At 43.7% G+C, this 144179-nt stretch overlaps 2 protein-coding genes and 1 long non-coding RNA gene across 19 annotated transcripts in view; 2 read left to right on the top strand and 1 right to left on the bottom strand.

Annotated features, from left to right (window-relative positions):
- LOC106504551 (uncharacterized) overlaps window positions 1–4362 on the top strand; it is a 6564-nt gene extending 2202 nt beyond the window's left edge. The window contains exons 2-4 of one of the 2 annotated variants that reach the window (XR_014809338.1): window positions 1953–2101; window positions 2264–2450; window positions 4092–4228. This is a non-coding gene — a long non-coding RNA (uncharacterized LOC106504551). Of the gene's footprint in view, window positions 1–1952; window positions 2102–2263; window positions 2451–4091 lie in introns of both variants that reach the window. The other variant, XR_001298113.3, reaches the window with a different exon arrangement.
- Window positions 4363–31652: 27290 nt separating this feature from the next.
- VRK1 (VRK serine/threonine kinase 1) lies at window positions 31653–114108 on the bottom strand. 16 transcript variants are annotated; one of them, XR_014809025.1, is made up of 15 exons: window positions 114041–114108; window positions 107553–107663; window positions 79232–79396; window positions 74613–74668; window positions 66384–66453; window positions 65380–65467; window positions 61187–61295; window positions 60978–61070; window positions 58776–58908; window positions 57857–57977; window positions 57357–57415; window positions 55946–56054; window positions 53077–53255; window positions 36698–36788; window positions 31653–31854 (listed from the first exon to the last, which is right to left on the bottom strand). XR_014809025.1 is itself a non-coding variant. In XM_084966438.1 (14 exons), exons 2-14 carry the CDS (start codon window positions 107629–107631, stop codon window positions 31823–31825), a joined length of 1275 nt encoding a protein of 424 aa, XP_084822564.1. In that variant the 5' UTR covers window positions 107632–107663; window positions 114041–114108; the 3' UTR covers window positions 31653–31822.
- LOC146401910 (uncharacterized) lies at window positions 111949–115759 on the top strand. The gene is made up of 4 exons (XM_084970576.1): window positions 111949–111963; window positions 113305–113558; window positions 113720–114164; window positions 115512–115759. The coding sequence occupies exons 1-4, from the start codon at window positions 111949–111951 to the stop codon at window positions 115650–115652; spliced, it is 855 nt and encodes a 284-aa protein (XP_084826702.1). The 3' UTR covers window positions 115653–115759.
- Window positions 115760–144179: the final 28420 nt, after the last annotated feature.

The raw sequence follows: 144179 nt of genomic DNA, 5'->3' as shown, positions 1-144179 counted from the left end.
ACAGGTGTATTCCTGGGGGCCATTATAGACCCTCGAAGATCCCTGCAAGCTCCTTCCCCCCTCTTCAGGAGGGTGCAGACACAGTGCGACAAGGTCTGACGGGCTCAGAGGTAATGGCCCAGGCCCTATGTAGCAGACTGAATTTTAACCCCCCCGCCAAGCCAAGTCCTGATGCCCAGAATCTGTGAACAGGCCCTAACTTAGAAGTAGGGGTCTTCACAGCTGGAAGTGTGTTGAGACTCTCAATGTGAGCTCATCCTGGGTTTAGTGTGGACCCTAAATCCATCACTGGTGTCCGTATTTGAGAAAGACAGAGGGAGACTGGAGGCCCAGAGAGGCCCAGGGGAGACACAATTGGAGGACAGAGATTGGAGCGATGCCGCCACAAGCCAAGTCATGCTGGGCGCCTCCACTCCCCAAGGGCCCTCTGAGGCAGCGCAGCCCTGATGACCCCTTGATGGAGCCACTTCTGGCCCCAGACCTGGGAGAAAACAAATTCCCATTGTTTTAAGCCACCCCATTGTTGGTAACCTGTGTGGCAGCCCCAGGAAATTAACCTTGGCCAGTGCAGGGGGTCTGCCAACAGTGGACCTACCCGCCATCCAGAAGGGGGAGACAGGGCTTTGTTCAGAATTCAGGATGAGGCCATCGCATAGTAACTACCAGCAAACCAACCAACTGTGTCATGTACCATTAACAATTCTGACCTTGGCATAGTGACCTTGGCATTAGTGGCCTCCTGATGTGAGCTCACATTATTATTATTATTACTATTACTACTACTATTGCACAGCCTTCCTAGGCATATAAAAAGACAAAGAGCAGCAGGGAGGAGCCCTGTGCTGGTTCCCATTTCACCTCCACTGTTCTGTGCAGTGTGGTCATGGATCTGTCATTTCCCCCGCTGGCTGCCCATTGGCCCATGTATTGATGGCTTTGCAGAGAAATAATTTAGCAATTAAACCCTTAAAATCCATCTGCACAAGACCCTAGTATATGTTTGTAAGCCACAGACCACTCTGAGTCACATCACCATGGTGACGGCATCTCATCCTGGGGGAGGTGGGCGTGGTTCCTGGATGTATCAGTCAGCTAGGGCTGCTGTAACAAAGTACCACTCACTGAAGAGCTTAAACAGCCAAAACACATCATCTCACAGCTCTGGAGATCGGATGTCAGAGACCAAGGTGTCAGCAGCATTGGTTCTGTCCGAGGATGTGAGGGAAAAATCTGTCCTGCTTTTCTCCCAGCTTCTGGAAGCCTCAGGTCTGGTTCATAAATGGTTTTCTATGTCTCCATGCCGTTTTCCTTCTGTGGGTGTCTCTGCGTCCAAATTTCCCCTTTATATTAGGATTAGGGGACCCCCCCCAATGACATCATTTTAAGTCAATTGCCTCTATAATGAGTTTCTCCGAAAAGGTTTGCACTCTGAGACCTGGGGGAGGGGGTGGGTCAGGACATCAGTATCTCTTCTGGGGGCACACAGTTCAACCCGTGACACTGGAACAGCAACAGCAACAAGCTGGAGGGCATGGATCCTTCCAGGGAACAGCCAACATTATCACGGGGGAGGTGGGGGCCAGGGTAAAGAAGACTCAAGGGTGGCATTTGTCACATTGTCCTGATGAGAGGTCAAGTGCACAGCTGCACTGCCTGGCTTCATCCTTTACCCACGAACCCAGGCAATTTTCCTAAACCCTAGGAGCCCCAGTTCCTTTTTCTGCCATGAAAGAACTAAAGTTGTGGTCCCCATCCTAAAGGGAGGCTGTGAAAATCAAGAAGATGCGTCTAAACGCCCATTGCAGTGGGGCACCCTGGATGACCTGGAGCTGTTATTACTGTTTGTGTCCCCAGTTTCTGGCACATGCTAGGTGTTCCATTCGTGTGTAGGGAATAAGTGCAAGTGTCAGAATATAGAAATGTAAACCGACACGTTGGCATGATTTTTATAGGCTTAGAGACGACCGATCAGCTTCCTTGCAGATGGAATTAACCAACGTGGCTGGTGAATTGCAAAGATCGCCAGCGCTGGTGTGGGTTTTCACCAGGGACGTCTTCCGTAGGAGAAGGCGGCTCCAGATTTCTCCCACCGTGGAGACTGGTAAATGTTTTACACTTATTTACAAGGCAGAGCAATTATGTATAATTATTCCATAATGCAAACACATTATGAATACTTACAGCACCCCTTCCCCCCCTCCTCCTAAGGAATCTGGCTGAACTGTGTGTGGAAGAGATTTTGTGTAATTGAAATTTGGAACAGGTGTAGGAAGGAGAAAGCACCGTCCGGATGGAGCTGAAGGAAGCTGCAGTAAGGTCCTTTGTTAAAATTGGAAAGCAGTCCTGGGAAGGACGGGGGAAGGACTCTGCCGTGGAAGAAACCAGCAGAGGATCAAACACGATGGGCGGAGAAATGGAGCCCTCCATTGAAGAGGTCCCCACACCCCCAGGTACAGCACCGCCACTCCTAAAGTATCTCCATTCGCTCCCTGCTCCCTGGCCTGCCTTCCCGACTAGAAGGGGAGAATCTGGGGTCTTGCTCACCAGTGGGTCCTTGTAGTCTCAGTACCCCCAGGAGGGCAAGGCACACAGTAGGCACTCAATAAATGCCTGTTAAATAAGCGAGCGAGAAGTTCCCACTGTGGCTCAGCAGGTTAAGAACCCAACATAATTTCCATGAGGATACAGGTTTGATCTCTGGCCTCACTCGGTGGGTTAAGGATCTCGAGATGCTGTGAGCTGCTACACTGCAGATGCAGCTCAGATCCCATGTTGCTGTGGCTGTGGCTGTGGCATAAGGCCTCAGCTGCAGGTCTGATTTGACCCCTAGCCTGGGAACTTCCATATGCCACGGGTGTAGCTGAAAAAAAAAAAAAAATCGAGTGAATCAAAGAATACATCACTCCCTGAAGGGAAGGAACAGGGGCAAGGAATCCACATTAAGCGTGCACTTACTATGTGGCACAGTCACACCATCGTGTCCACTCTCATGACCCCTCTTGGGGGTGTGGGGGTTGACTCCCAGTGCCCAGGCGAGGCACGTGGGGCTCAGAACACTAAGATCACACAGGTACAAAGCTGTGGAGATGAGAGTCTCGCACAGGCCTGGGTTCTGTCCGCTGCCCCCCACCTGTCTCCTACATCGACACCTTGATAAAGGGGGCACGCTGTGTGGGTACCCAGAGCATCAGAAATCCCACACCTGTACAGCAGCGCCCTGATCAAAGGGGCCGGCAGACACAAAGCTCTTTTCATAAAAGGAAAGGGGATCCGAGTAGCCAGGGAGGCCATTCATCCGGGGAGCTCATTTTTCCGACAGCTGAGTGGGAACGTGAACTAATTGACCTAATTGAGCCTGAACTTTGACTTGGCCTAATTCTATGTGAGCGACCATAGTTTGCCATCTGTCCTGGGTCTGGTCCTCGGAGGACCTCCAGGGGCAGATCTCATCTCCCCTCGCTTGGCCTTGACATTCAAACCCTGTCTGTTCTCACTTAAGAAACAATAACACCATTCATGCCCCAGCCCTCACGGCTGGCTGGACAGTCGCCTGCCCTCCATCTGAGAGTCGGGTAAGGACGGTCACTTTAAAGTGAGTGAAGCCAATAAAAGCCCTCATAGACAGAGAACATTTTAATTAGGATGCGACAGAGGAAACCCATGCACCTTCGCCCTAAGTGTCAACTGGAGAAGCCCCATGGACAGAACATAGACTTGGGAGTCAAGGCTGTGATGGACCCCAGCTCTCTCTGTCCCGGCTGTGTGATCTTGGACAAGATACCTTACTTCTCTGTTCAGCAGCCTTAGCTATAAAAATAGCCCCTTCCCCATGGAGTTACAGAAGATTTAATTTAATGGGATAATGTATGTAAATCACCTCGGATCTGACACAGAATGAGCTTCTTACACAGTAGGTATTATTGTTAGCAGATGACTTAAGCTCTTAGCAAATGTGTCTTAAGCCAAAGAAGTCTCGGGAACACGCAGCAAATCTTTGTTGAAATAAGCTCTTTGCAGAACTCATACAGAAAGTCAGTTCATCATATGGTTATAAGAAAACTTCGAAGTCATTTGATCTGTTCACTTTACAGATGGAGAAACCAGGAGCCAGAAAAAAGGGCGGACCAAGGCCACCCAGTGGGACAATGGCAGAGCCAAGAATGGAACCCCAATCCCTGAGGTCTCCCTCTTTGCTTCCCCAGCTCTATGCATTGTGTATCAGTCACTGCTGCTGCATAACAAATATTCCTCCAAAGGCAGTGACTTAAAACAACCGCCAGCATTGAAACTGACACAGCACTGTAAACCAACTACACTTTAATACAAAAATTTTAAAAGATGAAATAAAACAACCACCACCACCATCATGTTCTTACCTGTATTCATTTGCTAGGCAGCCAGAACCAAATACCACAGACTGGGGGCCTTAGACAACAGTAATTTATTTTCCCATAGTTCTGGAGGCTGGAAGTCCAAGCTCAAGGTGTCAGAAGGTTTGGTTTGTCCTGGGGCCTCTCTGCTGGACTTGCAGACAGCCACCCCCTCACTGTGTCCCCCGATGGCCTTCCCCCTGTGCACCTACATCCCTGGTGTCTCTTCCTCTTCTTTTTAGGGCACCTGTCTGGCTGGAACGAGGGCCCCACCTTATGGCTTCATTTAACCCTGCTCGCTTCTTTAAAGTTCTCATCTCCAAATACGGAAGATTAGGGGTTAGAGCTGCAGCACCTGAGTTTGCAGGAGGGGGGCATGATTGAGCCCGCGGCAGGATCTCTCGCTGCTTCTGCAGGTCAGTTTGGGGGGCTCAGCAGTCTGCTAAGGGTTGCAGTCAGAGGGTGGCTGGGATGGAACAGCAGCCGGAGGGGGGCGGACAGAGCCTCTGGGGACGGGCAGGCATTTCTTTCTCTTATAGGCCCGGGGCTTTCCTGGATGGTCTTTCCATGAGGACTCGTTCGGCTTCCCCAGGCAGTGGGGCTGCTTCCCCAGCAGCGCAAGAATCCAACCCAAGTCATCTGCCGACAAGTGGGCAGAGGGACCATCAGGCGGGCATCACCCCTGCCTTCTTACGCTGGTCTCAAGGCACACGCTGTCCCGGATTGGAGAGTGTCCCCCAAATGCCTGTACACCCAGAACCTCCGCATTCCCTCTCTTTGGACGTAGGGTCTCTGCAGAGGCAATCAGTTAAAATGAGGTCCTGCGGAGGAGGGCGGGCCCTCGGTCCCATACGACGGTGTCCCTACAAGGACAAGGCGTCAGGCCCAGACCCAGAGCAGATCCAAAGGAAGGAGGCCCCCCCGGGATTAGAGCGGAAAATCCAAGAAGAGGCAGGAGCTGAGACTCAAGCCAGTTTTATTGACCAACAGACCGGCCAGGAGCTCTGAGAGGGAACTCAGGCTCCCCACTGCTGAGGGAGCAGTTAGTCAGGTAGGAAACGGGGTAGTTCCTATGTTAGCACAGGTTTGTTCTTGGGCTAAGTCGGCGTTCAAGGGTTAGGGGGAGCCGTCTCCTTGGGAGGCTGGGTAAGGGTTTGGGGTAGGGGGTGGGGGAAGTTGTAAAGACACATCCCAGGATAAATGACTGTTGAACTGGTCTCCAAAGCAGCTCATTGTTGAGGGTGGGATCAGCCTTCTAGACTCCAGGTCTCATCAGAGTCACGTCCCATTCCCCACCTACGGCTGGGAAGACAGACGCAGAGACCACAGCAGGTGCAGCCGCAAGGAATGCCGAGGACCAGCGGCCACCGCCCAAAACTACGGAGAGGCAGGAGGAGTCCCCCTAGGGCCTTTGGAGGGAGCACAGCCCTGCCGACCCCTGTGAACTGCGGGCTTCGTGGATAAACACAGGAGCATAGATTCCCATGGTTTTTTGTTTTTTGTTTTTGTCTTTTTGCTGTTTCTTGGGCGGCTCCCGCAGCATATGGAGGTTCCCAGGCTAGGGGGTGAATCAGAGCTGTAGCAACCGGCCTATGCCACAGCCACAGCAACGAAGGATCCGAGCCGCGTCTGCAACCTACACCACAGCTCAGGGCAATGCCGGATCCTTAACCCACTGAGCAAGGGCAGGGACTGAACCCTCAACCTCATGGTTCCTAGTCAGATTCGTTAACCACAGCACCACGACGGGAACTCTTAAATTCCCATGGTTTTAAGTCACCCAGTTTGGGGACTTGTCATGGCAGCCCCAGAAAACGAAGGCACAGGCCCACTCCGTTTCAAAGGGAAGATTCCAGTCTGCAGGGAAAGTGGCAAAGTTCTAGAAGAGCACAGGAGATCTCGCGGGGACCACCTGGGAGCACTACCTTCTGCCATAAACTCTGCGCCAATTGCAAGGGGGACCTTAAGTCCCAGGCCTCCAGAAACCTCCCGAGCCCAGCCAAGCTCTCTGGTGTGGACGGACCACCTCCATCCTGGGGAGCTCCCGACGATACCTGACCTGGGGCAGGAGGGGAGGCTGGCGGGGGTGCGTGGAGAAGCTGGGTGGGGGGCGGGGGGATGGCCTCTGGACCAGCAGGAAGCAAAGTAGACTCAAGTGCCCCCTCCCGTAAGAAGCAGCACAAGGATGGAGGAAGTCAGTCTGCTCACACCCCACGTTTCTGTAACGGCTCCTCTCCAAGCTCAGCAGCGCCCCGACCCAAGCCAAAAGGCCAGACGTCACGTCCACCTGCCCCACAATATCCCTTCATCCCCCTGAAGCTGTTTTCCTCCTATTTAACCCCCCCCCTGCTTTGGGCCACTGTAATATGCAGTACAATGTATTTTTTTCTGGGAAGAACAGCTTTTTTCTCAGTCTGACAAAGCACCTTCCACTTAAACTCACCCTTAACCACAGTTTCACTTCGAGTCAGTATTATGTAGAGTGTTATTCATTACTTTTTATTATTTCCAGCAATATGTTTTCTATCAATGCGCATCTTTTGTAACTTTTTTAAAAACACGATTGAATTCTTCTCTCCTGCCGTATTGCTGGAGAACATGCATGTCTTTGACTTCTTGGGGAAAAAAAGCAAAATGGAATTGAATCAAGGCTCTTTTTCCTGGGCCCGTCCTCGGGATTTACCGAGACCCCCCCCCCCCCCCGGCCCGCTTCCTCCACCTGCCTAACAAAAACAGATGCTGTGGGGCCACAGGGCAGGGCGCATCTTCCTGGTTGTCCCACGCTTTGGGCCACGCAAGCACGAGTCTGAGAGGAATTTGCTGGCTCTGGACACACACCCCCATCGGAGGACCGGCCTGCTCTGGTCAAGGGAGCAGTTACAAGCCTTGACAAGCGTAAGCAGGGGGCGAGGGGGACTGATGCCCAAGAGATGGTTCTGATACAGGGGGGTGAGTATTAAATTATGTGCAAGTTCAAAGCCAGGGAGGCTTCTTGGAAGAAGTGATCTTTGAGCTGGTTGGAAAGAAGAGCGACGGCAGCTTGCTCACCAAGGGACATTGATGGAGCATGAACACCAAACTCAGAGGACTGGGCCAGGGTTGCCCTTGTACCACGGCCCTGAGGAGAGATACACAAGGACTCGCTTGGGTCTGTCTACCTTTAATTTTCTCTTTAGGGCCGCACCCGCAGCACATGGCAGTTCCTGGGCTAGGGGTCGAATAGGAGCTGCAGATGCCAACCTACAACACAGCCACAGCCACACTGGATCCCAGCTGCAGCTGTGACCTACACTGCAGCTCACGGCAACACCAGATCCTTAACCCACTGAGCAAGGCCAGGGATTGAACCCACATCCTCACGACACTATGTTAGAGTCTTAACCTACCGAGCCACAGAGGGAACTCTAGGTCTGTCTCCCTTTAAACCCTGGTCCTTCCTGCTATATCCCAATACCCTGCAGATATTCGAGGTAAAATAACCACTGTGGCACAGATACCATCAAAAGGGAAGCAGGCTGAGTGGGGGGAGATGGACTTCAAACATCTCCCTGTAACTGGAGTTCAAGGCAGAGGGGAGAGAGGGGGGTAGGGGGCAGGGGCCCTGTTCAAGTGCTGACAAGTCTATCCTGACCCCTGTACAGAAAATGCAGCCACACCCCCATCCTGGCAAGGCCATTCCATTTCCAGCCAAGGTTCAGGATAAATCCTAGCTCACACCTGCAATTGCTCACCAGTCAGGCAGCTTCACTTTGCTTTTGGCCGTTGTCTCCATCCAACACCATGAACATCTCATATTCATGTCACGGCTTGTGGTAGCTGCTTTCCTGAGGCACTGGACTGGTCCCCAGAGGGTCTGAGCAGGGCTGGGACATGCTCAGATCTGCAGGAGTGGGTGATGGCTAGGAGCCAAGCTGCCAGGGTGTGACTCCTATCTGCAATAAGCCAGCCCTGTAATTTTGCACAGGTCACTGAATCTTAGCTTCTTCAGGTGCAAAACTGGGATGAAAACAATACATCTTTCATAGTGTTTTGTGAGCAAGGAATGAGTTAATACACGTGAGGATCAAAGCACTGCCCAGCACTTAGTAAATGCTATAGAAGTGTTGGCCATGTATCAGTCAGTGTTTGCTGTGTAACAAATCCAAAAAGATTAGTGACTTCAAATGGCAAAATCATTTATTTAATGCATGATTCTGTCCTTTGGCAATTTGGATGGACCTCAACTACAAGGTTCTTCTGCTGACCTGGCTGGGCTCACTGGTGTGTGTGCTGGTGATCCGTGACCTCACTCCCATGTCTTTCACAAGGGGCCCTGGGCGTGTGTCTCTCTCATCTTCCCACAGGCTGTCTCAGGCTTTTTCACATAATTGCAGCCATGAGGTTCCCCAAAGCAGCAAGAGAATCAAGCCCGAAGCAAAGCACTTTCCAAGCCTCTGTTTGTATCATTTTGCTAATATCCTACTGGCCAAAGCATGTCCCATAGCCACCCCAGCTTCAAGGAGTAGAGAGAGACTTCACCTCTTGATGGAAAGGGAAGAATTTGTGGCTGTTTTTGCGATCGACCACTGCCCCTATTTTTTTCAGAAATGCCAAAGTCCTCTAAAGAGAACACAGAAAGCCTTTACCAAAGGCCAGATTTGATGGAAGCCCAGGAGTCCTTCTGGGCTTGAGAAGTGGGAAAGCAGCCTCCGCTACCTCTTAATCCTACTTCCCAAGCCTCCGTCATGAAAAACCAGTTATTCTGAGTGGCAAGTGTGCTAATGCCAGAACTTGATTTCTGCTCTGTCTCAAATGGTCCTAAACTTTGGGGGATCGGGATGGGGATGTGGGGTGGGGGTGGGGATGGAGGTGGGGAATAGGGGTGGAGCTGGGGCTCAGAGAGACCCCCTTTCAGGGGGTGGAGCCGCTGCACAGTCCGAGCTGTCAAAGCCCCCTCTCACTTAGTGCCTTCTCAAACAATAATTTGAAATCAACGAATTCTGCGCTAACATACTCCTCCCCCATGATTACTGAGCTCTAGACATGGAGAAACAGACATTTCTCAGCTGCGCCTCCATCAGCGATTGCCATTATTGCATAATTGGGGATATCCAAAGCAACAGAGGGCCTGGAGCTGCCAGGACCAAGCTCCCGCTCAAAGAACACCCTGAGTTCAGCAGCTGGGTGTCGGGAAATGTGGGTAATCGAGACTAAAGACTGTTCTTCGGAGCTTTCTAATTTTCTGCAGTTAGTTCCTTTCCATTCTGCAGTGGGGTCCTTCTGGTAATTGACTTTCAAATACTACTCATTACACACCGCACTTAAACGGGAGTGTTTCTGGCAGAGCTGAGAGGCACAACTGATCTAGAGGTGGGTTTCATTTGGGGAGCCAGCTCTGCATATCTGGGGCACCCTCCAACAGTGCTCAAGAAACATGAGCCCAAGAGATACCGTCACACAACCGTCTGTGTATAGAAGTCATGGCATCGAGTTCCTGCTGTGGCTCAGTGGGTTAAAACCCAACACAGTGTCTGTGAGGATGTGGATTAGATCCCTGGCCTCGCTCAGTGGGTTAAGGATCTGGCGTTGCCCCAAGCTGAGACATAGGGGCAGCTTGGATGCAGTGCTGCTGTGGCTGTGGTATAGGCTGGCAGCTGGAGCTCGGATTCAACCCCTAGTCCAGGAACTTTCATATGCCACAGGTACGGTCCTAAAAAGAAAAAAAAAAAAAAAGAAGTCATGGCATAATCTGCTGGGGTGGATTGCAGCCACGCACCTGATCACAGAATCCCCACATCTTTTCTCTCACTTTACAAGATCCAGTGAGTTTAGAAGGACAAATGATAAATGGAGGAAACGGAGGCTCATTGAAGTGGGACTAGCCCTTCCCCGTGCATTTTATTGCACATCTACTGTATGCCAAGCACTGGAAATACAGACATGGATAAGGTACAAGTTTCACAGCCTGGAGGCAGGGTGAGGAGAGACCCAGAAATCAAATCATAGTGATGCAGTGGAAAAGCCTGCATGACAGATATTTGTACAGATGCAAAGTGAGGCAGAGAGGGAAGTAACTGGTGGAAGAGATAAAAGTCAAATTGAATATTGAAGGATGTCTCGGACTGAGCCTGGTGGAGAGGGGGTTAAAGTACCCCCGCTGGAGCAGCAAACAAATGTGCTGCCTATTGCAGGGAAGGAGGAAATTCCAAGACTCGCATGCCAAGGGCATGCCAGGGTGGACTGACCTCAGGTCCCTGGATGACTTTCTCGTTTTGGTGGGCGTATGCACCTGACTGTTTTGCAAATATATACTTCCGAGCTTGCCCCCATGATGCCCCCATGGGAAGGCGCATGCTCACTCACTGGGGCTGTCATCACCCCAGTCTTGTTTAGATTCTTATTTTAGAATTGCCACTGGAGTCCATTTGTCAGCCACATGTCGGGTTTGCTTTTCTAGCAATACTATGTTTTTGATCGCAAGTGCTACATTCCTCAGCGCAACTATCCATTGTGGTGCGAGATTTGGCTCCAAAGAATTTGGAACTGTCTCCAGGCATTAACTCTAGCCTTGAAAGTTGAGGATGGCCTCTGCTCTGGGCATGCTCAAAGAAACATGCTCTTGTAGAAAGAGGCACCTCAGTTTGCTGCCTTTATCACCTCTGCCCGAGGAAAGGGCCTGCCATCTGATCAGCCAGCCAGCCGCCAGGACACTGATTAGGCTACTCTGCCCGGGGTGCCTGGCACCTGCAGCTCGGGAACCCTGAGTGTCCATATGGCACTGGTCCTTCATTTAGAGGGATTATTACAGCCCCACCCCCTGTCTCCACCCCTCACCTTGGAAGACCAGCCACTTAGTCACGCTTATCTAAAGAAGCTCACTTTCTTTCTTTTGTTTTTTAAGTCATATGAGTAATTTAATTACAATATGCAGTTCTTTTTTTATTAAAAAGTAAATTTATTATTTTAAAGAAGATTGGGGTTTTTTTATAGTTTAACTTTTTTTGTCTATTTTTTTTATTACTCAAATGAATTTATCACATCTGTAGTTGTGTAATGATCATAACAATCTGATTTCACAAGATTTCCATCCCACAGCCCAAGCACATTCCCTCCCACCCCCCAAACTGTCTCCTCCAGAGACCATAAGTTTCTCAATGCCTGTGAGTCAGCATCTGTTCTGCAAAGAAGTTCAGTCTGTCCTTTTTTCAGATTCCACATGTCAGTGAAAGCATTTGATGTTGGTGTCTCATTGGATGGCTGACTTCACTTAGCATGATAATTTCTAGGTCCATCCATGTTTGTAAAAAGGCTGGTATTTCGTTCTTTTTAATGGCTGCATAATATTCCATTGTGTATATGTACCACACCTTCTTGATCCACTCCTCTGTCGATGGGCATTTAGGTTGTTTACATGTCTTGGCTATTGTAAATAGCGCTGCAATGAACATCGGAGTACATGTGTCTTTGCGAGTCGTGGTTTTCTCTGGATAGATGCCCAGGAGTGGGATTGCTGGAGAAACAAGCTCACTTTCACTTCTGATTCTTGTAGTTCAAGATCAGCCAGTGGAGCCTAAGACTTCAAGATTTGGATTGGGGTTAACAGCAGGCTCTGCTTATCTTGATAAGACAAAATACTTACTAAGACACAAACAATATGGAATGTTTGTTTCTAAACGTCTGCAGAGTTGTGCTGTATAATGAAAGCCCCACCTTGAATGTGGACCATGCCAGGGAGGGTAGCAAGGCATTTTCCACTAAAACTGTTGGCAAAATCTTTTTCAAGGGTACACGATTCTGAATCCAGATAGATGAACCCACAGCCAGTTTCTAGACCAGCGTGCCAGTGACAAGATTCCTCTCTCTCTGTCATCAAGCATGGGGGCGCCTCCACCCATTCAGGCTGTAGTGCAAGCCCCCAGCCCAGAACCATCACCTCAAGGAGGACACTGCCGTGCTAGGACGCCCACCTCGGCTCTTGGAATTACATGCTGTGAACTATTGAAAATAAAACCACGGGACCACAGAGGGCATCTGACAGAAGGACTGGCATTTCCAGGCTGGGAATTCCAGATTGAGGTGCCTGGGTGGGGTCTGAGGTTCCCGCTCCTGAGGGCAACGGGGGCAGCTGGCTGCCCTGCTTTCCACGGATGCTGACGAGCTGGGTGACACCGTCACTCACCAAGAAAAGTTCACTTCCCAAAATACCACACGCTGCAGGTAAAGGAAAGAAAGGTCAGAACGGTTTTGGTGTGCCCGCGTTATAAACCATCTCGTACATAAAAATTGCCTAATTACTGGGAAGATATGGAAGAACACATATTATTCTGAGCAGCTGACCCTCAGGGCTGTGCAGGAGGGGAGTGCATCTCAGGATGCTTAGAACTTCAGACTCCCTCCGGCTGCAGAGAAAATACCAAAATTCTTTATGCCCCCACCCCCGCCGCATTGTTACATAGCAATCTCTGTACAAGTAGCATGAAAACATCATATACATATGAATCTTTTGTATTCATTTCATACTTAAATAATGTGACTAATCATTGCTCTTTACTCTTTGCTCTTGGATTTTCATCACGAAGATTCAAAAGGTATAAATTTCATCCATTAGGTTTGGAGGCATGCATAGCATGTTATTTGAATGAATTACATTTTGTTGACGTCGGGCTATTTCAATCGGATTTGAACTAAGAAGGGTGAACATGATGTCTGCCATCCCTTTTTATTTTGCTGGGATCCAAGCTCCCTGTACCCTAAACTCGGCAAATAGGGGCCCTTTATCATTCAATGGTCAAATAAATACCTGCTGAAGCAATACAATTCTTTTTTAAAAAAATAACTCCATGGGAGTTCCCACTGTGGCACAGCAGAAACGAGGCCAACTAGTATCCATGAGGATGCAGGTTCAATCACGGCCTTGCTTGGTGGGTTGGGGATCTGGCCTTGCTATGAGCTGTGGGGTAGGATGCAGACATGGCTTGGACCCTGCATGGCTGTGGCTATGGCATAGGCTGGCAGCTGCAGCTCCAATTCAACCTCTAGCCTGGGAACTTCCAAAGGCCATGGGTGTGGCCCTAAAAAAGCAAAAATAAATATATAAATACATAAAATAACTTCATCATTCATTGATCCCACCAAAAAGTCATTTATTCAGTGTCTCTGGTATTCTAGACATTGGGCATCAAGGATTAAGTCTTCAGATACGTCTCGCTGCAGTATTTTGGTGAGGTTTTTTTGGAAAAAGACAATATAATAATGGGTTCAGGGATGGCTTCGTGGAGGAAAGGAGGCCAGACTCTGAAAGAATTAAGAGGAATTAGGTGATTGCAAAAGGGCTTTGGGGGCAGCAGGAGTGCTCCGTATGCAAAGACACCGAGGTCTGATGGAGCAGCTCGTTTGAAGAAACTGCCAGCCCTTTAAGACGCGTGACATCCTCATGAACTGTGAGTGGCAAGCCCTTTATTTCCAATTAGCTTTTCTGCGCAATAAATAGAACTCCTCCTCGAGTCTTCCTTCCTTTTCCCCTAAGGGTATGATTGCGAATCAGTGTCAAAAGTCTGCACCATTTTTTAGGAAATAGCCACCATTAGAGAGGATACACATGCCCGGGTGGCGGAGATTCCTAGGGAGATGGACGGAGATTCCTAGGGAGATGGACGGAAGTTAGAGAAAGGAGGGAGGAGGCGCTTGGAAGATGGTCTGGTGGATCAGGGATCCAGGAGCCACAGGAAAAATGGCAGGTGCAAAATCAGCCATGAAAAGGGGCTGGGTTCTGCAGTCCCATCTCTCTGTATGCATCTGTGAATACACACATGCGCATGCACACACACGCACACGCACACGTCTAGGGGTCATCTGGGATGGCTCTTGGGTCACTTTTCAGGTGGAAGGTTGATCAGACCAGCAACAGTGACTGCGTGCCAGGGGAAGAAACCCCAGACATGCGGGCTCCTCTGGCAGAAAGGAGCCCTTGCAGAGAGGAGAGCAGAGGCTGAGCTGTACACGTGCCAGGAATCACCAAGCGTCTAGTCACAGAATCAAGGGCATCCCCCCAGATCCCACCTGTCCCCTCAGGAGCAAAAGTGTCTGCAGCTGACATGGAGAACAGACTTGTGGCTGCCAAGGTGGGGGTGGGGGGGTAGGGAGTGGGATGGGCTGAGAGTTTGAGGTTAGTAGATGCCAACTCTTACACGTAGAACAGATCAGCAATGAGGTCCTACTGCACAGCACAGGGAACTGTATCCAGTCTCTTGGGATAGAACACGATGGAAGATAATATGAGAAAAAGAATGTAGGTACATGTATGGCTGGGTCCCTGAGTTGTGCAGTGGAATTAGATGCAACGTTGTAAATCAACTATACTTTAATTTTAAAAAATTTGAAAAAAATGTCTGTGGCTGGTGGAGGGGGGGAGGAGAACACTTGCCCTCTGAGCACTTCCGGAAGTGTTAACCCTTTGTGAGGTCCCCCCATCCCACCCCCTAACACAGGTGGCACCATGCAAATACTGGCTTTCCATTCACTGGCACCTTGAGAGAACTTTGGACTATTTTCCTAATTTCTAACATTCCCATTTTCCCCCCAGAAAAGGGAAGTATACCAACCAGAACACTTCTGAAAAGTCGATCTAACCAAGGGAAATTCCTTTCAAATGCATCCATCATGCTGACACACCAGTTCTCCCATTCAACCCATCTCAGTTGCTGGTGAGTGCAGGTGAGGCTGGCTGCTGTGCGTATCCAGGGACAGAGGGAGGGCCTGGGTCCCGTGCAAAGAAACTCACCATCCCTGGTGGGGAGAAGAGACTTCACACAGGAAATAGCAGCCCAGTAGGGGGCAGCCACGAGCCTGAATGTGAGCTGAACGGAAGCCGCGTTCACCAGACCGTTCCTGATTGTTCATTGGACCACTGGTTCATCCATCTCTCCATTATCCGGTGTCTGCCAAGCACCTTCCACGTGCCATGAACCGTGGGGAATGCCAGGGAGAAGCAGAGGCAGAGGGCTTCTAGCCGATGAGGAGCAAGGTCTTACACCGAGAAGACCCTCAGCTCGGGGCTTGGGAGGGCTGTTTAACCTCCTCCCTCTGCCTCCCCGTTTCCTTCACTTCCCATCGTGAGCTCCTCTTCCCAGCTCTCATCCAGTCCTGTCGGGGCAGCAGCTGGGAATCGGCCCCCTGTGTGTGTGTCTGGGTGTGGGGGGAGATTTACACCAGGAAAACTGGCAAACTGCGGATCAGGACTCCTCCCTACTGGAAGCTGCCATTAAAGCTGTCCCTGCGGTGCACCGTCAGGTCCCAGATACTCAGCGAACTGCCTGCACCAAGACCCCATTCAGCTCAGGGTGCCCTTCCCGGAGACCTGGTTTGAGATGCCAGGTGACCTTAGGTGGGGCAGCTCTGCACACCAATCCGGTCTGGATCCTGGGATGCCAGGCCCGTCCCCTGATCACACTGAGTCTTCTTTCCACTTCTCAAATGCGAGGCTCAGCCTGGACGGGTGTGTTTGGGGCTGTTACGTGGAGCACATGATGCCCACGTGTCTGCAAGAGGGAGGAAAGGACAGCGAAGCCCTGCGCCTCCTGGGCCCCAAGCCCCAGGGTCCCTTCTATAAAATGGGGACCAGTCCCACCAGTTGTTACGAGGAACAGAGGCAGCCGGTGCCCAGTGTGGGCCATCTCTCTGCACATGAACAAAAAGCCTCCAAGCACTGGATCCTTTACTCTCCCAGAACCTAGTGGCCCAAAAAGAAGCCAAGCCCACAGCATGGAAATGGTAACCAACCAATCCAAATGCAAGATTTTATTATTTTTCTTTCCCTTTTAGGGCCACACCTGTGGCATATGGAAGTTCCCCAGCTAGGGGTCAAATTGGAGCTGCAGCTACAGGCCTACACCACAGCCACCGTAATACCAGGTTTGAGCTGTGTCTGGGACCTACACTGCAGCTTGGGGCAACACCGGATCCCTACCCCACTGAGCGAAACCAGGGATCAAACTGGAACCCTCACGAATACTTGTTGGTAGCCTCGTCTGCAACCTACACTGAAGTTTGCAGCAACACTGGATCCTTCACCCACTGAGCCACGACAAGAATTCCCAAGTGCAAGATTTTTGACTCACAGTTTTTCTTCGCTGTTGCTGCTGTAAACAAGACAGAGAATTCTAGAAGAGGATTTTAGTGGGCAAATATTTAAATTAAACCACCTCTTTAGAACCACTCCATTTTGCTTCCCACCATCTGGCAAATGGCTAGTGCCCTGGTAAGTTCCGCCTTGGATTTTGGCACCACACTGGCTTCATGGAAAGGATGAGTTTGGCCCCCATCTACCTGCGTCCAGCTCCAGTTGAGAGTTCATTGTGACCTTGGAGCATGTTTGCTGCTGTGGTTCTCCCCTTGGGGCGGGGCATGGAGAGGATTGCTAGGAACCCAATGCCTTTCTAGGAAGCAGATGAAGGCTGTTTGCCCCTCTCATTCTTCCATGCACCTGCTGATTCCCAAGTGATGTGCTCAGGAATATGGCCTGGGACAGCGCTTCCACGTGGCTCTCTGGCAATGCAATTTCCTGAGTCCTGGCTCACATTGCTTCAAAATTAGCAGCAGTCCCTTTTCAAGTGCAGTTTAGCATATAAAACACAGGACATTTGAACTTCAGAATCATGGATTTGGGATAAGCATATCCCAGGCAATAATGGGGAGGGTGTTTTGTTTTGTTTTTGTCTTTTTGTCAATTTAGGGCCGCACGGGTGGCATGTGGAAGTTCCCAGGCTAGGGGTCTAATTGGATCTGTAGCCAGCGGCCTACACCACAGCCACAACAACACCAGATCCAAGCCACATCTGCGACCTACACCACAGCTCATGGCAACACTGGATCCTTAACCCATGGAGCAAGGCCAGGGATTGAATCTGCATTCTCATGGATATGAGTCGGGTTCATTAACCACTGAGTCATGAGGGAACTCCTGGGGCGGTATTTATACGAAGAAGTTATGTGTTATCTGAAATTCAAATGTAACTGGGCATCGTATAATTTATCTGGTAGCCCTAAGGTTATTTTCAGAAATGAAAGAGAGAGAGAGGAGTCGGTGAGGTTGAACGTGATGGAGCTGCAGGTGGTTTTTGCATTCTGAGTACGGAAGATGGGTCCCTCGTACGTGGTGGCTGGTGGGGGACCACCCCTGAGAGCTTTCTCATGACATGAACTCAGAGCTTCCTGGCTTAGGAGCGTCCTGAATGCCAGAGGCTTTGCTGGAGTCATGGGGAGAAAGCGGAAAAAGGCCTGATGCGGTGCAGGGAGCTTAAAGGGAGATGGCGCAGTACAGGGAAGTGACTGACAGCTCTCTAGGCCCCGAGGGATCCAGCCGCCCTCAGGAGGCAGCCAACGCCTGACCTTTGGAAACTTCAGAGATTGTTCAAAATTATTGTTGTGGTATTCTTACATTAGAGCCCCCCCTTGTAATAATCATAAAAACAGTATTTTATTAATATTAATTTATTGAGTGCTTACTATGTGCCAGGCACTCTCCCATTCCATCTTCAGAGCAATCTTGTAACAAGGCTGCTATGATTTTCTAGGAATCTGATGCTTAGAAGAGGTCAAAGGACCTTAACTGAGTCACACAGTTAATGAGTGTGGACAATGGGACATGAGCCCACACTCGTCCGGCTCCCAAACCACCCTTTCTGCTGCCACCCCTGGCCCTCGCAGCCCCCCAGATATCTTCAACCCTGACTATATCAGCTAGTGTGGGCCAGGTCATACTGCAGTAACAAACACTTCTAAAACCTCACTAGCTTAAAAAAAAAAAAAAATCTCAGGGCTTGGAGTTGCTGATGTAGCTCAGGAGGTCAAGGACCTGACATTGTCTCTGCTAGGATGTGGGTCTGATCCCTAACGTCGCTCAGTAGGTTAAGGATCTGGTGTTGCTGCAAGCTGAGGAGTAGGTCACAGATGCAGCTTGGATCTAGTGCTGTTGCAGATACGCATAGGTTGCAGCTGCAGCTCCGATTTGACCCCTGGCCTGGAAGCTTCCATATGTGGCAGGTGCAGCCCTAAGAAGAAGAGAAAATCAGAGCGATTAGTTCCCACGTCCCGTGACCCAGGCTGTGGGAAAGAGACCTGAGAATCTTTGGTGATCCTGACCCCGGCGAACGGCTTTCACAGCTATGCAGCAGGAAGTAAAAACTAACAATTAGTTCTTGGTGTCAGATCATGACCTAAACGGTAACACTGGAAGGGATGAGACGGACAGGACCCTTCGTCTTGCTAAAATAAAAATTTTAAAATAAAATTTTCTTTCTCTTCACTGCTGGGAAAGTATATATACAATGAAGAAAGCAAGGAAGGAAGGTGGGAGAGAGGGACAAAAGGGACAGAAAACTTTAAAAAATGGGGACAAGAAAAAGATTTAGGTTAGCATCGTCTGCCTAAATATCCAAATCCAGAACATGGCGTCATATTGACATTTGAAGATTCGCCCATTTTGGGTGGCTGGCATTTTCTACTTTTTCCACGATTACTAAAAAATCGCAGTGTTTCTACTGCCACACATCTGCACACTCTAGGGTGCAGGGCGTCCGCCCTTAGATTCCTGGATTCATCTGCTGTGTATGGCTGTTCCTCCTGACTCCACACGTTTCCTGAGCTTTCAGCATCCCTTAAAGAAGGTTTTATTTTTGGGGTGTGTGGGGGTGGGGGCGGCCACACCTGCAGCATATGGAAGTTCCCAGGTTAGGGGTCAAACCAGAGCTGCAGCTGCTGGCCTACACCACAGTCACAGCAACGTGGGATCCGACACCCCAGCCCACAGCAACACTGGATCCTTATCCCACTGAGCCAAGCCAGGGACCAAACTCCTGTCCTCGTGGATACTAGTCGGATTCACTACTGCTGAACTACAATGGGGACTCTAAGAAGTATTTTAATAGCTCTGCTTATCCCTTCATCCGACAACATTTGCACAGTGCCTGGCAGACAGCAGGTACTCCATGACCTAGCAGAGCAGAGGAAGCCCCTGGAGGGCTCCCCTGAAAATCACAGCAACCCAGGTTTCTTGGGGAGCTGGAGACAGAGACACAGACCTGCAAACAAGGCAGTTTACGTGAACTCTAGCCTTCCTTCCCCACTCAAACCCTAAACGTTTTAAAATCATCTCTATAAGCAGTGAGATCCTGCTGTACAGCACTGGGACTATATTTAGTCACTTATGATAGAGCACGATAATGTGAGAAAAAGAATGATATATGTATATGTGTGTGTGACTGGGTCATCTTACTGTATAGTAGAAAATTGACAGAACACTGTAAACCAGCTATAATGGAAAAAATAAAAATCATTTAAAAAATAAAAAAATAAAGTCACCTCTAAAAAAATGTTTAAGGGTAAAATGAAGGAAATCTCTCAAAAACTTGAATGAAAAAACAGAGAACAGGAAAGAGTTTCAACAAGTACCTGCTCAGAGGTCCAAAACCAGAAACAAAGAAACGAGAGGGAAGGAAAGCATCAAAGGAGAAGGATTGTTTCTGGGAACTGAGAAACCAAGCCCTCTGGTCGGGAGGGGCTGTGGAGTTCAAGCCACAGCACGTGAAAGTCCGAACCAGCCTGCTGAGTGCTCACCACTGGCTCTCACTCTTGTTTTCCTACCATCTGTTCTCCAGAGCAGCTTGGGCGGTCTTTTAAAAGGGCAAAGTGGAGTCTATCACGCCTCTGTTCGTAACTTTCCAAAGGCTTTTCATTTTAAATAGAATAAAATCCAAACCCCTTTCCTGATCTGAACTAGCCCATTTCATTTTCCACTGCAGGGCTGCACCTGCAGCATATGGAGGTTCCCAGGCTAGGAGTCTAATTGGAGCTGCACCTGCCTGCCTACACCACAGCCACACCAGATCTGAGCCACGTCTGCAACCTACACCACAGCTCATGGCAATGTCAGATCCTTAACACTCTGAGCAGGGCCAGGGATCAAACATGCAACCTCATGGTTCCTAGTCGGATTCGTTTCCGCTGTGCCATGACGGGAACTCCCTTCCACTACTCCTTTTGTCCACCACTCTGCCCACACACACTGAGCTCAAAACCTTGACACTTGCTTCTGCCTCTGTTAGAACTGCCTTTTCCCTTCTTGCCCTCCGAGCCTCAGCTCTAATACTGCCCTATCCTGACTAATATAGTACTTGCTGCCCAACAGATGTTCTTCAAATTCATTTTTCTCTTCTATATTCTTCACTGTATTTTCATTACCTGAAATCACTGTAGTTATTTGTGTATTTCTTATCTTTCCTCCCCTACCAGAGTATAAGCCCTGTAAAAGTGAAAACCATATCTGTCTTATTCAGGCAGAATCTCCAGGGACAAAGTAAATACTTGATATTTCATGAATAACTGAGTTCCCAATACAGCAAATGACAAGAAACCTTGCCAAGGCATGAAATATTATTTATAACAGCAAGGATAAAGAGGAGATCCTAAGAGATTCAAAGAGAAAAGGGAATCAGAATGCACTGGACTTTCCCTCAGCAACTTTAAATGCAACGTTTTAAAAAAACGTTTAAAAAAATCTAAAGGAAAAGAATTTTCAAGCTAGGCTTCTATACCTAGCCAAACTATCAGTCAAGTGTGAAAATAAAGATACATTTTTCAGAAATATATAAGGACTAAAAAATTAATAATAACCTCCCATGCATGTTTTTAAAGAAGCTCCTGGAGGATGTACTAGTGCAAACAATCTGCACATATGCAGGTTGTGGCTATGGAAGGCTAACCACACCTATGCTACACCGGGTGTCATTTCTGGGGAGGGAAGCTAAGGCTATGAAAAAGGAAAAAAGGGAAGTTTCTTAATGTTTGTTTTTTTTTTATTTTTGAAAGTTTTATTGAAGTATTTTGATTTACAATGTTGTGATAATTTCTGCTGTACAACAAATTGATTCAGTTATGCAGGTACACACATCCATTCTCTTTCACATTCTTTTCCACAGAGATTGTAACAGAATATTGGGTAGAGTTCTCTGTGCTATACAGTAGGTCCCCATTGGCTAATCATACCATACACCCCAGTGTGCACATGACTATCCGAAATCCCCTGTTCATCCCTCTCCCACCCCTCCCCCCTCCCCTGTCCCCTTTGGTAACCAAAATTTTGTTTTCAAAGTCTGAGTCTGTTTCTACTCTGCAAATAAGTTCATTTATATCCTTTTAAAAAATCTTTTTAGATTCCACATATATGATATCATATATTTGTCTTTCTCTATTTTTAGTTTTTAAAGGAAAATCCATGCTGTTTTCCACAGTGGCTGCACCAATTTACATTCCCACCAACAGTGTAGGAGGGTACCCTTTTCCTTGAACACTCTGCAGTTTTTTGGTCATGGATTCTTTTAGGGTATTTTATTTTTTGTTTTTGTTTTTTGCTTTTTAGGGCCACACCTGAAGCATATGGATGATCCCAGGCAAGGGGTTGAATCCGAGGTGCAGCTGCCACCTACACCACAGACACAGACACATGGGATCCCAGCTGTGTCTGCAACCTACACCACAGCTCTTGGCCACACCAGATCCTTAACCCACTAAGTGAGGCCAGGAATCAAATCCACATCCTCATGGATACTAGTCGGGATTGTTTCCACTGAGCCACAACAGGAATTCTTCTTTCAGTTTTTAATGAAACAAAAACAGGATTTTTTTTTCTTTTTTTTTTTTTTTATGGTTGTACCCACAGCACATGGAGTTTCGGACCAGGGGTTGAATCCGAGCCACAGCTACCACTGAACCTCAGCCTGCATCCCCACAGCAACTTGACCCACTGCACCACAACAGGAAGGCCCTAAAACAAGATTTTCTATCCGGATTCCTTGGAAGTCCATAATCGTCAACTTAAGACTTTTTCACAATTTACCTTTTTTTCTTTTTTAGGCCTACACCTATGGCATACAGAAGTTCTGGGCTGGGGTCAAATCGGAGCTGCAGCTGCCAGCCTATTTATATGTTATATACAAAAGTATATATGTGTATTATATAATAAAATTATTAAAATATATATATTTTTGCTTTTTGGGACTGCGTCCAAGGCATATGGAAGTTCCCAGGCTACAGGCTGAATCAGAGCTGTGTCTATGCTTATACCACCCCTCAGGGCAACACCGGATCCTTAACCCACTGAGCTAGGAGGGCTAGGGATTGAACCAGCATCCTCTTGGATACGAGTTGGGTTCTTAACCCACTGAGCCACAATGGGAACTCCAGTTTTTAGCATATATATTTTACATGCAATGGGTTCCCAGATATGATGTGGTAAGCTATTTTTGAATTTTTCTTCTTTTTCCATCACGATCTCTGCATAGCTTTTTGGAGGGAGTATAGTCGACATCCAATATTGTGTAAGTAACAGGTATACAGTATAATAACTCGTTACCTTTATTCCTACTGATTTTATATCACATACCATACAGATATTACCTATGAGTTTGGGTCGGTGAGGTCTCACATACACTGCAGACACTCACTGAAAGCCCACAAAGGCCATCAGCAGCTAACAGCTCCCCTGACAAACCACAGCAGGGCTTTTCCTGCTATCAATCTTCAAGGAGAAACCACCAAAGCCTGACCTCTTAGAGGGTGTGCGACCCAATTTTCAAAGGCCAATTACTTACATATGCGTTTTTAATAGTATATTAATTTTACTGCATATAATCTAACACTGGATAAAACGGCCTCGTTGCTCTCTTCCATCAGCTCCTGGCAGAGGACAAAAACCGTCAGAGAGGCCCTCCAGCATCCCTGGTCATTTGCGAAGACAGGTGCAGCTCTTCACCTTTGTCAAGGATGCCAAACTCTCGCTGCTGCCACCTCAGCTGTCTAGCCAAAGGCTAGGGAAGCAAATCTAATCTAATCTTTTTTTTTTTTTTTTTTTTTTTTTTTGCGGCATACGGAAGTTCCCAGGCCAGGGGTCGAATTGAAGCTGTAGCCGCTGACCCACGCCACAGCCACAGCAACACAGCAATGCCAGGTCCTTAACCCACGGAGCAAGGGCAGGGATCATAGCTGCAACCTCACGGTTACTAGTGGGATTCGTTTCCACCACGTCACAATGGAAACTCCTTAGAGAAGCAAATCTTGATGAAAGATCTTCTGTGAACGTAGGCTACTAAACACACTTAAAATAAAAATATAATTATAAGGAATGCTTGAGTTTCACTAGAATTTGTCTGCCAGGTGGCCTGCGGTAGGAAGGACAGCACTGCCAAAGCTAAAGCTTGACAGCATTCTGAGGGTGCGACAGAAAGCACCCCGGGAATGGGCAGACACTGGCAAGTGGAATGTATTCAAACCTGCTTACTTTTAAAAAAATTAACATTAAACTCTAATTCCTAATATCTTCTGAAGTGGGAAAGAGAAAGACACCATTTGGTGCTTAAAAAAAACCTGTGTATTTTTGAAGCTGATAAACCATTTGTGTCAAAATAGGACATGGGCAAAAAGGCAGGACAGGCTTCGGATGCACTCAGCGGAGTCAGGGTGACAGGACCTATTTGCTTACTGGTTTCTCTCCACATCTTCATTCCCAGAGTCTTGAGGATGCAGAGATGAAATGTTAACTGAACGTGCCTATACTGGTCTAATTTCTTTTGACAGCCTGCTTCACAAATTATCAAAATTTTTGATATTAAGGATCTTTGAAAATGGAAAACAGACTCATGGTCCCAATATGGAGGGAGGGGCCCCTGATGTAGAAAATAGAATCGTGGGTAAATCAATCTGCAGAGGGTGGGGGGCGGGGGTCCGCATGAGAAATGGTCTGAATTTAAAAGACACGAACAATGGGGACTATCAGTTAGGCACGAGGCTCTGAGCCTATGTGCTGGCTCGTCTACAATTTTTTTTTTTTTTTTTTAATGTCTGGCAGAATGTTTTACAAACTAAACCCAGCAAGACTACAATTCTACCAGAAGGTGCCTCAGATGGTTTTGCTAATAATTTTGATCAGCTGAAATGGAGAAAAACATCGTTTCAATTATTCACTTTTCAAAACCCGTCAATTTTAAGTTGGAATATTAAATGCCCCTTTCTTCCTCCTTCCATCACCATCAACCAAATAAAACCAAACCCCAAAAGAACCCTCAGGAAAAGGGAAAGGGGATGGGGCAGTAGTGACATTTTCAAATATTATTAATGTACTGAAAAATCCTGGTCGATGTTAATTTCTTGCCACTGGGAAGTTGAGTCCAGCTTCCGTGTAACTTTGTTTGAGGGGAGCAAGTTCCTTTTGAGAACTCGGGGGAGGCTGGCACGGCTCCTGCTGCAAAGATGTAAGTGCAAACCACCATATATTGGCTTTTGTTTTAATAGCCTTTTAACCAACTTTGTTAATGGACTGAATGCAATTTAGATATGGAACTTGGCTAAAACGTAGCTTCAATTGGCTATTAAAATTTAAGAGCCAACTAAGATAGCTAATTACAAAAAAAGCTCCAGTGATAATGCTAAGCAGAATTAGTAATAGCAAATGACAGTCTGTCTAGTCTTATTCCCATAGGGAAAGAAACTCTTAACTGAGAAGTCAACCAGACAATGTGCAGCAAACCTAATTGCATTACTGGTGTTATGGCACACAGATCTGGCAGCTCCCTGGGACAAAACAGGCAGGAAAGTCTGTCAAACTCGAGGCAGAAGGCAACTGACCCGCTTTTCCATCCCTGTTCTAGCAGGCTCTGGGAAATTTTATTTTTATTCACAGTTGATGGCTAAGTGTTCTTTCCAGAGGAACCTTCCTGTAAAACCCTGGCACGGACCAAGGCGCAAGGACGAAAGGAAACCGGCTCCAACAAGCAGTTCAAAAGGAAAAAGATCCTTCACCGACAGCGAATGAGATCCTCCTAATGGATATTTAGGTCTGAAAAAGACAATAATAAATACCTGACTGCTAAATGTTGAGCTTGGGGGTGCGGGTGGGGGATGTTCTACTTCTCTGCTTCATTACAGATATACCCTCATTACGGCATCAGCTGAAGTGCGACCCGCTCTCCTGTGAAGATTTATCATGTGTGCTGGCCACTTTGAATCCGAGGTGCCGCCGTCTTTAACATTCCCTCGTCAAGTGTCTCCCTGCTGGGCCTGTAAATGTCAGTCCAGTTTTTTCACGGCTGTGCGCACAGATTAGAAACAGCGGGAGAGCCTGGGCGTAGGACTACAATACCAGTCAGGACACTTGTCTTCGTGGCACTGCTCAAGTGATTCCTGGAATGCAGGACCCTGCTGTTTTCTAATATTTACACACAACTGGAGTCATCAAGAGCAGTAAATGCAGTCTAAAGGCAGCTTGCTTCTTTTGTTAGGGACTTTACATTCAAACAGGGATATCAACAATAACACCAAAAATAAAAAAATAAAAAAAACCACCAAAAAACCAAAACCCCAAAAAGCCCTACCCCACCGTTTTAAAAAGTTTCATACTCCCCCCCTCCCAATTTTGCTGCTAAAAAACCTTCCAGGTAACACCAGGACTGTTCACTTAGCTGCCCCCTCCCTTTCCCAGCATCTTCTCTGTGCATCCCTCGGTTCACTGGGAACGGCAGGGGTTCCGGATTCTTGACCTCGGATTGTGTTTCTGCCAGCTGTGGTTTCTCTGACCTCTACAGGCACAGACAGGGCCTTGGAAACCATTTTCATATCGTTTCAGCCACCTTTGCTTTCTGAACTCTTCGCGTGACGTATCAAAGACCTAGGGCCAGAAGCACCTGAAATACAGACCACTTCTCTTCCGAAAGCCTAGTTTGGAACGTAAAAAAAAAGAAAAAAGAGGAGAAAAAAAAAAAAAAAAGCCAGGGGGAACCCACAGTGACCACATGTATACACTACGAAAGGTCTAAATGATTCTTCTTTAAATTACAAATTTTGGGGTAAAAAGCTTTTAAATATCTGCCAAGGATTTTTAGAGCAGAAATCAAAAGGGTGCTATATACCTTATTAAACGTATACAGTGATAGCTGTCATTCATTTCTCAATAAAACTGGGAAAAGAACTTCAGGGGGCTGGCTGCAGGTGGGGGGGGGGGAGGGGCTGTTATACGGGGTCCAGATCACCCACCTCTGCAACCAGCGTTAAGCAGATTAGGTCACACAACACATTTCCAGCTGGACTGACTCATGGGTTACTGTCAAATGAGCTAATGAAATAAATGAAGACAAAAGGACAAAGCTCTTTTTTGCAGGGGTGTGGGGGGGATTAAAATGCCTAGAACATAAAAATCTTAAGGATCTTACTGGCACATTTCTCTACCCAGAAAAGTTCAAGAAGTAAACTAATACTCTCCTGGCCAGGCAATCGAATAGAATCGACATGCACTTCCACCTGGAACTTTTCCCGGGATACTTGCCCCCCAAACCCGTCCCAGGGTTCAGGGTTCACAGACCCTTCAGCTGCTTTACTCTGACTGTGAAGTACGTATTTGGCCCCTGGGAGGAAGCTTTGAGCCATCTCCCCGCATCTGAGAATTATACCAAGAAGGCACACCACGAACTTCTGTACTATGACTTTTGTGTCAAGGTCAGAAAAAATTTTAAACACTTGTCATTTGTTAGTTATTAAGCAAACTGTAGCCCCAGGTGCTAAAAGGTGTTCATTTACATGACTGTGGCCACTTCTCACTTGCTTCTAAAAGATACAGGAACAAAAAAGACCACCCACAGAAAGATGGGGACATTGTGGCTACTGTGCCAGCTCCTCCCCGTGCAAAGGCTCCTTCCTGCCTCTGTCCTCCAGGCACAAAGACCATCTCCACAGATAACACAGACTCCCAACAAATACTGGACTTGACCACGTCAAAGAGAAGAAAGTTTTTCTAAGATTCTTTGCAGTGGTTCATAGATTAAAACTGTAATGTGCTCAATAGGGAAATTTTACAGGTAACTTCAGGACGAGCCAAAACTACAAAAATTCAAGACCCCTTCTTGCAAGTTGCAAGATGCTACTGCTATAATAAAACTCACCAACATATGAATGACACATCCTTAGTACAGTGGAAAGAGTAAGCATTTCATTTGTAAAACAACACCCAATTGATAGAGTTGCCTAAACCATCTGGTCAGCAGTATACTGTATGGAATCACTAATATTGCCTGTGAGGCTGCATTTATCTAAAGACCCTTTTCCAATATAATTCTTCAGAGCATCTTACATACCTTATATCAGTAGAGTCTACTGAATGAGGGGTATATAGAATAACCTGTGGAACTTACAACTAGGAAAAAGTCTATAAGCATGAAACAGGATTAAAAAAAAAAAATAACAGCCAAAGGACAACAGTTTGATTTTTGTGGGGATGGTGAGATTGTAAATGAGTATTTTCTTTCATTTTGATTTCTGTTAATGTGGTTTGGGCAGTAAGTAAGAATTAATAAGTAAAATGGCACTAATTAAATCAGTGTGGTGCTGGCATAAGAACAGACAGACAGATCAATGAACCTGAACCGACAGTCAGAAACAGATCCTGGTATAAGAGCTTAATATGTGATAAAGCAGGCACCGCAAACCAGGGTGGAAAGGCAATGGGGAAGAGAATTCATTTAACAAATGGTACTGGAGCTACTGATTAGCTATTCGAGTAAAAGTCCATTGCAATGTTTACCTCATGACATACACACACCACATCGAATTTATGTGGATTAAACATTCAGAAGCATGAAAACAAAAAACCTAGAAAAAGCCATGGTAAATATTTCTGATTTCAGGATGGGAAATATTTTCAAACAATGGCAGAAATTACAATGACAGCGATCAAGAGATTAAAGCTGTTAACAATTAAATCAACAAAAAATAAACTGGAAAAAGCCAGGGAACCAACATGACTAAAGCTGAGATCATTACTATACTAACAGCACACACACACATACATCAAAAAGAAAACAGACTGATTAGTTTACAAATAAAAAACTGCTCAGGTTCACCTAGCAATGTAAAAAAACCTGCCTTATCAAATTACAAAAATGAGAAGTACTCAAGGATGACAAAATGTAAGCTGAGCACAGACTCACTGGGCAGAGTTAAGTGATGGAGTTTTGCAAAGCAAATTTCACAATAAGCATCAATAACCATCCATTCTCATAGTCTTTGACCCAATGGTTCCCTTTGGAAAATCTAAGGAAATATATGTACATGTGGACAAAGACTTCTGCCCAATTTTATTCAAGAATGTTGTTTATAATATTCCAATACTGAAAACAAACGTCCAATATTAGGGAAACAGTCATCAAAGGATCACAAATCCATAAGAAAAAACATCATGGAAACATAAAAACTCTATTGACAAAGTATCTGTAACAACATGGAATGTATTTAACATTACCTTTAAAAGGCATAATATAGAGATTTCTATAAAGTATGATATTTAAATATAAAAATGCATAGAGAAGGCTGGAAAAAAATGTGTCAAAATTAAACGTGCTTGCCCATGGGTGGTATTAATATGGCTAGTTTGTCTTTTGACCCTTTTCTGTATATTCTAAATTTCCCACAATAATCATGCACGGCAGAAATTAACACAATACTGTAAATCAACTGTACTTCAATAAAACTTTAAGATGTGAAAAAAAATTTTACAGTGATCAAGTCTTATTAATACACTTTGATAACCAGAATACAGAGCACTAAAAATAGAATTTCAAAGGGTAAACAAGCATACGCACATAAATACGTCTAATGTATTTATATTTCCACCACTAATTTATTGCTATGAACTTAGGTCGTGATGTGCACATTTTAGTAATTCAAAGAAATAACTGAGGTTTTGCTGTTCTGGCCTATTAGTGTTTGATCTCTCTTAAAAGATCACTATGGAGTTCCCGTCGCAGCTCAGTGGTTAATGAACCCGACTAGCATCCATGAGGTTTCGGGTTCGATCCCTGGCCTCACTCAGTGGGTTAAGGACCCGGCGTTGCCGTGAGCTGTGGTGTAGGCCAGCGGCTACAGCTCCAATTGGACCCCTAGTCTGGGAACCTCCATATGCCGAAGGAGCGGCCCTAAAAAAGGACAAAGGACAAAAGACAAAAAACAAAAAACAAAAGATTGTGGAAGAACACCTAGAAGCTACTTTACATCAGGTCTTAGATGGTTACCAGAGACCTACCAGCTGCTTTCTAGAAAATACAGAGGACATGTGCTTCTCTTGGGTGAAGGACAAGAGCCTGGCCCAAGCGTGGCCCACTGAGGACCTAAGAAAACGGCAGAGAAGGCGGGACACCACAGGGCTAGGAACACAGGTCAGCAGAGAAGCTGCACAGTGAAGGGAGAGGAAAGAAGGGCGAGATGCGCTGGATGCAGGGACCGGAATGATGACAAGGACAATACAAGATAAAGACAGAAAACACAGAACTGAAAACAGCAAGAGAAAACATAACTCCGAACAACATGGGGGTTATTTAAACACTTTTTTGGGGGGGGGGCGTTAAGAAAAAACAGAGCAAGGCAGGGAACAGAAGGACCAGCAGGACAAGGGGATGCAGCTGAGGAATCAAACTGGCTACTGCGGCTACTAGTTTTTCATTTCTGCAGCCCTGCCAATCGAGTAACATTCGAGAAAATGCCAGCACTTGTGAAAAACAATATGTGAGGAAATATTTGTTTTCTTAATATTTAACCAACAGGTTTTGCTATGTTTTTGTGTTTTGAAAAATAAAAAAGGCTAAGGCATATACACAAAAACACACCACACACATTTTATCCTATTTTAAGCGTCAATGTGTTTGAAACAGAACTTGGGAGTTGATTTAGGTGTTACAAATAAACTTGGGACCATAACACTGATGAGTACTGAAATCCAACATTCTACAGAAAACAGGAGGCGGCTCTGCCCAAAATCTAGGTTTCTATTCTGTAGAGACACAGAGCGCTGGAACTTTAGGAGGCTTCAACAGATTAACCTTCATTGGGAAGTCGGCAGGTCTGCTCTGCATGTTTCAGCATCTGACCACCGCAGTGGTAACTAAACACCCACTTCAGAGCCTAGAGTTCAAGTCTTTGTGTCGGTTCAGAGTTGCTCAAACTTGGTACAATCGTGACAGTTTTTGATCTGTCTACATCCACCTGTACTAGTATCTACTTAGTATTTTCTGAAAAATCAACTTGCTTTTCAAAAACAGAAATATCTACTTTAGGTTTGTCCTAAGCAGTAGACAAATTTCCAGTTTCGTGTGCTATTTACATTTAGAACGTACTCTGAATAAATGCTTAATTTTTTTTGTTTTGGTCTTTTTGCCTTTTCTAGAGCTGTACCTGTGGCATATGGAGGTTCCCAGGCTAGGGGTCTAATCAGAGCTGTAGCCACCAGCCTACACCACAGCCCACAGCAACAGGGGATCCGAGCCGCATCTGCAACCTAACCACAGCTCACGGCAACTCTGGATCCTTAACCCACTGAGCAAGGCCAGGGATCGAACCCACAACCTTATGGTTCCTAGTCGGATTCGTTAACCACTGAGCCATGACAGGAACTCCAATAAATGCTTAAATATTTACATAAAAGTGTATCTTGACACCATCTAAAAACACTGTAGAGGCTACAAGTAGTAAGGTACATTACTGTTAGAGGATACAATACAATTTCTCTAACAAAGTAAATCTGGAAATTCTTGTTTAAATTCCAAGCTTTTGTTCCCAAGGCAACTATAAAAAGTCCACATCTTAAAATTTCTAATCTCCAAAACTCTGAAGTATTTGGTTTATTGTAAGGATGTGATATAGTCCTAAAAAGAGAGAAACTCGTAAGGAAAATAAATCTCCTGTGAATAAACAATAAGCCATATATATTTGACAGGATTTCCTTAAAGGAAGCCAGTGTATATAAAATCTTTCATCATGCCACCACTTGATAACTGCTCGTTTTCTTATGACATAGCTTGCATATTTACATAAATTCTCACGTAATCATTCAAAAACCTATACCTCATCTCTCACAATATACTTACTACTCCATTTTTTTCCTTCATAATCCTTTCCTTTTTTGTACTGTTTGCTTCATACAGCAGGTGCTTAATAAATGCTTGCGGCCTTGAACAAAATCAACACAAACCAAATCTTGGGACCACAACAAATTGTGTGTTTGTATCAAGCACAACGAAGCCTTTATTTTGTATAGGCCCTTAAAGGTAAGGATTCTGTCAAACATTTTATATACTCTGGGAAACATACATGATTAGGAAGGTGCATATGCCACAGTAAGTTTTCTTACATGCCCTCCAGAACCTCAAACACACACAGCATGGGATAGCTTAAAGGGTATAAACTTAAGATGGTGAAATTTTATAAATTAGGCTTTAATAAATTGTATAAAGTCTTTATTTTAATAAAAAAATTTGTTTTTCAAAGACATAGGTACTTCATTGTTACCCCCCCAACAAGACTCACACGAAAATAAAACACTTAATACAGAAAAAGAGGAAAAAGTCAAATGAAAGAAAGAAAAGAACAACTGGTTCACAGTATTTGATTTACTTCTGGATTCTCTTTCTGGTTTTTGAACCTTGAAGAGAAAACAAAGAGATTTAAATCATTAATTTATAAAAGCAAAACAAACAGAAATAACAGTATTTCCAAATATAGTATTAATATTTTAAAATCTAATTGACTGTGATGATTTGTGGAGATGAAAGTCATACACAGAGTTATAAGTGTTAATACCCTGAAAATCTTAGGAAATTGTGTCAGTTTTTAGTATGTGGAAATTTGCTAACACAGCCTCCCTTCTAGTTTGAAGTTGTACTGGAACGCTTCCATTGGCAAAACGCATCCATTGACACTGGGACTCAAATATTTCTTCCTTAAATTTCCATTGTACAATTTAAAACAGTAACTCTCAATGTGAACTAGAGCAACAAGCTAGGTGCTCTTTGGGGAAAGCACTGAGGTTATGCGTATTACGAAAAGCAAGGAATTTTCTTCTGAATGTGTTGCTTTTTAAAGCCTGTTCCCTCTACTCTTAAGGCAGAACACTGGCTATTTCAAAAGGCAAAGTCTTTTCCACTAGGAATTAAATAGATCCCAATTGAGCAGCCTTCTAGAAAAGTATCACATCTGATACTGGCCTAAGTGCCTCATGACAGCTCCTCTCCAACTATTCCTGGGCTGGAAGAGACCAATCCCTCTTCACCGGCGGCTGGGGAGACTCGGTCCCCGACTACCCCCCCAGTCCACTTCCTCTAGCACAGCAGAGTCAGAAGGACAAGCTTAAGCGCGATCCGGCTGCCTGTGCTGGCAAATGAGGTGTCGCCCCTGCTGCCTCGGGCTCCCTCTGCCAAGAAAGAGCAGCGGCTCCAGGGTGAGGGCAGCGTGGAGCCCCCATTAATCGCTAAACAATAGAGACATCACTACTCCTTTTCTGAAACATACAAAACATTCTCTGAATCTAGGACAAAACATCTACCACACATCTAATCATAAACAATTCCTAAAGGCTTTCTGATCATAGGGTTGTTTAGCTACTTAATTGGAAGATCAGTTTGTTAGTTTTTTTTTCTAAGTCCTAGTTTGCATTCAACTGCCATACGTCTCAACTCATGCAAACTTCGAACTTAAGTGAATATCCTTTTTCTCTCCTGCTCACAGTGCGTAGCCTATACTACTGGTCGTTTAAAACTTTGGGGGTTTTTTCTTCAATTTTTTGGGATAGAGCCTTCTTTTAAAAACAGCTCATGATAGATTTTTAGGTTTTTATTTCAACAATTTTGAAATTAATTTTGCATAGAAAATGGAGGATGCTGTGATTCTCTGAGATTGGCATAACATGAAATCACAAAATCAAGGTGAAAAATCACTACTATACTACATCTCCCTTTCAACACATTTTGAATCTATGGTCACATTACAAAGGACACTAAAGTTAATGATTATCGCTATATTCTAGTAGTGTTATTCTTCTTAATGTTCTAATTTGATGTTTTACCCTGAGAGGAACCACCATTGCTACTTATCCTCATTCATCGAGATTTAAAGTTTTTCACTGCCACTAAAAATGCCATCACCACCTGGAATTTATTATATAATCAGTATTATGCAACTCAGAGACTTTCCTGCAGGCACCAATTCAGTATTTTTCTTAATAATCGATTCTGACTGGTGCGGAAAATAATCTTCTCGTCTCTTTAAAATATATACCTGTTTTCCTAACACTTGACTACTGGTAAAAGGCCCAATCATAAGACTAATGTGTAAGATTTAATATTTGAAAAGCAAAACATACATAGTTGGGATACTCGTCTGTGATTTTATAATGCAGAAGAAAAAAAAAAAAGTGGGAAATTTCTTTGCAGGGTGCCTTAAAAATATCTCTTTCTTGACCAGACCATAGACGCTCGGGGTCAACGGACACCATGTTTTCCTCAAAGAATCCTCAAGAACGTCCCAAAAGCCCAGGCACTTCGAAACCACACCAACGAGAGTAGGCCGCTGAGAGCTATCCATTGCATGAACAGTAGGGACAAAGTAAACTGGCCATAAATACCACGGCTGTATTAACTAATTTTCAGTACAATTCTGAAATATGGGCATGGTTTTGAAATGCCAGAATATGTGTGGTTTTTAAAGGTTTATCATTTTGTGGGGAAAAAATTACTTGCAGCAAATTACCAAATTTTCTCAATTGGTAAAAATTATGCCTTGCATAAAAATAAAAGGATTAAGAGGCCTCTGTTCTTCTTGAAAACTAGCCCGTCACCCCCTCTCTTTCTTTGAGGAAACCCACACAATACACATTTTGAAAGCTTTCAGAATGTGTTCTTACACAATAGACCCCCAGCTAGTCCAAATGAGTTTAGGTGTATCAAGAAAATTATACACGTTTTTAAAATGGTCTAAATAGATATTAAAGGAAAGTTGCTCCCATTTTGCTAGGCACAGCATTCTGAAAGATCACACAGTGAGAAAAATCTCTTACCATATTGTAAACCATAAATTGTGTTTGAAAATAAAATTGTTAATGAAGAAACTGACATTTCTAAAGCAGCTGTTAGAGGTAACCATTCTTGAAACATGTTTCTGACACAAAATCTTAAAGCTCCAAAACACAGAATTCACTGAACTGTATTATATATCTCTTAAAAAAAATTAAACATAATCATGTGCCTTCTCCTTTAAGTTCTTTAAATTGATGAATACAAATACATACATTTTCATGAACCCTTGGATTGCTTTTTTTTTTCTTTGCTAGAAGCAATAATATTTTATCATCCCAGGTAATACTTCTCTCATTTATGAATACTTCGATAGTAAAATACCTTAACTAGCCTTATACTTTGGGCCGGTGGAGAATTAAAATGGGAAAATAAAATCATTTAATTAAAACAATGTGGTTTTATGAATAAAGAGACTATGATCATTCTTTATCTTCTTTAATATTAAAAAAAAATCTGGATTGTTCTCCTTAAATCAGTGATGGGGTCTACTCTTTTCTTTTGTCATTAATAAATAAAACAAAAATACAAATATATTTTCTCACAGGAAAGACTGTCAGGATAGGACCTTAAATTAAAACTTGAGGTATACAATTTTTTTTCATAATTACAATCAAATGTAAAATCATTGATGTATCACAGTGAACACCTCTGATGCTCATTAAGCAAAGTTCAGGCAACAGATGACCTCCGGGCAGAGAAGAGGCATGAGCCTTCCCCGTGCAAGAGGTGCGTTCACTCTGATCTACACGGTATCGCTCTTACTACAACAATGGAGGAGGCCCTTTGCTAAACTACAATTGCCTGTTTTCAAATTTAAGGGATTTTTTTTTTTTTTTTTGCTTTTTAGGGCCACACCCATGGCATATGGAAGTTCCCAGGTTAGGGGTCAAATTCGAGGTGCAGCCACCGGCCTACATACACCACAGCCACAGCCACGCCAGATCCAAGCCGCGTCTGCGACCTATGCCACAGCTCACAGCAATGCCGGATCCTTAACCCACTGAGCCACAGCGGGAACTCCAAGGGATTTTTTTAGGTAAGAGCATCACTCTATCTTTATAAAGGCTCCTTCATTTTGCTCCCACTCACTGTCAGCTGCTGCTGCCAGCCTCTGGCTGAGACCTGCTTCGGTGTCCTGCTCCTCGGGACTCCTCACTTCCTAATAACAAAATGAACAAGACAGGGAAGGAGGGGTGGGGGGACAAAAACAGGAGGGGATGGAAGACGGCAGCAGAAAAGTGAGAGGGGATTCCAACACCTTCGGCTTCAGAGTGAAGTCACACACGCCCTCGAGTATCCTCTCGAGTAAATTCAGAGAGCGAAAGATGTGCCGTCTACAGGGCACATCGGAGAAAATGTTCATAAAATCAGGGCCAAGAAGACTCCCCGTGAAAGGCAGTCTCTACCTTCCACAAACACGCACAGGGGCCGCTATCAAAGGGAAGGCACATCACTGGCCTGGTTCTACAGAGCACGCACACTGCAAGGACATTTTTACCAAAAACAAGCCTTTTCTACCAGAAATCAGATCAGGACCAACAACTAGTAAGTCAACAAAAGGCAGACAGGCAGGAGTGAAGTCTGGGGGCGGAGTGGCACTGCAGCCAGCACTGAACCTCTCTTCACTGAGCAAGCGAACCTCCTTTCAGGAGACCAGGAACACACCTTTCTTTCCTTTCTTTTCCCTTCTGTGCCCCACAGGTGCGGCCGCACACCGCGGACAGGCCCTTCATTAGTCAGACCACAGTCCACACGGCCGCGCCCTCTGCAGACGTGGTCTCTGCTCGTGTCACTTCTGGAACTACTCCACTCTGAAGTGCCTTCAGCTCCAGTCTAGGAGCCACTGAAGAAACAGCGTTCTGCCTTGCTTTTTTGCTTCAAGAGCTTTGAAAAGTGATGATTTGAGGCTTTTAATCCCTTGCATCCCAACTTGTTGAGAGAAAAGAAGAGCTGGCGGCTCCGTGAGGAACAACCAGGAGGCTCGGCTGAGTGGACTCCGGCTGCTGCGGGAAGCTGCGCACTAACCCCTGACCTCTGGCCTGCGCGGGCCCAGAGCTCTGTGGCCAAGTGCGGGGAGACGGACCGAGAGAGGCTGGGGAGGGAAGGGGTCTGATCTCTACGTCTGACCCTTTCACAACAGCTCTGTCACGCAAATGGTCTGTGTCTTGGGCTCCATGCCTGCAAAATGAGAGTAACTCCTGCTCCCGGCTTCATGGTTACTGTAAACATGGTCACAGGAAATCACAGTGTACACAGACAGACATTGTGATGCACACAGATAAGATCTTCTCCTACATGTTTTAATTATAAAATCTGACTGTTATAATCCAAATAGTTAACCCCTTACTTAGTGGGAGGAAATGAAATTTGTGTTTATATAAGAAAAAAGCTTATAGGCAAGACTACTCAACTTACGGGTTTGTGGGGCCTCTTCTGCCTGGGTTTCTGAGCAGTCCATGTCTTCAACGCTAGATCCTGCGCTTTCCTCAATTTCTTTCTTTCTCTTCTTATACATAAAAATTAAAAAAGAGAGAGCGAGAGATGTGGTATGAAGGTCAAATAATTAAATATACAAACTTCTCAGATACTAGTATATAGATGAGTCTGCGTGGGTGTGTCAAACCACACTGGAAGAATACACACACCTTCCTGGTGGGGGTCATCTGAGGAAAGGGGGGGAGGATGAAAGAAAATGGGACTGAGGGAAACTTCAACCACACGGTTAGTCTGGAAGTAAGCGTATGTGTCACACACCTCTTTTTATGCTTCGTGCAATTTATCATGGAAAGCCATGTTTAACCGTCAGGACTGATTATACGGAAACTCTCTTTGAAAGCAAAGTGTTCTACAAATGTGACATCATGACTTGCTCAGGCCAGTAATACTTACTTCCCCATTTTACACTATGGGTGTGGGGGGGGGGGGCAGGGGGGTGTTAAAATCTACTCGATACCTAGGAAAATATGCACGCCTGGCCTATATAATGTATCAGTGGTTATACCCTATAAACTGGTGGGAAAATTCTATGCTCATGAATCAATCACGACAAACTTCCAATAATTTTTTTTTAAGTTTAAAGGTTAAGAAGGCCATAAACCTTACTGTAAAGGAAGACTCTCCAAAGTGCCAAGCTCTTCCAACATCTCAAGTCAGGCTGGACTACCCACCACTCTCGCAGGTCTCTGCGATCTTCTGCTTGTCTCCTAGATGAGTGTTCCTTAGGGGTTAATGCCTATGCTCTGTCCCCATCCACTCCTCCCAAATGCTCAATTTCTGTTCATTACTTTCCATCCCTCAACATTTTCTAACTAGCTCAGTCCTGTGTGAAGTTTTAAAATACGTAACATCTCTACATGTAGGTATAGCTAGAAGAAGGACATTAGTAATAAGTTAAAAGCTTCGTGTTTTTCATATAACTTTATCCCATGTAGTCTCAAATTTAAATGTGTTAAAATCCACATTAGAACCTCTAGCTGTGCCTAGAATAAGTTCGTAGCATTTAGGAAATCATGGGACGCGCTCGAATTTCACAGATTCACAATGCACCGAATGTCCTCGTTTATACTTTCCTAACAATTAACATTAAGTTAAACCTCCTCCAAGAACTTTCCTCACCTCGGGCCATTTTGTGTATAGCTGTAAAAGAGCACAAGACCTGCTGACAGCACACGTTCTTTCTCCTAATGGCAACCATGGGTTCTGTGCCAAAGAGAACTACCTAGGAAAGCTCAACTCTATTCAAACCACATTATCTTAAAACCTCCAAATATGGTCAGAGCTGTTTTGAGCTATGTATGACAGTGAATCCCACTGTTGCAAAATATTCTCAAGGTGGCTGCAGAAAGATGAAAACTCAGAGATACCCACCACGTTCCTAAAGGAAATGCTTCACATATACAAAAATAACATCTTGACTGAGCTTTAGGAAACTTGAAAAGGCATTCATTTAGCAGATCCGTATATGGAGGTCGTGCTTCTCAAAAAGAGCTGTAAGAGTGGCTGTAACTTCACATAACTGAGGAGAGAAGGGGAGAGTGCCTTACATCTTTCTTTTCCAAAGGGTTGCTTCGTGATTACCATCTCAACCCTGCTGGGCTGAACAGATTGGTTCGATAATTACATACAATAACTGCAGTGGGCAGGTAACCCTCAGCTGGCACAGGGCAGCTCCCCTGTGAGAACTTCCATATGCAAACTGCACTGATGGAGTGCATTAGGTACATCCTTCCTGCCGGTGCACAGGCCTGATTAACGCCAGCCAAGACTCCAAGGTTAGCATGTCAGCAGATTTGTGATGCATTAGGCAGGAATAAACACAGACACTTTTGTTCCTTCGGACCAAAATTAAGGAGGAATATCTCAGTGCTATATTGCTTTCCGTACAGGAGAGAATGCATTTTCCAGTTTCAGGAGGGCAGACTTTTAAATGCTCATTATAAAGGGAGCTAGCCAATACATTCTACCCAAGAACCTAGTGCATTCATCTTGTTTTCAAGCTTATTTAATAAAAAGGAGCTTTCTTAATCTCCGTGCAGGTAAATTACATAGGAATGAAAATCAGACAGTATTCAGCCAACAAAAGAAACACCTGTGTTTTCAGCAGGATGCATTGGATAAATCACTGAATTTCAGTACTGCACACTTCAGCTGGGCATCTCTTGCCCAACTTTTCTGACAATGCATATTGTTTGGATAAAAGGGCCAATGGTCTACAAACTAAGACCAATTAACAGCAACAGCAACAACACCTCCAAGTGAAGAGTATCCAAGATGGTTGGTCATTTTGTAAGGCAGTAAGTAAAACTCCAAACAATCTGCTGCCAACATCTTTCTCCTGAAATCTCCAAACGCTTCATTTTGTCACTTGACAACATCTTAGGCTTTAGACACTGCATACTTTAGTTCTCTTTAAACAGAAAACGGCTTCACGAAATGTGCCAATCTCTGACTTTGTCACCTTCCATACCAGGTTTCGCAGGTGCCTTTATTTATAAATGAAATCAAAATATTGCACAACACGTAAGAATAACTCATAAACTTAAGATAGAGTTTTCTTCTAATTCAGCATGGCTAAAGTATCTTTTAAAATTAGGTTTATTTCAAAGGCCATTAGCGTGTGTTTTCCACACTTGTATTTTTGAAGCACTCAGATATGCTAGGCTAAAACTTAATTAGAAGCTCTCAATTCCAATTTAGGAACAGAAATACAGATCAGCTAGATGCATCTGGACCAATAATTTACTAACAATCTAAACCCTGATTGGAAACCAGTTAGAGACGTAAAGCTGTTTTAATGGAAAAGAGAATAAAAGTCTTCAGAGACAAAACCCAAAGACCAGTTCTTTGCATCCCGACACAAGTGGGAAAAGATTACCTCTAAATCGTCCATCTGAGGGAAGCCAATGAATGAGACTTACGGTGACGGCAAAGAAGATGAGGACTCGGGGCCGTTGCTGGGTGTTTTCCCCCTTCCCACAAGTTACAAATGTTTAATTACGGCCTGAGGTCTTTAAATGGTATTGCATGTGTATCAAAGACAAAGAACTCTAAACACAAACGTGAGACTGCGACAGGCAGTTAATCTTATTTTAGTTATTTAAGGCTACTTGAAATCATCATGCAAATGTATACACTTTACAAATTACTATTACATTCCTTAATAATAACCAAAAATAGAATACGTGTTATTCAGTTCTAACTAAAAAGACAGGACATATCTTCTATGATGGTAAAGCAAATACAGTATTTACAAAACCAGTGGATTTTAGTTCAAATTCACTGACTCAACAGAAAAAAACTGAGGCTGGGGGCAGAAGGCAGCTGGGGTCTGTCTGGTGTTTCTCAGCTGGTGGTGGCACACAGATGAGGACTCAGAGCTCCTGGGCCACAGGGCCACGCTGCTCCCACGTGCCTTGCCAGCGTGAGTTTCCGGGTGTCTTTCACTTTACCACATCCTTCGTAAGGAGCGCACACGTCCGGCCACGCGCCTCGGCCAAGCCCGCATTCCCCCCCCCCCCCACTCTGGACACGCACGCAGGGCGAGGACGGGGTCGTCCTCTCTGCTACTGCGAATTTCATATACACGTAAACACCCAGGGGTCTGCACCTGTTTAGCAACTCGGCAACGTCACCTCAAGCCCCTGAAAAAACTGTAATGTTTCCATGGATATTAAGGACTTACAGAAATGTTTGGAGGAAAAGCAGGAAAAGGTCAGACATAATTGGAAAGAGAAGAGATGAAAAGATTGGAAGTGGGTTAGGAAATGAGTGACTTAAATAAGAGACAGATGAATTTGAAGAATAGTCAAAAAAATTCTGTTAGAACATGTGAAAGTGATTCATTATTTTAAACAAGTTTCCATGGTAAAGGCTATGATAAAAATAACACACACTACAATTCCCTTCCAGGGTAACCCTGATTCTACCTAAACAGGAGTAGGAATCCCATCGTGTATCTTCTAAGCACCTGCTGTGTGCCTGACACTGTTACGGGCTTCATTCTCAGGTGAAAGACCAACACAAATCATTAAAGCAAAAGCGCTAATTCTAGCTTTTATAAAGACACACAAGTTGGAATTCCCATCGTGGCTCGGTGTAAACGAATCTGACTAGCATCCATGAGGACACAGGTGGATCCCTGGCCCCACTCAATGGGTTAAGGATCTGGCATTGCCGTGAGCTGTGGTGTAGGTCACAGATGCAGCTCAGATCTGGCATTGCTGTGGCTGTGGTGCAGGTCGGTGGCTACAGTTCTGATTCGACCCCTAGCCTGGGAACCTCCATATGCCATGGGCACGGCCATAAAAAGCCAAAAAAAAAAAGAAAAGAAAAATCCCACACGAGTTAAATTTCTAACACTGTTTGTATTTATGTAAGCTTTATAGGAAATCATTTTAGAGTTCTGTAAATGAGTCTTCTTGAGGAAGTGTCCCATGTACTCCCACATTCATGGAATTTCACTCTATGAAGTATCAAACCATCTGTAAATACAACACATGCATGAGTGCATGACTAAATCTTAATTTTGCTTTTTGTTTAAATTGAGATATCTCTCCTGTCCACACTTTTAGTTACCTATTCTGGAGGTAGGAAGAGAACATACAACGCAAGTGATTCTGTTAATTATTAACAGCTCTGGGGGTTTAGCCAAAAAAGCATGGTGAAATACATGACTAACAAAATCTGGAATATCTACGTCCTTCACTAGCTCAGGCTATCCCACTCTTATGCCATGAAAAATGAAGCATTTGCTGCAATTATTGGAAAATGGTGCACCAAGGATTACGACTGACTCATATGTGCCAAAAAAATACCAGTACGTTTGTAGACTGTCAGAATAAGTAAATGAAAAAACCTGTATCAAGGTAGCAACCAGAATTGATTGCTTGCCCCATGGGTAATACATGTTTTAGCAAAAGCACTGCTTTCACAAAGAAGGTCATTTGTCTACTGGCTTATTTGCAGCACACGTGTGCCCCTTCTGAAGTGGGGTCTGCTTTAGAGCCTTATCGTCACCCATCCTCCTAGAAAAGCCACTCAGCTACCGAGCAGCAAAACAAGCTGAACCGTGATCACGTGGTCTTCAGGAGTACTACACGCCTGAGAACTTGTTCTCACTGAATTTTCGTGTAATCATGGCAAGGAGAGCCTGGAAAGGTCTCTCAATAGCGCTTCTGTTGAAAACAATAAATCCATCTTCCAAAAGGCTGGCAACAACGGCCTTTCATGACTCTCCTGTCATTCATCTCAATCTCACAAGGACCACGGAACTCCAACCTGATCAAACTTGTAGTCACTTAACAACTGAGAAACACTTTCAGAGATTCCATAAACGAAAGTCTAAAGACTAACATGTCGGTGTACCGTCTTCTGCGTTGGAATTAGCATGACACCTCTTCATTCATGTCTTCCTCTGAGGCTTCCTGTGCCAATGACGTCAAAATCTTTAACACAAAATCTTTAACAAAGTTACGGTATTTCAAGGGCAACTTATGAGAAGAGGCAAATGGGCAGCTAGGTAAATGCTTCCATTTTCTTTGTCTTTAATATTTTACACCTAAACTCGCTAGATTTTTAAGTGCCTTGAGCTTCTCTAAGGAAAAAAGCTATATAAATGCCTAATAACCATTAACAGTTGCATGGCCCTGGACAGGTCATCGAACCTCTTCTAAATTCCATGTTCATCACTGGTAAGCAGATGTATGTCGTATCGGTGCTATAAAGTGTACATAAAATAATGTGAAAGCACTGACAAACCACAGAGTACTGCATAAATGTTCAATGATAACCTCAAGTTTAAAAGGTTGATATCCTATTACCAATACCAAGCACCATCAAACCCCCAAGGTTATTTTCAAACTAAGAATTAAAGCATAAGACTCTGAAGCTATAAGAGTTAACTGCAAATTAAAGAGGTCAGTATTTATAAAGATGTATATCTCAATGAAAACCAAACCCTTTGTATGTACTGGTGGGGAATTAAATGATCTCAAGCCACACATGAACACGTTCCTTACAAAATAAACCAGGCTACATCAGAGTTCCTTTTCAACAGCAGATGCCTGACCTCCCCTCGGTAAAGACTATGTCCACAAAATACTTAATTCCTAAATATGCAAGTAGAAAACGGGGAACAAAGTATTCTGCACTCAGAGTCCTCTGCTGCGTCAACTACCTACGGCCCTTCAGCATCAATCAACAGCTGCAAGGGAAAAAGTTAACTTCAAACTCATTTTATTTATTTATTTATTTTTTGGTCTTTCTGTCTTTCCAAGGGCCACACCTGCGGCATATGGAGGTTCCCAGGCTAGGGGTCGAATCGGAGCTGTAGCCGCCAGGCTATGCCAGAGCCACAGCAACGCCAGATCCAAGCCACGTCTGTGACCTACACCACAGCTCACAGCAACGCTGGATCCTTAACCCACTGAGCGAGGCCAGGGATTGAACCCGAAACCTCACGGTTCCCAGTCGGATTGGTTAACCACTGAGCCATGACCGGAACTCCTGATTTATCTATTTTTAATATAAGTTATGGTGCTGCATTTGGAACCTTTATTTCAAAGTAATTACCATTCTGTATTTGTTGCAAAATCAACTATCACCAATTCTCCATCATTTACTAGTCAAAATAATCTATTTAAATACACAGAGTCATCCAGAGAATCTAAGGCGGTCTTCATTCACATCGGCCAATACAGCAACTGAACTTTTAAGGGTTTATGATTAGTTCAAAAGGGGTTAAAAGATTCAAATGAAAGCACTGTTATTTACTTGACATCAAGAGACCAGAAAGACTTGAGAAAATTTAAATAATCAGTGAATTAATAATAATATTGTAGTTAGCATTTATTGTTACATGTTTAGCACTGTTCTAAGCACTTTATAAATCTCATTTAATCCACACAAGACATGACTTAGATAGATAACATGATTATTTCCACAGAAAGACAGCTTAAAAATTCATCCCTAATTAAAAAGAAATTCATACAAATGTTTAATATATTTCCTAAAAACTAGTCATGACATCAAAGAAAAATGGAATCTTGGACTAATACTGTGTCCTTTGAGATCTAAGTTTTGAACGCATGTTATAAGCACATCTTTTTGTTATGCCAAAAAGTAAATTCCCCTGGGTACCATTCAAGACATTTATATGATGCCAAATTCCCTTAATAAAGATCAGAACATGGTACGTGCAAATAATTGCCTACATATACGAACTGGTCATGTGGCTGATAAGTGCTATTACCGAAAGTCTTTTAGACTTAAATGCCCAAGACCTGCTTTGTCTATTTGCAAAAGGGCTGTTTCTCACACAGAAGCCAGAATTCCACGATACACAAATTTTGGTTTGCCATGCGTCTCAACTATGTCTGCACAACACAATCACCCAGGAAGCCCTTTAAAAATCCTGAGGCCCAGGCCCACTCCTATAGTTTTCGATTTAATTGGCCTAGGTTGCAACCCAAACAGTGGGCTTTTAAAAGCTCCCAGGTGATTTTAGAATGTAGCCAGGGATGCTCCCCACCCTACCTTTCACCTGCATTAGAAGCACTTGAGGCGCTATGGGTACAGTACCCTCCCTCCCAGACCACAGTGGGGAAGCACAGATTCCTGACACCCAAAAAGCAAGCTGTCTGGCCCAAGCCATCTGGCCCATCCTCTGAAATTACAGAAAGCAAACATCTGTAATGAAAACTATATTAAACTAGCACATTAATAGGCATTCCAACTTCGGTGGAGGAAATGTACTATTAAAATTCATCAATCAACAAAAAATATGGATAGATTGGATTTCCTGCTGTGGTGTAGCAGGTTAAGGATCTGGCATTGCCGTAGCTGTGGTGTAAATCCCAGCTGCTGCTTAGATTCGATCTCTGGCCCAGGAACTTCCATATGCTGTGGACACAGCTGAAAAAGGAAGGAAAAAAAAAATGTATAGCAAAGATTGCCAAAATGTAAGCAAAATCAAAGAACCAAAAAAGAAAGGTTCTAAACTCAAACAGAAGAAGTAATCTCTTTCCCAAAGCAGTTAACAGGGAAAAATATTATAATTACCATCCCCTAAAAAATTTAAGAGGCTATCACATCAATCAAATAAGCTGATATAGAAATAAAATAACATCTCCTTTAAAATGTGACTGAAAAATAGAATAGATGAAACTAGTGAGCTAGAAAACAGCCCACAAATCTGCCCAGAACGGAGTCAAGGACAGAGAAAGAAAATCTGGTAGAAGAGCTAAGAGATACTAGATTGTTATATTCCCAGATTCGCAGAGTAGGAGTTCCCAAGAGAAAGAACAGTGACAGACGGAAATGAAAGACATAAAGGATAAATTTTTCAAGACTTAAAAGATGGGCATTAAATCTTATGGCAAAAAGGGCCCACCAACTACTGAGAAGGGTGAATGAGGTTTGCCAAACAAAAAACAAAACCTCCATACGCATCTATTCTTATTGTGGGGAAAGTACAGAATTCCAAGCATAAAGAAAAAAGCAGGAAGTTTCAGGAGTGAAAAATATGTAAACCTGACAAGAAATAAAAACCAACAAAACTGGATGCTAGAAAGCAACAGAGCCATGTCTTCAAATGAAAAACTCTCCAGATGGCTAAATTACTCTTTAACTAGAGCAAAACACAGAAGCTTTGGGCTTCCCAGGATTCAAAAAGTTTACCATTCATAACCCTCTCGTAAGACAATGACTTGGGCATACTTTGAAAAGTGAACCTCAGAAGAAGATACGGACACAAGACAAAAGTGGTAACAACAACAACAACAAAATCAGACTCATTTTAACTCTAAAGAACTAATGATACACAGTCTACAAAACACAAAACACAAAGGGAACTAAACTCCCAGGTGACTGTAACAGGAGAGATGGTTCGTGAGGAGCTGAGAGGATAAAAGTAAGGCACACTTGGTTTATTCTTGGAGGGAAGGATGTAAACTCGAGTCAACCCTAAATGTTCACACACACAAACAAGTTAAAATGTGTTTAAATAAAAAATAAGGGTGGGACATTTGAGGGGTAATATTTTGCAACTTCCCTCCACCCAAAATCTGAAGAAATGAACCCAAATAACAATTGAGAAGATTTCAGCAGCACACAGTGGCAGAGCATCACAGCCTAACTTTTGCAGGGAGTCAGATGCTTGCAGGGGCAGCACGTGGTCTGGGCACCCCGGAACTGCACTGGGAAAAGACTGCGAGTGAACCTCAACCTGAAATTTTCACCAGTAACTTCCAATTTCTAAATTATAAGTAGGAAAATCGGAAGAGAAGAACCAAAAGCCCCTTGAAAAGAGGAGCCCTTCCCTGCTCCACAGTAATCCATCAAAAGCAGGACCTGCCCTTCTGTTTCTTCCCTGGCTGGCTAGCAAGAAGCCTGAAGAAAGAGGGCAAAGTCATCAAAATTATTCAGGACGAATTATCTTCAACACTAAACAAGGATTTACCAAAATAGATGACAACAAAAAAGAAGTAAAATACAGAGTAAAGCCAGAGAGAAGAGATCCCCAATGAAGTCTCTCTTTCACTGTGGATTAACTAAAAATGCATTAACAGATCAATGCATTTCACCAAATTTTTATCTTTTCTGGCTAGGAAGAGAAGGGAGTCAACTACCGGGGAAAGACAGATAATCTGGCCTATAGGACCAGCTGAGCTGTGGCTCTCCAGCTCCTCCAGTGTGCACCTGTAGAGCAAAGAAAATAAATCAGCAATACCACACCCTCAAACCCAAACTATGTGGAAAATCATACCATAAGATAGGAAAGCCAAGGATTCACAAATACAATAACCTGGTAAGTCCAGATAAAGCCATCCCCATTCGATATTAATAAGATCAAGAGAAAAAGCATGCCAAGAAAGAACACTCAGGGGCAAAAAAAGAAAATGAAATAATCACTGCAGGCAAAAATAGCTGGAGACTCTATTCCGGAAGAAAACATAGTCCTCCTCTAAAAAAGAAAACCGTGTAAAAAGCATGGGAGGCTTAAAAAATGATTTAAAAACTGAGGAAAGGAGAAATGGCAATTGTTTAAAAAACAAGAGATAATAAGGAAACTTCATAGCTAACAGAACGATAATCATTATAGAACGTATACATATACAAGAAACATCAAAAAACAGCAGAGAGAGCTGACAACTAAATGACATGAAGGAAAGGTGTGGGATACTCACAGAGGATAGAGAAGAAATAAACTAGGAATCAAACACTTAGACATGGAAGACGTGTCTAATCTCTACATAGAGACAACTACAAACATCACTGATATAAATGAAAGAACATCCAAATAAATACACGGGTATACCATACTCATAAAACAGCAAAGAATATTGTGAAGATGCAGTTTTTCCCAAAATGATGACCGACGCAATCTCAATCAAAATCCCAGAAGTATTCTTGTGGAAATGAGTAAGCTGATTCTAAAATTTACATGTAAAGTCAAAGGGCCCAAAATAGCAAAGACAATCTCAACTGGAGAACAAAATTGGAGGAGTTATACCAGCAAATACCATTATGAAGCTAGCTATTCAAACAGTGTGGCCCTGCCACAAATATAGATGTGCAGGCTACTGGCACAGAACACAGCATCCAGAAACAGACCCAAACGCATACGGCTACCTGAAAACCAGCTATATGCTCTGGGGATATTAAAGTCTTTTCAACAAATGGTTCAGATCAATGAGACAGCCACTGGGGGTGAGTAAACACTGACTCACACCATGCATGCAATTAAATTCTGTTAAGTCATAGACCCAAATGAAAAAGACAAAACTTCTTGACAGAAGATTGTCTTCAGGATCTTGAGGGAGACGAAATTCCCCTGAAAGAGCACACACAAAGCACTAGCCATAAGCAAAAAAACTGATAACTTAGGCTTCATTGTGAAGATGATAAAGGAAAAGATAAACTGCAGACTGTAAAAACTGTGTAATACATACACTGCATAAATACAAAGTACTTAACTCTGCAAATCAAAGGAAAGCAGAGACCTCAAGTTTTTAATGGACACGACTTGAAATACACCTTACCAAAAGAGGACAGTCAAGTCTGATGGTCGCATGAAAAGGTATTCAAAACCAACATTCCCAAGGAGATTCCATTTAAACTACAAAGAAATACTAGCAAACATTACCAAAACAGATAAAATTAAACAGAATGCAACAGCGAGTGCCAGTGAGCAACTGGAACTCTCCTAGAAGGCTGCTGGTGGGAGAGCAGAATGGGAAATGCAAGTGGCAGTATTTAATAAAGCTAAGCATATGTAAACCTTACACACCAGTCATTCTCCACATATATACTCAACTTGAAATAATTATATGCCTTCCCCAAAAGAAATGGTAAGAGTGCTCTTAACAGCATTATTGCAATCACCAAAAACTGGAAACAAGGTAAACATCCATCAAAAGCAGAAGGGATCAATGAATTATGACACAGTCATATAATGGAGTACCATACAGCAACAAAGACAAAAAACAAAAAACTTCTGTTACACGCAGCAGAATGGAAATTCAAATACACAAACGAATGGAAGACCCAAATGTGTACAAAACGTATGGCGCTATTACGCATTTTTTAAACAGCAAAACTAATTTATGGTATTAGAAGTCAAAGTATTGGAGTTCCTACTGTGGCTCAGTAGTAATGAACCCGACTAGTATTATGAGGAAGTGGGTTTGATCCCTGGCCTCGCTCAGTAGGTTAAGGATCCAGTGTTGCCGTGACTGGTGTAGGCCGGCAGCTGCAGCTCTGCTTTAACCCCTAGCCTGGCAACTTCCGTATGCCGTGGGTGTGGCCCTAAAAAGACCAAAAAAAGAAGTCTCATGCCCCCCTCATTAGTCGTTCTTTTTTTTTTTTTTTTTTCCTGTCTTTTTTTGCTATTTCTTGAGCCGCTCCCACGGCATATGGAGGTTCCCAGGCTAGGGCTCTAATTGGAGCTATAGCCACCAGCCTACCCCAGAGCCACAGCAACTCGGGATCCAAGCTGCGTCTGCAACCTACACCACAGCTCACGGCAACGCCGGATCCTTAACCCACTGAGCAAGGGCAGGGAACGAACCCGCAACCTCATGGTTCCTAGTCGGATTCGTTAACCACTGCACCACGACGGGTACTCCTCATTAGTCATTCTTAATGAGGGGGGCATGAGAGAGGCTTCTGGGGTTCTTGCAGTGATCCATATCTTGATTTGAGTGATGTTTAAACGCGTATGTTCACTTTGTAAAGTTCAAATCCCACACTTGTGCACTTTTCTGTACACGTTATTATCTCACTTTAAAAAGATACCTGACAAAGTCCAACCAATTAAGACAAGACTCCAAATAAAGAACTCAATAATGGGGTACCTAGGAAAAGGAACGGTTAGTAAACACTGAATTCACTTAAACACAGAACTATGGCTAAACCATCACTAGAAAACACAAAGAAATGTATCAGTTGCAACAACCTAAATTTGCACAATTAAAAGTTTCTCTCGATTATTCTATTACACAAAAAGCGTCAGACAGATCTTCCCCAAATTTAGATGGTACATTTGGGGCGATCTGACTTAAACGTTACGAAACTTTAATGTAAATTTAATACTGCATGAGGAGTGATCACCTCAAAGAGACAGAAGCTGTTCAGCAGAGCAGATGCAGGCCACTGATTTGCGCCGGAAGGGCTTTCTTTGCTCAGGCTCAACACTTTGTACCACGTTCTAGGCTGAAGGCCAGCAGGATTTATTTATTATTTATTTAACAGTGGTTAAGGATTTTTTTCAGAGAAACTCTGGACAGGCCAACTAGCATAATGCAACTTAATAAAACAAAAAGCTAGAAGATGGAAAGAAGGGTACGTGTACATCATTCATAGGGGGCCTGAAAATAGAAAAATAAAGTGCAAATGGCAGGGCCATGCTCTAGACTTACTCAGTGAGCCTCCAGGGGTGAGGCCCAAGAGAGTCTAACCAACAGCCCTTCTGTTGGCTTGGGTAAGCGGCTTAATCAAAACCTTATAAGGAAATAGCTAATGGAGGTACTAATGTCCTTTCAACTTGCTCAGTTCTTTCTAGTAAATTAAGCTGTTCTTAACCCAGATGGGATAGGGAGAAATTCTTTAAGGATGGAACTACACATTATTGATCTCTGTAGCCACCCGAGGGACCTCGCCCAGACCAGGTTCATAAATTACGACTTTATACGTAATTGTCAAGTGTTGATTTAAGGGTACACACTGGGTCCAATAACTGTCGGAACTATACCACCAGACTCTAAGTGTCTAGTTCTAATCAGCAATGAAAATCTTTGGCTGCCATGCTTTTTAAGATTGATATTGAGTATCTTTCTACTTCAGCATTGTGTCATCCCCAAATTCTATGCTTTCAATAATGCTCTTAGGTTACTGAGACTAAAAACATTTCCAAGTGAATAAATTTATATTTCACTGTTGTTTCCAAATTTACTGTACCATAGTCAAGCACAGCTATTAAAAAAAAAAAAAAAAAAAAAAAAGAGGATAGAAACCTTGCTTTGTTCCACTGTTGATCAATTCTCACAGGTTTGTTTTTTTTTACCATAATGGGTATCGCTCAGGAATTAAAGGAGAATATATACTGAACTGATTAAACTTACCCCTTCAGAGATTTGAGTCTCCCAAATACAAAGAACATACACTTGTTTTTTAAAGTTTAAAAAAAATTGGAGTTCCTGTTGTGGCACAGCAGAAACGAATCTGACTAGGCGTCAGGAGGCTGTGGGTTCCATCTCTGGCCCCGCTCAGTGGGTTAAGGATCCAGCATTACCGTGAGCTGTGGTATAGGCTGGCAGCTGTAGCTCCAATTAGACCCCTAGCCTGGGAACCTCCATATGCTGCCGGTGTAGCCCTAAAAAGCCAAAAAAAAAAAAAAAAAAATTAAAAGTTTTAAAAAATTATGGCAAAGGAGGAGCAAATATGCAATTTTAAGGATGAATACAGTTTTTCTACAATGAAGCATTTTATTCAGCTCTGAACTTCCATGTAACCAGAGCAAAAAAAGACATCTTGATCGTACACCCCTTCCTAAAAAAGAGATAGAACACTAATTTTCCAAAGACAAAAGCTTTTCCCTGTTGGGAGCTTTTCAGTCAGTGCAGTTCTACTTTTATCTGTTTCAGACATGGGGTATTTACAATTAATTTGAAGAAAATGTTCTGAGGCTTAAAAAAAAAAAAAAAAAAAAAAGAAAGAAACACCCAAAAAGCAAAACCTGCTCTGGGCCAACTCTCTTTCACTTTACAAACAAGAAGACAAAGGCCAATGAGATTAACACGTCACCTACAGTTATATGGCTAGCAAGCCACTTCATCTCATCTAATTGTAACCTTTATTAATTTCTTTTTAATATAAAAACAGTCCTGTGTCAGCTCTGAGGGGAAATAAAGCAGTAAAGGAATGAAGGAAATCTAATAGTTTAACTTTTTATCCACCCCCAACCCCCAATGAAGCTTTATACATGTAGGGGATGATCCAACAAGAAATTTCCAGCTTTCTGAGCTACCCAAGGACACAAGAGAATTATAAGGTCACAGATGTTAGCTCTGCAGCAGATTGACCTATTCAGCTGTAAAGTCAGCCAACCTGCAGAAACCAAATTTTCTCTAGCTTGTACATCCAAACAACAGTGATTTGCAAAGGAAAGGGGAATGGCACAGGACAAGCTCTTCCTGCAACAGGGATCTCTACTTTTCAATCAACAAAACTGTAGAGAAAAACACTACAGAAGCCAGCTATAAATATTAATGTACAGAAATCTGTCCTGAGCGAGAAGATGCAAGCTGTATGTTTATACACGTATGCAAACTCTAAGTTTACCACCTTACTGAAAAACTGCACTCAGCCTTCCATGTATCCTCTCCACTTAAAACCGGATGTGGCCTTGGGCCTAGCTGTTGACCACAAAGATGGAACAGATACAATAAAGACAAAACTTAAGAAAGCAAAAAGATGTATATGCAGATGCGTATGTATAATTTCAGGTTCTGTGATGAAATCACCAAAAGACCTACTATTAGCCAAAAGAGTCAAATTCATGATCCAATTTCAAAATTCCTATCTCCTTTATAAGTTAAAAATAATTAAGAAAATCTTTTGGAGTTCCCGTCATGGCTCAGTAGTTAACAAACCCAACTATAGTATCCATGAGGACATGGGTTCGATCCCTGGTCTCGCTCAGTGGCTTAAGGATCCGGCATTGCCATGAGCTGTGGTGTAGGCTACAGATGCAGCTCGGATCCCGCACTGGTGTGGCTGTGGCGTAGGCTGGCAGCTGTACCTCTGATAGCTCTGATTTGAGCCCTAGCCTGGGAACTTCCAAAAAAAAAAAAAAGAAAGAAAGAAAAAAGAAAATCTTTTAATATGCTGCTTATTTTAAAAAGAGAAAATTTGCTTTTAACACTTTTTTCTCATAGTTTGGAATATGAGATTTCCAAAGGAATCTACCAGAATTTACAGAGTTAATAACAATTATGACAGTCAATAATACAAAAAAAAATTTCTTCTACCAGTAGCTTTCCTTTTCCATCTAAAAGCAGCTAACACATTTTACTAAATACTTTCAGATGATAAAGGTAATCAGTAAGTTGATCAACAGTTATCAAAAATAACCAGTAAGTTAATGTATACCTGTAAAATCTAAATTTCCAAATGATATCAGGAATTATTTGCATGTGTGCACAATACTTCTACCCTAAAATGTAGTAACATTTCTTTCCAAAAAATTAATTCCCTTATACGCAGATACAGAGCTTTACATAAGGACATCTGCGTAAAGAGCAAAACCGTGTTCAGAAGGAAAACATACCACATCAACAAACAAGGAAACTTGCAAATGTAATTTTCAAATGGTAATTTTGCAAATACCAGTTTTCACATGGTAAATACTCGGAGGACACCAACGAATGAGGCAAGAGTGAAAGACAAGATCAGACCCTGAGAGCTGACTTGGGAGGAAAGAACACACAGGCTATAAATCAGTGCCCCATTCAAATCCCTCTGCCGCACACTAGCATTCCAAGTTAGAATCTTTTTAGGAATTTCCTAACTTGCTACCGGACATAAGAAATATACAAATAATCATTTTTCTACAGCCCTCTACATATGTTTCTGTATCATAAAGAGTTTGCCTTTACACAATGATGATAAATATTTAATTGCAAAGCAATCTGTTATTCTTTTCTTTATCGCAACACTGGTTTACTGGCCTGAAATTAGCATTTGTTGCAGTTATCATCCAAGGAAGCCCAAAGGAAAATTCAATAAACAAAACTCACCTTTGCTACTGTTTTTCCTTTCACATCTCCATTCTCCACAGCGCCCAGGTCCAGCTTGCCATCATCCTTACTTCCTATGGCTTTCAGTCCTTGCAAAAGAATCTCTCGTAACTTTTGATAAAGAGGTTTCTCAGCATAATCCAGTAATTTCACTGTTTCCATGTACTTAGCAATTTCATCTAAAAGTATAACACAATTACCTTATAATTTATCATAAACACAACATACCTATTTCTTCTAAGAAAATGACACATGGTTATTATAAAATTAGAATGAAATGTACATCTTATTTGTTTCCTTCTGGCTGCACTTGCGGCATATGGAAGTTCCCAGGCCAGGAACCGAATCCCAGCCACCACTAGATCTATGCCACAGCTGCGGCAATGCCTGATCCTTAACATGCTACACAGGGAACTAACTCCTGTGTATCTTGTTAAATACCTTTTTTTCAATCATTTTTTCCAATGGAAAGTATGCTTTTGAATTTAGGAATTGTCAGATAAGTCAAATTAAAAACTATTTTGAGATAAGATTAAAAAGCATTTTTTTAATTGTGAGAGACAGTAAGATAGAAGACGTGCTTAAAATTTAAATAGATACAAAAATAGTTGCTATAGTTTTAAAGCTCTTTTTTAAAAAAAGGCCTAGAATGAAGATTATGAAGTAAAATGTGCTTCAGTACAATAAATAGCACAGCCAGCATTTTTCTGCCACAGAAGCCATTAGTTCTTTCTAAAGAAGTAGGTGTATTCTTTGTGCAAACGAGAAAGAAAACATGAAAAACCATTTGAAAAAAAGAAAAAGAGGTAAGGTTTGGTTTTCCCATGAAAGAGAAAAACCGACTTCTAAATGATAAAAGGTTTCCTGCACACTGAGGTAGAACCAAACCCATAAAAAGAAACCTTACTGGTCAAGATCAACACTTCAACATCCACCTAAAAATTCACCTTTAGGCTAATGACTCAGACCTTACCCCTGGCCTGGCCATTCTACTGACCTCCAGACTTTTTTTTTTTTGTCTTTTTGTCTTTTTAGGGCCCCAGCCACAGCATATGGAGCTTCCCAGGCTAGGGCTCTAATCAGAGCTGTAGATGCTGGCCGACGCCAGAGCCACAGCAACACGGGATCCAAGCCACGTCTGCGACCTACACCACAGTTCACGACAATGCTGGATCCTTAACCCACTGAGCGAGGCCAGGGATCGAACCCGCAACCTCATGGTTCCTAGTAGGATTCATTAACCACTGAGCCACAACAGGAACGCCCCATACTGACCTCTAGACTTTTATATCCACTGATTTCCACGGGCTCATATGCTGGCTCCATGACTGACATCTCAAATCCCAACAACTGCAAATTCTTGACCAAGCCCTAAACCTATTCCCCTTGCGGGTTTCCCTCTCTTGGTTACTAAAACGTCCATCCTTCTATTTCCTCAAGCCAAGAGTCCTCTTCCGATGCCCCACATCCAGTAAGTCAAGAGGTCTTCCCAATGCTTCATATATACCTGCATTCATCCATTCAGAAATTCATTAGGCACATGCCAGCCAGGATTCTAAATACTTGGGTACATGAGAAAAAGAAATAAGAATCCCTCCCTTCAGTTTTCTTAATCTGATGAAGAGGATCTACAGGAAACCTAAAGTAAACATCACCAAGTCTCATAAAGTACTGAAAACTTTCCTTCTGAGAGAAGAAAATGGCAAGGAAGTCCACTTGCACCACTTCTGTTCCACACGAATGTCCCAGATGCTTATAGCCAGTACAGTGAGGCAGGAAAGAAACAGCAGCATCGAGAGTGGAAGGGAAGCCGTGAGACAGTTTATGCACTAACATGACAGTGTCCATAAAACATCCTCAGGAATTCACAAAAAATTTCTGGAACCAGCATGTAAATTTAATAAGGTCACAGGACGTAAGATAAATATTTTAAAATCTACTCCTGTGTACTAGTAACAAGCAATTGGAAAAATAAATTTTAATAAAATATATCACTAACAATAGCACCAAAAACATCAAATACCTGGTGACAAATAATAACGAGAGACGGGCAAGATTAAACTATAAAACGCAAGTGAGAGAAACTGAGACCTAATGAAAGGAGGATATAAAGCACTGATAGTACAAAGATGCCAATGCTCCCCAGTCGGTCCACGGTCAAGGCCATCCCACCCGAAATTCCAGCAGACTGGAGGAGGGATGTGTGTGGAATGGACAGGGTGATTTTAAAACATACAGATATAAAAGGATCAAGCAGGACAGCAATGTCAAGTTTAAAGAAGAAACAACGCTAGAGGACTTAAACTGCCAGGTATTAAGACTGAAGATAAACCTATAGTAATTAAGACTGCGGCCCAAGAAGAGACAAAAAGATCAGTGAAAGAGAAGAGCCCAGAAACAGACCCATGTCTAACTTATCCCAAAGGTGGCATCACAGGGAAAGGCTAGTCTTCAAGAAAGGCTGCTGTTAACTCTGTTAACTATGAAGCGGGTAGATGTGTTAAGTCATGTTGACCTTGGTAATCATTCTACAACGTATATGTAGAGGCAGACCTGGAGATACCACAGGTTTAGTTCTAGGCCACCACAAAAACAGCGAGTACCACAATAAATCAAGTCACGTTAATTTTTTGGCTCCCCAGTGCATATAAAAGTTACGTTTACCCTACATTCTAGTCTATTAAATGTGTAATAGCATGATATCTAAAAAACATATGTGCCCTAATTAAAAAATACTTTATTGCTAAAAAATGCCCACAATCATCTGAGACTTCAGGAGCCATCATCTTTTCGTAACAGTATGACATCAGAGGTCACCGACAACAGATCACCATGACAAATATTATATTAAGGAAAAAGTCTGCATTACCAAAATGTGACAGAGACATGGAGTGAGCAATGCTGTTGGAAAAACGGCACCAAAAGACTTGCTCGAAGCATGGTTGCCACAGACCTTCAATTTGTAAAAAATGCGATATCTGCAAAGTGCAATAAAGCGAATCGCAATAAAGTGAGATACGCCTAAGATCAAAGCATCACATTACACAATTACATTTGTCAATTATTCCTCAATTAACATAAAAAATAAATAAAAACATCCAAAAAATGTACCAATGAGAATGAACTTCACAAATGCAATACTAGTAAAAGAGAAAGGACTTCAGCAGAAGTAGAACGTTTAAATCCCTGCCCTCAGGAGATGATCTTTTTGTTCACTCTGTGATTCCATTTCTACAAAGTTCAAAAACAAATCCCTGGTTAGGTTAGCGATTCACTGGGCCAGAAGGAGGGGCTTGTGCCTGGCAGCGGGGACTCAGGGGTGATTTTGAAAAGCCCGTGACATCCCCTTTCTTGATGTCGTTGGTACGCTGCAGTTTTAAATGGCACAAGGTCTGGGCAGACCTCCCTGAAAAGGAGACCCTTGAGCAAAGGCTTGAGCAGACTCTAAGTTCATCCAAGCTGCCCACACTCACACCTGCGCTGCTACGTCCCTTGCTTGGATTATTGCAGTGGCCTCCTAACCAGCTTCTGCTCACACCCAGCCTTGCCTCCTTAGCAGTCAATCTGCAAAACTGGAGAGAGTTCCCTTAAAGACAAACACTCCTTGTCCCTCTTCTCCAGACCTTACACACTCTTGCTCAAAGTAAAAGCCAAAGCCCCATGACGCTTAAAAGCAGACATTCCTCAGACATCAGGCACTTACCCTGGTTGCCTGGAAACACTCTTCCCAAACCTCCCAGAGCTCGCTCCCTACCCCCTTCCTACAACCACTCGAAGGGCGCCTCCTCTGTAAGGCCGCCCCGGCCGCCCTACTTACACTTCCAACCTGTCTCCCCGCTTCACTCCTCGCCCCTTCCCCACACCCCCCAACTCCCTGCTTTCCTCTTTTCCCCACCGTACTAACCATGCAACGCGCTGTGTGCGGGTACTCATCTGTTTGCTCTCCACCTTTCTCAGCTGGAGCATTTCGCATCATGAGGACAGGAATTTTTATTTATTTTAACTGGTGTACCCCCCAGTGCCTGTAACGCTCCTTGGCACCCAATAAAGCCTCAAGTTAAAAAACAGTTGAATCAATGACTGCAGTGTGCTTCCTTTACCGAAAGCCCTGAATCCACCTGTGCAAGGGACGTGCCTGTTCAGGAGCGCAGGCCCCAGAGCAATGCCTACACTCAACAGTTCCTGAGCTCCGACGTTACGGAGCGTCCATGGACCTCGTGACTTTTTTTTTCCTCCCAGAAAACAAAATCTTTATAAACATTTAAGAAGGCTTTTCTTACCTGGCTTGTTTTTCTCAGGAAAACATTTGTCCATCAAACCTGCAATATTTTCTCTGTATCTGTTAAAAATTAAAGAATGAGTCATTGTCTGAAGCCCGCTGCCATGGACTGTCATCAATACTTAATTACGGTAAACAGCACATTAGGCAGCAGTGTGCTACATCCTCAATATGCTTACAGAGATTCTGCGAAAGTAAACTGAACAAAAAGCCAAGGAATCCTGTTGTTTAACAAGTACTTTCTTATTTCTACGCTAGTATCAGAGGAAACTACAGTCCTTGTCAAGAAGTTCTACTAGGGAGTTCCCTGGTGGTCTCGTGGTTAGCATTCGGCACTTTCACTGCTGCAGCCTGGGTTCAATCCCCGGTCTGGGAACCGAGATCCCACATCAAGCTGCTGCATGCCACGGTCAAAAAATTACAGAAATAAAAACAAAGAAGTTCCAACCAAACATCTGCTTTACCATGGTTTTGCCCAAAATAATTTAAGTTTTCCTTTACCTAATTTTGGAATCTCTAACATAGTTAGGATCTTTCAAATTATCCTCCCAAGGAAGATGGCCACTAAGCCACTGGACCATGCAATAACCAAGGATTTCCAAATCACCGCGTCGTGATGGGGCTACAAACACAAAAGAAGCAGATTAAGCACACTGAAACAACATTTCAGGTGGAATTTCAGGTGTATCTAAAGCTCTAAGATAAAACAGCCAACTCCACAGTCTTGTTTTTCATCATAAAATCTTGACTCTATTTTGAAAAAAACACTGCGTATTGGGCAGTATAAAAGAAATAATTTACCTCCATCTAATAAGCTGCTTTTAAAACCCAAATTGGCAAGCCCTACAGTTTCAAACTGATACTGTTAGTCTAGGAAATAAATTATAAAATGATGACACATTTAATCCTGCCCTTAGAAAATGCGAAGATATTAAAAATGCTATAAGCTGTTATAGAGGACCAGAGAACCGGAGGTTTCAGCTCCTCCACGGTGTTGGGCATAGGGAAAAAACAAAAACAAAAAAGACTGCTGAGAAAACAGGCTAACTTAATAGGTGACGAAATAAAAGTCCACCTGCCACAAAGTTGTAACTCCATAAGCAACTTAGAGACTTTAGGGGAAAAAACCCGACGATCCACTTGAGCTTAAAAAAAAAGCAAAAGAAGTCCTCCTGCGGCTGATGGAACCACCTTCACTCCCGAAGCCTTGGCGATCTTCATGGGGGCAGGAAGGCGGGGAGAGAACACACGTGGCCCGGCCACACCCCCACAGGGGCCCAGGCTCTCCCTTCTCCCCTACCCTGCCTCCTCAGCTCTGATTTAGTTCCCTCCTTATTTACGGGTGCAGAAGGAAGACCCCTGGCAGGAACTCAGCTGGAAACGTCAGCGCGTGTCCCCCGTTCAGGGGCGGTTGACGTACCCACACCGTTGTGCGCGTCGATGCTGGTGAACTCAATGGTGCCATCGTGACATCTTTTGGGGTCTTCTTTGTATTCTTTATGAATTCCTTCTGGGCAGTAGCGATAAGCAAGGCCATAGTCTACCAAGTACACCTATAAATGGCCAAGCACCGAGACAAATTAGGGCCAGACTGACAGCACATGGCCTCCTTTAAAGCCCAGAGACAAAATGCTGTCCTTGAGGGTCGACGCATCCCCGAGGCCGTACTGCAGCAGCCCAAACAGCCACGGCGAATGCTTATTCTGAAAAAGACTTTTTACTGAAAGGAAAACGTTAAATGACCATGTAGCTATAGTGCAGGTAATATCACCTGCCTTTGTTAGACAAGAATGTGTTTTCCTTGTTAAGTAATCCTGCCTCCTCAATTTGAGCAAGGATCAGAAATCCTACATTTTTCTTACAGCATCGAAAACAAAACCGAGCACAGCGTAAACCATCAACACTTGCTGCCACCCAAGTGCCACATACCGAGAGCAAGGCTGCTAACTCAGGTAACCTGTGGTCTATGAGTTACCCCTCTCCTTCTTCACTTACACAATAATCAATTCACTCCATAAAAATATTTCATAGATTATAATAATGACCTGAAGAAGTTTTAAATGAGGCTCTTAGCTACACTTAAATATTATATATTAAAGTCAAGTCTTCATAATTAAAACTGAATTTTAATATTACCTATACATGTATCTACGGGCACGTACGTGTGCGTCTGATTAGCATACAAAGCTAATAAACTTGGCTCTCCTCTATTCCAGAGCTACACACTCTGTCTCCAATTCCGGTAACTGTCTCACAGATGTATGCATCTGGTCACAGGAGGGAACTGAAGTAAAAATATGGGGATGGATCTGGCACATTCATCTAACACTAGAAAAATAAGCCCATCCAAAACATATGCCCAAAGGGTAACAGAGCTGCAAAAATATTTCCATCTAAACAAAGGCCGTGTGTTTTAGTCAAGTGCAAATGGAAATAAATCGTATTTTTATTTATTACACACATCCAGTCTACTTCAATTAATGGAATCCTTATTGTTTAGGTTCTTAGCTTTGCTTTGTTTGCTCGCTTATTTTTAACCTAAACGCGTCTAAAAATTGTCTGGAAATTCTGTGACTGCCCTTAGGATTTCTCCATTAGTCTGCTCGAGTACGGCAACTTTCTTCAGTTGTACGAATACAGACCCCTTACAGCCGCCGTAACAGAGACGCGGAGGGGAGGCTAACTTGTGAGATGACAGGAAAAGAAAGGGGAGCCAAAGGAAAAAGGTAAAAGGAAGCAAGAGGAAGTCCAAAAAAGACAGGCTTGAGAAAAAAGAAGAAGAAAGTACAGCGTATTGACACAAGCACACTTAAAATGCTTAAAAATGCCTTTCTCATACAAGGTCAAGTAAGACGTGAAAATACACATGAATTGGACTAAGTACAGAGGCCCAACGAGGAGTGCCAACTAAACCTTACTTTTATCAACATCACAGAATCAACTTCAAGAAAATTATAAATCCCTCTATTCCAACTAAATTGATCCGAATAAAGGCATAACAACATTCGCTTTTCTCCTTTCCTGAAAAAGAGAAAGTCACATTCACAATAGTATAAATCAACTATACTTTAATAAAAAAATTTTTTAAATAAAAAAAGAGAAAATTACAAAGTGAATGTAATAAACTTTAAAAATGCACATCTGAATTCCAAACCCTATGGGTATACAAATTTAGAAAGCTAAGATATTTCTGTAAACCAAATGATTTGAATAATCAACATGCTAAAGACCAAATTTTCCAAGTAACAGAACACTTACATTTGATGGATTTCTTGAACAAAGGAAATTTTAAAAATGACAAAGCAGACAGGCAAACATAATTCATTGGTGCACTATATAATTTTAAGCTTCCACCCCCAAATAGCTATTTGAAATTCATTTTGTATCACAAGTACTTCTTCTGAATATTATTTAGGGCAAAATAGCCAACTTGATAAAGTGCCAACAAACTGCATCAAAAATGTAGAATGTTAACTAGATAAAAGTGTCAAGAAGAAATATTATTATTACCATATCTACTTCAAAAAGTAAAAACTTCTGCCTGGGTTCAAAAGTTCACAGCCACCCTATTTGTTTTCAAACAACAGGTTTTAAATAGCAGAAATTAAAGTTGCAGAGTTACCTGGTCAGGATTCTTATAGCTGAGCAGAAGATTTGAGGCCTTGATATCGCCGTGTACATACTCGTGCTCGTGAATATATTCCAGGATATCCAGCTGCGAAAGCATCATATAGAATAAATTAATGCAGTACCTGACACCAACCAGCAGAGGACCGAGCTTCAACACAACCAACTTTTACTGGATTAAACAGAAGAATGCAGCTCACATACAATTCTTAAGCTTAGCTGCAAGACCGTTTTCCGGGAAAACCTTTTGGCATTTGCTTCATATATTTTCTGAAGGTCACTCCCAAAGCGATCCATTATCATAAATCTGTAACTAAAGACAAACAAAGTCAATGAACAAAATGTAACTCAGGAAAACACACTTTGCAATGAGTACTCTCCTTTCAAAATAATGTTTTAAAAGAACCGTTCAGTAAGAAAGTTAGAAAGAAAGAAAAGATCAGGAAAGACAACACTTGAAACAGGTTTTCCCAACTGGAAATCTCAGAGAGCTTTCCTGCCCTGACTCTGACGTTAGGGACCCCAGGGTTTCAGCAAGTTACACGAGACTACACTCAATGTAAGAAAACACCCACTGAGCGAACACATCAGATCAGTTCACGGTAACGAGGAAATAGTCTGAGTAAGACCGATATCCCTGATTTTTGTCAGAGTGCAAGTTAATTTATGTTTCAGAATATTAGCTTCCTGCCTTTGACGGTTCTTCTCTATTTTTAAGGTACATTTTCGCAGTATTAACATTCTGTTAAAATCAAGACTGTCAAGAGATTCTGTAACGAGAGCTAAATGCAACAAAACTGCTTAAATGGTGTGAAAGAACTGTATATTAAGTACTCAACAGACAAGATTTCGGGAACAATAAATGTCCTGGAAGAAAGGGAAGATTGCTGGTTTTGCCACAAACCAACTCTGCCACTTTGGCCAAGTCACATCTCTTTGGGCTCCAATGTCCCCAGTCACCAAACGAGGGAGCAGGCCTCATGCCTTCCAAGGCCTTTTCCAGCAGCCACATTCTAAGAGTCAACATCCACACGTTATATTCCAGTGTGTACCGAAAAGCATCACCCTAAAGTTGCCCTAAAGGGGTTCATCTTTTGCTCTGAGGACCACTTTTATCTCTATAAAGTTTTCCAGATTCTTAGCTGTCGGGTTCCAGCATTCTATCAATCAATGAAAACCAAGACCACACTCAAAATGTATCCAGACATCATCATAACAGCACAGCTTGGTGTGATCACAGCACCAGTCTAAGCACCTCAGATGGATTTGTGCATCTAAACCTCACATCACCCTTGGGAGGGCAGTGATCCTATGAACCCCAGTTTACAGCAGAAGCAACTGATCATTAGGAATTGGTCCTCTAGGAAGTGGAACCATGCTTTTGACCACCACATTAAATATAAATGATCAATAAACACAAGTACGATGCAGAAACCCCATTTATGTGTTTTAGGCTTCTAAGATAAAAAACACAATATGACAAGTTTGATAGAGAAGGAAGAGTGAACATTAAAAGACAACATGCCAAATAAAAAGTTCAAGATTTTACTTATTCTTGAACTGGAAGAGAATTAGAGATCATCTTTCTAAATATCTTTTGATAAAATTAATGCCTACAGAGGTCAAGTCATATAATTAGTGGCAACATGTGTTAACTCACGTAAGATTTTCAGCACGCTGACCTCTAAGGTAATAAGAGGAAACAGTAATTTTGACTTCCTGATTTCCTCTGTCTAACAAGTTTTAAAAGGTTGAGGGATGAGACCCAGGACACATGCACATGTTTGTTTTTAGAAATAAGTGATGTGACTGTATAATTATTATAAAATAATACACAGGCAACAAAAACACAATCTCTGCTGACGCTCTGAGAGGGAGCTAAACCCTAATCGCTTAATTCAACCTGAGACCCATTATACTTCACCTTGGTTTTTAATTTATAGATCACGGCACCACGACTCTGAATAAGCCCTTAACCGCCTCCCCATTCCTAAGGTACACACATCTGCTTAAGCATGATTCTGTACACTGCCTAGAAATTTTTACCACATTCTTTCGCGAGGATATTTCTACCACTGAGAACTAAATTAAGGAAAGCTACTTCTAAATAACTCCTCTAAAGTAAAACCATCCATGTATACTCTCCTGGGGAACTTGAATAAAACAATGCAAATAATGGGAATATATACACCAGTATAAATGATTTAATAACGACAGCAGCTAAAATTTTGACAGGCCTGACACTGCTCTAAGCACCATATTCCTATGACTTCAAATGCGTGACGGGGGAAAGGAAGGATTTCTGGCAGGGAGGGGAGAGCTGGAAAGACAACCTCACTTCCTATTTTTTTTTTTTGCTCTTCTAAGAACTAGCATGACTCTTTGTAAAAGCTTCAGTCTAAACGGGAAGTCTACACGTTACAAGTGATGAGCCTTCCCTTTTGAGGAGACGGTGTAGCAAGTGTTTCTGAAGAAGCGAGCTGAGTGGGAAGGCAGGCGGCGGCCCCTGCCCAGGTCCCCTGCGACACCCAGGCTCCCAGTAGCCCCCCCCCAGTGACCTGCCTCGCCTCGTTCTCCTCTCCTCAGAAGTTACTGCCTTCTCCTCAGGCCCCTGCGTGTCCCCTTCCTCTGGTCAAGTCAGCCGGCCGAGGCCACCCGGGCCGGTCTTCATGGGCCACTCCTGCCTGGAATGCCATTCCTTCCCTCCAGGGACTTTCTGCACCAGCAGTTTTCACCTTTGAGGGAGAAAGACCTCCCTGAGAGTAAAGCTAACACGCACACGTGTTCTAACGGCTTTACATTTACCGCCCTCATTATGTGGGTGGGTGTTACTCTATTCCACAGATGAGGAAACTGAGGCAAAAGGAGCCATTTAGGCACGCACATTTCCAGGGGCAAGACACAGATATGAAACAAGCATTTGGCTCCAGAATCCTTGTTCCTAACTTAATCCATCCTTGTGCTACCGTTTCTTCAGAAAACTCGTAAAACCACAGCAACTCGTCCAGCAAGGCCACAAGGAACAACGTGCAACGGGCGTGCCCACGTTCCCTGAGCGCTCCCGGCTCGGGGCCCACCCGCGCCCTCTGCCCCCGAGCTGCCTGTGGCACCACTCCGGGCCGGTGTGCCATCCTCCTCCCTGTGGCCGAGCGCTTCACCACCCTCAGCACCGCGACCAGCTCGGCCTTGCAGCGGCTGGTTAAGAATGAGCAGTGATAACACCTGACCATGAAAACATGGGGGGCGGTCGCCAGAGACCCCTGGGAAGGGTCTCCCTGCCAGGACAGTGAAACACTCTAGAAGCAATCCCAGCTTCCGCTGCTGGGTACCGCATCTGCCTGCGACCGAGAAATGGGCAGCCACCTTGAGACCACACAACGGCGAATGAACAGGCAGCGAAGCCAAGACGAAGGGGCAAAAGGGCAAGAGAAGGAGCCTGGGCTCCTGAGGACGGCTCAGGACAGCAGAGCCGCTCTACCCTTACGGCAGCTGAGAGCATCCTGACCAACGTACCCCAGTTCCAACCAACCCTGCTCTTCAAATCGCAGCTACCAGCACTGCTGCATGGCGCTCCACGCATTCATTCCACTGTTTTTAAAGTGTCCATCATGCATCAAAAGCACTGGAGGTTTGCTGCAACTCAACTATGCCAACAATGTTCTCTCCGCTCTGAACTAAGACATGTAAGAGTCAGACCCACACAATTCAGCACGTCACTGTTTCCTACAGGTTTGTTTTTCCTCATCAGCTAGACTGAAACCTCACAGAGGTGGGCAGATGACACACCTAACATGAAATGCCAACTGCAGCCTGAGGGCTCCCTTTTACATAAACGAATGGAGGTTTGGGTTTGCTTGCTTACTCTTTTTTTTCTTTCTTTTTTTTTTTTTGACTTTTGGGGCCGCACCCATGGACTATGGAGGTTCCCAGGATAGGGGTCTTATCGGAGCTACAGCTGCCGGCCTACACCACAGCCACAGCAACACAGGATCTGAGGCCTGTCTGCAGCCTACACCACAGCTCACGGCAATGCCAGATTCTTAACCCACTGAGCAAGGCCAGGGATCGAACCCACAACCTTGTGGTTCCTAGTCAGATTGTTTCCGCTATGCCACAACGGGAACTCCCTGCCGACTCATTTCTAAGGGGGAAAACGCAGGCACGTTTGGCATTGTTCCTCCTTGTCAGCGGGGTTCCAGGCAGCTGCCACCACTTGGTACAAGTCCCTCCTCGGACGAGAGGGAGCACTTGATCATCGCTGCTGACGACACTGCACACAGCCCAGGCGAAGGCCAAGCAAGGCTGCAGGCAGGTGCTCGGCACACAAGGCTGACCAAACAAACGGAACAGCGAAGGCCCCGAAAGGGAGACGAGAAACGGAACATGCGCGGGTTTACCTTTTCCCATTTTTATCATGTAGACCAGACCCCCAGTACTTAGGAACACCCAGGTACTTCAGTTTATGGGCACGAATCCATTTCTGAACTGCAAGTTAAAACACAGGCGTGTGATTTCAATCTTGTTAGAAGAAATTTACAAAAAAAATTATTCATAAGAGAATGTACTTTTATACATGCAATACATTTCACCTTCATTCATAAAACAGAAAGTGAGCAGTACATTATAACCAATAAATGAAAAGTATTTTACATTCAAAACATTTTTATTAACCCACAAAATGTTGTTATCCTGCCCTAAACATTGTCTTTAAAACAAAAAATTGCAAAAAACATTTTTTAAAGAAGTCAGACCTCAGTACTGCAATTACAAATAGAGTCTCCAAGTATGGATAAATGTTTACTTGTTTCCATAGAAGGACTTATTTTTTACCCCAATCTGAAAGTTTTTTACCTCATTAGGTCCGCAACCAAGAAATCAAGCTCTGGGAGTGACAGAAGCCTCTCTGGAGAGGCTGCCAAGCTTGACACCGGCCCCCCAGGAGACTCCCCGACCTTCAGATGGGGCGGGAGAGCTAGGAGGGGCTGGAGGAAGGGGAGCTAGAAGAGGCCCCTCTCGCCTCAGCAGTCCATGCTGGTGCATCGATTAAGCAACCCTGCAAGTTAAGCGCTCCAGCATTTAGAAAAATACTCAAAAAGATCCGGGTTTCCCTGAGCCAAACTCACGGATTGGAGTGCAATCTCAGTTTTTAGCAATATTTCCTAAATCATATATTCCTTATTAACTTTACTCTACAGGTCAATATAAGTGAAATCTTATCATAAAGAAACCCTTAAGTGATCAAAATTCTTTCAAGCAAATCTTATTTCAAGAGAATTTATAAAGTAAAAAACAACAAAACATCATAATATAAGATCCAAGGTGCAAGTCTCGGCTTAAACAAAACCAAAAAAAGCGGTCATTTTAAAAGCACAAACATACGTGTAATATATTTCTTACTTACTTTGCTCTGGTTTGGCAGCTCGCTGGTAGAACTTCAATTCAGTAAAAAGAGGTCCGTTGTCACTGGGTTCCTTAAAACATAAGAGGTAATTAGTACTAGCAAGTTAAAAATTAGTGAGTGATTTTCAATGAACCTTCAAAAAAGACTAATAAAACAATTCTTCTTCCCAAATAATAGGATTTTGATACTTGTTTCATAAACCAGGTTTAAGATTATGTTAAACTCTTCGGAAATGTTTCAGATGCTCTAGAAGAGTCCATGAGTCTTATATTTTTCTCAAGTTCCATTTATATAAGCAATAAACTGTACAAAATCAGAAATACAGCTCAGTCTTTGTAGTTTAAGAAAAATCATTAAACTTTTCATCGTTATTAAGCTTTCTCTTAAGCAAAGATCAGCAACCATGTTAACTGTTTCACCCAGGGGCTACAAGGTATTTCTGAGATTTAATAAAATTTCAATACCTGATTTAACCAATTAGTGGCAAAATCCCACTCCTCTCCTGTTTCTCATTACTGTTATATCTAGTTTATCAAAGCTGGCAGAAAACCAACCTTACCACAAAGAAGAGTGTTTCTGCAACTGCAGATCGAGTGAGCAGGTCCATGTAATGCATCCATTCCTTTCTGACACTGATTCCCAGTTTTTCAAATTAATGAGCCCTACAATTTACCTCCCACATAATAACTTAAAGTCCACAGGAAAATGAGGCTCAGTAAGAATTATTTTTCACCAACTTAACTGAACTACATTCATTTCATTTTAAGGAATATTAGCACTTAAAATTATTTGTAAAGAGAATTGTATTCTCAAAAAGGTATATGACAAAAAATATCAGCCTGTTGGGAGTTTTGCCTTGTGAATTAAATCTGGAAGGGTAAGAAAGGTCTTTAAATAGTATATTCTGTCTAAAATTGATGAGCATTTCTTTAATATTTAGTACTCTGCATTGATATGGTGTTTACTGAGAATCTGAGAAAAATTCTGAACAACAGAGAAAACTTCAAATAAGGAAGCTAGTATTTCTAAACTAGTTTTAGGGCTGCTTTCCTTTTAGGAAGTCGGGAAAGAAAGTTACTTCGCACAGAGTATCTGTGTAACTGGAGTTCAAGGGTCAGCGGAGCATTAGGAGAGGTGAGAGATGAAGCCCACCACCCTCACCGGACAGAAAAGGTTGTGAAAACACGTCGGAGATGCCTTTCGCAAATACTTGAAACACGTTCACCTTTTTTCGTTCAAGATACCCTCCCTGTCACAGAGGTTAATTTTGCTCCTCAAGGTTTAAACGAAGCCTCTCTAAGCACACAGTTCCGGTATCTCAGATTTCCTGTAATTCAGAGAAAGAGGAATCCCCGAAGGACTTAGCGGAAGACGGATCCGCACGCTGCGCCCACAGTCAGGCACGAGCCAGGCGGGATGGGTGTTCAGCAGCAAACGGAGAACGTGTTTAGCTCTGGATCGGAACCAGGAAAGAAGCCTGCCTTACCCGCCACAGGTGAGTGGACTCCTCGGCCTGGCCTCGGAAGAGAATGGCGTGCAAGGGTTTGGCACCTACTAACCGATGTACGAAGGTGGCCAAATCCCTTATTTGCGGAGGCGTCACCTCAAGTTTTGCCGTAACCTGGGCTTCCTTTCCTACCGCAGTGGGAGCTAGAGAGACGCTGTGAATGTTGAGAGCCCACAGCTGACCCCAGGCCTTCAGCAGGAGTAACGGACTTAGCGTAAGAAGTGAACAAAGAGGAGTGCCCTTCGTGGCTCAGATGTTAATGAACCCGACTAGCATCCATGAGGACACAGGTTCGATCCCTAGCCTTGCTCAGTGGGTTAAGGATCCGGGGTTGCCGTGAGCTGTGGTATAGGTCGCAAACACCCCTCAGATCCCATGTGGCTGTGGCGTAGGCCAGCGGCTACAGCTCCAATTAGATCCCTAGCCTGGGAACCTCCATATGCCGCAGGTGCTGCCCTAAAAAGACAAAAAGACAAAAAAAAAAAAAAAAAAAAAAAAAGAAGAAGTGAAGAAAGAAACAAAATTCAAGAGAGGAATTTTGATAAAGTTACTCTCCAAAGGCTAACTTTTAGAAGAGCTCGTTAATATGATTCAGGTTTGAAAGAGGTTTTCCTAAGACAAATCCTGGTTTATTACCATCAGTATAAAATTCTGATTTATTCAGTTTCAACCTATGTCATATCAACTTTAATTTTCAAGCTTTCCTTCAGGCAATAATTTATTAAACTTATAATAATGAGAATCAACCTATATAAATCAGGCTATTATATTGAAAGCCCCATTACAATGAAGGCTCTTTGAGCTCATTTCATACTTTTTCTAATCCAATAAGATTCCATTATAACAAAATAAAGGAGCTACTTCCTTGGCACTGCACTCTAGCCAGAGCTAGCTATTTCTGTTGAAGAAAATACCTTAACTCATAACTAAAATTTTATTAACATATTTCAAATCTAAAATACTTTGCCAACTCTATAATAGCCAAGATTTAGAAAAGAAATTGGGACTGACATTTTAACTAGAATATCACTAAACGTTTCTTTAAGACTTCTAAGTGTCAAAATGAAGATGACAACAGAAAAAAAAATTAAAATGTGATATATTTCAATGGCACCATCTAAAAGCAACTGGCTGCCATTTAAAAATGAAGCTGTATAAAGTTTCTCCTTCCTACCAAAAATTTTTGATATATGAATTGAAAATTCAGGTCACTTCTCATAACATCAGTGAGGGAAATTAAACAGCAGTCTGCAAACTTCTCTCCAGAGAACTTTGGAATATAGATTTCTATCATTTCGGGCTGGAAAATGACTATGATATAAAGACGTGTCAAGATCCAGGATCCAGAAGCCTGACCTTCACCTCCAGCTCTGCTGTTAGCTCACTGACACGACTACAAAGGGTGACTGAAAGAACTAATTCATTATAAAGTCTGTTAACGACCAAACACAACAGGAAATTTCCCTCTTTGCATTATCCAACTTTTTCATTATCAATGTACCATTTCCCTCCGCACATTTACTTTCCTGAAATAAAATACAGATAGTCTCTCAGTTATCCAGAGGCAAAGAATACAAGCTCACCATCTCTGGTGACCCAGGACCACATCTCCAAGGTGCTCCCACAAGTCCATAAGGCCCTAACCAAACCAGACACAGCCATTCGGTAGGACAGAGAATATGTTTAGTGTGTACCTACACATCTACCTTAAATATCCATATTAAGACCAAATAAAAGGAGCCTGTGGGTTAACGCTTTGGCGCTCTTTCATAGAACAGGTATCAAGATTAGCTTCATCCAAATCTTTTAACAGCTCTTCCACACTAAGACGGAAGCCCTGTCGGAAACATGGGGTACTCGCAAGTCCCTCCTGAATAAAAGGATCCCCGGGCACAGGTAAGCATGAGCACGCACCCAGGAGTTCTCTGGAAATAATTAAGGTGCTCTGTGCACCAGACTCTTCCAACGATCTCAACCTTGAAGCAAAAAGGATCCCGTGAAGGAGTTCCCTGGGGGGTTAAGGACCTGACGTGGCTCAGGTTCAATCCTTGGCCCAGGAACTTCTGCATGCTATGGTCCTTGAGGAGACTATACTAAAAATACCCAATAACCAGGCCCTGAACCCAGAGATTCTAATTATCCTGTATACCCGGAGCTGAGAACCACTGTCTGACTTCTGACCTGCTATGCTAATACATTATGAAGTCTAATTTCACATTAAAAATCAATTTGCCTTTGATTATTTCTTAAATAACATGTGCTGAGGTTTTTCTTTTTCTAAAGATAAAATACATGCTCACTTTGGAAAATCTGAAAATATTTCTATAGATTTTCTTCATATATATAGCTACTTTATAAAGTTACCTTTTTGCTATAGTTTCATATCTTGCTTTTGGGGGGGGTAATTAATTATGAAATTTCCCTTAAGAGTAGTGCTTGTTCTTTGAAAATGTGATATTCAGTACTTGATATTTTGAATCAAAACACGATATTCAACATGATATTAAATGGCAAATGTTCATAAACAGTTCTGATTTCAATACCGGTAAGATGTGATAATAATTTCCTATGTCTGTATTTGATGAACCATTTCGACCTTTAATAGTACCAAGCTCTGAGAATAAAAAAACTGCAGAATAATAATGGACAGAGTCACGCACGGCGCATCACAAGCGAAGGCAAATCACAAATTGGCTTATGCTAAAAGGCCAGAGACGGAAGTAGGTGGCATTAGGAAGTTACAAGGTGATAGGGAATTCGGGCTAAAAAGTTTTCAAAAAATAAAACAGGCATTTAAGGGCAGTTAGGGAGATAAGCACTTAGAAAATTAAAACAACTGATGGTGTGAGAAGGATATTAGCAAGTGAAATTGTAAAATAAATGGATATAGAATGAGTGCTACCGAGGTTTAGGGGAGTTCAGAAAACACAGGTATCACGGAAGAAACAAGCAATGAGCAGTTACTCAACTGTCCCTTAGAGAAGAAAGAAAAAGTCAATATTGTTTTGTCTATGGCATTCTTCCAGGATCACAGACAAACTATGACTTTTAAAATGTTACTGAAATATTAAATACAAAAGAAAAATCAACTGAAAATTATCACTGTCCTAATTACAAAGAGAAGGAGTAATACAGGCTAATGGAAACAGAACTAAATTAGGAGACAGGAGACACAGGACACTAAACTAGGGTTGGTAACAAACAGCCTTAAACTTAGAAATGTAATTTGCTACCTTAAGCAGCTTGGAAATACTTGTTTCTACCTAATTTTTTTTTTTTTAATAACTCTGTAGGTAAAAAAGATAGTAAAAATAAAGCTACACCGAACAACTAAAATACTTAGAATTACCCATAATGAAGAATAATGCCACAGTTCTAAAATAAAACAATTCAAAGAAGCTCAGGTTATATAGAAGAAAAAAGACACAGTTACAGAGCAGCCCCACCCATAAGACAGGGCTCTGGCGCACTTTCCTTCCAAGACACAGAAAGGACCGTGCAGGTGAACCAACTGCAGGGCAGTCAAAGGCACTCACACTTCTTTGTTGCCGTTTTTGTTTTTGTTTTGTGCCTCACTATTAGGAGAAGTCATGAGGGGACTTGCCTTCCTCTCACAATGGAACTATTTAAAGACCCTAAGAAGAAACTAATCTCACCCATAGATTTTTAATATTTTAATTTGTCCTATCAAAGACAAATGCAGATAATATTCCATGCAAATTCTATGCAAATGACCCAATTTAATAGTTCCTCTGATATAGCAGCAAACTAAATATTTCAAAAGGAATGTTATTCCACAAATGAGAAAGAAGAAACATCCAAAATGAAAAGGCATGAAGAAAAGGGAAATGGAAGGAGAAATAAACCAAGGACACACACCTTAGCGTATCGGTGTTACTTCCACTTCCGGGCACCAGAGAATATGGGGGCCCAAGCAGCCTGCCCACTGTAAACAAATATAAAAATCGGACAGAATATAGGAAATTACTATTCTCAGACATGAGACAAAATAAGCAGTACAAAACTGTGACCTCTAAAAGAGAGGAAACAAAGTGAGTCCCAGGACAGTCCCAGCTTTCTTCAGAGGCACCAGGAGGAAAAGGAAGGACACTTAGGACGCTGTGTGGCCAGAAGGGGAGCTGAAGCAAAATGCGCCAACAACCCTGACACCAAAACCCAGTGAGAAGAGAAATGTTTTCGCTGTAGGAACACTGGATAAAAATTAAAGACCAACATCCCCCATGAACAAAGATGTAAAAATCCTTAACAAAGTATTAGCAAGTCAATCTACCTGTTATGTAAAAGCATAATACACCATCACTAAGTGGGCTGTATGCTACGAATACAAAATTAGTTCACCACTCAAATATCAATCAATATAACTGCCACATCAACACAAAAAAGGAAGAAAGTCTTATGACCTACGATGTCAATGGATGCAGGAAAAGTATTCAGAAAATTGACAGCAAACTACAACCTGGGAGACCATACTTACAACACATATATCTAAGAAAGGATCTGTGTCCAGAACACCTCTCTTACTACTCAATCATAAAAAACAAAACCACCTAATTAAACAGGCGGGGAGAGACCCCAAAAGACTAAGGAAGCACTCCACAAGGAAAATATACGAATGGCCAATAAGCACAGTGAAAAAGGGCTCAAAAATCAATGATCAAGTAAATATACACTCAAACTATGAGCCACTACTATACTCCTAATATCGCAGCCAACCCCCCCACCCACCCACACACGCGCGCGCGCGCACGCGCACATACACAAGCCCAACAGCTCCAAGGGCCGAAGGGAATGTGGAGCAACCGGAACTCTGACATATTCCCGGTGGGTGCACAAAACGGAAAACTACTTTGGAAATCTCTCGGGTGCTGTCATAGAAATTTAAACACACATCTTCCCTATAAACCAGCACGCCTACTTCTAGTTATTGATCCAAGGAAAATAAAAATCCATGTACAGGAATGTTTATGGGAAGCTTTATTCATAATAGCCAAAAACTGGAAACAAGCCGAAAGCCTACCAACAGGAAACGGAAAACAAACTCTAGCACGGCGATGACGTAATGCTACGGAGCAGTAAGACGGACCAGACAACTGAGAGGCCAGCAGCCCGGAGGAGCCTGTAAAAGATGATGCTGAGCGTCATAGGAAGTCCACGACAAAACAGTACGTACTCCATCAACAGCATTTATGTGACATCTTAGAGCAGGAGTAACCAAGCCACAGCCCCAAACAACAACAACAAAACCACCTCAGACAAGTGGTTTCCTCCAAGGCTGTGGGAGCGAGGGCTTTGACTGGAAAGTGACACAAGGATCTTTCTGAAGCGACGGACGTGCTCTGTACCTTCACAGGGGTAGGGTTATACAGGCACCTGCACTCGTTCAAAGTCTTCAGGTTGTTTACTGAATATTTGTTTCCTTGTAAAAACTATTCCTGAATTAAAAAATGGTAAAAACTGTCATGAAAACAATTCAGATTCATGGAGTTCCCGTCATGAACAAATCCGACTAGGAACCACGAGGCTGCGGGTTCGATCCCTGACCCCACTCAGTGGGTTAAGAATCCGGCGTTGCCGTGCGCTGTGGTGTGGGTCACAGACAAGGCTCAGATCCTGCGGTTGCTGTGGGTGTGGTGTAGGCTGGCAGCTGTAGCTCCGATTAGACCCCCAGCCTGGGAACCTCATTACGCCACAGGTGCAGCCCTTAAAAAAAAAGGAAAAGGAAAGAAAAAAAATTCAGATTCAAAAGAGTTATTAACTCTTAAGAGATCAACTATATTCCATTTTGGGAAGAGATTAAAGTCAGTCAGTCAAACCAAAAAACCGTGGGGTAATTCTAACTCCACAAATCTGAAGCCTTTGGGAAAAAAAAGCAGGGTAGGAGACTTCTATGGTAATTTGCCCAAATAACAGATCCTGCATCCACTTCTAATTAACAAAAACATGTTCTTCATGTGTATTGAAGAAGTTTGAGAGAGAGGAGTTACAAGAATTAGAAAGCAAAAAGATGCGTTCTGCCTTGATCACAAAAAGCAGTGCTTAAAATGCCTTTGAGTGCACCCATATGTAAGCTGACCTGGCTCCTCAAAGCATGCCTGTGTTTGACAGGATGTTGTCCACTTCACGCATTACAAACTAATTTCAATGTCAGAATAGCAACAAGAAGTTTCAAAGTGACCACAAATAAATAATTTCACTTATTTAAAAGTGAAAGGAGAAGGAAAGACAACTGGAAATAAACAAAAAGGAAAAACTGACCAAGTGTTTAAGTTCAGAGGCAAATGCAAGATAAAGTACAATTAAAGTTAAAATTTTAAATTAATTTTAAATTAACATTAAAATTCCAGTGAAGTAGTATAGTCTTGTAGGATATAAATTTTAAAAAAGCATCTCATCTATTGTAAATAGAGCTGAAATTAAAAGAATGAGCTGAATATTTGTGTTCCACATCTGCAAACCTCCAGGCTTTCATTCATTTTTTTCCCACAAAAACTGCCACTCTAACTCAAAAGGAAAGAGAATTTTTGAACTCAAATTATTTAAAACTACAAAGCTACTACTGTGTCCCATTTAATATTTATAAGTAATTATTAAAATGTAGTATCATGTTTTAATTAATTCTAGTTATCAAAAAGAATGTTTTACAAAATAAACACTATAGTAAATAAACCGAAAAGAAAAAATCAGATGAAATATTTTCTTACCACTTTCACAACACAGGGTGCATCGCTGCCCACTGATTTTGAAGAATTCATATCAGCTGTTTGAAAAAGTGACATGTATCAGAACAAGAAGTGGCATTATTATAAATAGCTTGTGTCTAACCTTTCACTAATATTTAAATCTGTGTATCTATAACCTTTTAATAGAATAAATTTCAGTTCCCAAATATGTGTTTCAGGATATCAATACCGTATATACCACCAATTTTAAGACTTTTTTTTCACAATTTAACATGTCTGAAACAGGAATGCATCTTACAATTGCAGCTATCTTCAATATGATCATCAATTAAGTATGGAAAATTAGTTAAAAGATTTAATTCAAAAGTATGCATGGCCTCTGACATGCTAATGTATGTTATGAATTCCCAAGAGGATGATACTGATGTAATTTCTTAAAATTTAACAAATGAGGGAATCCTTTCTAAGGAGCATCATCAGGAAGGTAAGAAAAGAGGGAGCTAAAGCTCTAAAAAACACTCATTTAGGGGAAAAAAAAAACCTCATCTAGATCAGCAGTTCAGGATATCGGCACCAGAATGTGAATGCCACCCAGAATAATTTTCATGTGGCTGTCATTTTATTTCATGCAGATAAAGAATTATAGTCGCCCTGAAATGCTGAGTTAGGGCTATAAGGCTGCCCGGACTCATTAAACAGATACTTTTACTAGGTAGCTACTACACGCCAGTTTCTAGGAAATCGATTCGGCGGGGGATTCGATCTTATGAAGCTAACATTTCAGTAGGAGGACACAGGCAACAATTAAAATATAAAGTACATCTGATGGTGGTAAGCGCTGTAGAGGAAAAAGCAAGCAGGAAGGGAAGGTAGAGAGGGTTGCAAATGAGTAAAAGAAACCTCACTGACAGGATGCAGTGGTCTGAAGACGTGAGGGCGTAAGCCGGGTAAATACCTGGGGCAAGAACGTTCCAGACAGGCCAGCACAGAGGCCCCCAAGCAGCTGGAGAAGAATGAGGGAGGTGGAAAGGAACAAGGGACAGATCAGAAAAGCAGCAGGGAGCCAACACAAGGCGCTGGACAGGCGACATAAAGCCGTCACTCTAAATGAGATGGAGAGCGAGTGGACGGTTCTGGGAAAAGGAATGGTAAGCGCAGACTCTGATTTTCTAAAGAACGCTTCGGGCTGCTTTGTGGAGGGTGGAGAGCTCGGGCAGAGGCAGGGAGGGCAGCTAGGCTATCACATACTCCCGGTGGCTCGACCCAGGGGCAGCACACAAGGCAGTGGTAAGTGGTCAGATTGTGGGTGGACATATTTTTAAAGAAGAGTCAAGATTTGCTGATGAATTAGATATAGAAGGGAAGGGGGGGGGAGAGATAAAGATAACTCCAGGTTTTTGGCCTGAGCAGCTGGAAAGAGGAAGCTGCTACTTACTAGAGGGAGAAAACTGCAGGAGGAGCTGGTGCTTTGCGGCATCTTAAGTTTGAGATGCTTATTAAACATCCAAGCTCAGGTGTTAAATAGGTCGCTGATATACAGTCTTGAGTTCAGAAGGGTGGTTCAAGTTGGAGAAAGAAATCTGAGAGTCATCAACACAGAAATGCTCTTCATTTAACGCCATGAAACTGGAAGAGCCCCTAGGGAGTGAGTGCAGCCAGAGGAAAGAAGAAATCCTAGGATGGCGCCCTAAGGCATTCTCACATCAGAAGTGAAGAGACGAAGAGGGACAGGCAATGGAAACCCCGAAACCACCAGTCAGCCGGGAAGCAGCAGTATTTCGGAAAGGCTGCAGCTAAAACACTTCGGACTATAGAAGGAACGCCAAGTCATAAAAATGGCTCAATGGGCAAATGAGTAAGTCTGAGCTCCTTGGGGAACAGCCTTGAGGAACACGTCACTCAGACACTAAATTAATAATAAAGCAGAGTTGAATTTTTTAAATAAGCGTTAGGTGCACAAAATATTAAAATCAGGATAGTATCCCCAAAATACTGCACAATTCAAATGAGGACGGAGGGAAAAGGGAACTTCAATAATTCATCCACACAACATACACCACAAAGAATCCAACATACACTAGGAAAGCAATGAGAAGAAGAGCTGTCTCACTGCCAAGAAGCACAAGCTTATTTTGGAAGAAAGAAAAGCAATTTCAGTAGAGTGTGGAAAGCACTAAGAAAGGGTTAACAAGGGGGCATTCTAAACAGATAGTAGCTGCCCTAGGCTCAGCTTTGGAAAAATGAAGCCAAAGAAGCATCGTATATAAAGATCAAGAGGTAAAGGGAAGCATGATGGTCGAAGAATAGATTTTGAGGAAATAAAAGGGATGAGATAAAAGTTACACAGGGACCAGACTATGTGAAGGGTCTGGCATGCTATTCGCAAAAGTTCGGCACTTGATCCTCAGGGGACTGGGGAGCCATTAAAGAAGTTCAAATAGCCTAGCTCATTCAAGCCGCCAGTGTGTAACAAGATGCAAGGGGGCAAGAACGAGCTGAGAAACCTCACTGCTACAGTGAGAACCCAGACAAGACAGGAAAATGACCTGTGCTAAGGTCGTATCAACAAAGACAAAGAAATGAGTGGGTCTGAGAAGTCACATAGTTAAAGCAACAGGACCAATGTCAGTGAAACAAGGCTTGAGAATGCCTTCCCAGCGTCTGGCTCGAGGGGTGTCCGTCTTTCAGTTTCCTCTCCCGCACATGTCAGAATCAGGAGATGAAAGAGGATGACAGGAATTGTAGACGTGCCTGTGGGTCATCCAGATGGAGATCCCTTGCAGGCCACCAGCTATGGGCCTGGACTTTGGGGATCATGTCCTAGGCATCAGATAAAAGACAGAGAAACCAACAGAAGCCAAGAGACTTGATGAAGTCTCTCAGAGAGCCTACACAGAAGGAAAAGTGAGCCAAGCAGGGAACAAGAAGTACCTACAGACATGGCTTCGCATAGCCAGAGAGGAAGGAGGAAAACTAGAGCTGAGGGTATGTCATCATGAAAGAAAATGAAAGTAATTTTTATGAGGAGGAAAGATGAACAGTATCGAATGCCACAGATAATATCTCAAAAGATTCAAAATGTCAACAGAATTCAAAAGCAACCTTTTTAGCAGAAAACCGTCATTAGCAGAAATTGGTGATGATCTTGAGTACAGCTGTTTTGGTGTCCGTGGGCACAGAGAGAACGTGGAGGAAGCAACACTAGAGCAAACCTCTCCTCCAGGTTGACCAGTCCAGTTTTTAAAAAGCCAAGTCCTATTAAAGAACCTGTCAACTTGCCAAAGGTTATAAAAGCAAATTAACCAATACAAAATGAACAATTTACTTGTTTTGAGGCAAGCTCCCATTCCTCATAGGGGATGTCTCAAGTGCACACATTCTGTAGCAGAGACAGCTCACATAATCACCTATCTCTCGATCACCAGGTCAAATATATAGCTGGCTAATACAGCCACTAATCCTTCATGATTCATGAGGGTTTTTAACACCAGTCGGACATAGTCTAGCTCACTGGAATGGGTCTGGTTCTGAACAAACTTAAAGAACTCCTACTTCCCTAAAGACAGGTGCCACTGACCTAGAGAGACTATATTTATAAAATACAGTAATGCACTGGTTTTTAAACTACATTTCATGAACATACCTCTAGAGCCTGGGCCTGGAAGTTGAGTCAACCCCTCCTGAAGACCAGCTGCTCTTCCATCTATATCAGTGATCCTCAAACTTTCACATGCACCCAAATCCCCTGGAGGACTTGTTCAGTCACACTGCTGGGCCTTCTCCCTGCAGCTGCTGATTTGTAGGGGCAGGACCCGAGAACAGACAGTTCTAACAAGTTTTCATATGATGCTAATCTAATATTAATATTAGTATTCTGAGTAAGATGTTGTTTGAAAGAAAAAGGGGGGGGGTCACGGCTAAAAATAAAATTTTATCAACCTCATGGCAGATATTAAATAAATCAAGATGAGAGGCAGAATAAGAATACATAACAGAAAAGTTAGAAATACCAAAAGCAATCGTGAAATGCACCGAATCGGTATTAATACTCCTAGCGAAGCATAGAGCCTTAGAAGCAATCAGGTAAACTATTTTGAAAAACCCATAGATTAGCTAACTGACAGAATCACAGGGTTCCACAGTGGGTCCCCCAAAATTTCCAAGTAAGCATGCTATTTAAACAGCACATTGCAGGCCTAACATGCAATTTCTAGGCCATTCTCTAGGGCTGTATAGAAAGAAAGAAAGAAAAAAAAAATCCACATGCAAAGATCTAAAAATCTCCAAATTAAACCAAAACAAAGGGAACAGATCCTAAATGGGCAGGGGTGGGAAGAGAAAGGAATAGCTCTCTTTGGGTCTCAAAGGAGATTAGGACTAAATAGAATGTCTTAAAAACCTAAAGCCACATGTTCGCTAGTGATAATATTATAGGTGTTTTACCCTCTGTTTCCATCATGATTAAATCAACCATCGTCTCCACTCCTCTGTCAGATACACTTTTGCCTCATCACACAATAGTATGTCGGGTGTGTGTAAGTTATTAGGAGCATCCAGTAGAAGTTCACAATTAAGTAACTATTTTGAGAACAAAGCATATAAATCTTTGGACTGACAATAAGAAGCAGTCGTACACTTACCGAGATATATACAACCAAAGCCACCTTGGCCAATGGGCGATCCTAGTTTCCATTCCTTTTTTGTCATGTCAGTGATTATCTCCCCAGCTGCAAAATGTTCTGCAAGACGTCTCTTCGCAGGGCCCTGTCTTCCAGCTTGAGCTGCTTTTACACGAGGCATTCTCCCTATAATATAAAACAAAGCAACACTCAGTATTATAATCCTAGAAGTGCTGAAAACATTTTCACTAAGGAAAGCTTCTGTGCGACAAAATTCCTACTTACTCCAAAACTTAAATAAAGACTATCTGTTCATTCTGATTTATAGGTGCTCAATCCTGTTTGACTATCTCTTACCTTAGAAAACAACAAATAAAATGACTCGTGAAATTACTTCTAAGAAAATAGTTGAGGTTCCAATGGTATAAAATCATCTATGACTAAAAATGCTATTTAACAACAACAAAAGAATTGCGCTGTGAAGTTGGGGGGGAATGTGCACCCAATTAAAATGCACACTTAACACTGATACAATGAGGACTTTACAGAAGTCCACACTGGGGTCATAAGCCCAGACTCAAAACACCAAAAAAGGGGTGACTTTTTATGCTGCGGTAGTAGACTGAGTTAAAGAAATAACTAAGACACACAAATACTAAAAGAATACCTTTGAAATTTTATCCAACTTTATCAAATCACCAGGACAATCTCTTATTTGATAATTTCCTTAGAGTAGTCAAAACAGTTTAAAATGACTCTTAAAAACTTTTATCTTTATGTAACACAAAATAGTAACTAGATCATCTTTTGTGTATTTCTGGAATTACATTCCAGAAGTGACAAGAATACTATATATATTTCATGGCTGCACATGTAGCATATGCAAGTTCCCAGGCCGAGGACTGAATGTGAGCTGAGCTGTAATTTACCCAACAGCTGTGGCAACACAGGAGCCTTTAACCCACTGCGCCAGGCCAGGGACTGAACCTGCGCCTCTGCAGCCACTCAAACGGCTGGAGTCGGATTCTTAAAACCACAGCAGGAATTCCACAAAATACCTCTTTTTTTGTTTTGTTTTGGTTTTTTTTTTTTTTTGCTTTTTAGGGCTGCAGGTGCGGCATATGGAAGTTCCCAGGCTAGGGGTCGAATTGGAGCTACAGCTGCCAGCCACAGCAATACCAAATCTGAGCCACATTTGCAACCTATGCCATAGGTCACAGGAACGCATCCTTACACACTGAGTAGGACCAGGGATCAAACCTGCATCCTCACGGATACTAGTCGGGTTTGTTTCTGCTGAGCCACAATAAGAACTCCAAAAAATACCATTTTTTAAATGACGTATTCTTGCTCAGCTTTTATTCAGTATAAACTTTGGCTGGAACTCCCATTGTGGTTCAGCAGGTTAAGAAGCTAACTAGTATCCATGAGGATGTAGGTTCAATCCCTGGGCTTGCTCAGTGAATTAAGGATCCGGCCTTGCTGCAAGCTGCTGTGTAGGCCATAGATGTGACTTAGATCTGGCGTGGCTGTGGTGTAGGCCAGCAGCTGCAGTACTGATTTAACCCCTAACCTGGGAACTTCCATATGCTGCATGTGGCCCTAAAAAGACAAAAAATAAATAAACTGTGGTCAAGAAAAGTGTTTTTCCTCCAAACTAAGCTGTTACTTTCTATTTTTAGTTCTATTCCTTTAGCTTAATGTAATAATTAATGAAACTCCTACAAACGCCCCTGGCAGGGCAGTCATCGGGGCAGGCGCCTACATTCCATACAGACCACTGCCTCTAAAGGATCTCTGCTGCTGAAGATGGTGGGAGCAGCAGCAGAGTTCAATCTCCCCAAATTTCCCCATAAAACCAGACAGGACAATTGGAGAGCAAAGCTCAAAGCCCCTGAATAACATCTATAACAAAACTGGGTGACAGCTTCCTCCCTCTCTGCAAACCCCAAAATTTAAGTGGGTGAGGACACCTCCGGCAGGGAGAAGATCTACGTGACCAGCAACTGTGAAGCAAGAAGCAGAAGGAAAGGCCATGCCTCTGAAGATGCTGAGAATCCCACATCACCCACAGGTACTTCAGAGGAGCACAGAGACGACCTGGGAACAGCAGCTAAAACCAGGCAGGCGTGCACTCTCCAAGAGCAGGTGAGTGAGTGCAAGGTCTGTGCTAAGGTCTGGAGGGGCTGGAGTGGGTTAGATGGCTCTCCAGACTAATCAGCCAAGGCTCTCTCCCCGGTCCAAACCTCGTGCAGAAGAGGAGCTGCTGGAACAGAATCCCAATTCAACATGACAAGGGTAACACAAGGAAAGGAAAAACTAGTTTCAAATAAAAGTGGGTTTAGGAGTTAGCCTCCATATTTTGGAACAATATTATCTTAAAAAAAATAAAATAAAAAAAGAGCTTCCAGAGAACGACATAAAATTAACCTGAACCATACCATCTAGAACTAAATGCACATAGGAAAACAAAATGCTTACAAAACACAGCAACAGAAAAGAATCCAGGCCTAGTGCCATGCCAGTTGATATTAAAAAAAGAAAAAAGAAAACATCCCTTTAGAAAAACACATACGAAAAACATACCTCCCCAAAAGTTGAGAGCTATAAACCAATATTTTAAAACAACCCAAATTTTATATATAAAGACTAACATAAATAAGAACTAGAAAAACTCAGACACCAAGTGATGGAAGGAAATAATTAAAAATAAAAGTTTAGGAGTTCCCGTCATGGCTCAGTGGTTAACAAATCCGACTAGGAACCATGAGGTTGTGGGTTCGAGCCCTGGCCTTGCTCAGTGGGTTAGGGATCCGGCGTTGCCGTGAGCTATGGTGTAGGTTGCAGACGCGGCTCGGATCCTGCGTTGCTGTGGCTCTGGCGTAGGCCGGTGGCTACAGCTCCGATTAGACCCCTAGCCTGGGAACCTCCATATGCCGCAGGAAGCGGCCCTAGAAAAGGCAAAAAGACAAAAAAATAAAATTAAATTAAATTAAAATTAAAATTAAAAAAGGTGAAAAAGATTTTAAAAGTTTCAAGAGAAAATCATAACTTTAAAACACAGGAAAAAAAAACAGTAAACATGTAACAAAGGAAATAAAGGCAAGGGAAGAGAACACTGAAAATGCTTTAATTCAAGAAGCCCTTCCTGAACTTAAAGAAAAATGTGAAACTGCAAAATGAAAAATCACACACCAAATACTAATCAACCCAGGATGACCATCATTAAGACATAGCCTAGTCTAGTATAATCATCGAACTTAATAGGAGAAAGAAAATATTCTTTGCACATGCAGGCCAAAAAGGGATATTTTGTAAGGAAAGTAAAATCATATTGTTATCACTTTGACAGCAACACTTTATGCCAGAAAAAGAAAAAAAAAAAATACAAGCAACATATTTAAGGCTCAAGGAAAAAAAGACATGAACCAAAGATTCTATACTCAGCTAACTTTCAAGTCTAAAGACTCCAAAGTGTCATCAACATGAAATGGAAAAAGAGAATAAGAATCTACTAGAAAACAAGCCTCAGATATCCAACATGACTTAAAGAAACATCACTCTTAAGAACTGACAGCGAGCAGTAAATAGATACTTCTCTGTAGAACTGAGTCTCGGCAAAGGCTCTAAAGGAGAGCACAGAATATATAATGGGTGTATGTTCTGACAATGTAGACGTAGTACAACTGTAAAAAATGGGAAAATATGCAAAAAAAAAAGGCAATTTTCCAGTAATCATATTGTGGTGCTACTTGGTTTTGTTAAGTAAGGCTATTATAAGCACAGATGTGGAATAATGCAAATGAATAATTATGTGATGTTTTAATTCTATCACTGCCGTGTCCTTAAAAATCAGGATTCAAATATAGAAAGGGATGCAGATGAAAGAAGAGGTAGGATTCCATTTGGAAGTTTTTTGTTTTGGGGCTTTTTTTAGAAGGTATTGTATCTTTAACAATACAAAGCGCACACACACACACACACACACACAGGCCCACTTTACATTTCCTAACCCCATTCACAATAAAAGCTTAGAAACAATAAACAACCCAGCAGCCATATGCATCCTCAGTATGCAAACTGTAGACCTAAAGTACAATTTCCTACTCAAAGAAACCAAGTCCCTTGAAGAAATGACTGACTCCAGGTCAGGAGCTGGAAATGCTCAAGATAAACCTGGAACATCTTGCCATTTTTAGATGTCAAGAAAGCTATCAAAAACAACTAGAGTTCTGTCAAATCTAAGGACTCAACTTGCAAGATATTCCTGCTGACCAAAGAGGAGCCAATTTGAGTCAATAAAGATAATAACCATAATGGATTAAAATACACAAAATGGATAAATCCAAGAGTTTGTACAGTAAGAAAACCTAAGTGGTCAGCTCTAGAGGATAAGGAAACCACTCAATTTTGAAAAATGATGAATAAAGGGAAAAGAATCAAGCAAGCATCTTTTCTTTCTCATATGAATTGCACCCCTGAGTAACCAAATAGAAGATGAATTTCTCCTTACAGAAAAATTTCAGCTAATATATGAGTATGAATGGTTTTAGCTTAATACCATTTCTACCTAATGAATTAATGGATCTAGACACTGAGTATAGATGGCTACAAACATCGAAACATGAGAGATACCCAGATATTATATGCCTCCTGATAAAAGAACATACCTACCCATAAAGTAATCGTACCAAAAAAGAAAGACTGAAAAAATAAGCAGTCCCTGAATCTGATCAAGCCTACCAATTCACAGGGTATGAAGGGAACAGAAGAACATGCTAAACCATATACAGGAATGCAATCAGCAAAATCCCAACTGTGGAAACCCTACAGTGTGTATAATTCCATTTCTTCAAGAAATAAAGGAGGGGGGGAGTAGAGATGGGAATAGGAAAACTAGATTTAAAAAGACTGAACACAGTATGTGTAACAAAATCCGGCAAATCTAAACCAGTGTCGAAGGATGCACATTTGAGTGAAAAAACTATAAAGAAAGAAAACGACTACTGTAAAAGCTAGCAACTACTTTGGGGAAGCATAAGAAAGTTGCGATGAGAATGAGGCCCAGGGAAGTACAGTAATATTTCTTGACATAGGTGGTAGTTACAATAGTACCTTATAATAAGTATGCATTTGCTGAATAAGGTTTTCTGTTTTGTAAAATATTTTGTAAAACATTTTTTAATGTTTAAAAATTACTGTTTCTATAATTAACAATCACCGAGGGATCAAAATTGGAAATCTTTTTGTACCCCATGAGCTTATCCAGTCACACACACAAAAAAAAGAAAAAGAAGGGAAAAGAAGACTCCTAAGTAAAGCCTGCACTTCATTTCCTGTGAAGTACTGGTGACCTTTTGCTGTTTCATCTGCAGGTATTTCTTACATAATCTATATGTACTAAAGAAATTAGCTCTTTGTGTTGCAAATAGTCTACCTAATTTATTCGTCTTTTGATAGTTTATTTTTAGCTTTTGGGAGAGGTCTTTCATTCATTCAAATTACTCTTCTCAAATACCTCCTGTATTTTCCTTTATTTTATGGTTTCATAAAATTTCCTGGTAAATTTTTTTTATCTGTCTACACTTATACTGGGTATGATATGAGCTTGGAATCCAGCTTTTTCCCAATAGTTTTCCAGCTTTTTTTTTTTTTTTTTTTTTTAGTCAATCATTCATACACATTAGGGAGAGCCACATTGTTTGAGGAACTTAAATATATCAAACAACCAAGTAGTTTCTATAAACTTGTGCAATGTAGGTCCTATATTACCAGTTCCTTTGGGATGGATGGATGGGCGGATGGATGGCAGGAAGGAAGGAAGTAGGGAGGGAGGTTGGTTTACTAATTAGTATTTGCGCCTGCCTTTGTGCTTGGTTTAAAACCTCCATCACACTTAGACCTACTCCACATGACGTGAAGAAGTCACTGAAATACACTCTGCTGCTCTGACAGAAAGAGGCCACTACAAGACGAAATTTTCTTTAAAATGCCCCTAAATGAAATTCCCTTCCTCTGGTGCCTCTGATAAAAAAAAAAGATGTGGAGGTCTCCCTTCTTCCGACCCTACAATCTCAGACGGGCCACCGGCAACTGCAGCCATGTCAGTGCTCAGAGACTGGCCTCTGCTAGATGCCCGCGGGTGGTGATGGCAGTGGATGAGCATGGTCAATAATCCACTTTTTTAAATGCTGGAAGACACAAGACTTAAACAAATGCACTGCACACCTGTACAGGACAATTTAACAGGAAAACCATCCCTTTAAAAAAACATTCTTAGGAGTTCCAGTCGTGGCTCAGTGGTTAACAAATCCAACTAGGAACCATGAGGTTGTGGGTTTGATCCCTGGCCTTGCTCAGTGGGTTAAGGATCCAGCGTTGCCGTGAGCTGTGGTATAGGTCACAGACAAGGCTCAGATCCCGAGTTGCTGTGGCTCTGGCATAGGCTGGTGGCGACAGCTCTGATTCGACCCCTAGCCTGGGAACCTCCATGTGCCGCAGGAGCGGCCCAAGAAAATGGCAAAAAAAAAAAAAAAAAAGGAGGGGGGGGAATCATTCTTAGACTGTGCTGTTGGATTCTATTTGCTAATATTTTACTTAGGAATAAAATTGGTTTTTACAAGTAAGACTGGTCTGCAGTTTTTTTTCCTACCATATTTATCTTTTTTGATATCAATTATGAGGCTCACTTCATAAAAAGACTTTAAAAACTTTTCTTCACTTACCACAACATAAAGAGCTTAAACAGCATTTGAATTACCTAGTCCTTAAGTCTTGGGGACCTCAACTGTGAAAGCTTGACAACGCCAAGTGTTGGTAAGGATGTGGGGGAAGTGGAGCCCTCCCACACATGCCAGTGCCGCAACCATTTTGAAAATCTGTTTGGCAGTAGCTGCTAAGGGACCCAACAGTTCCTGCTCTATGTACAGACTAAGAGAAATGAAAATGCATCTACCAAAAGGCATGGTAGAGAGGAAAGAGCAGCCTTATCAAAACAGCCAAACACTGGAAACCCACATGTCATTGACTGGAAAATGGATATAATAAACTAGATAAACCTCCCAAATGCCACGTTGAAAAAAGAAGCCAGGGAGTTCCCGTCATGGTGCAGTGGTTAACGAATCCAACTAGGAACCATGAGGTTGCAGGTTGGATCCCTGGCCTTGTTTAGTGGGTTAAGGATCCGGCGTTGCCGTGAGCTGTGGTGTAGGTTGCAGATGCAGCTCGGATCCCACATTGCTGTGGCTCCAGTGCAGGCTGGTGGCTACAGCTCTGACTCGACCCCTAGGCTGGGAACCTCCATATGCCACGGGAGCGGCCCAAGAAATGGCAAAAAGACAAAAAAATTAAAAAATAAAAAAAGAAGCCAGACACGAGACGACACACACTATGATTCTCTTTCCTAATCCGTGACGACGCCAGTCAAAGAGCGGGTGCCACTGGGGGAGGAAGGTTTCTGGGGATCAGGCAGTGTTCCACACCCTCGGCCCGGAGATTTCTAAGCTGCATGTTCACTTCGTGAAAGTTAATCAAGTCATACACTGATGACTTTACTTCATCTGGTTTTTTATTTATGTAAAATTAACAAATTATAAAAAGCCATAAGAGGATCCAATCAGGAGACTAAAAAAACACAACTGAAGGCAAGAAAATTTAATATAAAAATTATTCATTTGCACAAGGTGGCTGACCACAAAAAGGGGTAAAAGAGAACTCTAAGGAATGCACAATGCAAAGGTGGGAGCAGGGACCAGCTACAAGGTTAAGGAGAGTAGGCACAGAGGGACCCTTCACTGGACAGGCTGTGGCTGCAGCCGCTGGGCGGCAGAGCTCCCTGGGGTGCCAGCGGGCTGGAGCTGGTCCACAGGAATCCACCCGTTGGGGTACCAGTAGAAACAAGATACTGCTGGACACTAGGGAGCTAAAGAAAGTCAAAGCGAGCACGCTGGCATCCACACCCTAACATTTAAAAAACGGCAACAACGACCCGACCACACTGCAACAGCAAGTGGCACTTCCCCACTAAGCCTGGCAGTGTCCCTCCCTCACCCTTTTCCTGAAAAAACTCTACCACTGCGCTGGAAAGGACAAGACGTGCTGGAAAGGGTCTAGCTCAAACAGAGCAAAGAAAGGCGGATTTGGAGCTGAGATGCACAAGTGTCTACGCAGACTGACAAAGGCCTGCGCGAGCACATACACTCGAGCGACCGCCACCCCAATTAAGAACCAGAGCGTTTCGGCACGTCGCCGCCAAGTCTCCCAAGACCCTTCTCTGCCGACGCCCATTCCTGTTCTTCCCAACAAAGGCCCCGGGTCGTGGCCCTCGGCTGGGCCACTCCCTCGGGAGAAGGCGACTCTGCCGGCTCTGTCTGGGTGGCCTCTCGGCATCCTCCCACACCGCTGTGTGACCTTCCCTACGCTTTCAGCCCTCTTCTTCTCCACTTCCGAGTGAAAGAAGCCTCCCACTTTCAGAGAATGTGAAATCTGTGGGTCTCAATCTCCGGGTTCCTTTTCAGGGGATTTCTGAAAAGAAGAATGGAGAATTATTTAAAACCAGAAGTCCTTGCTCAAAAACTGTAATAAAAAACATGACCATGAGCATTTGCCTCAGTGAGTTAGCGAATTTTCTAAAGAACGGAAAATACTCACTTGAACTAAACAATTGCTTTAGTACATTATAGGTTTCTTCTAATAATGAAACCAATACTTACACTAAGGTTTCTATTAAAGAATAAACTGGAAGGCACAAAGCTCGACCAAATTCAATCTTTCTGCATCTGCCCACTTGGAGCAAAGCAAATCCACTGTTACGGTGGCCAATCCAACAGAGAGATTTCAAAGGAAAAAAAAGTTTGCTGTCACTAACCATTACATAATCTGACCACTGCTTCCCTCACTGATATTAAATGAAATTCAGATGCAAGTGCAAAGCACATCAAAATGCAAATCAACCCTGCCCTCTCTGAAATCACTCACTGGTATACTCCATATTAGCATATTCACCAAAATTTAATTGTAAACAGAGTAATTATGGTACTAAAGTTATTAAATACACAAAGCAAGCTTGGAACTATACATATTCAAATAGAATTTCAGTGGCAGATCAACTTTTATATCTGAAACAATACCCTAATTAATAGTCAGCTCTGACAATAAAATGGTCCTGTTTTTCAGATAACATTCCAAAAAAAGTTCTGCCTTGAATATTAAAACAAAGTTTTGTGAAGAGATTCTTAAAATTTCAATAGCTATATTTATCACAATATGGTACTGTATTTAGACAACTGGCATTTTCCAAGTTCTGGATTCAAATTTGGAATATTTTTTTTAATCTTCTACTGAAGAGAGAAAAAAGCTTGAATGAATCAAACAATGCCACTTACACTCAATGGGTTCTATAAATTCATCATACCCAAACTGGGAAATTACAATGCCATATAAAGCTTGTCAAATACTGGATGACATGTCATAAATTTTCCCTGAAATAGGTACGCACATAAGTTTCTTGGAGGGGGTCATATATTTTTATGAAGTTTTCCTTAAAGTTACGAGCTCCTCTGATGTTTTTAAACTGTTCAGAGACACACTGATTCGAGGATAATTCTGAATAAGCCAGAGTACCCACCATGCCAGTTGACATGGCACCAATACATTCTTAGCTCCACTGTGCAGTGGAAAGGCAATTTCTCACCCTCCCCATAGACATTTGCTGAAATCTTTTCCATACCCAGAGGTCTAGCTCTTCCCCAGTCAGCGTGACCTCTGAAGTTTCAGCACTGTTCCTACCCCTCATTGCATGTGACAGATGCTCCCTGCAAGTCCACAAGCTCCCCGGGTAAGAGAGCCATCTCACAATACTCTGCGCTTGGCAGGATGCAGGAAATGTGTAAAATTATACCGCAAAAGGGCAAGGTTTTTTTCCTCACGTATCTAACTTTACACTAAACACACATCCAGATGCAGTGGATATCACCACTCCTTTTAAAAGCAAATCCATGTCGAACCCTCGTTATTCACCCCCAAACTGGAATTCCCCTCCTGACCTCTAATTCTCAATGGATAACCTCATCTCCAGGTTTAGAGAAAAAAGTCACCACTTCAGATGGGGGGAATTCCTAGATCTTCCCAAGACGCCAACCTACAAACCACTTTCCCCCACTTGGGGCCCAGCTGTGCATCCATCCAAACTTCTTTGTCTTACCATGACCTAGGGAAGCTCTCCTCCTCCATCAAACATCAGGTCCTTTACCTTTACCTGTATCCCAGCCCCGCCAGCGTCCTCAGGACTTAACCTAGTGACTGATTAACCCATCCCTCAGACTTTCAACATCTCCCTCAACTCGATCCTTCCCACCAGCTTTTAAATATGCTCATGGCTCACCCATCTAAAAAACAAAATGTTTCTTAATCTCCCTCCACTATCACTCTTCTCCCTTTCAGTACCGAATGTCTTTTTTTAATTCAGTACGTTTTATTATATTTATAGCCATATAACCATCATCGCAACCCAATTTCCAGGCTGTTTCTGTTCTGCAAATACGTTCATTTGTATCCTTTTTTAAGATTCTACATATAAGTGATACCATATGATGTTTGTCTCTCACTGCCTAACTTCACTTAGTATGATAATTTCTAAGTGCATCCATGTTGCTGCAAATGGCATCATTTCATTCTTTTTTGTGGCTGAGTAATATTCCATTGTCTATATGTACCACATCTTCTGTATCCATGCCTCCACTGATGGACATTTAGGTTGCTTCCATGTCTTGGCTGTTGCATACGGTGCTGCACCTTTCAGTACCAAGTATCTTAAAGCTGTCTGTACTAACATCTCCTTCCTCCTCACTCCTCACTCTCCCCACAACCTTCCAGAGCCCACCTGAGCTACTCCTGCTCAGGGCACTAAACCCAACGACACTGCAAATCGTCTCACTTGCTCCGCTCCCTGTGCAGCAGCACGACACTGCTTTTCTTTCTTTCCTCCAGCATTCTCTGCCTTTTGCTTTCCCAGTGCAACACTGGTTTTCACTCTACTGTTTTGCGCCACTCGGAGCCTAGAGCATTTGAGAGCTACAACAGTGAGTAACAGCTCGTTCTTTCAAAGAGTTTGTTTCCCTTTTTGGTACCGTTTTCCAGGACTGCATCATTCTAAAAATGCAGACCATCTACATGTCTGTAGCTTACACCAAAAGACAAATTTATAGAATAAATGATATAAAAGAAAAACATGATGTTAAATAAAATTAAGAGCTCTAAAATTAAGATAGAGGCATATACAGAAAATATAACTGGCTGATGGGACTATTCCTCTAAGCTAACAGATCTCAAAACAGTTTAGTCTTGACACATTATCTGCACACCCATGTTCACAGCAGCACTATTCACAATAACCAGAAGATGGAAGCACCCTAGATGCTTCCGCAGATGAGTGGATAAGTAAAACGCAATGTATACACACAAACGCAGTATTATGCAGCTTTCAGCAGGAAGGAAACGGTCACATGTTACAGCTTGGGTGTACAAATACAAGCGGTATTATTTCAAAGGTTGTTTTTACAGCTGCTAATCACAGAAGTCTCTGTACCAGAGCAGTAATGAAGGTTCACTGTGAAGTATGTGACCTTGCGAAGAAAGGTAATGGCTTGTTCATTCATCCACTCAACAAACATTTATTGATAATCTGTCATGCGCCAAGCACTGTTCTAGGCACTTGCTGTATTCTTCAAGGAACAAAGCAAAGGCCCTATCTTTAGACATTTACATTCTAGCAGAAAGAGACAGATAATAAAAGCAAACATGATGGGTGAATTACCTAATATTTCAGAAAAGGGAGATGTTACGTTTTAAAAGATAACGAAGTCGAACAGACGGGGCGGGGGACAGGGAGGGCACAGAGGCTGGGGGCAGCGTGCAGTATTAACAAAGAGGACAGGTCAGCCCCACTGAGAAGGCCAGATCTGAGCGAAGGTAGGAAGTGGGTGAGGAAGTTGGCTGCGTGAGCATCTGGGCAGACAGCCCGGGCAGAGGGATGAGTGGTGCACAGATCCTAAGTTAGGGCCATGCCAGGCAACCAAAGAAGATTAAGGATGCCGGAGCGGCTGGTGTGGAGTGAGCAAGGGGAAGGCAGAGAGGCACCCGAGGGGCCCAGGCCAAGGGGAGTCCACCCTGTAGGCCACAGTGAGTTCTCTGACTTGAGCAAAAGGGTAAGCCTAACACTTGGAACATGTATTATACTTGCATTTTAGTTCACGATCCCCTGAATCAAAATGGAAACCACACCCGGAACACTCGAGACCAGAATTCTCCCAGTGACCAATTTCTCACCAGAGGCTTCACATTTTTCATATTTCTGGCTAAAAGGTAGGATCCTATCCTCAAAATTCACTTCAGGAATAGGCTACACTTGATACAAATCCAAAATTTTAAGTGCCTTTGTCACTAAAGCCACCTCAAGGTAGGAATGGTTTCATATTGAATCAAGCTCCATTTTGAAAAGTTCGGCTCTATTCTCCCTTAAACTTAAACATAAGTTATTTGGTAGTGCTCCTAGAGTAAATGGTTTGCAACTTTTTGACAGGAAATATAAAAACTTTTACCATGCTCCACTTCCTTTTAAATTTAAAATAAAAATAATACTAAATTATCACAATACTATAAATCAACTTATTTCAATAAAACTTTAAAAAATGAAAAAAGTCAAAAAATAAAATTATAAAAGCACACAGTTAGGCCTAGCATTAAAACTTGGGTAACCGCATGAAAAAAAAAAATACTGATCCCATGGAATTCTATACTATTACGAAGAATGGTGCCTCTGTCATTAATTCATTTGCTCAACAACTATTTATTGAGCACAGACTGTGCCAGGAACTGCTCTAGCAGATGGGAATAAGGCCGTGAACAAATCCGACAAAAATCCCTGCCCTCGTTAAGCTTTTGTTCAGCAGAGAAAGATGATTTTTTTCGAAATTAAAACATGCTCTATGTCCAATGGTAACAACTGTTAACAATAATAAAAAGAATAAAGCCGAGACAAGGTGTGTGTCTGGGGGGGGCGTGAGGATGCTGGTGATGAAACTGAAAAGATGATCTGGTAAAGCTTCACAGGAAAGTGACATTTCAGCAAAACCTGAAAATGAAGTGAGGGAAGCCAGCCCGGCAGCTTTCCAGAGGAAGAGCCTTCCACGCGAGGGAGCAGCAAGCGTACAGGCTGGAGGCAGAGCACGGCCGGCCTGCTGCAGCATCCGCGAGAGGCGGGCGCGGCGGGCAGAGAATGAGCCGGGGTGAGCGGTGCCCCATGTCCTAAGCGGCCAAAGGGCAAGGGTGCGCTGCGTCCAGTATGCGGGCCACTGTGAGGCCCCTGGCTTCGAATCTCGGTGAGATGGGGAATCTTGGGAAGGTCTGGGGCAGAGAGGTGGCACGCTCGGACTGAGGTTTTCACTCTGGTCCGCGCGTCAAGTAGACCGGAGGGGGCAAGGCAGAAGCAGCGGCGCTGCAGTCACCCTTACCGAACAGTCAGGACATCATTTTTCAAAACACTAAACTGATTTTACGCCGCTAAAGAAAGGGGTACAGAATAACTTAAGCTTTTTTTAAAAATGGGTTTTTAACTTTATATAAGCTACCCACCTCCCAAAAATAAACCTCCACTGCCAAATAGAAACAATCAATATTAGTGACAGATGGTCTCAGAAACATGCTAATCATCTCTTACTCTAGATTTTCTAAGCTCCATCTTTATGGCAATTTAGTTCCCAGGAAATTAAACATTTGAACTCATTTATTCCAAAGGCATTTATAAAACACCCTCAGAATATGTGCTGGAAAATGTGCTAGGGGCTGGAAATATAAACACAAATAAAATGCAACCTCTGGCTTCAAGAAGCTGCACTTAGCTTCATGCAGAAACACCATCACACAGTTATGATTTAATAATACGCCATCAGCCTCAAACAAGGATCAATAAAAAGCCCTCCAGGTAAAGAATGTTTCTGAATCCTTTGATAAAACTATTTATTAAAGACAGTGAGCTATTGCAGACATCTCCAAAGTCAAACTCTATTAGTTTCATGGTGGGAAAAGAAGCCTCTTCCAGTGATGCAGGTTTTTAAGCTACTAAAAGCTATGAAACTGTTGTTGCCCCTTTTTCAGTGAGTGCCAGGAAGTTCAGAGCAAAAGGATAAACTCAGTTACATACATAACAGCCCACTGTCTGAGGCAGTGACTCTCAATCGTGGCTATACATCATGATGACTAGTGGAACTTTGAAACAATAAAGGTTCTGCTCCAACAAGAGACCCAGTGTCTGCATTTTAATGCTGCACAGGAGGTTGTGGTACACAGACTGGACCACTGGTCTAGACACAGTCATTCCTCAGTATCCTCAGGGCATCAGTTCCTAGACCTGCTAGGATACCAAAATCCAGAGATGCTCAAGTGTATTATATAAAATGGCAGAGCATTTCCATATATTCTATGCACATCCTCCGACACACTTTAATTCACAGCCAGATTACCTATAACACCTAACACAATGTAAATGCTACATAAATAGCTGTCCACGTGGCAAATACAAGTTTTGCTTTTTGGAGCCTTTTAGAAAATTTTTTTCAAATATTTTTGATCTGCAGTTGGTTGAATTCATAGTTGATTCAATGCGTGGATGCAGAACCCACGGATGTAGAGGCCAGCTGTATTCTGGTACATCTCCCTTTCTTCATTAAGTCATTCATTTTCAACGTAAGGGCTCCAATACACACAGCTCCACTGTATTAGAGGTTTTTTAATAAAAGCTCCCTCCAGTTCATTATCAAAGTTGGGTAAAAAATACAAATTAGTGAATGAACGATTCAGAAGGAGCCTCCAAAAAGCATCTCCCTTTCCTATCCCATCACATCCCAGCCCCAAATCATTCATTCTTATTTCAAACATATTTGAAATTAAGAACTAATTACATATTTTGGTGTAAATGGCTTCCTGCCAATCTACAGTGAGTCAAAGAACAAAATCAAACAGGAGATAATCGGTCAACAAAGAATTTCATCACCTCTTTTGCTAAATTACATCAAGAACAATTTGAAAGCAATACATCTAAAGACAGTTCTCTTACAAATGAGCCAGCTAATCAGAAGTTGATTAATGCATTTGATTAGTGCTAAGAAATCATGTGAAAAATAAAATGCACAATCTTGAGTTTATATAGCCACTTCCCAACAATACACAGAGTCTTCTTCATATATTTACTTCATTTTGTCCCCACAAATCCTACAAATTGAGACAAAACTGTAAGGATGACCACAGGAATCAAACTAGAGATACTGCCTATACATTTAACCCAAACAACTAAGACCCAGGAGAGTTAACTCTGAGTTGCTGTCAGGGAATCCAGTCCGTTCCCCGGCTCCACTCAGAGAAGCACAAATACCAACAACAGCATTCACGGCTTTTTGATGCCTTTAGTAACACTGACAAAATAAGAGTCAAGTATAACACACAAAACATGTGAATTTAGAAGTGAACCTCCAGAGATAACGATCCCACAAATTCATAGGTTTATTCCTGAAAAACATTAAGCTAAACTCAAACTGTGATACAATCTTTAAAGCAATTGTCAGACTAGTCACGCTTTCACACCTAAGCTGGAAAAAACTAGGTGAAGACTGGAGCTTCTAACTTTGAAAAATAAAGTAGATTTCTTCACGGGAGAACATTTTCTTCCTAGCGAGATATTTTTAACTTGTATTAGAAAAGTGATTAACATTAGATTAAAAAAGGTTTGGGTACAGTGAATAAAATGTTTAAAATACAGTATCAAATGCAGTTCCTCAACTTTTATTTCCTTTAAATGATTTCCAGAAGTTCTAAAAGAGGAACACTAACCGCAGAATTAATTTTTTCACTGAGAACACAAGTATGGTGCAATTTCAAACACAGGCCCAAGATACCTCCCTGCCACCACCGCCCCGCAAAAGGAACGGTTTCCTGAAGTCTTCCCGAGCACCTCTCTTCCTCAGTTTTTTGTCTTTTTTTTTTTTTTTTTTATTAGGGCCGCACCCTTGGCATATGGAGGTTCCCAGGCAAGGGGCTGAATCAGAGCTGCAGTTGTCGGCCTACACCACAGCCATGGCAAAGCGGGATTTGAACCCCGTCTGCGACCGACACCACAGCTCCTTGTGACGCCGGATCCTTAACCCACTTCCTTTTGACGTAGTGGGCAGAGATCCATCCGTGGAGTCCTAACAAATCGCCACGAACCAACGATGAAGGATTCGGCCATCTCTTTCTACAGAGGCGAGACTAGCAAACCCCCCGCTCTGCCCGGGCAAAGGCATCCAGTGACTCTAAATAAGAGGCCCCTGCGTGAAGATGCCAACTTCCAAGGCAGCGGACGCCCGGCTCCCTGGCCTGGTAGCAAACAGCTAAGCGGGGCGCCGCTTTACGCAAAGCAAACACTGAAACGCCCCTAAAATGAGACAATTCCCACTATGCTGCTAATGCTTTCTAAGACGTTTAGCACATTTTGCCCATCTTGTCGACAACAGACCGCCCATTAGTTCTCCTATTTGGGGCGAAAGTAACTACCACACACTGTGTCTGGGTGCTCTCTGGGTGCTCACCACTAACCCGCACGGCCTCCGACCGTCTCTCCTCAGAGCCCCTGGCCGGAGGGGGGGGAGACCGGCGGGGGGGGGTCTAAGGAAGCAGGACTTTCTCTAAACTGGCTATGGCTACAAAGTGGATAACTCCCTGCTGGGTATCTCAGTAGATTCCGCCTCAGGGAGGAGACACGAGGACGAAGACCGAGCGGTAACTGGTAAAGAAGGGCCGCTCAGTGCCGCCACTCCCTCTGGCCAGCAGCTCCGTGGGGGGCAGCAAGCCCGGTGTGCTCCGGGCCGTGTCTGACCAGGCTCCGGGCGAACTCTGACCCGCTGCTCTGCCAGCCCGTTCCTGGGTAACTGCAGACCAGCACGGGCCACTTCGGGGCGCCGGGGCCACTTGTTGCTCCATTCCTTTGCGCTGGACAATGAAGCCCTTCAAGTTGGCCACCGTGAGCCTCTGACGTGACCCCACAGGTATTTTCCTTGCTTTCTAGTACAAGAGGATTTTTCCACGTGTCCTCATGTACATTTTCCTGTCCTCAATCTAAAGCCAGTCACTTCTCCAAAGGGCCTATGTCCTTGCAGTGGAACATGGACCCAGATCAAAAACTGGACCCTCAGATATTCGTTGCTCCCAAGCTGTCATAATTTCTAGGTCTTTGAGTAGACAGAACTGGAATTCTTTTTAAAGAAAAAACATATCATGAGTTTCTACTTATAGTTCCTCTTCAAATTTAGGATAAGAGTTTTTGCTCAACTTCTTTGACTTTATATGTTTCTATTTGTTAAAAAATCTTGGTTGCTAACAACATTAACCTAAATATTTGACCGTGAGCTGTGGTGTTGGTTGCAGATGCTACTCAGACCCCAGACAGTGGTGTGGGCCAGCAGCTGCAGCTCTGATTCAACCCCCAGCCTGGGAATTTCCGTTATGCTGAAGGTGCGGCCCTAAAAAGAAAAAAAGAAAAAAAAAAAAAAAAAAAAAAGGTGCAATCAACTATGTAGAAGAACAACTCTCAATACTTTCATTTGCAGACAAGATCACACCTTCAGGTTCTGATGAAAATACTAGGTCCGTCTTTAAAGACTAGAGGCTGAACTGCGCTTTAAAGGGCAATATTGTCTCTGAAAGACTATTAACTGAAAGCGAACACTGACATGAAGTTCTTACTAATGATCATTTATTTTTGCCTAATCAATCCTAAATGAGTAAAAATATTAATAAATGATAAATATGAATAAATATACACCCCAAAAATCAATTAACTACTAATTATAACGTACAGCTATTACAGATGAATAAACTGACATGTAACAGTAACTACTACCATTGCTATGCAGCACCCATGTGGCAGGCTCTATGTTGGGTGATTTATATACATTATCTCTAATTCTTACCACAATAAAAAGTACACAAGTATTATTGTATTGACTACACATGTGAGGAAACTGAGGATAAGAGAAGTCAAATAATTTGTCCATGGCCTCACGAGGGACAGGTAAGTTAACAGGTCCAAGACTCAAAAAATAAGTCTAGCAAGTGTAGTTTCTGTAAAAATGCTTTTTTTGCTAATTAACAGAAACATTGAAAGAGACTGCATACTGCAGAAGTATTTGCAAAACAAGTCTTAAAATGGTAAAATATTTGCTTTAATGACTAATAATACAAATGCCATAAAAAACAGTATAAAAGACAAACCAGAAACACATTCACTTGGTACTATAAATACACAGCCTAACTGTGTTAAATAAAAAGAAGGATGACTTCCAAAGATCAAGAGAACACAAATAACAAAATAAATAACTGATGGAAAGCTCTTTCGAAGAAAGGTTTTAGTTGTTGTTTCATTAACATAAAATATTGATACAGATATTTTCAGTTGAAAAAAACAATGTGATAAACCACTGCAGAACAGATGAAAAAACAGTTAAGAAAGTAATACATAAAAATAGTACCATGTTAAGATTATCTTCTAGATTCCAGCGCAAAACCCTGAAGGTTCTGGAGTCAATTTCTTCTGCAACCTCAGCATCTGGATGATTCCTTACTAGGTGGTCCAGATAAAAATCACTACTCAAAAATCTAATTCTCCCTACATGCAAAAGGAAGAAAAGTGAGCACCGAGGAATATTAAGTGCACCAGACTAAACCTCCTTGCACACCTCGCACAGCAACTGTGACACGGTGTTATCACAGTTGTACATGTTTGTCTCATTTGCTATATTTTATGACAACCTGAAATCAGGGACCCTGTCTTACTCACCCTAGTATCCCTTGAGTCTGACATACAACTTGATGAGAAACCAACAGATATTTCCAAAGACTGGCCTGAATTAGGTCAGAGTCCAGGTCTACCTGCTGTGAATGCAGACAAGGCTCAATCAACATCTCTAGGTCTCTTTGCCTCACCTCTAAACTGACGCGGAGTACCTACTGGTTTGTAAGGGAAGAAGCATGGTTCATTTCAGAACCAATATGAGCTACGAAAGGATCGATTCCAATAACCAGCAGATGTACATTTTCCAGCCTAAGGTATTCCACAATTCTGTATTTTGCCAGTGGAAGTTGTTGCCAAGAGAATGCAAAAGGGCTTGAGATCCCTCCTCTCAACCCTCCTGCTCACTAAAGAAAAAGAATCGTCTGTGAACAAAACAGAAGAAAAAGGAAGGAAAAAGACCAAGGAAAAAAGTGTTTCTGGCCAAAAATAAATCAAAGTGAACATTATAAGGTTAATAAACTCAATAATAAAAAGACAACCCAATTTAAAGGCAGTCAAAGGATTTGAATAGACATTTCTCTAAAACAGACAAACAACTGGCCAATAAGGACACAAAAAGATGTTCAACCTCATTAGTCATTAAGAGAAATGAACATCAAAACCACAATGAGATACCACTTCACACACGCTACCATGGGTAGAAATAAAAAGGCTGAAAATAACAAGGACTAATGAGGATTTGGAGCGACCTGAACCCTCATACACCACGAGTGACAATGGAAAATGATGCGGTCACTTTGGAAAACGGTTTGGCCATTCCTAACAAAGGTTAAACACAGAATTACCATATGACCCAGCAACTCTACTGGCATGTATACACTCAAGAGAGGTGAAAACATACGTCTACATAAAACCTTGTGCACAACAGCATTTCCCGTAACCGTCCCAAAGTGGCAACAACTCAAATGTCCTTCAACTGATGGATAAATAAAATGTGACATACCCAAACATTAGGATTTTATTCAGGAATAAAAAGAAACTAATTCATGAAGCACTGATTCAGGCTACAACATAGATGCACCTTAAAAACATGCTAAGTAAGAGGAGCCAGCTACAAAAGACCACGTACTGTATGATTCCAAATATGCAAAATTTCTAGAATAAGAATTTTACACAGACAAAAGCAGATTAGTAGTTTGAAATTTATAGAGACTAAAACAGATTAGAAATTTCTCAGGGCCACAGGAGGTAGGGGAGGAAACGAAGAGTGACTGCTAACGGGTAGGGGGTTTCTCTTAGTGCTGATAAAAATATTCCAAAATTAGGTTATGGTGATGGTTGCCATCCTGTGAATATTCTAAAAACCACTGAACAACTCCCTTTAAATGAGCGAACTGTATGACAAATGAACTATACCTCAATAAAGCTTTTTTTTTTTTTTAACAAAGGTTAATGAGAGGGGAAATGTGATCTCAAGAAATGACAAAGGAAGGAACAATAGCTGTATTGGAGTTAGGTGCGGCTATAAAATACATACATACATACAAATTTTAAAAAGAAAATCAGAAAACATTTCATTCAAATCCTTCGTTTTACAGGTGAAGCTGAGGCCAGAGTGTTTAATAACATGCTCACGTTCAGAGGGTACATTAGAGGTAGATGAGGGCTGAGAACACAGGAACCCTAACTCCCAGGCTTGTGTTGACCTGACCCAACACAACCTGCTATTGCTTGCACAGAAGAGCACAGAGGGGAAAAAAGGAACCTTTACCCTTACCTCACAACACACAAAACCCAACTCCTGGAGACTGCGACGTAAATGTGAGGGACTAGAGAATAAAACTTCTTGCAGATACCATAAGGAAACATCTTCGTGACCACAGGGTAGCAAAAACTTCTTAAACAAGATACAAAGAACACTAGCCATGAAGGAAAAGCTTGGTAAAGTGGAACTGACTAAAATTTAGAATTTCAGTTCAACAAAAGACCACATTAGAAGAGTGAAATGGCAAACCACAGGGTGGGAAGAGATTTTCACAATTCATATACTCAACAGAAGATTCATATCCAGAACATATAAAAACTCCAACATTTCAATAAGAAAAAGACAAACCAACCAATTTGTCAAAAATGGGCAAAAGAGGTGCCTAAGCACTTCATAACACAGGCTAACTAAAAGGCTAATAGCATATGAAAAGATGTTCAAATCACTAGTTATCAGGGAAGTGCCAATTACACCACACTGAGATTGTCAACACAACCACAGAATGGATGAAAAAGAAATGTTTAATGTTCAAATGACAGTTCTAAGTGGAGGTGAGGCTGCAGAGTAACAGGAATTCTCATACTTTGCCAGTAGGAATATGAACTGATACAACCACTTTGGAAAACTGTTTGTATTTACCTATTAAAGCTAAAGATACACATGATCTATGAGCAGCAACTTTACTCTTAGAGCTCTACTCCCCTAAAATGAATGTGTGTGTGTGTGTGTGTGTGTGTGTGTGTGTGTACACCAAGAGACACGAACAAGAATGATTACAGCAGCACTACTCATAACTGCTCCTAAGGAGAAACTACTCAAATACTCACCTACAGGAGAATGGATAAATTGTGGTATATAATTTGTGGTGGTTTTTTAAAATGGTCACAAACTTCTTGACATACGTTCCATGAAGATACGGGGTCTAATTCCCTCCCCTTGAATCTAGGCAAGTCTGTGTCTATTTCAACCCCCAGAGTTCAGTGGAAGTGCTGCTCTCTGACTTCTAAGGACAAGTCACTCTCAGGAAACCCACTGGGACCAGCCAACCTGCTGTGAAGAGTCAAGGCCTCGTGGAGAATCTGCAACCAGGACATAGTCACCCTTATAGGAACCACTACGCTCGCGATAAGGTGATAAAAATTAGCCCCAAAACAGAAGAGGATGCACATGCACTGAAGAAAATACCAACCTAAGCCCCTGCACAGGCAATGTCCAATTTAAGCTTGGAACCCTGTTACAAGGGCCTGGATGAGGAGGCAGGAGCTCATCTCTAAATTGAGATGTTAGGAAATACCAGAGAGACCATGCTCCCCAGACATTTCCTAAGCCTCCTCTCCTCCTCGAAGGAGTCTCTGCTTCCAGAGACTGACACTAACCTTCCTCTGGCCACATGTGATCGTCAACCCCATTCAGCCTTTTTCAGCAGCAGTGTCTGAACACCATCTTAACAGCCCACCAGGGAATCAAAAGTTGCAAAGAGGCAAAGCAAGTTTCAAGTCAAAGTTTCTGCCTCCACTGAAACTGTTCTAGACATACCACTGGGAAGATAAAAAAGGAAGGTGCTCTGTTCAGTAACCCCAGATGATCCTGGTCTTCAAGACATGCTGGCCCAGGTGCCATCCATGGGAGGAAGGGAATGCCTAAATGACTCTAGACCCCAGCCACCGCAGAAGAGGGCACACTCTCCTCACCAAAGTCCCACCCAGAGAATCTACAAGCATAATAATATGGCGGTGTTTTACCCCACTAAGTTTGGAGTGGTGTGCTATGTGGTAATCAATAACCAAAACTAGTACGTTACGCAGTAAGAGATAACCCAAACTACAAAAAACACAACATACTATATGCAACAACACAGAAGAATCTCAAAATACAATGCTGAATAAAAGAAGCCAAGTTAAAAGGAGTACCCAGGGTATAATCCATCTGCGCAGGAATTCAAAACCAGGAAAAACTTGGCTGTTGTTACAGACGGCAGAATAGCGGTTACCTGAGGTGGGAACAATTACTAGAAAGGGGCCCAACAGAGGTTTCTCAAGTGCCAGAATAGCAAATGTCTTGATCCTGGCGGTGGTGATCATAGTGTGCTCACCACGTTAAAAAAGAAGAAAGAAAATCATTGAGCCAGCTGCTTAAGACTTACACACTCTTTCCAGTATGTATTTTACCAGGAGAACTTGGTAACCTGACACATGTAAGGGTATGAAGGCAAAATAAAGAATGCCTCTAGGTTTTTGGGCATAACTGACGAAGTAATGCCATTAACTCAACAGTTAAACCATGGGACAAATAAAAACAAGAGCAGAAAGCAGAGATCACGTCCTATTCTTTTTGTATACAAGTATCTACCCCGGTACTTAACGCACAGTCACCCCAGCTTCTGAGACACTCCTCCCATGCCACCTTTCTACCCACGCCTTCGTGGTCTCCTTTGCGCCCAGCAGCCTCTGACCACTGGGATTTCCCAGGCTTCCATCCCCAATTCCCTTCTCACACTCGTGCTCATGGGCCCACACTCCCCGCTCCTTCCTCCAGGATTTTCAAGCTCAGTTGACAGCATCATCATCACCTACTTGTTCTTTTAACCTAGAAACTTTAGAGCTGACCATTTAACAGGATAAATGTTAAGTTCCATGCTTGGACCCCAAAACTAATGCATAAAAACAAGATGAAGAACATATGGCTTAACCAAATCTAGGGGTTTTTATTCAACTTGAGGTTCAAAGTATAATGTTGGTCATCAAAAGGATATAGCTGATAATGAAAATTTAGTATGTAGAAGAAAAAGGGTAATGTTCTTTCCTACCCTAATGGAAGAAAAGTGATTTGTATCCAAAACAAGAGATGCAACTCTGTTTTTTACTTATCAAGCCCTGCCTGGAATACTGCATTCAATTTTAAGCACTATAATTTAAAAATGGAATTAGGTCAAAGGAAAGTCACCACTATGGTGAAGGGACATGAAATCATGTCTTGTAAGGAACAGGTAATGAACTAGATGGAGATATTTCACCTCATAAAGACTGAGAGAGGCGTCCCCATCGTGGCGCAGTGGAAACGAATCCGACTAGGCTTACACGTTCGATCATGAGGTTGCACGTTTGATCCCTGGCCTTGCTTAGTGGGTTAAGGATTTGGCATTGCATTGGTGAGCTGTGGTGTAGGTCGAAGACGCAACTTGGATCCTGCGTTGGTGTGCCTGTGATGCAGGCCAGCAGCTGTAGCTCCAATTGGACCCCTAGCCTGGGAACTTCCATATGCCTCAGGTGCAGCCCTAAAAGCCCAAAAAAAAAAAAAAAAAGACTGAGAAGAACTGATGACCAACTTTGAGTGTTTGAAAGAAGGTTATGCAGAACAGGATTTTTAAGTTTTTCCACATATCTCTAAAAGACAGGATTGGGTGGGAGAAATAAGAAAGCAGACTTCCACTCAAGACATGAAAGAACGTTCTAAAAGGCAAGGCTTGATTAAAAACAGGATAGAGTAGTGATTCTTAAGTTGGGACAATTTTGCCCCCCTGGTCAGAAATGCTGAACACCCAACAATTCAGAGAACAACCCCCTACAACAAAGAACAACTCATCTAAAACGTCACCAGAGTAGATAAGAAAGAGATCCTGCTGGATAGCACAAGGAAATATATCTAGTCACTTGCGATGGAACATGATGGAGAATAATGTGAGAAAAAGAAAAAAAATATATATATATATATATGACTGGGTCACTTTGCTGAAAGTAGAAATTGACAGAACACTGTAAACCAACTATAACGGAAAAAATAAAAATCATTTAAAAAATAAAAATAAAATAAAATAAAGGTCACCAGTCCTATGGTTGAAAAACCCTATTCTAAAGGGCTTAACCTCTCAAATATACAAACAACTTATACAACTCGACAGCAAAAGAACCAACCCAATTGAAAAATGGGCAAAAGACCTGAATAGACATCTCCAAAGAAGATATACAGATGGCCAACAGGTACATGAAAAAATGCTCAACATCACTAATTATTAGAGAAATGCAAATCAAAACTACTGTGAGGTACTACCTCACACCTGTCAGAATGGCCATCATTAACAAGTCAACAAATAGCAAGTGCTGGAGAGGGTGTGGAGAAAAGGGTACCCTCCTACACTGTTAGTGGGAATGCAAACTGGTACAACCACTATGGAAAACAGTATGGAGGTACCTCAGAAAACTATACATAGAACTACCATATGACCCAGCAATCCCACTCTTGGGCATATATCCAGACAAAACTTTCCTTGAAAAAGATGCATGCACCTATATGTCCACTGCAGCACTATTCACAACAGCCAAGACATGGAAACAACCTTAATGTCCATTAACAGATGCATGGATTAAGAAGATGTGATACACACACACACATACACACACGCACACACACAATGGAATGCTACTCCACCGTAAAAAAGAACAAAATGATGCCATCTGCAGCAACATGGATGGAAACAGAGACTCTCATACTAAGTGAAGTAAGTCAGAAAGAGAAAGCCAAATACCATGTTATGATATCTTCTGTGATATCATACGACATCTAATATACGGCACAAACGAACCTTTCCACAGAAAAGAAACTCACGCACATGGAGAACAGACTTGTGGTTGCCGAGGGGGACGTGGAAGGAGTGGGATGGACTGGGAGTCTGGGGTTAATAGATGTAAACTATTGCATTTGGAGTGGATAAGCAATGAGATCCTGCTGTATAGCACTGGGAACTATCTAGTCACTTGCGATAAACATGATGGAGGATAATGAGAGAAAAATAATATATATATATCTATATATACACACATGACTGAGTCATACATATATACAGCAGAAATTGACAGAACACTGTAAACCAACTATAACAGAAAAAATAAAAATCATTAAAACAGAAAAGAAAAACCCTGTTCTAGAGGCAGTGAGCTCCCCATCACTGGAGGCATTTAATTATAAACCACATAATGTGATAACATCTATCCAATGCGGACTTTAAAGAATGCGTGGGAACAGGATTATCCATTTCAGATAACTCTCCAGAGAGAAATACCCTGGGGTACATTACAGTGATGATGATAAACACTCACTGAACACTTACACTGGGCCAGAGAGTAAGTATACCAGGGGAGTCACTGCTCATGTTTCACAGGTAATTCTCACAATGACCCTAAAAAATAGCTATTATTTTACCTGAATTTGATGGTAAAACTAGGTTGCCCTAATGTCACACAGCAGTCCATCTTTGAGCTCAGATCTATCTAACTCCAGTAATGCATATCACTGTCCAAACCAAAAAGACTAATGACTTCAAAGCTTCTGTACTCCAGAAAACAAATGAAACAGCACATTCTCTAGAAGTATCGGGACAACGTCTGAACAGGTCTGTAGTCACTGCAAACCTAGCTGGCTGGGAGAAAGAGGACGGGATTATCTGAAGTAGTCCTGTGATGAAGGCGCGAACAATTATCCTGATTGTCCCCAGTTGCCCACTTCCGTAAGAGCCAAGAAGCTCTACATACCCGTGGAATCTTGGTCAGAAGCTGAGATTAATGATGACATCCCTTTATCCACAGGCGTGAGAGCTCGGGATGGACAGACGTTTGAACATCCCCGACTGGGAATCCTGCCCTTAACAAACACACTAGATGCAGATACATGGTTTCTTGGCTGCCTCTGCGCACGCCCATCTGTCAGGATGGCAGTGTGCCTGCTCACATGTTGGTCAAACTGTCACTAGGGCATAGGTGCCAAGCAATGATAGTTGTAAATGGGCAGCTTGCATAGCACTGGAAGAGCTTGCTCTTCTGCAGAAAAAGAAAAATTCTCCGTGGTAATACTGAAGGGTTGCAATCACAAGTGGAATATTCTTGGTCAATCTCAACACTTCAGTGGAAAAAAGACCTAGACTTGTAGAAAAGAATCAGACTAAAGAAATTAAATCAAACAGAAAAGGTACTTTGAAGACAAATAAGTGACTACACTAAAGCTTTTCACGCTGCCAATCTTTCATTAATATATGTCACGGTAATCTCTTATACAGGAAAATCCTCTGCTCAACAAGTCACCACGAATGTTTTATAAAAAAAAAAATTTAGGACCTTTCCATGTCCTAAATTAAAAAGTTGAAAAGCATGGATATTTTCTAGTTCGACATTAAAAAAAGTTCTTTTTGTTGAGTGGCTGTTTTTTAAATGGGTCTACCCTATATCCAAGATAATCGTTTAAATGTACAAAAGAAGGCAGAAGCCAAATGAGATACACACAGGTGAGCAGAAAAATATAATCTGCTTGGCGAAAGAAACCAAGAAGGGAAGTGGGTGTGAAGAAGACAGAAACTGAGTATTTTGGGTCACGAATTGATTAATTAGGACTCAGGGGCTCTCACCGGTCACATCCTCTGACTACATAAGCACAATGTCCCCAAACTACGTTTAGGTTCCTAGTCTACCTTGAAGACCCTCTGCATCCCCGGCATGAGGTATCTGCTGTTCTTACTGCCTGGAAATTCTTCCCTCGGACTACAACCCAAGAGCTGCAATTCGAGCCGTGTGTCCTTGTTCGGTCCTCGGTGACTGTGAAGAACAGCTGGTCGTCATCATTCTCCATGTAGTTCTTCATACACAAGTACCAGGACATACTGATTAAACAACCCCTGAGCCTCCTCTTAGCCATGATAAATAAAAGTGATTCCATTAACTTCTCCTCATTGGACTAATTTATCAACGCTTTATGTTTTTATCATTTCAACTGCTCACTCCTTGAACCCTTCTTAGGCCTGATCAGAAATGTCATCCACGTCAACATGAGCCAACAGAAACTACTCTTCTTCCCACAGGTACCACTTACTAAAAGCAGCATTGATCTGAAGGGCTACAAAAGTCCAGGTGAGTTCTCCATATTCACCCCTGACGGCAGCGACAAAAGCCTGAAATCTACTATTCTTCTAGGAAATACAAACAACTTATTGCCATAAAGGGACGTCGCTGTTATGGCTTTCTGGTAGACATGTGTAAAGACAAACAAGCGAAGTCAAATGACGGGTCATGGCTACAACCTGTGCTTCCCACCAACCTCTCGTTGCCACGCGTGGCCGTAAAACTTCCCTTGAACACCATTTCTACCGTATCATTCTCCTGCTCAAAAACTACAGTACCTTCTAGTAGCCAATGACACTGATCATCAACGAGCCTGGAGTTTTCTATACTCAACTATCCTCCCTTGACTTCCCTCCTCGCCTTCATTCCATGACTCCCCCAAACAGCCAGTTCTCATTACTTTCTCTAAGACCTAACTCTGTTCACACTATTCTCTAAAATGTTTCCCCTTCCTCTCAAATCTATACACACTTTTTTCAAGACTCAAGCCATGCCGTATCGTCATAAATCTGTATTAATTTTCGGCTCCCCCTGATTATCAGTTGTCCCACTGCGCTAGCAGCATTTCTTATCTCATTAAACTCTTGTATCCTTTCACCTTGCTATGCTGGAAAATTCTTTTTCCAACCCATGTGAATGGACCACAACAACACTTAATTGCTTACTCATTTCCTCCTATCTTCATTTTGTATGCAGTTCAATAAATGGTCTTAGAACAGCAGAACATCCATAAACAAACGAAAAGGGGGAAAAAAAAAAAGAAAGAACTAAAACCTAAGACCTAAACATCACACCCTCTGCAAAAATCAACCCAAAATAGACCTAAATGTAAGGCATAAAATCATAAAACAGTTATAAAAGAAAACTTGGAACATCTACCTGACCTAGAGTTTGGCAAAGAAGTCTGAGACGTGCCCGACACCAAAAACGATCCATACATTGACAAGTTGGACTTCATCAAAATTAAAACCTTTTGTGCGGCAGAAGACACTGTAAGAGAATGAAAAGACAAGCCACAGACAGAGAGTATATTTACAAATCACATATCTGGCAAAGGACTTATAGGCAGAATATAAGCACACTCTAAATTCAACAGTAAGAAAACAAACAACTTAGAAAATGGGCAAAAGATTTGAACAGACAAATCACCATATAAAATATGCATGTGTAGGAGAGAAAAAAAATTTCTTCTATCCTGCAGATTCTTTTGGCTGGTGTATTAATTGACATGACAGATTAACAGGAGAAAAACAATTTTAATTACACCTCCATAAAAATACAGGACCCAAGGGCAAGGCGGGCAGTTGAGGCTTATATGCCACCCTGAGCAAAGGAATGGGACAGGGGCCTGGGACTTCAAGGGGGACAAGGGTAACTCATAGGACATAAGATGAACTAAAACAGATAAGACAAGAACGCAATTGAGGGGGAGATAAAAAGCTCGAGTCTTTTACATCTTCACTGTTGTGAGCATGCCTTAGTGGCACATTTTGGGTAAGCTCCGTCTGCCTTCGAATGGCAAATAAGCCTGTGTAAAGATGGTCAACATCATTAGCTATCAGGGAAATGCCCATGAAAGCCATTAGGAAATACCCATACACACCTATTAAAACGGCTAACAAAAAAATACTGCTAACACCAAATTCTGATAAAGGTGTGGAGAAATCCATCTCATGGGGTGATGGTAGGAGTGTAAAATGGTACAGCTCTGGGAAGGTTTGCAATTTCTTCACAGGTTAAATACACACTTAACTCTACAACCCAACAGGTGCACTTGAGTATTTATCCTAGACAAATGAAAATTTATATTCTCGCTAAAACCTGTACATGAGTGTTCATGAAAGCTTTTTTGTAGCAGCCAAAAACTAGGTAACTCACACGTCCCTCAGGGGGTGAATAAATGTGGTAGGAACATACAATGGATGAGCATAATACAATGATCAAAACTAGGAAACTGAAGGTAGTTCCCTGGTGGCTCAGAGGATTAAGGATCCAATGCTGTCACTGCTGTAGCACGAGTTTGATCCCTTATCTGGGAACTTCTGCACGCCACAGGCAAGGCCAAAAAAAAGCAAAAAAAGAAAACTAGGGAATTGACATTCATACAGCATTATAATTAATGTACTTACCCAAATTTCAGTTTTTACATTCTGTATGTGTGTGTGTGTGTGTGTGTGCATGTATGGTTGTGAGACATTTCATCATGGGTATCTTACAACCACCACAATAATTAGGATATAGACTGTTCAATCCAAAGAAACTCCCTCTTGCTACTCCTCTAAAGCCACACCACAGCCCCAGCCGTCACCCCGGCAAAACTGGTCCCTTCTCCATTTCCATGATCATTTTGGGAATGCTACATGATGGAATCCTCATTCCTCAATCCTCATCACATGACTTTTTGAGATTGGCTTTTTTCACTCAGTACTGTGCCCTTCAGCTCCATCCAAACTGCTGCTTGGGTCTCCAGTTTGTGCCTTTTCGCTCTGAATGGTGCTCCGTCACACAGCTATACCACATTTTATTTGACCATTTACCCACTGGAGGATGCAGAGCTGTCTCTAGGTTTTGGCTGTTACAAACAAAGCCACCAGGAACATTCACATACGGGTCTTTGAACATAAGTTTTAATTTTTCAAGGATAAATGCCCAGGAGTGCAGCTGCTGGGTCATATGTTCAGTGTATGTTTAACTTTTTAAGAATCTGCCAAACTAATTCCCAGAGTGGCTGTGCCAGTTTACATTCCTACCAGCAACACGTGAGGTAATAGAAATTTGAAAGTCACAATTTCTACAATAGTTTCTAAAAGTCTGTAATGCCAGGAAGAGTAAGCCTCTTAAATGCTGTAACCTGACCTCAATTTTATCAAAAAATTAACTTTTAAAATTTTCTTCCTGATTCCCAAATAATAGATTTTTTTCTTAATACATCAAACAGAATTTATCATTAATACGTATCTTAATGATTATAATATGCTGATTAATATGTATATTGCTGTATTACAATAAGCTGCAATTAGAAGTGGAACAAAAACAACACAGCCAACAGAAACAGCAAGTTTGTTTTTCTGTTCCAGACAGTCTCTGAAGACTAAAGGTTTAACAGCACTTCTTCCCCCCCCCCCCCCCCCCCCCGACCTGCAGCATATGGAAAGGGGTTGAACTGGAGCTGCAACTGCCAGATCCTTGACGCACTGAGCAAGGCTGAAGAATCAAACCCGCATCCTCAAGGATACCAGTCAGGTTCTTAATCCGCTAAGCTGCAAAAGGAACTCCTTAACAGCACTTCTTAACACACAGTGTGATCCCAAAACATTTGTAATATCATCAAATAATGGCATTTGTTCAGCTGCTACTTGGTTAAAAAAAAAATTTTGAAAAAGGCAATTATCTGAAATAACGCTGTAGTTAGCTATAAAATGTCCAACTTCGTGACTTTTTTAAAATTTCAAATAGAAATGACAATTAGATAATGGAGTCTCCTTGGGGTTCTTGGAACAGACATATCTGCCCCAAATGTAAACAGCAGCAAGACGGCCTACCTGCAGAGAGAAAGTGACATAAACACATAGAAAGAAGCTATAGGGCTGTAAAAAGAGTGGGATGGTACTGCCCTGTTCCCAGTGGCTTTCCTGTTCTCATTCAGTCACTTGCAGGACCAACTATATCGCTCCGGATGTTCTGGACATTGAGCTCTGTAAGACAACTGAGTCCTTCCAAAAAAGTATACAAATTTGCTTAAAAAGTATATGACAGAACATTCCCAAATCTCAAATTAATAACCTTGCAACTTCTATCTAGTGTATCCTCCCGCTTAATATATGCGGCTTCTTGATAAACATTTTAGTGTGAGTATAGGTTTAACATTCACCCTAAGTATCTGCCAGTGTGAATGGCATCTATCTAATTTTCAAATCTGAAAGTACCAGTTCCTATCCTATGGGCCAGAGACCTACAGAGAGATAGGAGTTGCTGCCAAGAATCATCAAAATCCACGTACCTACACAAAGACTAAATACATTATACAATTCAAACCAAGTTAACAAAAATGCTGCAGCTAAAAATGTTTTTTTGTTGTTGTCGTCTTTTTGTTTTTTTAGGGCCACACACACCCAAGACATGTGGAGGTTCCCAGGCTAGTGGTAGAATCAGAGCTGTAGCTGCTGGCCTACACCACAGCCACAGCAATGCGGGATCCAAGCCACATCTGTGATCTACACCACAGCTCACGGCAGCGCCAGATTCTTAACCCACTGAGCAAGGCCAGGGATCAAACCCACATACTCATGGATGCTAGTCAGGTTCGTTAATCACTGAGCCACAAGGGGAAATCTTAATGAAATTCTTAATAAATTTACTGACTAATGTTACTAAAAGCAGTTTCTTGTCATTAGCATTTATTGGTGAATGTTAAAAACCAAACTCTGATTATGGGGAGAAGGGCAGACTTCACACCTCCCCAGGCTCTCTAGAGTTTTTCTTCAAGTGTTGCCCATACGCCATCCAGAAAAGAAGAGTAGAATGTGCTTGAGTTTGAATGTAAAGATTTAAGACGACACTGGGAGAGACGGAGCAGGAATAACTGGGCGAGTGAATGAAATTACTTCAAAGCAACGATCGATCGCAGAACGATCGATCGCAGAATGAGAGGTACTTAAGTGTCCTTCAGAAGGTGAGGGCGGAAGATGTTAAAGGGCAAGATCCTCCTTACATCGTTATAACGGCAAGTAAGAAATACTCACAGGAACATTGGTCGAAAGGGCCAAACCTATCCCGGAGTAAAAACATCTTGGTTCCACCACCTAGCTAAATGCTTTGTCAGGATGCTATCACCTTTCTAAATTAATCGTACACCCTTACTAAAAATTCCATGTTATCACTAAGAGTGTAGTTTTTCAAATGTGCCAGACACAGTTGACTACTTGTGTGCTGGGTGCTAAGTAGCCAAAGCCGACAAGAAATGACCTCTATCAGTGTAAAAGAAATCTTGCTTCAACAAAACACTACAATGGCAAGAACAGACTCTGCACCCAGCACGGTTCCCGACATAGACATCTGGTGATTATGTGAGTCCACTGCTGCTCCCTCTGAAAAATAACCCAGACAAGCTTGCAAAATATCCTACCAGTCTGAAATATATTCTCCAGTCCTATCCAGTTACCCTTCCATTCTCACAACCCATCAAGACCAATTTCCACGAAAGCCTCAGCACCGCACACAAAGAGGCAGCACTGAACTTCCCTTGGGTTCCTGCCCGCTACATGGAGATATCGGCATGTGCACTGTTCGCGTAAATCTAGGAACCATCCTTCCTCACTTGTTATATATAAGGTAAATGTTTAAGTTCTGCCCCATTTCCAGTAAGTTCTATTTATCAAATCAAAAATACTTTCAAAGTTCTACTTTTTAAATCAAAATTCTTCTTATAGCACATCATAACTTACTAGGGATGGCTTTAAGGAAAAACATACATACAGCTGTCCAAGAAAAATCTTTTTTCTTTCCTAGACATCTGGGACTTTCACTTACCTATTTATTATTACTTCACATTAGTTCTCAATTTAAAAAAAAAAAGCTGGCCTATTTAAGAAAGTTAATTTTAGGGTCTGTCAACATTTTGAATGCACGACTGTTATTTGTAAAATATACATTTGCATCCTGGAATAAGACTCGGCATAAGCTTTCCATATAACCATTTCCTGGGCACTTACGAACTTACTGTATGTCAGGTTCTGTGCTTGACACATTTCTCCGCTTTCTCATTTGTTGACCAAATATCCTCTCACAATTTCTGCAGCACTGAACATTAAGAAGCCCTTACACTCTAAATCTCATCTGTCGTAGATAGCAGCACTAAATGGACAGTAATGCTGAACACAAGTTACTGCCATCAAATTCAAGTTGTTACTACATTAACCCAGAATCTGATCAGCAACGCTGAGATGCACAGAGAACAGCACCCACGGTGGCTTCGGCAGAGACAGCCAGTGTTAAGTGACAACTTGCTATATCAGAGGATGACCCTGACCTTAACTACCTGTAAATGTAATTCCAATTACTATATGCCATTTTGGACAGCATAGACATAACCTGAATAAGATGATCATACAAAAAACCCTTGCCTCCCTCTGAAACTACTTTAAAAGTGTACATTAAATCCTCCCCAAAAGCATCACACTTCGAAAGTCATGAAAAGCAAGATGCCTTTATTCTGAACGCTTAAAAATAATGCTGCCATACATTTTCTTTTAATCTTGTAAATTTCAGCTTAACGGATGGGCAATTCTAGTTGAAAAAAAAAAAGAAAAGAAAAAAATAATAATTAATGAGGCCCTTCAACAGTTTCTTAAAACCACCACCTTCCCAAGAGCAAAATTGGTATCTCCAAACTGTTTCAAGGAGAGATGGGGGAGGGAAAGGACGAGTCAACACATAGCAAGAAGAAAAAAAAAAAAAAAAAAAAACGGGGGGAGGGGTGACTTGATAGAAAAGTTAAAAAATGGGTGGACTTAACTGAAACCTAGGGTCTACCTCCTTTCCCTCTCAACCCGGAAACCCTGGTGCGTTTGTCGAATTTAAATAAAGCACCTAAGAGTTTTGAGACCAGAGCCAAAAATTATTCCGACGGTAGGAAAAACTATCTGTCGCCCGCGAATACAGCAGCATCAGCAAAAGGTGCCACCCTGCAGCTACGAAGACGGGACAAAGGACAGCTGTCAGGGGCACGCGAAAATCCCTTGTAAAATTCCGCCACCGGAGCTCGAACGCCTTGAACCTGCCGCAAGGGCCGCTCTCACCGGGCCTCAGCCGGACCTTGACAGCTAAGAAAGGTGCCCAGGCCTGGAACGCCAGCCCCGGGCGAGCAGGCTCCTGCCCCTATCTCAGGTCTCCAGGCCAACGTCGCCTCCCGAGATGCCCTCCTCACCCCACCCCCGCCCATCACTCCCGCCCACAGACGCCTGTCCCCGTTTTCAGAGAGCTCCTCGCTTCTGCAAATGGTCAGTTTGGCTTCTATTCTGCTTCCCCTGCAGAACGTGAGTTCCAAGACGGCGGAGGGACGCCGCTGATCCAATCTGGCCTACAGAAGCCATCTCCCAGACCCGGCCTGAGCGCCCAGGATGCCCTGCAAGTCTGACCCGCCTACACGCCGTTCAGAACCGGCAACGGAGACTTGGGGACCCGCCCGGCCGGTGCAGGGAGCCCGGGGCCGCAGCGGGGCCTGAGGGAAACCCGGCGAGAGAGGACGCCGGCGCCTCCCGAGGTCCCGGCTGCCCTGCCGCCCCGCGCCGGCCCGGCCGCCGACAGCCTCTCCGCGGCCCCCGCTCGGCGCCGGCACTCTTGCTCAGCTCCGCGCGCGGCTACCCTACCCGGAACCGCAGACCGGTCGCCTTCTGCCCAGTACGAACTTCCCGCCGCTTTCGCCGACTTGCAACTCAGTTGAGGCGCCGGCCCCGTCACACTCCGCAGTATGGAGCCTTCTCATTGGCTCGGGTGAGCGGGAGAGGCGGGGCGAGTGGGAACGCGCGAGCGGGGCGGAGCCTATGCCGGCCTTCTCCGCCTCCGCGGGCATGGCGGGAGCCGCGGACCGGCGCACCCAGTGCATGCTGGGAAGTGTAGTGTTTTACGGGCAAAGCAAGATCTCGGTCCCTCTTGCCCCGTGGGCACCTGGGAAATGTGGTATAGCGCCTCTAAGTCCATCTTTCTGGTTGAATGCTGTACCTGGCAATGCCTTAAGAACTGAAATAAATATTGCCAGTATTCTCAGTAGCTTTTTTAACCAATATGTTGGTTAAAAAAAAAAAATTCAACCTTAAGATTACCGTATGTGTACGGTTGGGCAGAGGGAAGAATTGGGAGTGTAAGTATCGCACACATTCTCACAATTTATTGTATACCACAGGAATCACCTATATGGGGAAAAAAGAAAAGGTATATTTACATGTATGACTGATTCACTTTGCTATACACCTAACACAACATTGTAAGACAACTCTAATAAAATATTTTTAAAAATAAATGTCACAGAGAAGCAAATAAATAAATGTGTTGACAAAGAGTTGGACGTAAAAGCAGCCCTATGTTCCGGTTTGGCCCAGTTCCTCCTCTGACTACTGGCGTTTGCGTTTTTCCACCTGAGGATCCACACACTGCAGGCTCCTCCCACAGCAGCCTGGCTCTGTATACCATGTTCTGGCTCTGGAAGCAAACAGCTTGCAGATCAAATCCTTGCTCTTCCACTCTGTATCTTTATAACCTAGATTACTTAACCTCTATGAGTCTCAGTTTCCTGTTTCTGTCAGGACTAAAGGAGATAGTCTCGAGACAGTCCTTTTTATGTAGTAGATGCTCAATAAAGAGTAGACAGTATAAATATAATTCTGTCCGCTCCTAGCCATGACTCTAAATTCCACCTGTCTGTCGAACCTATTTCAATGCCTACCTAACCTTCTGTAGTATTCCATCGGTAATTCCCTTATGCCACAGTTTGCTTTTGCTTTATAATTATAATCAATTGTCTCTGCCTCCATCACCCATGAGACTGTGAGCTTATCTTGGACCAGGATACTGTTCTAGGTCAAAATCACCAAAGCCATAGGCAGAGGGAGCTTTACAGAGAAACTAGAGAAGCTTAAGCAAGGTCTCTTCCAAAGCCTTCTGTTAGAGGGAGTTTTAGAGGGAGGGGGGTGTTGTTTGCCAAGGTAAGGTACTTTTGTACGATTTTCTTAAAGTGGACCCCCCCCCCCAAATTGCATGACTTCAGTCCTCACAAAACGTGGAATCACACTTCCCCTTGGACAGTGCGGCGATGTGCCTGGTGACTCACATTTGCCCCTCCAGGGACTCTCACCGGCTCCAGATGGTCCTCCAGCCTGCCGGCGGCCCCAGGAAGCTGAGCTGGTTCCTGTGCCTCTGGCTTCTGGTGGATTTGGCCAGCAGGGAACCCCACAGAGAACTGGAGGGAAAGAGAAATGTCACTGAAGGCAAGTATTCCCCTGGATCCTTGTCGGCAAGGTCACCTCCGGTCGGCTAGTGCCCTCAGCTGAAGGCCACTGCTCCCGGCTCTCCCTTCCAGCTTACAGTGACAGCTTCTTCCCGTGGTGCCCGGGACATGCAGCTGATAACACCACGACTGCTGCTGAGCCAAGATTACTGCTCCATCCCCGTGGTTCCCACGCCCACATCTTGGCCAAAGTCTCACTGCAAATAAACCCTCCTCAAATTAGCCTGTTTCAAATGTGTTATCTGCTTCTTGCTGAGACCTTAACAGAAACATTTGCACAAAGGGAGCACTCAATGAGTATTTATCAGCAAAGAGGTCTCAAGATGGAATTCCCATTGTGGCTCAGTGGTAATGAACCCAGTTAATATCCATGAGGACGTGGGTTTGTTTGATCCCTGGCCTCACTCAGTGGATTAAGGATCTGGTGTTGCCATGAGCTGTGGTGTAGGTCACAGACGCAGCTCGAATCCTGCATTCCTGTGGCTGTGACGTAGGCTGGCAGCTACAGCTCTGATTTGACCCCTAGCCTGGGAACTTCCACACGCTGCAGGTGCGGCCCTAAAAAATAGAAAATAAAAGAGGTCTCAAGATTCATACATCTCATGGGTGTGGAATTCTCAGGCAAGAATCTGTGGCCAGAATCCACTGAGAGAATCTCTCCCTCACACATACACACACACACACAAAGAGAGAGAAAGAGACAGAGAAACACACCCACACACGCTGAGAAGACTTGGAACAGAACTCATCTTTCACCTCATGACCGGGTTCCCCTAACCTCACCAAACGTGTGCAGAAGAAATGTCCCCGCTTCCATGCTGGGTTGGCACCAGCTGGCCTTGAATCGCACTGAAATCAGCAACAGGGCCTGGAGTGTCCCAGGGTGGGAATGGAATGTACTTATTCTGGAGGTCGTGGCTGCCTCAGCCTGGTGGGATAGCTTACTCTTCAACTGCTACTTCAGTGCACTCTGTCCCCAGGCAACTGCCACCGTCTCCAACACCACCCACATGTGCTGAGATGGCCACCCAGTACAGAGCCTGGCAGGACATCAGTCCAAGCTGCTGGCACAGAGACTGCCATTCTGAGGTGCTGTAGGTGGGGGTACAACTCTGGGACACTGGAGGCCCTCCACGGATTTTTATGAGTTGGCAGCTTGGTATCAAGATCACGGTTATACGGAAAATGGACCCATGAGGACTGGCTGGGGCTGGGCTTTAGAACGAGAATTGAACTTAAGAGGAAAGATCGGTGAGTACAGTCCTGCCATATATTCAAAATATCCAACAGTCCGAACAAATGTTTACTGAGCACCTACTGTGAGCAGGAAATTGGGTTAAACTCTGGGAACTCTGAAGGTTCTGGTTTAACTAATGTTTAAGGAGGCCTTGCTGTGTATTGGGCATTGTGCTTTTTCACATACACTATCTCAGCTCTTTTTTTTGGTCTTTTCCAGGGCTGCACCTGCGACATATGGAGGTTCCCAGGCTAGGGGTCATGTTGGAACTGTAGCTGCCAACCTGCACCACAGCCACAGCAATGCCAGATGCAAGCAGTGTCTGCAACCTACACCACAGCTCATGGCAACAACAGATCCTTAACAATGTATAATATACATTGTATATGTAATATAAAGTGTATATATATATTAAATATTTAATACATTTAATGTATTAAATTAAATTGAATCACTTTGCTATACACCTGAAACTAATACAACACTGTAAGTCAACTATACTCCAATTTAAAAAAGAAAAAAAGGGAAATATATAAATGATTCTAGGCTCCCTGAATCTACTTCCAAATGTTGATTTTCCTGCCCCTTTATGCACAGCTTCAGTACATGGGGTACTTGTTACAGGGAGATACTTTCAATGCTGTGATAGAGTTTTGTACAAGATGCTGCCCTAGGTCTAAAGTAAAGGAATTCCTGGCTAAAGGATCCCCATGGATTAAGCAGGGTGACCCAGGAGTGGGTTCAGCCCATTTTTTTTCTGGAGTTCCCATTGTGGCTCAGCAGGTTAAGGACCTGACATAGTGTCTGTGAGGATTCAGGTTCCATCCCTGGCGTTGCTCAGTGGGTTAAGGATCTGATGTTGCCTCAAGCTGCCAAGTAGGTCACGGATACAGCTTTGATCCCGTGTGCTGTGGTTATGGTGTAGGCCAGCAGCTGCAGCTCTGATTTGATGATTCAACCCCTAGTCTGGGAACTTCCATATGCCTCAGATGTGGCTGTAAAAAGAAAAAGAATTCCCTGATGCCTAGCAAGTGCAGATAGCTGGAAAATCTATGCATGGGATCCGTATTGATTTGACACATGGTCAGGCTCTGGAGTGCCCTCTTTTATTCCCAGGAACCCTCTGACCTCGACACAGAAAGGGAACAGGACAGGGCACTTTGGGAAAGGGAGAGGAGGATGGCAGTAGCGAGATCACGGCAGAAACTCAGTCTATGACGTTCACACAGGCCTGATAGTCACTGCCCCGGCAGCCTTCAGCAGATGCTGGATGTACCAATGAATCTGTTCACCGGTCCCTGTCCTTGTTGTTTTCATCTGCAGAATGGGAACAATCATCCTGGGCCAACCAGTTCTCCGCCTCTCCAGGCTGATGGGAGGTAGGTGAGGTCAAGTCTGAGAAGGACTTTGATCTTCGAGAACAAAGCTGCTAGGGTGTCATTGTTAGGCAGGCGACCTAACAACAACCCAAGGAATTATTACCTCCCGGGAGAAGGGGAAACAGAGAGCGATGAGGAGCAGGGCATTTTCAGAAATCTTCTGAGTACCCCACCCCTGGTCCCTACTCCTCCATCCCCTTCCACGTCTCATCTTGACCCAGAGCCCTTATTTCCATTTTTAACAAGGAATTTTCAGCATTTACCATGTGTCCATCACCGCATCCTAACAGATTTACAATCCCGTGGGAGAGCCAGTCAGGTCCACAAATCCCAGTACCTATGATTTTTATAAGCATTATTATGTGCTGGGAAAATTATCCCCTGAGGCCCTGAGAGGTGGGTGAAATAATCCCCCATGTACAGTGAGGATTACAAAATCCCAGAGAAATGAAATGATTTGCTCAAGGTCGTACGGCTCATGGTTGGTAGAGCTGGCTGACTCCAAATCCACCCTGGTATCAACCAGAGCTGCTGACTGCTGGAAAATGTAGTGAGATATTATGATGGCCATTAAAACCCGTGCAGTGAGAATGCAGGAAGGAGAGCAAATTGTTCTGCCAGGCCTCACAGACAAGGTAACACCGACCTCGTTACGCTGCTGAACTAATCTAGTGACTCCCACAGTGAAAGAGATAGATTCTTGGAAATTTAATGACACAATAATTGATGATTGTAGATTATTCTGAGGTCAGAAGTGGATGCATGAGGGTTTTAAGCCTAAGAAAATGTTTCCTTCTTCTCCTTTCCTTCGTCCCGACAATGATGACATCAGGGATGATGACGATAAAGATGAAGTTGAAGATGACAGCAGCTTCCATTTATTATGTTGTGCGCAATTTCCAGGAATTGTGCTGATAATTTACCAACAACATTTCAAGAAATCTTCACAATAACCCTTGGAGTTGGGTATTATCCCTCCCTCCACTACAGAGATAAGGAAATTGAGGCTCAGAGAAGGTAGGTAACAGATGCAAGGTCACACAGCTAGTAAGTGATGCAATCGGGGCCTTAAGTCAAAGTTCAGACTGGTTCAGAAGACCAAATAGTTAACCGCTCTCCCTGCAGTCCACGGACCATTCATCATCTCATGTGTTTATATCTCCTAAGCAGATTTTCAAGATGCCATAGTCACTTGTCTTCCCCAAGCTTTGAGAGATTTATGGTACAGAAAAAACGTAATATGTGAGCCTCCAAGAAGGACTGAAATGTTTCACGGTGTGCTGGTGAAACCCCCTGAGCTGAGGACCATGCGAGCTGCCTGTGGGTGGGTTGCTTGCTGCCCACGTGTTGGGAGGAGTTCCGGATACGATCGACTGGCATACACACATTTCTACTACCTTCTACTGGCGTTTCCTATGGCAGAGCCTGCGAAGCTAAAACCTGTGTTTCCCAGGCATCCTGGTGCTTAAGGCTCTGGATGCAAGTTAGGTTTCACCAGTGGGATTCCTCAAGGAAGATTTGGAGGCAAGGTGAGTTTTCGACACAGTTGTGCAGTCTTGAGCTTTTTCTGCAGCCATGTTCCTGCGCCATGTGTCTAATGCCATGAGTATCAGAAGGCAGTAGAGTTGGTGGCTGTAGGAGTTCCTGATCCTTGGGTGGCAGGAACAGTTGTGAGTTTGCAAGGGAAAGAATTTAACCTTGGCAGAGTTCCCATTGTGGCTTGGCAGGTTAAGAACCTGACAGTGTCTGTGAGGATGTGGGTTCAATCTCTGGCCTCGAACAGTGGGTTAAGGACCCAGCATTGCTGCAAGCTACAGCATAGGTCACAGATGTACTTTGGATCCGGCATTGCTGTGGCTGTGGCATAGGTCACAGCTGTGGCTCCCATTCGACCCCTGGCCTGGGAACTTCTATGGGCTGCAGGTGCATCCAGAAAGAGAAAGAGAAAAAAAAAAAGAATTTAACCTTGGCCAAAAAGAGCGCTGGCCTCTGTCCGCAGCAAGGTGATCGCCAAGACCTTGGAATGTCAGATAGGAGTGTCCTCTTTGTTTGCCTGGGAGCCTTGGGTCCCCAGATTGTCCAACAATCTGATCGAGGGTGGTAGTTAGCCATGCTACAAGGACCAACAGTGCAATTATGGTGGGTGCTTTGGGTCACACAGTATTGGTCAACCTTCATGGGTAGGTGGGCCATGAATCATACCTTTGTGATGGAGCCCCAGGGATAACCTGGGACACTGAGGCTTAGGTGGCCGGTTGGCGGTCTTCCACATGTACTGTCACACACTGATGCTGGGAAAGTAGCACTGTCTTGATGCCATGCGGAGAAGAGCTCCAGACTGGGAACCTCCTGGCTTCTGCTTCTGCCCTCGCAATTTTGATCTACATCCTTTTCCCACAACAAAACAAATCTCTGAGTATAACAGCTTCCAGTGAGTTCTGTGAGTTCTTCTAGCAAATTATTAAAACTGAGGGTAAGCAGTTCTCTTGTGGCCCAGCAGGTTAAAGATCCAGTTTTGGGAGTTCCCGTCGTGGCGCAGTGGTTAACGAATCTAACTAGGAACCATGAGGTTTCGGGTTCGGTCCCTGCCCTTGCTCAGTGGGTTAACCATCCGGCGTTGCCGTGAGCTGTGGTGTAGGTTGCAGACGTGGCTCGGATCCCACGTTGCTGTGGCTCTGGCATAGGCTGGCAGCTACAGCTCCGATTGGACCCCTAGCCTGGGAACCTCCATATGCCGCGGGAGCAACCCAAAGAAATAGCAAAAAAAAGACAAAAAAAAAAAAAAAAAAAAGATCCAGTTTTGTCACTGCGGTGGATTTGGTCACTACTGTGGCTCAGGTTCAATCCCTGGCCCAAGAATTTCCACATGTCATGGATACGGCCAAAAAAAAAAAAAAAAAAAGCAGAAACAAACAGAAGAACCTGAAGGTGTTTAGAGGACCCTCCACCAAACTTGCAACTGGTGTGAGCAGTGGGAGTGGTGGGCTGTGTTCCCTCTAACTATGCGAGTGGCTAGCACTCGTGCAGATTTCCTAAACTCTCCAGGCCTAGTGACAGCTTTCCCCTTTCTGATTGTGGCAGAGCTAGTAGCTTCCCAGGTCAGGCAGTTTTGCAGTGCTCTAGTCCAGCCTTTCGGTGATTTTACAAGGACTTGACTCCCTATGTTAAATCCCTTCATGTTTAAATTACCTAGAATGGTCATCAGGTCCTGCATTAAACTCCAGCTAATACAGGAGAGGAGCTTGTCCCAGTAAATGACACCTCATATGATTCTAACATGCAAGCTTCTCGCATTTTATTGTCTCTGAAACCAGAGCCTATCTTACAGTCAATGCCAGTTGTAGTTGGCAGTTATTTTCTTTTTTCTTTATTAGTAGCACATAAACTAAGGATGCATCCTAGCACTGGTGAAGTCTTAGATTTGATTAAATTCTAGGATACCTGGTTCTCACTTCCCCAGAACTTCTCTCCAGATCATCTCTCCTCTTTTTCTTTTCATAACTGCAGCTGCTGCATATGGAAGTTCCCAAGCCAGGGGTCAAATCAGAGCTGCAGCTGTGGGCCTACACCACAGCCACAGCAATGTGGGATCCCAGCCACATGTGCAACCTACACTGCAGCTTTCGGCAGCAACTCCAGGTCCTTAACCCACTGGGCGAGGTCGGGGGTCAAACCTGAATCCTCATGAATACCAGTCAGGTTCTTAACCCGCTGAGCCACAATGGGAACTCCCATCTCTCCTCTTCATTCCACTCCCCATGTTGCACACCTGAACTGACCCCCCCAAACTCCCAAGGAATGGAGCTTTCCTCCTTTCTCCTGCTCCACACTTTCTGAAAGTGAAGACAACCATACTTAGAGAAAGAGGGAAGCAGTGTGCTCGTGTGTGTGTTTTCTGCAGGAGACAAACCCAAGTCTGGAACCTCCCTCTGACATTTAATTGCTGTGTGACCCCGAATAAATTATTAACCTCGCTGAGCTCCCTCCCTCATCTGTAAATGCTAGCAGGGGTCAGGATTAAATGTGATCGCATGTGTAAACTTCCTGGTCCCTGGTAGGCACTCAGTAAAGGTTTTTCCTCCTCCTTCTGTTCATCCCTCTCTTATTTCTCTCCGCCTAAACATCACGAGGTCCACCTCTCCTGTCGCTCCATCTCCAGGACTCAGGCTCCAAGCAGCTGTCATCGCTTGCTGTCAATGGTTTGCCACAGACCCAGGGCAAATACACAGACATGTTCACATGCAGCTGCCAAGTTGCAAACGAGGAAAGGAAGGAGAGTTTTTCCAAAAACAAAAGCAAATTGTTGCTTTTATCTTTGCAACCATCCAACACTTGTTATGTTTTGATTTCAGGGATGCTCCAAGATTCTGGGACAAAAGGCACTATATATAAGTATTATTATGAGACTCAAAGGGGCCCTGAACAAAACAAAATCCTTTTATCACAAGAGAATTGGAGAGACTTGTTGCCAAATATAGTCCCTGGGAGGAAGATGTGTTTTTTCCTCTTTTCCGCTCATCATCCCCATCACCACCTCCTTGCTTTAACCAAACCCATAGCCTAGCCAGGAGTCTATAGGCAAACATTTTAAAGTAATAAAAACCAACATACTTTGGTAATTACCACAGGCCAGATATGGTCCCAAGTCCTTTGTCTCTAGTATCTCCTTTGGTTTGCCTGGCAGCTCTATGAGGTAGGTACCACTATCAGCCCATTCTACAGGCGAGGAAATTAAGTCTTGGAGAACTTAGGCAATTTGCCCAAAATCATACAGCCAATAAGTGGTGGAGGCAGGATTTGGACTCAGCTGTACACTGGCAATGAGGATGCTTCTCCTCAATGGCAAGGGGATGCGGGAGCCGCAATGAAGAACACACACGGCCGAAGCGCTTCGAAAATCTGCAAGCTGATCATTGAGATACGTGCCACGCTCAGGTGTGGATTAACAGAATTCCTAGCAAATAGCAAAAGGGGACAGGACTGAGAAAAGCATTGCATGTTTATTATGGGAGGCCCTGATGGATGCTGACTTATTTAATCCTTATTGTGAACACTGAAAGGCAGGTCTAATTATCATTATCGCTCAGGTGAGAAGAGGATCTTTAACTGTGGCTGTAGCTTTTGAGTGACAGAATTTTTTTTTCTTTTCTTTTTAGGGTCACACACTGGCGGCATATGGAAGTTCCCAGGCTAGGGATTGAATCAGAGCTGCAGCTGCTGGCCTACACCACAGCCACGGCAACACCGGATCCAACCTCATCTTGGACCTATGCTGCAGCCTGCAGCAACTGCAGATCCTTAACCCAGTGAGCGAGGCCAGGGATTGAACGTGCCTCCTCACAGAGTCAAGGTTGGGTCCTTAACCCACTGAGCCACATGGGAACTCCCCAGAATAGGGCTTTATACCCAGGATTGCCTGATTTCAAAGCCATGATAACTCCATACTGTCTACTAAAACTAGATCGGTGGACTTTCCCCCTCTCTTTTTCTGCATATATGTCTCTGGCTAATACCTTGAGACAGAATGAATAATCAAGCTGTTGATAAATTATACTCGCGTCTAGCAAACAAGTCAATTGTTGTTTTGCCTCTAACAGGTGTGGCTTGATTGCAGACCATTAGTGACCATTAATAAAAGAAACCCAGATTGCAATTTCCCAGGATTTGCATTTCACACCAGGGAGCTGAGCTCAGCCAATATTTTTCATAAGCTAACACCTGCAACAGAGGCAGAAAGCATGACCTAACCGAGGTAACATCTATCTTTGGGAATTAAAATATAATCCATGGGATAATTTGTGAACTGGATCATTCTTTCTTCTGTCAGTGGTCTCAGCATAGCGATAAGGCCTCGGGTGTTTCAAAAATCTGGTAAGCAGGCTTAAGAGGATTCAGGACATAGTGCAAGCACTCGGATGCATCCACTATATTAAACTGAAGTGCATTCATTTCCTGTTTAACAAAAGTTTACTGAGCACCTACTATGCCCTGGGTGTTGTGCTAGGTTCTTGGGTTAGGGGTAAACAGGACGAGATTGCTGTCCCTAAGAGGCCACACACTCTGTAAGGGCAGATGGACACAGAATGACAGTTACAGGACAGGGAGGGTTGCTTATGCAGGGAATTGCTGTTCTTATCCTCAAGTTCCTGTTAAGGACAATTCCACTCCACACCCCAGCAGAAGCAGTATTAGAATGGAATGACAGCCTTTCTCCTGCTCACTCCTCGCCAATAAGAAGTGACCTGTCGGCATCCATGAGGACACAGGTTCGAGCCCTGGCCTTGCTCAGTGGGTTAAGGATCTGGCGTGGCTGTGAGCTGTGCTGTAGGCCTGCAGGTGCAGCTCCAATTCAACCCCTAGCCTAGGAGCCTCCATGTGCTGCAGGTGCGGCCCTGAAAAGACAAAAAAAAAAAAGACGTGACTTGTGGTGGGACGGCACGGGGAGGAGGCACTGAGCACTGAGCATGGAGCTGTGTGCCTTCCCCTCTCTGTCTGATCTGTCCGCCTGTGCCTGCCTCCGTGGGATAAGAAAGCTCAGCTCAGGACCAGCCCACCTGCCCGACTCAGCTCTAGAAGCACAAGCCACTCAGCTGAAGCTCACCGGGGTTGGGGGGCAGGGATTCCCATTGCCTCTGGCTGTGTCCGGCCTGGCCGAGGGGGGGTGCCCCAAGGTTTTGATCTGGGGCCAAAGCCTGAGGAAGCCCATTGGTCCACAGGTCAGCCCTGCTCTCCAATCCAGCATCAGCAATTAGAAAGCTGACATTCTGCTCTTCATCTATTTAATTCTATGTCTATGTTTCAGTTTATTCCAAAACTCAGAGAAAAGGAAATGGAGTGTTAATTATTTGGATTCTGAAACCCCACAAGCTGTGACAGAGGGAAATGGGAAGAGATTCAGGAAGACACACACACAGAGACATACACATGTGCATACACACATGCATACATGCACGTATACAAACACACACGCATAAAGCAGAGAAGAGATGCCTGACATAGCAGGGGGGGTGGCTGGAGGGTAAGCATGGACCCTCAAGTGAGCTCTGAAGGATGAGTGGGAATGAATGAAGCAGACGGAGATGGGAAAGGCATTCCTGGCATGGGGAAAGGCATGCAAAGACATGGGGGTATGAAAGAGGCTTGGTGCTTAAGAAACTGTAAAAAGTCGGGGAGTTCCTGTCGTTGCTCAGTGGTTAACGAATCTGACTAGGAACCATGAGGTTGCAGGTTCGATCCCTGGCCTGGCTCAGTGGGTTAAGGATCCGGCATTGTCGTGAGCTGTGGTGTAGATCGCAGACTCGGTTCATATCCCATGTTGCTGTGGCTCTGGCATAGGCTGGTGGCTACAGCTCCGATTAGACCCCTAGCCTGGGAACCTCCATATGCCATGGGAGCGGCCCTAGAAAAGGCAAAAAAAAAAAAAAAAAAGAAAGAAACTGTAAAAAGCTATCCTTGTCTCATGACCCCCAGGGACCTCACCTTCCTTATCTGCAGCCCCCCTCACTCCATCTATGTCCGTGTCTGTGTCTTTGAGCCTTTTTTTGTTGTTGTCTTTTTTGGGCCATATCCACGACGTACACCACAGCTCACGTCAATGCTTAGCCCACAGAGCGAGGCCAGGGATCGAACCCGCGTCCTCATGGATGCTAGTCAGATTGGTTTCTGCTGAGCTACAGTGGAAACTCCCCCTTTCCTCCATCTTTGTGTTCATATCTACATAGATTTCAGAGCATGGAGATAAAAAACTTGGGAATTATCAGCATATAGCCGGCTTGTTAGAAATGACAATGAATTACCCATGAGAATGGATGAACTAACCCAAGGAGCGAGTGTGAGAAATTCCCGCTGTGGCATAGTGGGTTAATGACCCAGTTTGTCTCTGTGGAGGTGCTGGTTTGAGTCCTGGCCCAGTGCAGTGGGTTAAAGATCTGGTGTTGCTGCTGCTGTGGCATAGGTCACAGCTTGGCTCAGACTCCATCCCTGGCCCAGGAATTTCCATATGCTGTGGGTGTGGCCAAAAAAAAAAAAAAAAAAAAGCAGTGAGTGTGGATTGAAAAAAGAAATCAGGAGTTCCCATCGTGGCGCAGCAGAAACGAATCTGACTAGGAACTGCGAGGTTGCAGGTTCGATCCCTGGCCTTGCTCAGTGGGTTAAGGATCCGCCGTTGCCATGAGCTGTGGTGTAGGTTGCAGACGTGGCTCGGGTCTGGCGTTGCTGTGTCTGTGGTGTAGGCCTGCAGCTACAGCTCCGATTAGACTCCTAGCCTGGGAACCTCCATATACCGCGGTGTGGCCCTGAAAAGACAGAAAAAGAAAAAAAGAAAAAAGAAAGAAAGGAGCCACATTGCAGGCGATCCATGCTCTCTGACTTTTCCACTGACGGCGCTCCCCAGTCTACCAGCCACAGGATGGCTGGAACTCAAGAAGAAAGACACAGTCTTTTTAGCTTGAGGAGTCAGAGGGTAGAGCCTGAACTGTTGGAGCAATTGGAAACTGGAGAGGGACAGGGGATCGAAGGCTGGAGGGAGACACAAGGGCAGCCCTAAAACCTCCATATAAAAATCTCTGGCTGATTAATGAATTTGCACCAGCACGAGAAAAAAATCCCAAGGTGCCCAAAAGGAAACTACAATTGGAAGATTGAAAGAGCAGGCAGAGCATTCACTTGCTCTCCGAGCAAGGGAGACTGAGTCTGGAGTCTGAGCCCTGCCAAGTCAGAAGAGCTTCGTTCATTTCAGGTTCATTTCTGGTTCATTTCAGACTGTCCATTGAAACCCTAAAAGCACCAGGCCTGAAGAGGAAAGGTTTTGTCCAAGGAGTGGGCAACTAAGCAATGTCCGTAGCTTGTTTTAGGCAGACAGCTAATGAGTGGCAGGGCTGGGATTTCAATTCAAGGGCTCTGCCTCCAGAGCCCATGGCCTCAACCACTGTATTCAACGATCTCTCTCTCTCTCTCTTTCTCTCTCTCTGTCTCTCTCTCTCGGCACCCTGCATCCTTCCTTTAAAGCACTCATCACCAAAGTCAACAACCCAATGGCATTGCCCATTCAGCTATTTGTCTCCTGAAACTAGACCTAGAAAGAGCAGAGAGTGTACGCAGTGCCTGGTACACAGCCCAGTAAAAATCTGTGGAATGAATGCATGAGTAGTTTGTGATGGGTGACTCACCAAAGCCTAAGCGTGTATAATGGACTAATATGTTTTCTATTGGTAAACACGTATCATTAAAAATGCATTCCTGCCCTATAATTTCACCCCCTCTTATGACCCTTGAGGGAATTAAATTACCAATAATCACTCTGGCTTGTAGCTGGGTTTATTTGTACATATCTGTTCCTATTTTTAAGGACGATCAGAAATGTCTAAGTATACTACGAATGATGCAGTATTTTGATTAATCAGCTCAGTAGGGGAAATTTCCATGGGTCGTCAAACTGAGCATAAAGACAGGGCCCATGCCGAGAATGAATGGAGTGGAGGGGAAAAGGGAGAGAGAAAGACAGAGATGGGAATTCTTGGTAGCCAGAAAGGAGGCTTGAGTCAACACTACAGAACTTCGAAAGTTTCTGTTTTATCATAAACTTAGGTAAGCAGCTGTATTAGTTTCTTGCCCCAGCCACGACAAATTGCCACAAATGGCAAAAACAAACAACCCCTCCCCCAAAAACATGCCAAAAAAGAGTTTAAAAATGGTTAAAAGGGGTGTTCCTGTTGTGCTTTAGGGGTAACGAACCCAACCAGTATCCATGAGGATGTGGGTTTGATCCCTGGCCTCGCTCCGTGGGTTAAGGATCCAGCATTGCTACAAGCTGTGGCATAGGTCATAGATACAGGCTCAGATCTAGTGTTGCAATGGCTGTGGTGTAGACCCGTAGCTGCAGCTCCAATTTGACCCCTAGCCTGGGAACCTCCATATGTGGCAGGTGTGGCCCTAAAAGAAATTAAAAAAAAAATGTTAAAAGAGCAGAAATGTGTTGCCTTGCAGGTTTGAAAGCCAGAAGTCCAAAAGCAAAGTATCAGCAGGGTCACACTCCCTCAAAAACTCTAGGGGAGAGTTCCTTGACTCTTCCAGCCTCTGGAGGCTCCTGGCCTCCTTAGCTTGTGGCAGCACCACTCCAAATCTCTGCCTCCATCTTCACATGGCCTTCTGCTCTGTGTGCATCAAACCTCCCTCTGTTTTCTCTTTTAAGGACAGTATTTGTTGGATTTAGAGCCCATCCTATAAACCCAGGATGATTTCATCTCAAAATCTTTAACTTGATTACTGCTGCAAAGACCTTATTTGCAAATAAGGTCACACTCACAGGTCCAGGGGATAGGACTGGGACATATCTGGTTGGGGACAGGATTCAATCCAGTACACCATCCATGATGGTGTCACTGCCTTAATTCCCTTTAATGGAAGACAGAGAGGAGGCTGTGCTCACCATTTCCCATTGACCCCACGTGTTGCTGAGCACGTCCCCTGCTGCCATATGTGCTCCCCAAATTGGAACCTGTTCTGGCCCAAGCACAACCACTCTGAAAGATCCCCACTCCCATGAGATGGTAACAAAGACTGAAAAGGTTACTCAAGGTCAAATACCTGGAGGAGTCAAGGTTTGAACCCAGGTGCGTCTTCTCCAAAGCCAGGGCTACAGCCATCCCACACTGCCTGAAACACTCCCATTATCAGAGACCCACTGTACTCTCTAAACTCTGTTGTTAAAATACACACTCTTCCTGAGAGAGGGGGTCCGAGCCTTCATGAAAACCACAATTGTGGAGGAGTGTCTTCGATCCCCTTCTAGAACACAAGAGCTCCAGGGGTATCTGTGGGGAGAGAAGCAATAAGGAGAGGACTCTGATAAAAGGGTAAATTTACAAATTGAGAAACTGATGCCTAGAGAGGTTAAGTGAATTGACCAAGAGCACAGAGCAAATCAGTGGTGTAGTCAAAAATCACACCTGAGGGAGTTCCTGTTGTGGCGCCGTGAAAATGAATCCGACTAGGAACCATGAGGCTGCGGGTTCGGTCCCTGCCCTTGCTCAGTGTGTTAAGGATACGGCGTTGCCATGACCTGCGGTGTAGGTCGCAGACACAGCTCGGATCCTGCGTCGCCGTGGCTCTGGCATAGGCCAGGTGGCTGCAACTCCTAGCCTGGGAACCTCCATATGCCGCAGGTGCGGCCCTAAAAAGACAGAAAGACAAAAAAAGAAAAAAGAAAAAAAAAAATCACACCTGAGATTCCTGACTCTGCCTAAGGAAACTTGGACGGCATTGGCCAACCTGAAATAGCCTAAATTGGCTGTGCCAAAGGTTTGCTGTCACCAGAAGCAAGTATAAACAGCAAGGCCCTAGCCAGAGACTAAGAAGAAGCTCCTTTGGGTCAACCCTTCTGAGGATGCCTCCCTAGCTGCATGATTTAAAGAGGAGAGTCCCAGACCGTGGAGCTGAGGGTAAGAGACCTGAATTTTCCGGTAGGCCTGCTACCAAAGACTCAAGTGACCTTGGGTAAGTCACTTGTCCCCTCTGAGCCTCTGTGTCTTTAACTTGAAGCAAAAACAGTGAATTTAATCATCTCCAAAGTGCCTCTGGTACCAACCATTTATTATTCATAAGCTTCTACAGCTTGAGCAAGCATCGAGGCCAGAGCTAGCTCAGACCCCACGGATTTCTGCTGTTTCCTCTCTCCCTTCCTCTATCAGCTGCTCCCCATGATTCCAAAGGGGAACCGTCCTCTATAACTTTATCTTCACAGTAGAAGGCTGACCCCATTCCCCACAATGGTTCTGGGTGGGCATGTGACCCAGGCGTGTCCAATGAGAGAAGTCTGTACCTGAAAATGGTGATTGGCTGAGGGATAGACACGTGATCCAATATGAGCCAATGAGAGTCGATCCAGGGGCTTTGGTTGGAAATATTGGGAGAAAGAAATTCCCTGCAGCCAGGGGTAGAATCATGCCACATCAGCAACCCAAGCCACAGCAGTGATAATGCTGGATCCTTAACCCACTGAGCCACAGGGGAACTCCAGAGAGGTTCTCCTTCTGCTGATGTGGTCAAGCCATGAAGGTGGGGCAAAGGGACAGCTGCATAAAGGGGGAGCCTGGCTGATCACCAATATCAAGAGGCAGAGGGGAACCAAGTCCTGGTAACACTGCTGGAGCTTCTGGATGCAACTTTGCTGAACCCAGAACCCTCCTGAGGTTTGTGAGCTGTTATACTTACCTTTTTTAAAAATTTTAATTAATTATTATTATTATTATTATTTTTTTTTGCTTAAGCCACTTTGAGTTATCACTTGCAACTAAGTTTCCTGATTGATTCAAAAGCCCTCATTTTAAGGATGAGGAAATGGAAACCAAAAGTGGGAAAATGGCTTTTCCATATAACCTGACAGCAGGAAGCACCTCTGGGCCCATCAAGTCCAATTTCTACTATTTACCGATAAAGAAATTAGGGTCCAAAATGAGGTGGAACTTCCTATGTGTACACACACACACACACACACACACACAGAGCAGTGTGAGTCTTATTACAATGCTGAGAAACTCTGTTTATCATCAAACATTTCATATACCCTATTACACGTGAGAGAATTATTATCTAGCCTGGTGCCGTGAAATGCTTTTTCCCATAATGGAATTTTACTCTGGAAGTGTATTTTGGTATTAAAAGGTTCCACTTTATAATGTCGATGGTTCAATCTGTGATCTAAAAGGCACTTAAATGCTTGGAACAAGAGGCATAAAAAGCTTTTATTGCAAGAGCCTTGCTGGATCTACCAATTTTGCCATTGATCCTTTTCCCCAGACGCCTTCTCTGGAAGCGGCCCATGCAGCAGCTGATCCCTTGGCGGGCTCAGACCTCCAGCTGGTGAGCAAGGCATGTTTCAGAGGACTGCACTTTCCATACGCCCATGTGCAGCCATCCAAACCGTTCTGGTTGAACTGCAACAAGCCTCTTCAGGCACATGACCCAAGCAAAGACATCCTATACCCCCAGAATTGAGAAGTAAGCCCAGGGAACTTAATTCCACTCTCCTCCAATGTGTGTCCTTGGTGGGGTCACCTCCCCTAGAACATCAGTTCTGTGGTATCAACTCCCAGGGTTCTTGGGAGGAGGGGCTGATTTATTACCATTGCTAAGAAGCCAGATACATAGAGGTACTCGGTGAAGGTAGGTTCCTGGTCCCCAGCTGACCTCATTCTTCAATAACTAAGGGATTCTGGCCACACTGAGAACAGTGGTGCAATGGAAAGAAGCCCCCAGTTAGAGTGGGGAGATCACTGGTCTCTCAGCTTTACCCTGGGCAGCGCAGTCACTTCTCGAAGCCTTCACTTCTTCATTGTAAAGGGGCATTTGAATAAGTCACAGAACTGTCATTGTGAAATGTTCACCATTGTTAGGTATCAGGGAGACGCCCGTCAAAACCACTGTGAGTTATCACCTCCCACTTGTCGGAATGGCAATCATCAAAAAGGTTTGGCAAAGGCGTGGGGGAAAGGGGACCCTCCTCCTTCACTGTTGGTGGGAATGCACATGGGTGCAGCCACTGTGGAAAGCACTATGGAAGTTGCTCAGAAAACTAAAACAAGAACCACTATATAACACAGCAATTCCACTCCTGGGTATATATCCAAAAAAATAATCATAATAATTTGAAAAGATACATGCACCCCGAAGTTCATAGTAGCATTATTTGCAATTGCCAAGATAGGGAAGCAACCTAAGGGTCCACCAAGAGATGAATGGATAAAGAAGATGTGGTTCATATATTACAATGGAATCTTAGCCATAAAGCGAAGACAATGTTGCAGAAACATGGATGGACTTGGAGGGTCTTATGCTAAGTGAAATAAGTCAGACAGAAAAGGACAAATACTGTATGACAAAACTTAGAGGTAGAATCCAGAAAACACAACAGACCAGTGAATAATATAACAAAAAAGAAGCAGACTCATAGGAGTTCTGGTTGTGGCTCAGTGGAAACGAATCTGACTAGGATCCATGAGGATGTGAGTTCCATCCCTAGCCTCACTCAGTGGGTTGGGGATTCCGTGTCGCTGTGAGCTGTGCTGTAGGTTGTAGACATGGCTCAGATCTGGTGGTGTTGTGCCTGTGGTGTAAGCCAGCATCTGTAGCTCTGAGTTGACGCCCTAGCCTGGGAACATCCATAAGTCATGGGTGCAGCCCTAAAAAGCAAAAATAAATAAATAAGCTATTTGTGCTGCGTCTTTAAAAAAAAAGAAGAAGCAGCAGACACAGATATAGAAAACAAACCAGTGGTTACCAATCAGAAGGAGGTAGGGGTGATATAGGAGGTGACTAAGACATACAAACTATTGTGTATAAAATAGGATGTATCATACAACAGGGGGAATATGGCCAATTTTATAATAACTACAAATGAAGCATAACCTTTAAAATTGTGCGCTACTCTACCACACACCTGTAATTTATATAATACTGTGTATCTACTATACTTCAATTTTTAAAACAGGGGGAAAACTCCGGTCATGGTCACTTATGTTGTATCTGAACCCATAAGGCTGCCTACATCCCCAGTCCTTGGGACCTTTCAGCTCAGTCCCATGGAAAAGATCATATGATTGGCACCTCTTGGTAACTGACAGTTGCCAACAGCCAGGGTCCTGGGACAAAAGGTCGGCTGCTAGGTGGTCATGAGCCAAGGGCAGCAATAGCCTCTGAAAGGGCTGGGGCCAGAGCACCAGCGGGAAGTCAGAACCAAGTTCATTTCCCAGGGCACGTACCATGGAGTAGGGTTCCAGAGTGAAGCAAGTTTGGGAAATATGGCATCCTGTACTTGCTTTTTTTTTTTTTTTTTTTTTTTTGTAGGGCCACACCCACAGCATATGGAGGTTCCCAGGCTAGGGGTTGAATCAGAGCTGTGGTTGCTGACCTACACCAACAGCCACAGCAACACAGGGTCCGAGCCATGTCTGCGACCAACACTGAAGCTCTCAGCAATGCTGGATTGAGCGAGGCCAGGGATCGAACCCACATCCTCATGAAAAGCAGTCAGATTCTTACCCACTGAGCCACAGTGGGAAGCCTGGCATCCTGGGCTTTCCACAAGGAGGTTTGCGTGCCCATCAGAGTATTTAACTCCTACAGCCAAAGGGGAAATTTTTATTCTCGTTTGTTCTTGGGCTTCCCAAACTCATTCCACCACAGGGCATCTTTCCCGCAAGCCTCTGTCTCTTCCATGGCAATGACGGAAGGCAGAACACACGTGGGGAGCAGGGCTCCAAGATTTCAGGTGCTGAAACAGAATTTTCCGTTCTTTCTTAGCTCCTACTCCTGCTGATGCTTCACCTGCCCCCGTGAGGGAATTCTAACCGGAAGTGTTCCTCGAGCCTCCTCGAGCATCCGCCTGTTCTCAAAGCATTAATTCCCACCTCGCCCCACCCTCACAAGGTGCGTGCTGCTTCCACATCCCCTCCCAGGCAAAGACCAAAGACGACCCCCTCAAAAATACAGCTCCTGGCTGCCAAGAGCTCATTGTCTCAAAGGGAAGGCAGACGCGTGATCAGGTAATTACCACGCAGAGGGACAAGGTGTGTGAGATCAAGGCGCGCCTGGCAGAGGGTGCTGGGTGGGGCGCATGTCAGAGCAGCTCAGTCTGGAAGATGAGTCGCTGCATAAGGAGATACTCGAGGAGGCAGGAAAGCCAAGGAGGCGCAAGTGCAAAGGCCCTGAAGGAAGACGTGGGCGTTTCTGGAATTTCAAGTACAGGCGGCCTTTTGCATCTGCGGGTTGCGGGTCTGACCAAAAGGATTGCATTCTTGGACCTAGAAGCAGTGGTTACAGAGGCTGCCTGTACTGGGTCATTATATAAAAGAGGCCTGAGCTGCAAAGGGTTGGTATCCACGGTGGGTGGGGGATCCTGGAGCCAATTCCCCCATGGATAGGGAGGGACTGGTGTAATTAAATTAGGGTGGAGAGTAGGGGGTGAGGGGAGAGGAGCAGGAAGGTGTGTAGGTGGGTGGGAGAGGGAAGGACTGGAATTTGAGATTAGCAGATGCAAACTAATATATACAGGATGGACAAACAACAAGGCTCTACTGTGCAGCACAGGGAACGGTGTGCAATATTCCATGATAAACCATCATGGAAAAGAATATAAAAAAGAGCATAGATGATAGATAGATGATAGATAGATAGATAGATAGATGGATAGATAGATAGATAGATGAACCACTTTGCAGTACACCAGAAAGTAACATAACATTGTAAAGCAACTATACTTCAATAAAATAAGTTTTTTTAAAGAAGGTAAGCAGGGCTAGGCCATAAAGAACTTACTGAGCCATGACTGCCAAGGTGCTTAGATATCCTTCAAGGCAATTGAAGAGCTCTCTATATTGTGTGTGTGTGTGTGTGTGTGCATACACACTCACATGCACACAAGTGGGTGTGCAAGGGGCAGAAGGATGACACAGTTAGATGTGGTAAAGAACAGTTGTTCTGAAACCCAGTAGAGAAGGGCTTGGAGAGACCCCCTGGAACACTGGCTAATGGCTGATAAGCAGGATGAGCTTTAAAGCTTAAAGATGGGAGTTCCCTGGTGGCTCAGTGGGTTAAGGATCTGGTGTTGTCACTGCTGTGGTGTGGGTCACTGCTGTGGAGTGGATTCCTCCCTGGCCTGGGAATTTCCATGTGCCGTGGATTTGACCAAAAAATAAAAATAAAAACTAAAAGTAAAGCTTAGAGATGGTTGCAAATTCAGTCCGTCTTCTGATGGGGAGGGGCGTTCATTTCCTTTCCTCTTAAGTCAGGACTGGCCTTAGTGACTTGTTTGGTCAAGAGAATGTGGGAGAAGGGACACCGAGAATTCTAAGTCTAGGTAGTAAGAACCCTTGGAGTCGCCACCATGTCCTGGAATACTCACCCTGGAAATGGGTCAGCTGTCCTCTTCCCCTAGGACCACCATGCTGTAAGGAAGCCCAAGTGAGCCACTTGGAAGTATGAACTGGAAGTAAGTGGCCCGGCCAGCCCAGCTGTTCCAGTCATCCCAGCCCAGTCATCAGACGTGAGTGCAATGCCGTCTTGGGTATCCAATTCCAGTAAAGTGGAGAAAGATCAAGGAACACAGCCAGCAGCCAGGACCAAGGCTCCAGCAATGCAGCTTGGTTGAGCTGTTCAGTCCTCTCCAATTGTTTCAAGTCATCTGAGCTGAGGCCAAGCCGTTGTGGAGCAGAGACCTGCTGAATCACGTCCCTGCCCCCCTCCCTAACCCACACATTTGTGCATACAGTGAAAGGGCTGTTGTCTTATGCCACTAAGTTTTGGGATGTAGTGTATAGAAGAGACACACAGAACGCTGAACAAGCTCAGACCATCAAATCCAGTAAAAAAAAAAAAAAAAAAAAGTACCTTGTGAAAAGATAAGAGGTAGTGCGTACACTCGTGTACACACACACACACACACACACACACACATGCTTCTCAGGCACATCTCCTATGTCATGGTTCATTCTCACTCTGTCTCCTACCCTAGCAAATGTCACTTCATTTAGCCACAATTCTAAAGTCACAGGGACAGTGGCCTGTTTGAGAAAGAACACAGCATAGATATGAACATCATGAGTAGGTGGGTTTCAGTAATCAGTGAGAGTGTCCTGAAATTTCAGGGGCCGAGCAATAACACCATGTCTGTTGGTTTCATTCCCTCGGCAAGATCAGCTCTGCAGCGCTCTCCTGGGTCAAATGCAAGACCTCCCTGCAAAGCCAGCCAAGACCTCCCTTTGAGGAAGGCATCTGGGCGAATTTCAAGCCACTCATCTCCCCGCCTGGCTCAGAGTCTGCCTGGAACAGCCACAGGTGAAGCTCCGTCTCCCCTTGGCCTTCTGACCAGAGGTGACGGGGCTGAGAGGCCTGGGGGAGGGGAGGCTGTTCCCCAGAAGGAGAAAGAGGGTCCTGGAGGGAGGGAGTCTCCTCTCCAGGCCACTCCTGGAAAGACCCAGGCCCTGATCAGGGTTGGAAGACCTACACTCAGATCCTTGTTCTGAACCTGAGAGTCTCTGCAACATGATAGCTAATTACTGGCGGCGGGGGGTGGGGGGGTGCACAGGGAAATAGAAAAACCTGCAAGCTGTCTGTTAGGTCTGGGAGAAGCAGCTTCAGCTTTCAAAACAGTTGTTATGGGTTGAATTTGGTCTCCCCAAGATTCCTAAGTCCTAACTCCCAGGACCCAGAAAGATGGCCTTATTTGGAAATAGACTCACTGTAGATGTAATTGTTAAGATGCGGCCCAGAATTCCCTGGGGGAGGGAGAGGGCGCATCACACAACAGGGCAGCCAGGTGGACATCTGATTGGGCATCCGACCCAAGCTGAGCTACTAAATCTCTTCCTCCAAGGCCTTGGAATTGAAAAACAGGGAAAAGAGAGGATGGAAGAGACCAGAGGGCAGCAAGAGAGACAGAGTGAGACAAAGAGGGAGAGAGATGGAGGGAGAATTTGAACCGTCTCTGTTCTTGGCTCTACCCGAGGCTGGCAAAGCTCCTGTCCTGTGAGAGACGGGAGCTGAGGGTTCCTTTTATCCCTGCCTCCGATCCCACTGGCTTCTCTAAGGAAGGCTACCAAGGGCGCCCGCCACCAGGGGCCCACCTGGGTTATTCCACAGCAACGCCATGAAAAACAGGAGAAATCTTGGCAAACTCTAGAGAAAAGCCAGCTAATTGCCCCTGACATCGTCTCTTTCGTTAACACAAGCGGGCCCTGGGTGTGGTCACACGCATTATTGTAATCAACCTGTCGCAGTATTGTAATCAACCTGTCAATCACATTTTGAAAAATTTCATTTTTGACGTAATTACAGTAGAATACCCACAACCCGTCAATAATATGGATAAGGCAAGACTGATACTGTGTTTCCGAATGGGACCTGACAAAGCCATCACTGCTTTTGTTTGGTGGAAGAAAGGTAGGCTGGCCGGCCTCTCTCCCACTCCCGTTAGGACTGGGCTGCACGAGGCTGTCTGGCTTGTCACTCCCAAGAGGCTGGAAAACCACGCTCGCTGGAACCGTCATGGGGAATTTTCAATCCCGCACGCCTCGCACGCGGGATCCTCCCTGAGAAACCAATTCCAAACGAGGGCCCTAACCAGGGGCCTTTGTGTGTCGATGGCAGTGTGGAGCAAGGCCTACTGTGAGACGCTGTTTTAGGTTAATGTGCTTCATTTTACTCATTAGTTCCTTGCTGTATATGGGCTTGCGCGAGTCTACCACTCTCCAAACAAAACACATGCACGAGAAACTGTGATTATTTATTTATTTCTGCTTTTTGGGGTCATACCTCACAGTCTAGGGATCGAATCGGAGCTGAGGTTGCCAGTCTACGCCACAATGTCAGATCTAAGCCGAGTCTGTGACCTACACCATAGCTCATGGCAAGACCGGATCTAAGCATCTACTAATTGGATTCTTTGTTTGTTTTTTTTTTTTTTTTTGCTTTTTAGGGCTGTTCCCATGGCCTATGGAGGTTCCCAGACTAGGGGTCAAATCAGAGCTACAGCTGCATAGGATCTGAGGCACATCTGCCACCAACACCAGAGCTCATGGCAACACCGGATCCTTAACCCACTAAGTGAGGCCAAGGATCGAACCCACAACCTCATGGCTCCTAGTAGGATTGTTTCCACTGCACCACGACGGGAACTCCCTATTCGGATTCTTAACCCTCTGAGCCACAACAGGAACTCCTGAAACTGTGAACTTTGGACCTGCGACTCTTCCAGCCCTTCAGCCCTGACCACCGCCTCCCTCGCATGAGTGTCAGGAGCCCCGGGGCAAATCTACACTCACATTGTTCAAAGGATTTTTTTTTTTTTTTGCATTCGGAGTTCTGTTGGTTCAGGAGAAAGAACTTGATCCACTTGGCTGAAGTCCTGACGTTGGGAGCAAAAATGCTCAGGCCTTAGGAGAGCGTGTTTTCACTCAGACCTTTTTTCTAGAAGCATCTCTCCCTTAAGGACGTACGTAGAGCATGTTTGACCAACCAAAGGTGACATGGAGGAGATAAAAAGCAAATCCCTGGGGGTCTAGGGCAGAGGCTCAGGGGGTCAGCTGTGTGGGTTTGAAGCGACCAGACCTCCGATATCCTGACACAGCACTGACTGCCCGCCTTGCCACTCGAACCCGTCTCAGCAAGGCCAGGGCACCTGCAAACCTCCCCTGGGCCCACATGCTGGCTCTGACTTCTGGCCTCCACACCTGGGAGGCAATGCAGATCTGCGGTTTAAGCTGCCCAGCACGTTGGGAATTTGGTATGGAAGCCCCACACCCAGCAAGGCAGATGGTCGAATTAACCAGAACATGCATTTGCCGTCATCCCTCCATTCCTGGTTCGCCAAGACTGACCTGCCTTGGGGCTGGAGGATGTTGTCTGGTATCACTGAATGTCGACCCCTGAGTGTGCCTTCTAGGGCCTCCCTCCCCCAGCTGTGACCATTTGAACAGCCACCTGGGGTCATACTATACAGTGTTACATAAAGTAGGACCTGGAGAAAAGAAAGGGATGGAGGGAGGAAGGAAAGAAGGAAGGAAGCAGATAGACAGCTGGAAAAAGAGCATTTCAGGCAGAGGGACCAGCAAGTACAAATACTCTGAGGAGCACCATGCCTGCTGTGTTTACAGAAGAGGCCAGAAAGATACAGAGAGAGAGGGAGGGAGGAAGAGAGAGAGAGGGAATAAATATATAATGGAAATGAGAAAGAAGCGTAACTATGGAAAGAAGAGTTTTTTTAAAATAGAAGCTATTAAAACTGTGGTTTTTGGAGTTCCCCTTGTGGCTCAGCAGGTTAAGAATCTGACATAGTGTCCATGAGGATGCAGGTTCGATCCCTGGCCTTGCTCAGTGGGTTAAGAATCCGGTGTTGCCGTGGGCTGCAGCATAGGCTGGCAGGTGCAGCTCTGATTCGAACTGTAGCCTGGGAATGTCCATATACTGCAAGTGTGGCCATAAAAGGAAAAAAATAGATTTCGGTTCTAACTCTCCAGTACCTCAAAACCTGACCATAAGATGAGATCCTTAGGATGGACCTGCACCCAGCATGACTGACATCCTTATTAGAAGAGGAAAAAAGGCAGAGAGACACACAGGGAGCAGATCACGAAAGGACAGAAGCATCAGCTGGAGTGATGACCCTGGATACCAAGAGATGCCCAGGACCATGGCACCACTGGAAACGAAGATACAGGCTTGGAACAGATTCTCCCTGATGGACTTTGGAGAGAGCAGGGCACTGCCAATGCCTGGGTTTCGGACTGCAGCCTCTAGAACCATGGAAGAATGCATTTCTGCTGTTTGGGGTCTCTGCTCCTGTGATGCTGTCTTATACAGGAGTCCTAGGAAACCAGTACAATGTCTTATGCCATGTGACACTCGCTTTTCTCCCTGGCTCCAGCCACCCCAGTCTCCTCGCTGCTTCTAAACATTCCTAGTGTGCCTTCACCTCAAGTGCTTAGCACTTGCTGTTCCTTCTGTCTGGAATGTTCTTCCTCTAGGTCTCCGTTTAAATGTTCTTTGGAGTTCCCATTGTGGCTCATTGGGTTAAGGACCTGACATTGTTTCTGTGAGGTTCCATCCTTGACTTCGCTCAGTGGGTTAAGGATCTGGCTGCACAGGTCACAGGTGCGGCTCAGATCCAGTGTTCCTGTGGCTGATAAAGGGCCCCTGTGGACATATCTACAAAAACTCTTGTATACACAGCCTTTAGCTCAGCAGCTGCACTTCTAGGACTCATCCTGGAGAACTATGCATACATGTGCACAGAAGCATGCATCATAAATGTGTCCACAGTAGCACTGGAAACAGCCTGCCTGTCCATCAACCCAGGAGGGTAAGTTATCATAGCTTTGTACTATGGGAATAGCATGTAGACGCTGAAAAGAGTGAGATAAGCTGGACCTGCTAACAGATCAGATTTTCAAGAAAGAGGCAAAACGGGGGTCACAGAATCATACACAAATATGATCCTATTTATGTTTTCAGAAATTTTAAATATTTCCATGTGCATAGTATATGTTTATAAACAAGAGAAAAAGGGAACGGATGGTTCTCTGGGGAGGGCAGTGGCCCTGGGAGGCATGGATGGAGACTTAGAACATGTACTTACCAGTTCAGTGGCTCTAGGCAAATACTTCACTTGGTTACACAGCTAAGCCTGTGGGACCTGGGAAAAAAATTCAGGTTCCTGGATTCTTCATCCAGGGAGTTTTCCTTGTCTGTCTCATTCTGCTATAACTGAAAGCCTCACACATCCACCTATTACAAGAGAAAGAAAGATTTCTTGTCCAAGGCACTAAAAGCAAAATAAGCGTCTTTGCATTTCTGTGCTGAGGTAAAGCCTCACAAGCTTTCTGGGATTAGAGGCTCTCTGATTGGAAGAAACCCAGCAGATTAGTTCGTCCAACCATCTATCTAGGTCCAGAAGATTCTCTATAACCTGTGTTTGAATGTTTCCAATGCCAGAGAGAGCATTATCCTCTAGGAAGGTCTGCTCCTTCAGTCCCTCCACAAACCCATCCATCCATCCATCCATCCATCCACCACCCTCCTCAGCCATCCATCCACCCACCTCTTCCAACCATCCATCCACCACCCTCCTCATCCATCCATCCATCCATCCACCGCCCTCCTCATCCATCCATCCATCCATCCACCCACCTCTTCCAACCATCCATCCATCCACCGCCCTCCTCATCCATCCATCCATCCATCCACAGCCCTCCTCATCCATCCGTCCATCCATCCACCCACCTCTTCCAACCATCCATCCACCCATCCAACCACTGCCCTCCTCATCCATCCATCCATCCATCCATCCACCGCCCTCCTCATCCATCCATCCATCCATCCACAGCTCTCCTCATCCATCCATCCATCCATCCATCCACCCACCTCTTCCAACCATCCATCCACCCACCACCCTCCTCATCCCTCCATCTACCCATCCATCCATCCACCCATCCATCCACCACCCTCCTCATCCATCCACCCACCACCCTCCTCATCCCTCCATCTACCCATCCATCCATCCACCCATCCATCCACCACCCTCCTCATCCATCCACCCACCACCCTCCTCATCCCTCCATCTACCCATCCATCCATCCACCCATCCATCCACCACCCTCCTCATCCATCCACCCACCACCCTCCTCATCCCTCCATCTACCCATCCATCCATCCACCCATCCATCCATCCACCCATCCATCCACTGCCCTCCTCATCCATCCAACCACCACCCTCTTCATCCATCCATCCATCCATCCACCCATCCAACCACTGCCCTCCTCATCCATCCACCCATCCATCCACTGCCCTCCTCATCCATCCATCCACCCACCTCTTCCAACCATCCATCCATCCACAGCACCATTCCGCAAATATTTACTAAGCACGTATTATGGACCAGGCATGGTGGTAGACACAAGGGGTTTTAACTGAGCATATCATGGTTGGGCTTTCAAGGAACTCAAGGGTCTGGTGTGTGAAAACAAATAATAATAACACACTGTGACAAGAACTATAATAGAGTCTTCTTTAAATTACTGTGAGTGGACTTCCCACAGTGGCTCAGTAGAAACGAATCCAACTAGTAACCATGAAGTTGCAGGTTCAATCCCCACCCTCACTCAGTGGGTTAAGGATCCAGCATTGCCATGAGCTATGGTTTAGGTCACAGATGTGGCTCAGATCCTGCATTGCTGAGGCTGTGGTGTAGGCCAGCAGCTGTAACTCCAATTCGACCCCTAGCCTGGGAATATGCTGCAGATGTGGCCCTAAAAGGCAAAAAAAAAAAAAAAAAAAAAAAAAAAGGCAAAAAATAAATCACTGTGGGGGGAGAACAGAAATAATAACTTCTGGGGGTGTCAGAGAAAGTTCCCAGCAGGAAGGGCATTTTAGCCAGGCGCTAAACAATGTCTAAGGGATATTCCCCAAGCAAAGAAGCAAGGAAGAACATTCCAGACAGAGGGAACAGGAAAATGAATACGGAAAGGTACACCCACGATATGCTCAGATAATTGCACCTAGGAGGGTGGTGTGGGGGTGCACGGGAGGGAGAACAGTGGAGCAGGAGGAGAGCGTCAGAAAAGTGGGTCTGGAAAGGTGACAGGTGGCAAATCTCTTTGTAATCTCTGCTGAAGTTAAAGTTTTGGTGAGCAGAATAGTTATTCTCTAGAAATTTCCTTAAGAAAATATGCAAAGAATCCCCATGTTGTTCCTACATTAATCTGTGCTGCCGGCTTGGGTTTAGACGCGGCTCTGCGGAATATATTTTTTAAGGTTTCATTATGCCACTGTACATCAAAATAGGCCAATATAAATTATAATACGGTCATGCCAATAGGACTTGCAAACACAATATTTTAAGTTTATATTGCATTCCAAGACCCATAAAAATTATTCCGAATGGCTGTTTGCTTTTTGAAGCCAAATGAAAAGGTATTTGCAATTTGATTATTAACAAATCAAATCACTGATATGATATTGGATTCGGTACATCTCAAACTGACTGAGAACGAAAAATCCTCAGTGGTCAATTACGTAGCATGGCTGGTTTATAGTTTCCTGTGTGTCATTAAGAATAAGCACCACAGCCAGCTCCGATTTTATTTTGATTTATTTTAACCATTTCCCTGCCCGGAGAATTTTTCTCGCTAAGCCTCTACCATGTATTGGAGCTTTTCTCTGACTGAAGCCGGTGTGGACTGACCAGATGGTTGGATGACTGAGTAAACAGAGCAATAAATAGATAGGCAGGTGAATGGGTGAATGGGTGAATGAATGAATGCATCATTATGTGGACTGATGAAGGCACAGCACTTTAATGCACCCCAGACTTGTAAGAATTGGAAGCTCAAGAGCTGGGTTGCTGTCATTGTGGAAGGAGTGCTGGTATTCTCACTTACACCATTTTGTCTTTTTTCTTTTTTTGAATATAATTAGGATGTAAAAATACCTTTTCTTTAGATGTGTTCAGAGCCTTTTGAGAGCAATGGCTAGAGAGAAAATAATATATATGCCCTCAAGTAAAATGGAGCATCCTAGACTAGCCCCCCCTCCCCTGTGCTGGATCTCAAATTTCTTAGCTGGATCGGGGGGTGGGAACCCCTCCTTCTAGCAAAGGTACCTCAGCCTCGCATCAGCAGGGTTCATTTCTGTCTCTGAGAAAGTCTCTTCTCACTTACTTCAAGCTGAGACCTCGATTTCAGGGACCCAAACTGCAAATGCACAGAAATGCATGACCCAGGAAATGCCGGATAAGGGCAGTGCGTCAAGGGGACCTAACTTCTGCCTCCCGATCTGGAAGATCTGTGTTCTGTTCCCTCCCTCACTGTGGATGGGACTTGCGTTTGGGGAGCCACAGCTTGTCCTGCTTTGCTCAGCACTGAAGTCACCTGCAAGTTGTCATGAGCGCTGGTGGCCACCTCTTCAAGGTGGGCGCTGGGCACAGCTGTCACAGGCTTCCTGCCATGCGTTCTCCCACCAAGCCACCCAATGGGTTGGGCAGGACAAGAATTATTTCCCGAATTATTCACCAATCAGAGGAAACAAAGGTTTAGGAATGTTAAGTGTCTTACACAAGGTCACAGGAATGAGCATCTATTTACGTCTATTCAAGGTCCACGCTTCCTTCTTTAGCAAGAGCCCCCTTACATATCCTCTGAGGAAGTGTCATTCCCCGTGTTCAAGCCATAGTTGGGCAAGGCTGATGCCTAATCCTGCTCAAGGTGAAGAATGTCCTCTCCATACCCCTCCCCTCCAGCCACATCAGGAAGATCATGTGACTCGGCCAATAGGATGTCTTTCCAGAACTTTTGTAATTGCTGAGAAAGAGCAAATCTGCCTGTATTGCTGGAAGTGAGGGCAA

Source organism: Sus scrofa, chromosome 7, assembly GCF_054392235.1.
Source record: "Sus scrofa isolate SSC_HxYL_T2T_F1_AM1 chromosome 7, Sscrofa_HxYL_maternal_Yorkshire_Landrace_v2.0, whole genome shotgun sequence".
Lineage (NCBI taxonomy): Eukaryota > Metazoa > Chordata > Mammalia > Artiodactyla > Suidae > Sus > Sus scrofa.
The sequence above is the reverse complement of the archived record's forward strand: the minus strand, read 5'-3'. Positions and strand labels throughout refer to the sequence as shown.

What these genes read in the sequence shown, in the direction of transcription:
- VRK1 (XM_084966435.1), bottom strand. Translation starts at nt 107,631, where the DNA reads ATGAAGTCCAACTTGTCAATGTATGGATCGTTTTTGGTGTCGGGCACG. An exon ending in TTTGCCAAACTCTAGGTCAG is followed by an intron (nt 79,397 to 107,552) that starts GTAGATGTTCCA and finishes TTTATATTATAG; the next exon opens with GGAGAATGCCTCGTGTAAAA. An exon ending in AGCTGCCAAACCAGAGCAAA is followed by an intron (nt 65,468 to 66,383) that starts GTAAGTAAGAAA and finishes TTTAACTTGCAG; the next exon opens with TTCAGAAATGGATTCGTGCC.
- LOC146401910 (XM_084970576.1), top strand. An exon ending in GGCTCCTGCCCCTATCTCAG is followed by an intron (nt 113,559 to 113,719) that starts GTCTCCAGGCCA and finishes GTGAGTTCCAAG; the next exon opens with ACGGCGGAGGGACGCCGCTG. An exon ending in GAGCCTTCTCATTGGCTCGG is followed by an intron (nt 114,165 to 115,511) that starts GTGAGCGGGAGA and finishes TTGCCCCTCCAG; the next exon opens with GGACTCTCACCGGCTCCAGA.